General features: G+C 38.7%; 3 protein-coding genes across 4 annotated transcripts; all 3 read right to left on the bottom strand.

Annotated features, from left to right (window-relative positions):
- Positions 1–32089: 32089 nt before the first annotated feature.
- On the bottom strand, positions 32090–118559 carry LOC115771379. The gene is made up of 26 exons (XM_030717064.1): positions 118313–118559; positions 98405–99030; positions 66854–67025; positions 66605–66753; positions 64319–64489; positions 63109–63267; positions 61769–61845; positions 60580–60678; positions 60363–60522; positions 59867–59978; positions 54054–54235; positions 53756–53931; positions 53561–53692; positions 53353–53468; positions 52458–52842; positions 51373–51502; positions 51202–51297; positions 50975–51133; positions 50789–50871; positions 48650–48836; positions 45962–46102; positions 40306–40400; positions 37130–38869; positions 35885–36172; positions 34991–35788; positions 32090–33189 (listed from the first exon to the last, which is right to left on the bottom strand). Exons 2-26 carry the CDS (start codon positions 98592–98594, stop codon positions 33040–33042), a joined length of 6147 nt encoding a protein of 2048 aa, XP_030572924.1. The 5' UTR covers positions 98595–99030; positions 118313–118559; the 3' UTR covers positions 32090–33039.
- On the bottom strand, positions 104352–106081 carry LOC115771417 (neo-calmodulin-like). 2 transcript variants are annotated; one of them, XM_030717119.1, is made up of 2 exons: positions 105938–106069; positions 104352–105881 (listed from the first exon to the last, which is right to left on the bottom strand). In XM_030717119.1, exon 2 carries the CDS (start codon positions 105069–105071, stop codon positions 104628–104630), a length of 444 nt encoding a protein of 147 aa, XP_030572979.1. In that variant the 5' UTR covers positions 105072–105881; positions 105938–106069; the 3' UTR covers positions 104352–104627. The 2 variants fall into 2 exon arrangements, with proteins under 2 accessions (XP_030572979.1, XP_030572978.1); XM_030717118.1 differs by having other exon boundaries at positions 105067–105881; positions 105938–106081.
- LOC115771416 lies at positions 106689–107455 on the bottom strand. The gene is made up of 2 exons (XM_030717116.1): positions 107332–107455; positions 106689–107275 (listed from the first exon to the last, which is right to left on the bottom strand). Exons 1-2 carry the CDS (start codon positions 107386–107388, stop codon positions 106769–106771), a joined length of 564 nt encoding a protein of 187 aa, XP_030572976.1. The 5' UTR covers positions 107389–107455; the 3' UTR covers positions 106689–106768.
- Positions 118560–144179: the final 25620 nt, after the last annotated feature.

Raw genomic sequence — 144179 nt, 5'->3', positions numbered from 1 at the left:
AGGAGATACTTATATTTAAAGATATTTTTATACAAATACTTAATCTTTTTATGAAGGATTTGATACGCATGCCTAATATGTTATGATCTATACGACTCTCACATATGTATTATCAGCAACAAACAACAATAAACAACTATGCTATGCTTAACTTCATCAAAAAAGCTTTAAGCCTGATAAACTGGGAGAAATAGAAACAGACAGATAGTCCGACAGACAGGTGGACAGAAGGATAGATAATGTTATATAAATGTTTGTACCTTAGAATGCTGCTTCAATGTATTATTCATATTATGTTGAAATACTTAAAATACTCTATGCATTTATTTGATTTGATTATGAATCTGAAGTTTAGGAGAATTAAGCATGAGATTATAAGTGAATGGTTTTCAGTCTTAATATAAGACTTAAGCAGACATGTGATTGACAAAACCTTATACAACTATAATAGTGTTTCTCACATATTCACTTATCATCAAAAGTAATTTCCCAAGTCTGCTTAAAATGTTACACCAAAAGTCCACAGATATAAACCTCTTATTGCCATTTCCATTGTTACATGCCAGAAATTTGCCATAGAAAACCTAAATCGCAATCCTCTGGCAAATTATGCAAAACTTAAGCGCTAAGCGCTGGTTGGTGACAGGACATGGGGCACAGGACACACCAGCGGCGAGTTAAGAACAGCCTGTTTTGAGGTTCATTTCATGGCCGCTAAGCCGTAACAACTGTCAAAAGCATTTGCCAAGTACAAAAACCCCAGCGTACATAAATAAATAATTGTAAGCTGCTTAGTGCGAGGAGTTAGCTGGGGTCAGCTGGGCGGCGCATGGATTTGAAAAATGTTGAAATTCTCAGCATTTCTTTGCTTTTGAAGCATGCAAATGCGACGAGCTCGTGCGGCATGCCAGAAGACACAATTGGAATTGTAGTGTAAATAGCGACTTATATGTTAGCGGCCGAGCATGGACCGCGGCCACATATTAGTTGGAAAATTAATTAAATGTTGAGGCACAAAGCCACAAAAGTGCAGATCTTGAAAATCAATTTCGCCACGGACACCATTTTGTAAGTTTTCCGAAAGCGTCGCCTGAAATTGCACTATTCGAGCTGGCGAAAACTTTTGAGAGACTGCGTTTCTTTAATGTCTCGTCTTGGTAGTCTCGTCCTGGGCCTGTTTCAGCTGCAGTTGCTTGCTGTTGTGTTCGCCTTTGTTTGCTATTTTATTTTTCAGTCTGACGACTCAACAACAACAACGGCAACAATTAATCATTTTGACTTTTAATCTTTCATTTGTCCACAGCGTCGGCATATTTATCGCGTCTCGGGCCTTGCCACGCCTCGCCTTATAGCCTTAACCCGTTTTGTTGTTGTTTGTGTCAAAAGTTTACACAAACCTCCGCATGCCAATCCCCTTCCCTCTCACTGTCTACAAGCACGAAGATGTCTTCTATCTATCCGTCTGGGGCATCCATCTAAGGCTCAGTTTGTTAAGTACGCTTTGGGTCGCTTAAGCAGACTTAATCGCATTATTACTTTTACGAGAGTTTTTCTCTATGATTTACGCTTCCCGAGTGCAGTACGCACAACTTTCCTTTTACCTCGCCCGATACCCGGTTTCTCATGGCTAAATTTGTTGGAAATGAAAACATCAGAAATGAACTTTTAAGTGCGGATTTTGTGGTCTGACATTGGGTACCAATGTGAGCGTTTTACTTTTGAATTCAAATTAGTCTGAGAATTTTTGCAAATGCGATAATACAGTAAAATGGCATTTGCTTAAAATATGTGTAAAATTTTGCATAATTCGCTGAGTTAACAGTTTCCAAAGCCCAGATAAAAACATATTGAGTTCTGTACATTAAGAAATTAAAGCATGTTTATGCTGTTATATTAAATATGAAAAGACAATTGGAAATTGATTTAATTTTACTCTTCTAGTATAAACAATATTACTTTTTTTTAGCCTGACGCTTGCAAGGCTTCGAAAGAGAATTCCGCATTTTGTAGTACTTGACTTAATAGCAAAGTCTGTTAATAACAGAATTGAAAGTTGAAAAATCTATTCAGATGGCTTGCAGATATATAAATATTTTCAAAGAAAAAAAGTTATTTAAATCTATATTAACATCGGATTTCTTTGAATTTGTCAACCTTATCGTGTCTTTCAATATAACAAATATTATGATATATTTGTCACAAAAATCTTTTAGTTCTCCTGGCCAATGAAATCTAAAGATATTCAACTTTTTGTTATAAATAAATATAACAATTATGATGACATGTTTATTACGATAATTGTATAGTTGAAGCCGGCCAAGGATATCTTAAGAAATAGCTGTAAAATGTGAAATCTCTATTATATACGCAGAAAAGTATGCAACGAAAATGTGAATTGCCTCAAAAAGACCAAAAGCCTGATACAGATGCGTTCTTTGCATGAGCCATAACAGATTACCACACAATCTGTTGATGTTATAGACCATTACCCATGTCCAATAAAAATCAACACACTTTTACTGGTCATTTATAACTCAATTTCATTGGCCGCGCACACACACGAGAAATCAATTGAAAAATCACATTAACTGCACACGCAATTATTCCGATCATCATCGCCATTATCATCCCCATCATTCGCATCATCATCATCATCGTCATCATCATTCGCATCATCATCGTCATCAGTTGAACAGCAATTGGTGTAAAGGGGCATAAAACTCATTACATAAACGTCCACAACAGACAAAAATCGTATTTGACAAATTATTATGACTCTTTATATTATGATGACTGCACGAATCCTTAAATGCTATTTCGATTTTATGCGCTGCTCATTTCAAAAAACGAAAACCATCCAGCCGAAACAATTTCGAAAGACGAGCCGCAAAAAGGGTACCAAATTTGGGAGTTGGGCTACTCGGTAATTGGGTATGTGTGTGTGGATGTGCGTGTGTGTGTGGTGTGTATTTGTGCGGCAATTTTCTGTCAAAGTGTTGAAGAGTTTGAGTGTCAAAAAGCGCGTGCATATGTGTATGTGAATGGAGGACTCCAAATGATAAATGACAGCAGCGCTGTTTTGTGGTTCACAAAAAGGGCAGCAGATTTTCAATGGGGGTGCGAAGAGATTTGAGCACATTTTGAATTGTGCGGCAAGCGGCAAGTGTCAAGCGCTAAAGCTGTCCAATTGTTATATTTTCAATGACACTTGTCCAAAATGACATATTAACACTGGAATTACAACTAGCCGGCCACAATCAGTGTTGGCTAGCGTCGAAACAATCTTGATCTTAGGTTCAATGAAAAAAAGGAACGATTTAATAACTTTACACAGTTTAAAGCCGAAATTGTGGAAACAACAACGGTATTTTAATATTTATTAAATTTAAATTAAAACATTTAAGAAAAAAAGATGTGGGCGTGTTCTTTGTGAAGCGCAGACAAAACAATTAAAATATTTTTAAACAATTTTCAACGCAATTAATCAAGTCCACAATTCACTCAATTCGTCTCGTTCTCCATCATTTTTTTCGCGGTTATTTGCAAGTTTTTGTTTTTTTGTTTTTTTTTTTTTGCTCCCCTTCCCTCTGAACTTCAAGAGTAAAGCAATTACAAGCATTTAAAAGCGCAGTGGCGGCAAATTGAAAATGAAACAAACAAATTAAAGAAAAATACTTTCAGGCCCAACGCAAAGCCAGAAATGGGTTCATAAGTATGCATTAAGCATATACATTGTTGTTTAAAATATTTAACAAAATACTCATGCACACAAGTACGACAGAGCTGACAGCAGGCCACAACCACAATCAAACAGACAGACAAACAGGCAGAAAGACAGTCAGACGGACAGACAGACAATCAATAACAACAACAGATTTTTATCGTCATCAGGGCAGAGCTGAAAAGGCTTATGGGCTAAGTACATAAGATTAACTATTTTTAATGCTTTCATATCTGTTTTTAATGTGTTTTACTCAGTGCAAAAAGTATATATAGTAAGCAAAAGAGAGGGAGAGAGAAGGTGGGAGAGACAGCACGATGTTGGGAGTGAACGGTTGTAGTATTGCAGTATAGAATATAATGCAGCCTGCATACTAATATGTAAATATGTATTAAATACTTAATGTTTATTTATGTAATATACGAGCACTTTACGAAAAACAACATCATAGTACAACATAGATTCGTTGATATGATTCAGGCATTTCATTTTTGTAGCTCAAACGGAAATTGTATTACTCATAACCAATCTAATTAATAGCTCATAATACATTTATCATGAGCAGCCACTCAAAATAAAACCCGTTCCTTATGACACCAACTAAGTGAAAACTCTGCCTTTATGACGCTTGCCCTTGTGGCGCGCTCGGACATCCGGAAGCTTCCGAAAACACTTCCGCCCTAAAAAAAAAAAGGAAAATGAAAATGCCGTAAATCAACCGCAACACTTTAGACACTTCCTTCCGCAGCGTCTTTGCCTTTGACAGAAAGTCAAGGCTGGCCCATGGACTTGCAAAATAAGGGCAAAAGTAGGCAAAACGAGACCATTGAGAACGGTTCGCATGTGATTTATTTTCTTATTAATTTCCGTTATTCACGCCGCAAACCATTTCCGCTACGTGGTCCAGTTAAGCTGACCAGACAGCAGCCACTGAATCCGCCCTCAGCCCCGCCTTCGAATACACAAACAAGCAAGAAAATAAGAAAATTATGTAGAAAATTGTGAATACATTGAATACATTACGTACACGCCTCAAGCATCGCTGCCTTTGCCTAACAATCTAATTAATCAGCAATAATTCATAAAATTAGAGCTACGCAACAACAACAACAGCTGCAACCGCTGTGCTGCTGATGCGTGGGCGTGGCTGCTGCCTCGTTTATTCCACACATAAATTATACTTGAAAAGTGCATAAATTAAAAAGCGCGTTGCGCATACGTCGCGTGGTCCATGCTGAAAGAGTGCTGAAAACTTAGGTAGGGCGGATGGTGGGGGCAGGCAATAGATGAGGCTGTGCGCCTGGCTTGGCCAGCAAGTGGCGCCATTAATTGCATATTAATTTAGACAAATTTGTTGGCACTTTTATGTTCCACTAACAAAATACAACAACAACAGCGGCGCATGGAAAACAGCAGCAGAAACGCTGGGAAACGTTTTTCTTACTTTAGTCTGTGCTTTGGATTTAAATTAGCAAATTGCTTGAGTCTCACAAAATTAATTTAAAAAGAATTTTAATAAAAAAAGCTAAGTGTTTGTATATGAAGTGCATTAATTTATTTTACTTAAATTGGGTTAAATAAATTTAATTGAATTGTCTGGAATAAATGTAAAGGGTTTCGATGTGATTTATAATTGAATGAACACAATGTTTTTTTTTGTTATAGAGTTTGAGAAAATCTTGCCATATAGCTTTTCTTCATTGCCAGTTGTAGTAAGGGGTGTGCTGACAAATATAATATATTGAGTTTACTCTCTTTTTCGTCGTAGTAGTCATTGTTAGATACTTTAGTTTTCTCTTCAAGAAGAACATAAGTTTCTATCATCAAGATTCTCATATTTTCTCATAATGCGTTGTACATGTTTTATTCACCATTAGAATAAGTCATGCAGTAATCGCAACTCTTGTTGCAGAAAAAAAGTTATGAAAAAATTTTAAAATTAAAATTTATTTGAGCTAAAAAACAAAGTAATATTATGAAAAAATTAATTAATATCATCTATTGTGGCATATTCTTAACAATTCATAAATTACCTGTTGGCAAATTTTGTGTTTATTTCTTTTTGTTCATGCCATTAATTTAGTACAGCTGCAGAGTATATAAGCCTCGGTGTGTATTTTCTTGCAATTGTCCTTATTTTCGTGTTCATGTTTTTAAAATATTTATTAATTTTAAAATTTAACTTTAAATTTGTCTACCATGCAGATTTCCCAAAATACAACTGTAGAGTATATAAGCTTCGGTGTCTATCCTCTTTGGATTGTCTTTACATCGTCACATGGGCTCAAAAATTTGTATTAATTTATAATTTAACTTTAACTTTAACTTTATAATTTAACTAAACTACAGTTTTTGCCAATTGCAGCTATAAACTATATAACCTTCGGTCTTTATTTTATTTCGATTGTCTTTACTTTCGTGGCATGTTCTCAAGAAATCATAAATTATCTGCTGGCAATTTTGTGTTTATAACAGTGGCGTATTAATTCAGCTGACGCCATTCATTTAGTTGCTTTAATTTGCTTGAGTTTAGTTTGAGATTCATCTGAAATATTAATTGAGCGACTCGGTGCGGTAACTTGATCAAGGACAATGGATAAAAGGAAGCTGCGTCTATATGTTATTGTATTTGCTTGGAAAAGCATAAATCTTGTGCACAAACACAATTGATTTGCTTTATTAGCGACTTTGAGCAGCAACAACAATAATAAATGCTTCATTTATTGAAACAAAAACAACAACAAAATCACAAAAAAATAAATACGAAATTTACTCCAAGTGGATGATAAAATTCCAGGGATTGTTAATCTCAAAGAGCTTTGTTTTTGTTTATTTGCCGCACAATTTCACACATACATATGCGGGTATCTCTGCCTCTCTCTCTCTGTCCCTCTCTCTCTTGCTGTCTGCCCGTTGTTTTTTCTCTCTTTCGTTCTTAAACTGTATTTAGCTCATTTCCTTTTGCGTGAAGTGATTTACGGGTAATTCGCCATTTAACCTGTGGCTAAATTTGTAATTAGTCAAGTTTTGTGTGTGGCGCATGCATAAAATTTCCCTTTGCTGGGCTTAGCGAATTTTCTGTGGGCCTAAGTCTATTAATAATAAGCTGCGCGCGTGTGTGTTCGTATGTGTGAGGTTTTTATTATATGGCATACACACATATAGCCTTGGCTTACTGACACTTACTTACATGGTAGCCCAGAGCTCCTCGGGCGCACATGTGACAAAAGCCAATTTCATTTAGTTGATGGCTGCGAAATGCTTGCATGAACCGCTAATTAATTTTGATGGGTGTGACAGGGGGTGCGGAAAGTGTTTAATGTGCGCCAGTGTTCGGTCGACAGGAAACATTTGCCCATGAGCCAAAACTTCTAGAGAAGTAGTGTATAAATTAGAATTCCACGAATATGCCGGGCTCAGATCGAATCGATACAAGACCAGCTTGCAGACCTTACCGTGGGCGTAAGATATCTTTTTCCTCGATCAACTTCCATGACATTTTCCAAATAGATTCATTTATAAACTATAAAATTAATAGCTGTACTGATATTTTCTATTTTAAAATGGGAATGTATTCTGTAGCTTATGAGGACCTCTGCTGTCGCATCTCGTTTTGGTCGTTTGTTAACCACAAATGCCAGGTCAACACCTTTTGTGATACTATCGAGGTTCAATAAAATCAAATTGATTGAAGTCTCGCACGTTCCTGTGTTGCCATTGGGTGCAGCTGTCTGCCACTTTTACGTGCCACCACAGCACTCCTCGTGCCGATGTCTGGCCGGCTGCCTGGCTGGCTGTGAACATCAATTAAATTCATTGCCAAACAAATATTGTACAAAGGAATTATAAAAGCAGCCAGGCGATTGTCGGCAGACACATGTTCCACCCTTCAAAAAATGGCAACGTTTTGTTTTGGCCTGTCTAGCTGAGCTGAGCCCAAAAGAGTTGCAGCTTCTGTTTCTCGCACTGCAGATGGTTGATTGAATGTGGAACCAATTTCGGTGTTTTACCTCAGACCCTTAACCCTGCCGCTGCCCTCAGTTGTTGAAAATTTCTCTTTTCTTTCTTATTTTTTTTTTTTTTTTTTTTTTTGGCACTTTGCACTGGAAAAAAAGCGCCGAAATTTTTGTAAACAAAGCGTTTGACGTGCCAGAGCTGCGCCTGTCCATGTGATGTTTGAGCTGCCAGCGCAGCCAGCACCTAATGCCAAAACCCAAACCGAAGCCCAATACCTAACCCGAACCCTGTTATCCGATGGATTGCAGCTACAAAATACATAGCAAGCGTGTTTTTTCAACGCTTTTATTAAGGTCTGTTAGTGTGAGTGTGTGTGTGAGTGTTGTGTGCGTGTGTTGTCATGTTTTGTATGGGTTTTTTAATTTTTCGACTGATTGCTTTATTACAGAGTGCAGCCCATGACCTGTGGAAAGCTCTGGCTTTGCTCAGGCTTTTCGTCTATTTGCTACTGAATTTAAAAATGATGGTTACTGCAGTTTGGCGTTAAGGTGTCTAGTTGTAAGCCACCGACAAAAGTAGCCAGTAGGCTTTTAAGGCTCTGTCCTGACTGATTATTTTATTTTCATTTACACAATTATAATTGGTAGACAATGTGTAACACAGAGACTGACACATCTCCGACTCCTAAAAGTATATATATTCTAGATCAGCATCAACTACCGAGCTGATATAACAATGTACATCTGTCCGTTCGTCCGTTTGTCTGTCTGGTTCTATGCGAACTAGTCTTTCCGTCGTAAGATCTTTCTACCTAATGCAGAGAGTACATATATCGGAGCCGGCCGGATCGGAGATTTATATCATACAGCTGCCACAGGAACGATCGGTCAAAAAGAAGGTGGACAACTTTTTTGTTTATTAAGATATCTTGACCAAACTCGGCATACAAAAGATTCACTCTGTATCTTACTTATATGCATCTTATCTAATCTTATCGTATCAATATCGGACTGCTATATCATATAAGTGCCATAGGAACGATTGCTTGAAAATTTGACTTTTGTACGGAATCATACTATATTGGCCCAAATCAATCTCAGCAATTACGAGCTTCACAACACTCAAATATCAGAAAAACCATAGGGCGTGACGAAGTATAGATACTTTGTCGTTTTTTTATTACAGGGTATAAATAATTGATGTTGCCAATTTTAAGTCTAAGCTACTCAACCCTTTTCCACTTCAGATTTCAGCTGGTTTTAAATTGCTTGTTGAAAAATCAATTAAAAATGCCTTAGAGTGTGCAACACTTAATTTGCTGCACAAATATATTGTATTGTGTGTGGCCTTAAGGCATAATTTTGCATTTTGTGAAGCGCAAGAAAATAAATTGTACAAACAACAAGCACCCAACAATAGAATGCTCAAAGGATGAGGAGTGGGCTCAGGTATGGCATGCAACAAAATGCATTATAAAAGATTGCAAACAAATGAAACGCATAAAAGAAGACAACAAAATTCACGTACACTCCATTTCACAGCGTCAACATAATAAATCAACTTTTGCCGACCGTCCGTCTATCCGTGAGCCGGCTTGAGTTTTCCATTCTTGGGGCATTCAGACAACAAATTTCCTGTCTAATTTCCAGCAACCAAAAGCTGCCTTCATTGTGCTGCAACAGGAGCCGTCAAGCAGGCTATAACAAAATTTTAAGTGCTTTTGCCTGAAACTTGTCTGTTGCCGTCAGCTTTTTATTAAAATGACGCTTGCTCGATTAATAATGCAGTAGAACATATGCACATACGTACGCTTAGAAATAGGCACTTTATTTGTATATGTTCATCTTCAAATCTGCTAAATAGTTTTCAACGGAGCCGCGCATCCTCATCTCGTTTAATACGCAGCACAAATTATTTTTCGCTCACAAGTCTCATAGTTATGCAACAAACATTTTGATTCAGCTATAAGAAATTTGAGGACTCAGAGTGTTTAAGGAGGTATTTATTTTGAATAGCACATGAAAAGAAATAAACTAAGCAAAAAATGATAGATGTAGGGAATATTAGAAGAAAAATGTTTGTTGTTAATGTAACACTTGAAACCTCTTCCTTGAATTCTTGAAAATCGCATAGCAGGGCGTAAAAATAATCAACATTGAAAGCGAATGCAAAGCAAATCAAATAACAACAAAAACTGCACAACACGACAAAATTAATGTTGCCAGCAGCTTCACGTTGGAAGGTCGCTTATCGCTGGACACATGAGTTAGAGACTTTGTCAAATGAATACTCGTTGAGATTATATGCTGCCCCAGGTAAAGGGCAACCAGCAAGCTAGACTGACAAAGTCTAAATATCTAAAGATCGATAACTAAGCTCGCTAGGGGCGTTGCAAGACGGGTAAAATCGATAGCTCATTGGACCATGACTGAGAATACGCACTCTTTTTCCTGATATTATTATATTTTTAATTCCAAGTTGCAATTTCTTTAATATAATATTATATGGCTGATGGCGTTTTCACTTCATTTCCAATTGGATATGTTCTTTAGCTGTGTTTTCGAATATCAAAAGTCAAGCTGTCAGAGAGATGTTAGTATTTGAAATTTGTATAGAAAACATTTCTCTTTTCTCATTTTCCATTGCATTCTTTTCACTTCACTGACAACGATTGAAAATGTCACGTAGGCTGACACTTGGAGATAACAATAAACATTTTACTATCACAGCAAAGCGTTCCATATGCGAACCCAGAATGGAAACTGAGACCAAAGGCATTTGAATAGATGCGAATGGCGCCTTAAAGTATGCAGCAATGCGCACGTTTATGGCATCAGAGTATAAAAATATTCAATTTCATATGCATTCAGAGAGCCGCATAAAGTCGCACAACGAATGCGAGCTGTGCTCATTCCGTTATGCATATGGGGACAAAGATAAACAAAAAAAGGCACAAAAAAAGGAAACAAGCAAACGTTCTCTATTCTAGAGTGAACGACTTAAAGATATTCTGTATTTAAGTAAATATTGAAAATGGATATTCTGCTCAGACTGATTGACTGACTGATTGATGATTAACGCACAGCTCAAACTGTATAAACTAGAAATATCTATATATAATAATTTTTGGCCTCACGGGCTAACTGACTGAATGACTGAATGGCTGCATGACTGAATGACTGACTGATAGACAGACTGACTGACGGATTGATTGACTGATAGACTGAATGACTGACTGATAAGCAGATAGACTGGCTGACGGACCAATTGGATGTCTGATTAACTGACTGATTGATGATCAACATACAGCTTAAACAGAACGAACTAGAAATATGTGGCCCTTTAAATAGAAATATGATATATTGCTTTCAGTCAGACGGACGTACACACAGACGTACATAGCCTTATAAACGAACATAGCTGCAATATTCCCTATTATTTTTACTCATTTTCAATGGGTATGGGGAATGAAAAAGGGACTTGAAAAAAAGCAAAGCGGGGGAAAGCTGCATAACAAAAGCAAAAGACAAAGACTAAACAATCTTGCCGTGACTTTGGCCAAACTTCGGTGACTCCCACTCCTAAGCGCCGCCTCCCGGCAACTGCTCTGCCAGCGCAGCCGTTTCTATGTCGTTGCAAGGGACCAAAAGTCACCAACATATTCCATTGCAACACAAGCAGCTGCAACTTCCAAAAACGTTTTGCTGGGATTTTTATTCAGATACAAAACAAAAAAAGAATATTCTAAAATGTTCTGTTTATGCTGCAAGTGGACACGTGGCAACCATTTGAAGCCGAATAAATGCAACAATACATAGCAACAAGAGTCGTGGCTAAACGCAACACAATGAACTGAAAATACTCTCACTTTACAATTAAATTAAGTGTTTTTCCTTTATTGCAGCACAGTTCCAACTTATTTTAAATAAATATTTTATATAATTTGAGTAAATATTAAGGAACAGAATAATAAAAATTAAATATGTTTTGCTTTACGGCAGATAAAAACTCGCAGAGATGCAAAAAACTAAAAGAAAGTATTGCAAATTCCACATTCCCCTTGAATTCCACAAAAAACTACTCGAAAAACCCGTTGTGCAAATAAAAAAAAGTTATTTCGATCGAAAATCAAAGCAACATTCGGACAAAGTTTACGGAACCTCTATAAAATCTCTTTTAAGAGCATTACTAGTGCATAATTAATTAGCGGTGCCTGTGGTGGGCGTGGCATGGCGTCGGCTTCGACGTTGGCTTTGACTTCGCCATCAACGGCGATTGTACATTTTATTGTTGGTTATTAAACAGAAAACAAAGGCATGGAAATTAACACAGAAAAAAGGCGCTGCACATGCAAACATGAACAGCCAACATACTAAAGAACATATCATGTGTGTGTTGTTTTATGCACAGGTCCTGTAATACTCCCGACTGACTGTGAAGCCTTTTTCAGTTAATTAAAAAGGCACTTCGCTGGTTGTGCTCGTTTGTCTGTGTGTGTGTGTGTGTGTGTGTGTGTGGCTTTGTGTGTACGTGCGCGTGTGTATATGGCTGCCGTTTCATTATAAATGGTCAGCAGCAACAAAAACATGCAGTTTTCGCGTAAAGTATGAGTCTATAAGTATAAATCAAAAGCAGTTAGTGCTACTCAAAATATACACTCAGCAGGCATCCTTTTCAGTGTCCGACAGTCCACTAATTAGTTCAAATATTCTCTGGCGACAAGAGTATTTGAAAACGGAAACAGACTTTGATAAAGAGCCAAGTGCACTTGAAGTTTATCATTAAAAGTGATTAACCATATGCTGGTCTAAAAAAATATAAATTTTATTAAAAATTTTTATATAGATAGAGCTAGAAATACTCTACTTAAAGCCAACAAAAATGTTGTAGTTGATAATTTTTGACTTGGAAATGTTTTCAAAAATTCGTCTTGGCTTAAGCCTTTTATTTTATACTTTAAAATATTACTGTTACAATATTTTAGTTTTTATATTAATACTTGGTCATAATTCTGATAAATCAAGATTTACTCTATTGCCAATCGCAAAATATGTAAACTGGCTTGATTATAGGCAGGCATATTTCTGATATAGCTTTGCGTATCGGTGGACCCTTGGCGATAACTCAGACATGCGACTTGCCCGACTCTGGGCGAACTCATAGACATATATATTTAAGCTTTAAAAGAGCTTTAAGTTAGCTCTGAAATGTTTTATTATCTTAAAAATTAACCAGAACAGGCTTTAGCCAAGTGGGCTAAAAGCTTACAATTGACTGTCAACATTTAGTTGGCCAAGATGACAAAACGTATTTGATGTTGTCACTGGCTGTTCCCAATGTCCTTGCTCTCCCTAGACAACTGTCACATTTGCTTTGTGTATTTACTCCCTGAGTAAGGGATGGCTGAAGAGGGCGGGAGGGGGGTAGGTTATTGGGTGAGGGTGTGAACAACACAAATTTACATTTGCTTATGTGCCCGCTGTCGACTTTGCTTTGTTTATGTATTTTTTATTATGATTGATATTTTTTCTTCTTGCTGCCTCTTCGTTTTTTCTTGCTTCCCTTTTTATTCTCTTTTATTTTTGGCTTATGGAGTTTCATATTTATTGACAGCTGGCTAAAAAAAAAAAACAGAAGGCGCATGTTGTTGACTTGTTTAGCATTTTTTATGAGCCATTGACAGTGCCAGCATTTCGCATTTGGCACAACTTTCGGACAGCGCTGCGATTCTTGAAAGTCACATTTAATAATTTGCTTGTTAAATGAAAAGTTAGCTTAAGTCAACAAGAAGGGATTGGAAAATGGTTTTTCGACATTCGACTCGAGTTGCCTATCGAAATTTTCATATCGTAAAAAGTTATCTGCTTTATTGAATTGAATTTGCGTTTTCCTTTGCAATTATCAATTATAAATGCGATTCGCTACACTTTACATGCTCGTTAAGGCTTTGTTCGCACTTTACAAGCTGCAACTAATTTAAAAGCGCCACGCCCACTACTATTAAGGGTGGTGTGGAGTGGGTAGGGAGGTGTCCAACAAAAGAATATGAAACTTATTTAAATCCGAGCAGCTCTTTTGGGCCATCGTCAAGTGCCACTAGAAACAATGCAAATTTAATTAAAATTCCGAAAATCTGAAAACAATGCGCACGTTTTCATCATCAACATTATGCCCCGGCGCGAGCACGCCGAGCAGCTCACCGAAACCCACTCAGCCACACGCCCGGGCGGCCAGGCGCCCACTCACCAGAGACATGCGGACGGTTCTCTCTGACCATGGCCATAACTATGGCCCCGCTATCAATGCAGCCGGCGCAAGGACAATGCAGCTTGGCGGCTCCGTTCTCCTGGGTGCCCGGCCGCAGTGCTTCTTGGGCGCTCGTTGCATGTAATTTCGGTATTTTCTTTATTGCAATCGCAGAGTGCAGCATTTCGAATACATGGTACGGTTTGGTGGTTTTATATAAATTTAATAAATAATATATATAGAAATATAAATATACATGAAAATATTTTATGTTAAATTGAAGAGAAACTTATTATCTAGATAATAAACTTGTATCTCCCATTTGCATTTGCTGAATGAACATTAAAATGAGCTGTTTTAAAATGTTTGAATCCATTTTTAAAAAGAGTATTTACATTACGTATAAACAGGAGAGATAAAGGTATTTAATCTGTCTTGCTAATACAGTAACTTAACTTAATAAAGCTAAATTTTACACACACTAAAAAATGGTTTAGTTCGGAATTGATTAGGTTTTATTAAAGCTCGGCTTTTATTAAAAATAAAATAAATATCCGCTTGCAGCTTTAATAATAATTATTATGAATTTATATATAAATACGTTTAATATTATTATTTTTAATTGGCCAGCCCCTTAGGCAACATGCCGTCTGATAGGACGAGCTTCAGAAAGGAGTCTGGCTAGTATGATCGCTATATCGACTAGTGTGGCGGTTTAATTGGAGCTTAACGGTTGGCCGATTCAGGTCACGTTGAAATAATTGGTAATAATAATTCTTCCATCAAAAACTTTATAAAGTGCATACACTATTCGTTGCCGCTTGAAATTCACGCGTCTTTTGTCTTTTTCTTTGTCGCTTGCCCGAAAAGCAAATGTAAAGTTTTTGGTTTCGACGCGAGGGATTTATAGTGCGATTATACTTTTGTGTGTGCTGCTTCCACTACTGGGATGTGGTGTAATTCTTCTTCTTTTTCTACTTGTTGTTGTTGTTGTTGTTCTCCTTCTTAGCCATGTTGTTGTAGTTGTAATTGTTGTTATTGTTGCTGCCAGTGTCCTCGCTGTTGTCCGCCCTGAAATTGCATTTTTATAAAGCTGAACAGCACTAGCAGCCGCTTGCCCGTACTCCATAATGGAGTAGTTTTTAAATAAACAATGCGAATTCGTCGCCATCCTTGTGCTGTCATCATCTACTCCACAGTCAAGGGTCGCCACGTTGACTACTGTCATTTGGTTGCAAAAGGCTGCAGTCCCAGTCGCTTTCAGCACCAAAGCCGAACCAAAGGCTTGGCTTTTATTTGCATTACCAACGCGGGAGCAGTGCGGTTTTATAGGTTCTTAGTTTTATTTCATAGACGCGATGGAGTTTTTTTCTATTATTTTTTGTTGTTTTTTTTTTGTCTTGCCTTCTCTAGGCGCTCATCACTTAGTTATTTAGATGCCATCAACACTTCTGGTCATGGAATTTTATGGTGCCGGCGAGATTTAAATAATTTTCAGTACAATGGCTGGATGTGAGACGTTAGAGCAGCATTAGAAATAATTTACAAAATATTTTATTAAATTTTTTTGATTGAAAAAAAAAGAAATTTAAATAATTAAAGTGATGCACCTAGAAAAGTTATGAAAATTAATTAAAAATAATTTTTAAGCAATTAATGTTAATCAAGAAAATATCTCAAATCGATTATATTTATCTTTTGAATTAGCAGTAGTAGCAAAAAGAATAACTTACAAAATATTAAACCCAACAAAATTTCTAAAATTTAATGAGAATAATATTTTAATAATAGTGTAATTTTTTCATATTTTAATACTAGGTTGTTAACCTTTAGCTTGTTCAGCTTACCTATTAACTTCATGTTATAACGAAGAAATCTTGGCTTGCTTAACAACTTCTTAACGGCTTTCACTGCATCCTCCTCGAGGCCATTATGAAAACTACTTACTTTTCATTTTGCCACTAATTATCTGGGCGGCAAGTGTTGACAATAAATTCACGCCTTTGCCTTAGGCAGGCCTTAAAATAACCACTTGGCCAGCTGCACAGTGGGCACACCCTAAGTCTAAGCGCATAAATTGACAGAAATGGGGGCTGCATCTTCTTGGTGCTGTGGCTCTTATATCTGCCGCTTGACAGGCAGAGCAATTCGAGGCTTTTGCTGGGCGCCGCACAAGAAAAATGCATAACACTCAAAACCGAATACCGCAGCGAAGCGCAACAATCCTTAGCCCAGCAGCCCAACCCAAATTGCCGCCCCGAAACCCGCAAAATTTCATTTGGAAAAGCCAAAACGAAAAGTTGTCCTTGTTGTTGCCTGAATAGGTCTTGGCTTCGTGAAGACGCAAGCTCGGCAATGGCAATGGCAACAGCGACATTCGCAATTGCAGTGTTTAGTTGCTCTTTTGGCCAAAACTTTGTGGCGGCTGGGGCAGGGAGAAATAACTTGCTGTTGCCGTCGTTTGACTTTGCCAGCTGTACGCAGTAAGTTGCAGCCACGACTTTGTTGCGGTAAACATAAATTACGTATACGCCACTTATACTGCCGTCAATCAAACCAACATTTTGCTCAAATTTCGAGGCTTCTAGATAACGTACCGAAAATGTATTATCTTAAAGAAATAGTTTTTTTTCTTAATTTGAACAACAACAATAACATTTCATTGTTCAGAGGGTATAGAAAAGCCATATGGATCATTTTCATGTTGGGGTTCGGGCGCTTGACCAGAATGTTCCGGTTTTGAAAAGACTGCACTGAGAGAGCCTGAGCGAGCAAGAGAGCTTAGAATAGGTAATATGATAAGCTGGACAATCAAGAGTAAATCCTGCTTGGCCGCCGAACGAGGTAATCTGGATGGGAGGCCTTGGGCATACTTGGCTCAGCTGCCTCCGTTGAAGATAAGATACTTACGGATTGCAATGTTCGCTTAGACGGCTTTCTAGGTACTTGATTTATTTTTAAATATAATACAATTTTTTTTGTACATTTTTTTTGGTAAAGAGTTTTGTAAGTGACTGCATCAGGTGGTGAAGTAGTATTAACATTTCTAACTTTTCCGGCAATGTACTTTTCTCTTTATATATTTTTTTTTGGCGCATCATTTGCCCCCTTTGCAAGCGTACAAAACTCGCAACACAGCGAGCGGCCCGAGAATTGACAGCTCCCCAAAGTTAAGTTTGGCAATTTTTAAGACATTGCGTATACGCCACATGTGCGGCATTCCACATCTTGCCGCCGACTGTTAACTCAGCTTGTCAGCTTTGCATATGTTTCATTTTCTCCGTTTTTTTTTTGCGTGAGTGGGTGTGTGTGTGTGTGTGTTTAAGTTGATTTCGCGAATTTACAGTCCCGTGGAGAAAGTGAAAAACAATGTAATAGAAATTTCATAAACTTTGGCGCTGGGCGCTTTCGACAAGTGCAAAACGCTCTTTATCTATAAGGATTTGTTGCAAAAACCTACGATAAAAAAAACCGAAAAGGAAACACAAAAGTTTTTTCTTTGGTTGCATGCTGCGTCAGGGGCAGCAACTGAGGCAGGAAGGGAGGGGTGTGTGGATGGTTCCCCTTTCTGATGGTAGCGTGAAATCCACTTAAGCTGCCTGCAGATTTTCGGCGCGTTTTGCTTTTTGTTTTATGTTTTACTTTACTTTTTTTTGATATTTTTTATTTGAACATTTTTATGCCCTGGCACTTTTGGAGTCGGGGTGCGGGGTGGACGTTGCATTATTTCAAGTTTGGCGCCAAAGTATTTAAACCATAAAAATGGCGCTGCGAATCCTTCCTTGCTCAATCTTCGTGTGGCCAATGGGAAATGTCTTTCACGGTTTGGCCTCGTAAAGTTTTTGAGCATTTAGCCAGAGATTTATTGGCTGTTACTGCAACCGCTCGACCCCAACCCACACCCATCTGACCGCCCTGCAGCTGCTTTATCACGGCGAACACGTAACTAACTTAGCTGCCGCCCACTCATCCCCTCTCTATGGTGCTACCGTCAACGTGCTTATCGCAAGCTGATGCTGCATCAACGTAATGATATGGATGATTCAGTTTTCATTCAGTTGTTGTCACCGCAACGCGCTGCGTTTTTTCATTGTATTACAAAATCTCGTGTAAGAGAGCGGGTGACAGCAGAGAAGGTGGGGGGAATAGTGGGGGAGACAAGTCGTTGTACCATAAAAGCGACCATTACATTGATTTACATGCGCACGTTCATGGCCAGCAGCTTACTGTCTATAACCCCCAACCGCCCGAACCAGCCACAGATATATATATATTTCGCTATTTTATAGTGCATAGTAAAAATGCTGCATTTGGCATTTTTATTAGCTGCTCAGATGAGCAGAACGAGCTGCGGCTTCAGTTTTATTAGCAGCTCTTAAAATTTCAAACGGTTTCATAGCTCTTTGTGCTTGAATTTTCGAGTATTAGCTCTTTGATTCTTATGCGTCTTTTCGTTTATATTCTGAGCGAGCAAAATATATGCTAATGATTTAGAAATTGCTTGCTTTATAGACCCCCGGAATAATTTAAACTATGGGTTTCTGACCGGTACATTATATCTATATTACCAAGCCTTCGCCTTGTACAGGTTTTTTTTAGGTAGAGGGTATTATAATGTCATCATGAAATATGTAACGCATGGAAAGAGACATCTCCCTACAAAATATAAAATTTGTAGATCAGTTGTTGTCCGTCTGTCCTTTTCTCTGTATGCAAACTTGTCTCTCAGTTTCAGAGCTATTGTCTTGAAACTTTGCAAAGATCCGTCTTTTGTTGCGGGTAGTACATGTGTCGAGTTCAGCCGGATCGGATATTTCTATCATATAGTTGCTAAAGGAATTATCGATAAGAAAGTAAGTTATTGTAAGCAAAACTTTTCTTTCTTTCATATACTTGTCATAGATCCGATTGATTGAAAATTTGTTATTTCAGTCTTGTTTGTTATCCCTTATCGTATTCCGAATCGGTCAATAAACACTTAAGTTATTCACGAAGGAATTTCCATAGTGTGGGGCATTAATAATGGCAAAACAACGTTGGATGCAAATATTAATACGAATATGGCTGCATATTCACTTCTAATGCCTCTTTCTGCTGCACTGTTTTTGTGGCAGCTTTTTTTTCAATTACTGTGTACAGAATGTTCGTTCGTTGGCGGACCCTTCGAGCCCCAACGCCAGTTTCATTTTCAATCCCATGCCAGTACAATGGCATATGGTGGCCAACGTAGTTGGATGGCTTCTTTTTTGCAGCTGCATTTCGCGGCAGCCTTTGAAGTGAGTTTTCAGCTTTGAGCAGTGTTTTCAACTGTCAATTAAAATGCACTCTTCCAGGGACAAGCCGATGACGGAGTTGGATCTCGGTGAGTGGAAGCATGCGAGTGGCACGAGTGGGCGTGGCACTGGTAGTGGCTATCGCCCTGTTCTAAGCATGGCATTTAGAGAGGCGCTGAACTGAGGCTAAAAAAAAGGGCTCTAGCTCCCGTGTTGGAGGTCTTTATTCAGGGCAGGTGTAGCGGAAAATTGTGTCCTTACAGCAACTGACCTTTTTTCTATTTTGGTTTTGTTGTTTGTTTTTCAATGTTCAATGACATTTTTTGGAGGCATGGGAAAGGGCACGGAATCGCCTTTGGAGCATTGAAGCAATTGTAATTAGTGTTAGGATGGGTCTGAGACTGAGACTGAGGATTTGTTCGTTGCTATTTGTATTTGGGAATTGTTTTTGGGGATTTTCTTTGTGCCAATCGTTTTTGTTGTAAATAAAGAGTTGAGTGCCATTTGCCAGCGAACATAATTGAATTTGTTCTGATTTGGGTTTGAGCTGTAAGTTGATAGATTTCTTTGGGGCAGGCCTTATTGGGGTTTAGTTGGTAACGATTGTGGGCTCAAAGTTTTGTGTGGAGTGTGGTTAGCATTTGGCTGAGTCACTTGAAATAAAGCTAGGTCTAAATTTGGGTCAAAATTGATTACTTGTAAGCATTTTGAATGTGTATTAGCTTGATACTCTTGCCAATGGTTTTTTGCTTACGTGAAAAGATTTGTTGGAGAAGAAGACATTTCTGAGCACATAAAATATACATGCTTTTAAGATAAGCTATAATGTTTAGTTGTGTAAATGTCTCTTCTTTTCAAGTTCTTGCTTGAAAATATGAATTTGATGGCTTAAAGGGAATATTTAGTACTTTATATATGCTTTCGCATTGATGACAACTATCCCCTCGGCATTTACATAGGATTGTTCGTCATTTGGCTTTAGCTCTGCAGAATTTAAATACTAGAACTATTCAGTTTATCATACCATTTGGCTTATCGATCTAAGAAGTCACATTAAAAATGCAATATGCTTTCTTTGACATATACGGCAGAAGAAGGCGGAGACTTGAAGTTTTGGCAAATACTGTCAAACGGCTGATTTATTATTTATTAGTCGTGACCCACCGAAAAACGAACATGGACGTTGTGACTCGTATGGAGGAGGGTAGCCAAGTCAGCCCAAGTCAGCAATCCATCAATTATGCAACATCGTCAAGTGACGAAAACAAATCAAATCCGAACAAGAAATACGTTGGCCCAAAAGCGAACTTGGAGCTGGGATCATTTGACAAGGCTGACAAGATGACAATTCAGGGCATGGAAATGAAAACTAATTGGATCATTGAAAAAATAGTTGATGCCGCAAAATGGGCAACAGTTTTTACGCTCGCCGAATTTAACAGTCCCTGCCCGAGCAATTCACAGATTTTAGGTTTTCGCTTGTGTCCTTTGACCCAAAACCTAATTGACTGGTTTTAGAATTAATTTTTGGTTTTTCTTTGCGCTGCCGTCGCCGTCGCCGTCAATGAGCCATAAAAACTGCGTCGCATATCATTTGAATGGGCAAAAAGGCCTTTTGAGGGCTCCATAAAGGAAACCGTTCGCAGTTTGTTGTGGCCCGGGATCAAAATTGTATACAAAAGTTGGGGGCGTGGCGTACGTGCGTCGCATTGCGAATGGTGTGAAAAATGAAACAGAAGCACAGCGAGTGTGGGTGTGAGAGGGAGGGAGAGGGAAAGAGGGGGAAGCCGTTAAAAGCAGCGGCTGCCGCTGACAGCTGGCATAATGAAACTGAAACGCGTGAAATGAAACGGAAAAATAAATGTTGCTCAAGTGTAAAGCGGTTTGTTTTCACGCAGGTCAAGCAAAACGAAGGCAGGATGAAGTCTGTCCATGACAAAGGCTTTCACTTTTGGTAGACTTTCTTTGACCATTTGACCTTGCTTTGAATTTTGATTCTATCAAACATATAACAGAAATGTGCCAAATCTTTCCAGAAATACCCCAATTAATTTGTAATTTGTTTTATTTTTTATAAACTTAAATTACACAATAATAATACGAATATATGAATGTGTGAACAAATATATGTGTAATATCAGGAATTATCAAAAATGAAAAAAATAAGTTTTGAATATTTTCACGTGATGTCAACAAATCTTTTGTTAATAATTCTTAAAAAAAAATCTAGTTTCTGGTTCCTGTTTAGTTAGAGAATGTCTGCAAACAACTTGCCTGACATTTTTGATTGGATTAATTTTATATAATTTAGATCTATAAATATTATATTTTGTTTATTAAGAAATCTGGTATCCTGTTACTCTATGTTAGCAACTTTTATCAGAGTGACATAATTACTTAGCTTAGCGATGATTGTGGTTTTACAATTAGTTTTACAATTAGGTTAACAGATTACAGAAACATATTTTGATGTAATTAACGAAGCTTGTCACCTATACATAACGATCGATTAGGTCGGTTGGGTAGGTCCTCTTCAGTCGCCTTCTTCTTCGCCTCCTTAGCAGGCTCCTCGCCAGGATGTTTGGATGGTTGTGGAGCTTTGTTGGGTAGCTCGCTGCTTGCCTGTTGACTACGTCGCCCACCATTGGAACCTTGAGGTCCTTGGCGATGTCGCGTGTGCGAATATACCATTCGGCTCCAGTTATTTTGCGCAGGGTTTTGGCCTGAATGATGCGAATTTTGTTCAGGTGTGTTTTTGCAGCTATACCGTAAACTTGAAGCCCGTAACGCCACACTGGGGCAAGGATTACCTTGTAGATTAGGACCTTGTTTCGGAGCGAGAGTTTGTTTTTGGAGTTGAGGAGCCAGCTCATTCGCCTTATCTTAGATTTGATGTTGCTCGTTACTGCAGAGACGTGCTTACTAAATGTAAGTCGTCTGTCGAGAGTGACACCCAGGTACTTGTGTTGACGATACTGCTCTAGAAGCTCACCATGAAGAAAAAGTCCGGGGCATGAGTCCTTGCGTAGAGTGTGGGTAACCGTGGCGCATTTTCCAGGGTTCACTGCGATGTTCCATCTACAAGCCCAGTTTTCAAATCGCTTGAGGTATTCCTGCAAGAGGTCAGTTGCCACGTACACACATTTGTTTTTTGCAAGGATTGCCGTGTCGTCAGCAAACGTGGCCACCAGAAGGTCCTGCCGATCATTCCGTCTGCTTGCATTTGCTGTGGGCATGTCATGTGTAAACAGGCTATATAGCGTGGGACCCAAGACGCTGCCTTGTGGAACGCCCGCTTTTATGCGTTTGGTTTGAGAGGCTACTCCATCCTGCACCACTTGAAAGGTTCTCTCAGTTAGGAAGCTCGCAATGGTGCTAAATAGCTGCGGATTCAATTTGTCCTTTATCTTGGAGAGGAGTCCTGCGTGCCACACCCGGTCGAAGGCTTCTTGGATGTCGAGGTATGCTGCCACCACATACTCTTTCCTGTGAAAGCCGTCCAAAATATAATTTGTGACCCGATGTAGTTGCTCAGGGGTACCGTGTTTGAGTCGAAACCCAAACTGGAACTTCGGGATCAAGCGTTTTATTTCCGGGGTATCCAGGACCCTTCTGAGGATGCACCTTTCCAGAATCTTACCAAAGGCAGGCAGGAGGCTGATGGGGCGATAGGATCCCAGTTGATTAGGGGGCTTTCCGCTCTTGTGCAACATGATTATATGTGCCTTCTTCCAAGCCACTGGAAAGTAACCTAGCCGAAGAGCTGCATTAAAAATGGCGACGAGAAAAAGCACCGCCTTGTATGGCAGTAGCTTGATTGTCTAGTTGTCCAACCGATCTTCCCCAGGGGCTTTGCTGCTTTTTAATCTCTTCATCTCCTGCTCTACTTCTTGGAAGGTGATTGGCGATACAGGGAGTGACATTTGGAGTGGCGCCTCCAGGATTTGCGCGACTCGCTGTATCCTTCCATGCGATGCGGTCTCAAACGGCTTGAAGCGCTCCTCCAGGTTGCAGGCAAAGGCTTCGGCTCTGTCCATTGGTGATCTGGCCCAGGTGTCATCGGGAAGTCGAACGGGGAACTTTGGCGCAGCTTGCCGCTTGTATCGACTGCTAAGTTTCCATAGCGCGAATTTGGAGCTCTCGTCTGCCGTTGCTTCCTCCAGCATGGTGTCTGTGGCATTTCTTTTCGAGATAATCAGCTCCTTCCTGACCCTGTTAGCAATACGACGATAGATCCTGTCAATCGTGGGGTCCTGGGTACGGACATACTCCCTCCTCAGTCGCTTTTTTAGGGCGAGAAGACCTTCCAATATGGGGGAAAACGTCCTTGGCCGCTGGCTTGTAGGGGCTGAGTAGATATGTGCGGGCGCAGCGTTGGCGGCTGCGGCATGTACTTGGTCCAACAGGGTTTGTACTGCAGCGTCGACGTCCTCAACTGACAGAATCTGCGTGTTTAGGTTGATCAAGCTATTTAGTTCGGCCTTAAATCGTTGGATGTTCGACCCATGTTGATCGTTGTGAGGAGTGGCAGATGGTCGGAAGATAGATCGTACTCTTCGCGAACCGATAGTACGTAGATCTATAAATAAATGCGGACTCAGCTACTTAAGTGCTGAACTACTCGAGCTACATGTATATTATATTTGCGAGAGGCAAGTTTTTCCTCTTATTTGTTTTCATTTATCTTGTCGCCGCCTTTGGCACAACAACTCGGGCTAGATAAGTACCTGTCGAGCACTTAATGCAGCCCGACAATCCTCTCACAAAGCGCAAACCGTATTAGCAATACTTTTATGCATGCTTCACTACCCAACCATCTTTTTTTACCTGTCAGGTGAACACTTCATAAGTATTTATAAGCTGCTCTTCTTATACAGCTGCTTTGTGGACTCTTTGAACGCCTGTGCTGCCATGGAGGGGTAGGTGGCATGGGTAATGCGGAAGGGGTAGGGGTAGATAGTAGCTGCATTAAAACACGCTCCATTTTAATGCAGCAAAAGGCAAAAGCATAAAATGCCAAAGCGGACTGCATATAAGTAGTAAAAACATAACTTGCGTTCATTTCAGATTCTCTCTCTCCCTCTCTCTCTCACTATATATCTGTCTGTCTCCCTCTCTCTTTACCACTCTCTTGCACTGTTTCTCTGTGTGAGCGGCAACAAATTTTATGCTTTGACGAAAGTTTTGCTTAATGACAGAAACATCCGTCAGATGTGCACACTCACTAGTAAACACACACACACACTCACACACACACACACTCACGCACACACATGCAAACACACAAGCATACACATATAAATAAGAATGTTGCTTAAATAAATTAACAAAGTTGCCTGGGCTGTTGGCTCTTTGCCTATAACACGAAAGTTGAAATGAAAATAAAATTTAATTCAAGCGTCGACGTCGCCGTCGCCGTCTGACGTTTACGTCAAACGTTGAAGTCGACGTCATGTGTTGCCATTAAGTGCCATCATCATCATCGTCATTATCGTCATCATTATGATCATTAGCAGCTCCCGTTCTATTCTCATCATCTGGCAAACTGTTTTGTAGTTTTTCTCACTCGACTTTTACACACACACACATAGAAAAACTTTGTTTGGGCAGGGGTTGGTGTGTGTTACGGGGGGGGCGCAACTTTGAGGCAAGGACGTAAGGACTTTGTGAATTGAAAAATAGTTGCCATAGTTGCCAAACGCCTTTCACAACGGAAAGCCGCTGCAAAAGTCAAGTGTTTAATTAAGGTTTTCCAGCCGAGCGGCTCTAAATGTGCATTGACGAGAAAATGTTTGCTCGTAATTAAAAAAATAAAAAGGCAAAACCCTTAAAAATATAGAAAAAGCAAAAGCAAGCAGCAGTTGGCAGTGAGCTGAAGTTTAAATACTCTTGCAGATATGTGGCGAAAGGATGATGATTATACGTTCTCATATGTGTTTCCCATGGTTCCCAAGGGTAACAATGCATAAAGAGTTCTGCCTCTCACATATGTACAGCCAGAAGAAAAAGGCAAAGACAACTTTAGCCACATTCACTCTCCTTGCCAACATTAAACAGGTAGCCTTGTGTAGTCGTGTATGCTTTGCAAGAGTATAACTAGTATAGCCGGAACTTGTTGCCGGAACGTCAATCATGATATCTGCCAATTAACGCTGTCGCTCGTTTTTTGACCAGACACATTTTCTCTGGCCTGGTCTGGAGCTCAGCCTATGGGCATAATTTATTAAGTGTCCAAAGTTTTTGACCTTTCAGTGACTTAGCTGGCAAGGCAAATGAAAAACGACGGACAGATTATAACAAGGCCAATTGGAGATGGAAGACATTATAGCAGATTTACTTGTCTTTTCTTATATGCATTTTTTTTTACAAATGAAAAAATAACAAACATTTTGTTCTAAGCAAAAAAATAAATTTTACATTTTACCAAATTATACAAAATTACCTTACCATGCGATTCTCATGATTTCAAAAAGTACATTTAGGTTATGTGTGTTGATTATATCTCATAGACCAATGCGAAAGGAATACTATAACTCAATAACTATAAGTATTTTATTAACAGGTTCTTTAGGAATTAAATGAACTTTACCGCTAATCATAAGCATACTTTACCTTCTAGTGCTCCACTTTATTTAGATATTTATTTCTCATTTATTCTCTAATTTTATACCTTTTACTTTGTGCTGCTTTCGCTGATCTCTGCTCTCTACTTCTTTTGTTTTTTCCAGTCATGTGCATAGATAAATCAATTTTATTAACTTCACCAACAGATGAAAATAAATTAATCGTTCTTGTGGTTGCTATTTATTGGGTGAGTACCTAGATATAAATTATAATACAAGATAAAGCAATTCAAATCTCAGCTTAGGCCATCTTCTAGTATATATGTGCCCTATTGCTGTAGAATAGTTAAGTGTGTCTGGCTATTGAATTTTTTCAAATTATGGCTGATGTTCGTTTCGTGCTGTGCAGGTAAAATCCAGTGGGCACGCATCTCTAATACGACATGTAGAACTGTAAGCTGTATCAAAATTATTGCCAGTCTGAACACTCTACACGCTTTCACTCTCCGCATCATCTAACAATCAGCTTGTCAGCGCTTGCACAACACGAATGCACAAAGCCCAGGCAACGAGAAGCTCAGCCGTTGTCAGTAACAACGTCCATGTCTATGTCCCCTGTACAGGTACAGAAACTTGACTCAATATTGGACACAAACTTTGGTCGCCTGCATTGTTCAGAGGAGGGTGGAATGTGGGGCTAGCATGTATAGTGCTTAAAGTTGTTCAAAGAGTTGTCAATATGACTGGACTGGCGAAAAAGAGAGTGAGTGAGATAGAGTGAGTCGGAACTGAACCAGAAGTAGGAACTGCTGATTCTGATTGGGGCACCGTTTTGGCATTTCGAATCTTTGCGCAAACATTGCAAATGAACTCTGATTGTGCAAGCTATTGTAGCAGCTGCATCAGGTGTAGCAGTAGACAAGCCTGTTGAGGGGACACAGTTCACAATATTGCCGATGACGACAATGACGACGATGACAACAACTGGAACAGTTTTCCGTCTTCAACCGTGGACAACAAGTATGGTGTCAAAAGCTAAGTAAAGCAAGTGACAACATTATAGACGGTTGCAACTAAGTGCGCAAAGCGCTGTACACAGTGTGTTAACAGCTATATAGAGGCTAAAACGTTGCTTCATAAAGTATATAAAGACCTGATCTTGACGAACTTTATGTTCCTAACTCTAAAGCTGTAGTATATATTAATTAAGCTATTTTTATTAATAGTCTTCTCATGGGCGTGTCCACAAAATCTAAACAGCTTCCGCGTGCTTTTACGAGTGTCTCGATTCGCTGAATAATTGTTTGCCTTCGCACTGGCGACAATTCCCATACAGCCAATAACACCTTTTCTCTTCTTATACAGGATAATTCGTTAAGAGTCCACCTTATTCTAATGTGCTTAAAATTGGGAAGAATATGCTATGAAACAAAATTTGTTTAAAATATAGTATGTTAGTTTCTTTAAAGCCGCATGTCATCGATATCTGCATCTTGAGATGGTATTAGTGGCCAATAGCTTTAAAACCTGCAGCTGTAAGCTTCAGCAATTGCAGTTTGCTCATGCAATTTTATTTAAATAAACTTGTATAAATGTTTTTAAGAAGCTTTTCGTAATAATTTCCCATATTTTATTTTATTTTATTTTTTTCACTGCTGCAACTTTGACAATTGCTGTAAGTTCATTTGCCACTGCTGCTGCTGCTGTTGCTGTTGTTGCTGCTGCACGGGATTAACTTCCGGCTGGCTCAATGTCTGAACCGCCCACGTGCCCGTTACCCTTCATTGTCACCATCTCAGTTGCTCGTTCACCTTTGGCATTTTGTATGCTGCAACAGCTTCCGCACAGCAGTTGCAACAGTTGTTGTTGTTGTTGCTGTTGTTGCTGAAACTGCTGTTGCTGTTGTGATTGTTGTGCCATCAAAATGTGTCATTGCTTTCCAAAAAGGTTTTACTAGTCTGTACTCCACATAGCACCGCTCCACTCCGTTCTATTCTGTTCTGGTTTATGAACTGTGTGGCTGTAGGTTGGTGTCATCATCCAGAGCATCGAATCTGTGCTTCGTGCTGATCAGAGCAGTCATTGACAACATCCTCGTCGTCGTCGTTTTCGTCATCGTCATCGTCATCGTCAGCGTCACCGTCAGCGTCATCGTCAATCAGCCAGACTGACATGGAAATTATGAGAGTTTGTATTTTGGCATTCACGAATCGAGCACGATTCCGTCTTCAACCATCCAAAGCCATTCGCTTGTGTTGTGCTCTGCAGTGTTGATGTGGTTGTAGTTGTAGCTGTTGCTGTTGTAGTTTCACAGTGTATTGCTTATAATTTATGCGTGTGTCGCTGCTGCTGATTATAGCCCCAAGGCTGATTTCTGCTGCTGCTCACGTACGACACACAACGCACAACCAACCAATGCAAATCATACGCACTGTTGTACGCAAAGGTGTTGCAGCTTAAAGCAATCAAAACATTTGACTCAATATTTGCAAAAGTTAAATGAAGCTCATTTTTGTATATACATACGAAAAATAGGAAAGATGCGAATTAATTCGGTATAAAAAATAAAATAATAAAAAAAGAAGAAAAATATTATAAATGAATAGATTTCTGCTTTATCTGCCCTATTAAATTCATCTTATGCTGTGCAAAATAAAATTGACATAATTAAGAGGGATTCATCCATTTAATTAAGTGCTTCACATAGCTTAAGTTTCTACTAAGTAGAAATCACTTGTAAATACAAACCTGCCGTTCAATGTCAGCTCCAGTGAACCTGTTTCACCCACCACAAATGGCATCTGTTGTTGCCAGTTGGTCGTTTTGCCACCTGAGCACCAAGTTGACAGTGCTGAGACAGTTGGCTTTTGTTTTAGTTGGCAAAGTTTATGCCCAGTCAGTTGGCGGTTTGTTTTCTTGGGCGACCAACCAGCTGGAGAGGCACGTGACCTCGCTGGCTTTGCCTGTTGCAGTTGCAGCTGCGTCGTGCTCCTATCCTATCCTATCGCAGCAGACTTTAATTTAAAAGTGCATTATTTGGTCTGTCAAGGCGTAAAAAAGTTTGTGAATAACGAATGAATGTTAGTTAGCTGAACTGAATATGAGTGAGTGTGAGTCTCGGGCAGAACAAAGTAGCTGACAAGCTGACACAATGACCGAGTGGCCGGCCTGGAGGCATATTGTTAGACAACAGTTGGCACCATTAAATGTCATGTACTCTGCATCAAGCTCAACTTCATTCTGGTCTGTGTGACTCTCTTGTCTGTCTGCCAGGCTGTTGGCCAATGTTTGTTTTGCATACTTTTCGGCGCCATTAACAACAGACGGACAACAACAACAACAGCAGAAAAGTAACTGGGCTGTCCATTGTTGTTCTTGTTTTGAAAATTATGTAGTTTTGTCTGCTGTTGTCTGCCACTGCAACGTGTCATTAGAAGAGACACTTTGACACATACAAACACACACCTAGTTACAAAAGAAAGGCTGCTCCACTAGATGATATCCTGTAATTGGAACTAATTAGTGTAGCAAATGTTTTTACAAATTTTATTTGAAATATAAATAATTTTCCAAGGTTATGCATTTTTTTATTATAGCTTTATACAATTTTGTGTTCAGCTTTTTTTTCAAAGGGCTAAAATTACACTTTTTTTTGTAATAAAGGAGAGAGAAGGTGACAACTTCTCTTATTTTGCCTGTGCCTGCAGTGGCATAGCCCATACAGTGTTACAGGGTATAAAAGGGCACAAAAGTTGAGACAAAAAGTTTTTCCTTTGCATCTGAACGCCAGGCGGCAGGTGTTGTTGTCCTGCTGTCCATTTATTTAGGGGTCACTGCAAAGGCGAATTACGGCCATTAGTTGAGCAGAGCAACAGAGCCCAAAAAAACGAGGCCAACAGTTGCCACTGTTCCTTCCAGTTCCAACCGATTGTTGTCCGGGGTCTGGCAACGTGCTGGTAGTCCGGCAATTAGTAATTGCCAAGCCTGGCGGCTGACCGACCTGGCTGCAGTCAGCTTGTTTTTTGGTATTTGAGTTTTTATGAGCTCACTAGGCACGTAATTGTTTAGAAAATTTCTGGGTAAATGGCAAGTCAATGGGTTGCACTGTAAGCTGAGTATGTTAAATGCACTTAATGAGAGCGTAAATCGTTTTCATCGAGTTGCCACAACTCGCTTTTGTGAATTGCAATCGCAACCAGTTGAATCAGAATCAGTCAGATTCAAGATTGCGATTTAGGTGAATTAGCTCACAAATATGTTGCACACATTTTGTAAATTCTAATTAGAAACAATATCTAACCACATACACAACGACACATGCACAGCTTCAACAACAATTGAAACAGAGCATTAACAATTAAATGTAATTCAATGAAATTTCGGAAATGAATGCGGTTTTTCTTTTGCATGTGTGTGTGTGTGTGTGTGTGTGTGTAAGCGGAAGTGCGACAAAAGTGAAAACTTTTTATTTTTCGCTTAAACAAATATGAGTTTCGAATTTCTGAATGTTGACCAAAATGTACCTAAATTGTAAGCGTCAATTAATAGACCCAAAATCTTTTACCAAATGACCTCGGCTCGGAAGCATGTGTGTGTGCGTATATAGGTGGGCTTGTGTGCGTGTGCCTGTGTGTGTGTGTGTGTGTGTGTTTGGCAGCAACGGAAATGACAGCGCTGCAACATCGCAGGAAGCAATAACCGAATTCAGTTACGTTGCACGGAAATGACACACGGGACGAAAATTTGAACGAGCATGCGGACAAAAACCGTGCAGGAGAATAGGGTTGTGTGTCTGTGTGTATCTGTGTGTGTGAGTGTGCTGCTTTTTCAGGGCAACTAATATGCAAAAATTGGCACAAAAATTCTATTCTGATTTTGATTTTTGCAATTTGCATGTTGCATCCTGCAACTGAAGCCGAGGAAAATCTCAATAAACTGGACTCAATAAATTTTACGGGCTGGTTCATTGGGCCAAATACGTGTTCTCCTTTATGTACAAACATAAAATCAGTTTCATTGCATTTGTTTGAAATGTAAATAGATAATGATTTAAATGCTTATGCTTGCATTGCATTTGTTTTAAATTCAACTATTTAATAATTCAAATCAATTTACATGTTTCTAGCCTTGCCAAAAGAGAAATACGCACAAAATGCACTTCCAGCCAGACTGAAGCTCAATTTTTACATGTTTAAGTCTCTTCCATTGTCTAAAACGTTGCGTTTATTGCTTTATTTATACGATTAAAATAGGGTTTGGGCTTAACACTGATGGGGTTTTAAAAGCTTCGCACTTTAAACTAGGTTTAAGATTCGATAATTCTCGGCGATTTCCGCACCAGTTAAATCTTTAATTTAGTTGGGTTTTGGGCAAATTTATGTAACTGGGATAAAGAAACATCTTATCAAAGGAACTGTTTATCTGATTGCTGAAAACCCATTTATCATCCTGTATTAAAAGCCAACTAAGCAATAAAAACACATAATTTGTAATTTTACAATTTATTTATTTAGTTGTTCATCATCATAATTTACTTTGCTTCGTATATTTACGGGGTTCCTTCATCTTTATATATATTTTTCATATATATATATATATATATATATATATATATATATATATGTATGTATATAAGTACTTGAGTCTAAGTTTTTTACTTTCAATTTAATTCCACTTTTTGGTTGCTCTCTGCTTTTCAATTACTTTAATTTAATTAAGTTTTATTTGTTTTGCTGGCATTTTCAAGTAAATGCTGATTTATATAATTTATGTGTATAATTATACAATAATGTATGTATGTATGTATCTATATGTATATATATTTATAATTTGATGTATTTCACATAATTAATAATAAATAATATTTATAATTAATTACAATAAATTGCATAACAAAATTCATTTGACTTTCCTTTTAGTTTTCCTCTTGATGTGTGTTCGTTAATATCAATTATTTATGGTTTTAATAACCAATAATTTGGTATTGTTTGGCTATTTTTTTTATTTTTTTTTTGTTTATTTTAGTTTGTTGTATACAAATAGAAAACCATGAAAATTAATATTAATGCTAATTTTCCTTATTTCCTGTTTTTTTTCTTTCTTCTCTCGAATGAAGCTGGTTTTTTGTTTGTCTGCGTAACTCTTTGTGTTGGTTTTGATGGTTTTTTTAATCTCTTCTTTTTTTTATTTTCTATTTTTATATGATTGTGTGCATTTGGGAACTGTTTGATAGTTTTGCGGTTAATTTTAAATACACAAAAGAAGACATAAATAAAATAAATAAATATTTTAAAGTTTGTTGATGCGTGTATTTATTTTATTTTTTTTTTATATTTGATACCCTTGTAGAGAGTATTATAATTTTGTCACGAAATATGTAACGCAGATGAAGGCGTCTTAGACTCCATCAATTATATATACTCCGTGTGCAACTGTTTCGATGCAAAAAGTCCCTCACTTTTACAGTTGTCTTCGTGAACCTTTGCATAGGTAAAGACGCACCTTTGCTTTCTTACCTTTGAGTCCAACAATGAACTATTTGAAATTTTATATGGCAAAATTTTTTTGAAGAAGTTTTCACCAAACGCTGCAACTTTAAGCTTCGCTATTCGATTGACATGTCTGCAAGATAGTTAGCCATATATCTACAAGGGTATTCAATCTTCGGCGTGCCGAAGTTAGTTATTTTTTCTTGTTTAACTAAAGTTAGTGGTTGCTTGCATATTAAATGTTTTCGTTTTAATGTTGTTTCCGTTAATTACTTTTCGATTTTAATTGGTAATTTTTATTTTGATATACATATATATGTATATATTCGCTTGTTGCTAAGTACAATGCCTGCTTATGTTTTTTGTTTTTGTTTAGTGATAAAAACTATGTAATTGGTTTGTTTTTGTTTGTTTTTGCTGTTGTTAATGGGCCTATTTAGGTATGTGTATTGACTGTCAAAATGTTTTGCTAGTTAATATAGTGCGTGACTTATAATATACATATGTATTTATATATATATTTTTCATTTAATTATTTTTATGTTATAACAATTAATATCATTTTGTTGTTTTTGCCTTCATAAAGTTAAGAAATTCGTTATTCATTTGCTTTAAACACTTTTCGATTTTAAGTTTACAGAAGCTCAATCGTCCGCATTTCGCTTGCGCTAAGTACCAAAGCAAAAAAGATTATATAATAAAAAATAAACAACTATTCATTGAATAAACATCATAAAAAATAGACCAAAATGCACTGCAAAATATATTTGGAGGTTCGTTTGTCTCCAAGATTATTGCTTCAGCTCCTCCAGAGCTCCCGTTTTCTTGTTCTTTTTGACCTGGGCATAGAGCGAGGCGGCCTTGTAATTGATGGGCCCATAATGCTGACTCTCGAGATCGGCATAAATGAATTCATCATCGAAACTTGCGGCATTCAGTGGCTATATTATTATTGAAAAAGAGAAGGTTGTTTTCTTTAGAATTATTTTGTATGCAATACCATTAAATGGAACATGCTTGAAACAATTGTTAGAAAGCGCACTTCTCATGCATATTAATAATCTATAACGCCTGTCGTATTTGTAAATAAGCAAATGAGAGAGAACTGAGCGTGAAAAGTGTGTTTTAGATAGCATATCGAGCGATTTTAAGAATCGAAACTGAAATCAATATCATAATCATCATCATCATCATCATTTTCAATGGACAGCAGAACGACAGTTGAAATAAATTATTAACATTTGACCATAACAGAAAGTAATATTTATTAAAAATTTGGTATATACGAATAATTAATTTACCTTTTTCTATTGTGACATAAAACATTTAGCTGGGCATTTGATATTTAGTGGAAAGTTATACAAAAAGAATTTAGAATATATAGGTATTGCTGCCTTTGTATGGATCCTCAAAATCGGACACATGCTATAAGAAATTAATATGTAATTTAGAACACACTTTAAATATTTTTATTTCAATTTTAGAAAAAAAAACTTGTTAGCTTTTGTTTTGTTTATGCGAGTTAGGCTTGAAGAATGCATTTAATACCGCTTAAGTGAACTTTTTTAAATATTTGCTTTGGTTTTCTTATTTATAAGTAATTAAAATAAATAATTGGTTTTAAATAATTAAGTAAAATGCTTGGCTTCTGTTTGGTTTTCACTTCAATGGTATGTTTCTTTTTCTTTCTTATTCAACTAATTAAATAAATAGCAAGTACATAAACTAGACGCTGCGCCCAGTTGCCTCTCAGTGGTAAGAGAAACCTTCAAGTTGGGCAGCCGATCATTTCTATATACAATACAAGTGCTTACACATACATATCTAAATTGTTTAAATATTCATTTGTATACATTACACAAAACTACTTCAAACTTAACACACATACAGTCAGAGTTGCCTTAGTATAATACTTAATTATTAACTATATTTATTTAATATAAGAATGAATTAGTTGTGCTTCTGGGAATGTTTAGTATTTAGCTTTATAATGCTCGTTGATTTTGCTTGTGTATTATTTGTGGTTGTTTTCCTTTAGTTGTAGTTTAAATTAATTTTAATATTTGTTCATCAAGTTTAAATTTATGCTAACTATGTACACTAACAATAAGTGCCTTGACAGTTGCAACTTTGCTCTGTGGACTTTCTGTGTATTCGATTTCTTCATATTAGGTTGTATTTTGGGCATCTCTAGGGGCCACAAAATGTTCTATTACAATTAGTTGATATATGAATAATAAATATATATATATATATATATATATATATATATATTTATAAAAATACGTAAAAATATTGGCAAAAGTTGATGAAAAATATGACAGCAGGGTAAACAGTTGGCAATAGCGAATCGCAAGCATCACGACGATATTGGATACTGACTGTTGAAATGGTTATACACCCTGCCAAAATGCCAGTTTATGAAATTGAGAACCATTTGCTGAATGATTTGATGATCGAATAATCTCTAAGCTATTGTATTTATTTTAGTGACTCGTAACTAAAGAACGATACTTCTCTCTTATTTTGTTTACTTATATCATTTGAATTTGAATTATGCTAAATATAAATATGTTTTTATTCCCTCAGCTTTATTTAATTACTAAATACCTTGTATGCGTCATTTAGGCCTGTCTAACGTCAATTTCTCATTTGTATCTTTTGTGTCTAACGCTCACCCCTCGAATTTCAAATGTGCACCTCGCGATAGCTTTGAGTTAGAAAGTATCTCAGTGCGCCCGCAGTTGCATTTGCAATAGCTGCACTGCTCTGTGAGCTGTGGGCGGGCGTTGTGGGTGGTGCCGTGAGATTGTGGCTTGCTGCATCATCATCAGCATTATCATCATCATCCACCATGTACTCCTCCTCGCAAAAGGAGTAGCCCAAATCCTCATCTTCCTCCACAGCTGCAGCAGCAGCTGTTGTTGTTGCTGCTGCAGTAACAGCAGCAGCAAGCGGCTCGCTTTGTTGGCCGCTTGTTCGGGCAAACATAAAGTCCGGATGCGTTTTGGTTAACACCTCTAATGCCTCTAATGAGGCAGCGGGATTAAGTTGACCCGTCGCTGGTCGCTGCTGCTGCTGTTGCTGCTGTTCTTGCTGCGACTGTTGCTGCTGTGTGTCGTTCTCTTGGCATTTTTCATAATCAGACGCTGTTGTTGTTGCAGGTGTTGGTGAAATTGGCTTAAAGGCATGCCGTTCACTCAGCTCCAGTGGACGATAGATGAGTGGACCCTGCCCCCGCTGCTGTTGCTCCCTCTCTTGCTGTTGCTGCTGCAGTTGGCGGCGCAGCTGCTGCAGTTTGCCGTTGGCCGTTTGTGTTGTCTGGAAATGGAAGGTGTGATGTTTGCGCAACGGCAGACGCATCGGGCGACGCACCACCAGGCAATCGTAGGCGCCAGCCAGGGGTTGTGTCATAGGCGTGGCACTTGGCATGGGCGGTACATATCTTAAATTCTGATTGCAGTCGGCGGCAGCTAATTGACTTGCCTGCAGCAGCAATTCATTTGGCATTAGCATTTGTTGTTGATGATTGCCACGCCCCCGCCCATGCCCAAGCCCATTGTTGTCGTTGCTGTTGTTGTTGTTGCTAATTTGTTGCTCAGCCGTTGCTGTTGCTGCTGCTGCTGACGTTGATGCTGCTGCTGTCGCGGCTTTGGGGCCACTATTACTGTTGGCTGCAAGGGCTTCAGCGATGTTGCTCCCGTCGTCGTTGTTGTTGTTGTTGTTTCTGGCAACAGAGGCATCGGCATCGCCGGCATAATGCCGTTTGATATGTGCGTAGGGGTCGCTGATGGTCTGTCGTCGTAATTTCTTACTGCAGGCATTGCTGCTGACTTTGTTGTCGTTGCTGCTGCTGTTGTTGTTGCTGATGTTGCCGTTCCGTTTAAGTGCTAAAAATGGATTAGTGGCCAACAATTGCGTTTGCTGTGGTTAGTTTCGTGGTTGCAATGTTTTCAATGCGATTTCGCGCATGCAATGGCGATTGTGTTGTTGTTGTTGTGGTTGTTGTTATTATTATATGGTTTTTTTGTGGTGTGTTTCCATCAAAATTATATAGATTAAGCAATCGTGACATGTGAAAGAAAAAAAGTGTAAATCATAAAAGTAAATTAAAAAATACAATCAATTAAAAATAAATAACATTTTAAGTAGTTTAATTCAAAAAGTGGAGAAAATTGCGCCTTGCTCATTTTATTGTTCGATTTAGCTCTGTTTCCTGTCTTCGTGGACTTGATTTTCAATATCTATTAATTGTGTGCATTATTGCCGGTTCTTCTAAGCATTTGATTTATATCAAAAATATATGGTTAGAAAGAGTCTTCCTTAAATTTGTTCACTTTAAAATTATGGATGGTTTCGGGTTTTAGTTGGACTGGGTTTTTTTTTCGACAGCTGCTATTGTTGAAAGTTTCAACATGTAGTAAAATCTAATTTGAATTGAAACCTGGTTTGCAGACTTGAAATGAACTAAGGATTAGTTGGAAATCATGCTCTAAAGGTTGTTTTTGTCTCAAAAGTATTATTTTGAGGTCTGCTCTAACGAGTAAACTTCTAGCAATAGAATAAGAATTGTTTCGACCTCTAGTCCTGTTAAAGTATTTAATTCAACCATTCCGCTTGGGCAATAATCAACCACACCATTTCGAAAATGTAATAGCTGCTGGCAATAAATGTGTTCCTGTCCCGATTAGCATAAAACAAATCTCGTCCATTATATAGGCGACGCAAGAAGAGGCAGCAATAAAATAAAACTTAAACTTAAATTGTGCGACTTGTTGAAAATTGTGAGTGGAATTTAAAGTTTTTGCACCCATGATAATGAGCTGCCTGCCAGATGCAGATGCCCATGCCTAATGCGAAATGGAAATAGTGTGTACGCACCTCATGTGGACCTAAGCGAAGTGGCAGCTGTTGCATTGTTGCCGTGCTGGAGGACTTGCACTTGCCTCGACTGGCGGCACTTACGCTGCTGGCCACCGACAGCATGGAGGTGGAATGCGCTGGCTGATGTCCCAGTTGGTACTGCTCATAATCCTCAGGTGTTGTGATTTCCGGCGTTGGCTGCCTTTGATGCTGCTGATTCTGGTGCTGCTGCGACTGCTGCTGCTGCGAGTGGCGATTACAGCGCGAGCTGACGGTGCCGATGCCGCTGCTGTAAAGCGAATTGGATGAGCTGAGCGAGGTGGGATCTGTGACGGGCGCCGACGAGGCGGATTCATAGGACGAATTAATATTGTGCGCCGGTGAGCCGGCACGTGCCAATTGCTGCTGCTGCTGTTGCTGCTGCTGCCCTTCCACATTCATGTAGAGTGGCTTGCGGGTCAGGTTGAGGCCCGAGGATGCCGCCTTGTGCGCTTTGGGTGTGCGCTGGCCCAGTGCCGGCAGCTGGGACTCATAGGAGCTATTGGATATGCCAGAATCGCTGCGATAAATGCTAAGGCGTTCAGGCTCCATTAGTTGAAAGTCAGCTGCAGCGCCAGCGGCGCCAACTGATGCATCAGCCTTTTTCTGGTGCTGGCGATGGTGATGTTTCTTCTTGTGGCTCGCCGAGACGACAGCAGCTGGCTGCGTGTGCAGCTGCACTGTGGCCAGATTTAGATTCAGATTATGATTCAGATTCATAGTGTGACCAATGCTGCTGCTGCTGCCGTCACCGCCCATATCCATGTCCAAGTCGCCGCCACATTTGTCCGCCACATTCTCATAGACGGGCGGATCATAGAGGCGCATGGGCTTGCCGTTGGATTCAATATCGCCATGGCTACCACCAGCAAAGGAATGATGCCGCTTGCATTTTGGCGCCGTTGTCGTTGTGGCCATTCCCAGCGAGGCATTCAGATTGTAGGCCGGCTTCTTCAGCTTGTTGGCGCCATTGGGAAACTTCAGTGAGTAGAATTTCTTATCCATGTCCATGCGCTCCAGCAGGCTTCCCGCCTTGCCGCGCTTGCCACGCTGCATGCTGCCCAGCAGCTCTTCGCCGGCTGCATCGTATTTCTTAAAGTTGCTGGCGGCCAGAAAGGGATTCGTGTTGAGCAGCGCGGAACTGGGCGCAGGTGGTGGCGGTGGCACACGCTCAACCACCGCATATGTGGGCTGATAATCATGCTCGATGGCATTCAACAGCTGCGCATTGGACGCGGAATTGGTGTGAAATTTATGCGACTGTTGTTGTTGTTGCTGTTGCTGAGATTGTTGATGCTGCGTTTGTTGCTGCTGCTGCTGCTGATGATGATGCTGCTGATAGTATTCGGTGTAGCTTTTGGGAAAGCAATTGCTTAGATTATATTGTATTTGATCGGAGCTAGATTCGAGCTGATCCAGACTGCGATTATGTGGAGCCGTAAGAGGGGGCGGGGCTGTGCAGCCACGCCCGTACTGCAAAGTGTTGTACTGCTGATGTTGTTGCTGCTGATGTTGCTGCTGCTGTTGTTGCTGCTGTTGCATTTGTTGGTCGTAGTAGTGTGTTTGCTGCTGTTGAGGATGCGGATGCTGAAGAGTCTGGTGATGCAGCAGCTGCTGGCTGTTCATTGCTTGACCAATATTTCCATTTAGTCTCTTGGGTCGTGGAGCGACGCGCACCACATTTGTGTTGTTATTAAAATTTGTAGGGGTAGTAGAGAACTGCCATGCGAGACGATACGGATACGATACGATGCGAATGCGGATGCGGGCACATGCAAGGGGCGTTTGTTTTATTTTTTTTTTCAGCATTTAATTTGGTTATGCGGCGGAGCAGCGTGAAAGAGTTAAGAGAGAGAATATTCGATTAGTTGTCTTGGTTAGTTATGGATGTTTGCATATTGGTTAGTTACGACTGTGAAGCTGTGGGTGAACTGTATCAACTGTTGTAATTGGAACATGTGTCAGTACTAGAGAACAACACTGATATTTGGGGAGGTTAGGGGAGGAGGTTTCTTAAAGTGAATGTGGATTTGTGTGTATTGTAAATCTGCGAGCTATACGGGAACTTTATTTTTAACATTATATTAACACTGAATATTCTCAGCATTGGAGATCGATAATATTTTTATAACATTTACTTGAGCCTGAGTCAAGTTTATTTTAATTTAAAGCGCTTAATAACACTGCTTTAAAGCATAAGACTCGCATAAAATAAGTCTTTTTGACTTTAAGATCAATTTGTTTTGTATATTTTCTGCCTCTAAATTTTCCCATTTAACTCGCATATTTTCAAAATTTAGTGTTTTCACATTTGTTTAAAGTTCTCTTCAATAATAAAAATAAATCAAATCGTAAAAAACTTACATACTACATGCTACATAATATTTAAATATACACAACAATTTGGATTTCATATTAATAAATGGAATACGTCTTAAAAATACCATAGATACCAAAGCCAGGGAAACTAAATTTAAGGAAAAATATTTAAAAAAAAGTTCACTAGACGACACATAAATCATGATTATTTCCGTTTCTTTGCGTAAACTGAAACGGATATTCTTGATTTTGGATGTTGCTTGTAAATAAATGAAAAAGAAATAAATCGAGAAATAAAACAAAGAATATGAAAAAGATGACACAAATGACAAATGAATGATGAATGAGAGATATCATTAGGCAATGGAGAGCAAAAAAGCGAAGGGAGTAGGCTAGTTATATGCTACTCGTAAATGGCTAAGATAGACACCTCTCCATACAATATATTTACTTAAATAACAAAAAACTAAAACATTGAGTTTTCTCTTTGCTTTAACGTCAAACAAATTACACAAATAAAAGAAATCAATTTTTTATAGAAGTTGGCATAACACTAGAGGCCAGAAAAACTATAAGTCAGACAGAGATAGAGATAGACATAGACAAGAGGCAATATACTGAGATAAAGCTTAGACTTATACATATGTATATAGTACATAGTAATACGAGGCGAGATTAGCAATGTGTGTATGTGCGTGTGAGTGTGAGTGTGAGTGTGCGTGTGCGTGTGTATTCGTGTATGAGCGTGTTAAACGACTCGTTTCATCATTAAGTATGTTGAAAACATTTCTAGGTTATGTTATTGGAAAAAAATAAGAGAAAAATGTTAACTGTACCTTGTTAGGTGCCGTTTGCAGACCATGAAACGGTAGATTCTCATACTCGCCAGGTTCCGTCAATGGATCCCCCAGTGAAGACGACTTGTCGTGTACTATATAGTATACGTATACGGATCGGTTGATTTGGCGATTAGCGTTGGGTTTTTTAAACATTTTTTTTTTTTAAATCATTTTTGTTTTTTCGAAATGAGAAAAAAGAACCGAAAATAATTGGAAAGAATAGACGAGAATATAATTAGTCAATTATAAAATTATAAGGTTTAGAGGCTAAAAAAATGTATACTAAAATTAAACTTAATATTTTTTTGTCATACACCTAAGCTAAAGACTTTTCAACTTAAATTGTAAACCTATAGAAATTATAGTCACATAATATTTCAGTTTTATTCGATTTGAAGTTTTACTTCGTTTTATTACATATGAAATTCATGCAGAAATGCGAAACACGCACAGGCCAGGACAATACACAAGCAGGCAACATGAAAATATTGAAAAATTGCAAGCCAAACGGAAATTAAATATTTAATTAATAATAAGAACATCGATAGTTTTGACTAAAGACAAGTTTCTCGTTGTGTTAGCAGATGTTCTTCATGTTTATTGGTTCTATAGACTTTTGAAGTTATGCGTTTCTCTTACTTGTCGCTTCTCTGTTTCTTATATAAGGACCTCGACGCTTGATTCGTTAAAGTAAATTACTTACAGCGATTTGTTTGTGGCACAAAGAGATACAGATTAGGAAAATGGCGAAAAAAATAAATGAGAGTATGCATGTGTGTGTATGTGTGTGTATGTATGCACAATGTTTAATGATAAAATGGGTTTGTTATGAACCTATGAGAGACTGTGACTGTGACGGAAATATGATTGAGAAGATGACGGAAGTGTTTCACATTATAAAAACCAAGGCTGCAATTCTTACAAAAATTACATCACTGGTTCGAGCCAGTGTGTTGGTTCAAATCATGGTTTGCCACATCGCATAAAAATGTTTATTGCTCCCAGATAAATTCGTATAGGGTTTGATCCAGCGCGCCGGTTCAAACCATGGTTCTACACATCGCTTAAAAATGTTTATAAATTAAAAAAAAAAAATGTTTTGCTTTGGGTTTCCGTTCGGCCCTTTTCTGATTTAAAGGTCACTTTATTGTGGAAAATAAGTAAGAATAACGATCTCGAACCGTTTCGTTTAAAACCCGTTTTGCAGCCTTATTATAATCTTTAACGTTTGTGTTGCAGAAGAGATTTTTTTATTGCAAATAATTTAGTAATCTATGCTGAGTCTCATCTTCAAATCATTTGAAATTGCAACTCAGCTTTTTCAATGAGCCCCCAATTGCTTTTCAAATAAATTTCTATGCCTTAAACTGTAAATTCATATAGGTATTCTTTTTGGGGTGGCAGCATGAAACATTTGCCTAGTCACCTTTGGCTAATAATATTACCAACACGTTTAGAGCATACGAAAGTCACTTGGAGATATTTGTGGCAAAATGTACAGAGTATTAATAAAGATAGGCTACACGGCATAAAATTCAATTGAAAATGCAATCGATGTAAATGATTTATGAGTTCACAACGAGCAGAGTGGTTTGGGCGAGTGAATGAATCTTGGGCTGTATATGTGCTATATATGAGATGACTTGTGAGTTTCTTCTTACTTTGGACGCGTTCGACTTTGCTGGGTGACACCACAACGGTGCGTTTGAGCAGAGGCGGCCGGTTGCCACTGTTGCTGATGTGTATGTTGCTGCGGCCGCTGCTGGTCAACAGCTGCTGTTGTCCAGGGCCATGACGCAACGGCAATATGGGTGGCGGTGGGCGCGGCGGGGGCGTTGAACACTTCAATATGCCTGGGCGCTGCGGTTGATCCAAGCAGCTCACGCCAGGCCCAGCGTGGACTGTTGCTGCTGCCGCTGCTGCTGCGGGTATTGCTTGTGTTGTTGTTGCCGCTGTTGTTGTTGCTGCGGTGTCTGTTGGCGACGTCTTGTCTAATGAAGGCGCTTGAAATGTCACAGAGGCATGTGATTGGGCACTGCTGGGATTGTTTGTTGTTGCTGCTGCTGCTGGCGCTGCTGTTGTTGTTGTTGTGGTTGAATTAGTGGCTGTTGCTGTGGGCGTCTTTTTGTAGGTGACTAGCGATACGTGAAGATACATGTGTGTGTGTGCGTGCGCGTGTGTGTGTGTGTGCATGATACGCAATGCGATGCAACATAAAAGGAAAACGATAAATAAAAAATAAAAATCATAAGTTAACAAACGGGCTGATAGTCGTCCAAGATGTATGTGTTATTACCACTGCCACTGCAACGTATGCCCTTGAGGCGATGCTGTGCCGCAAAGGGCGATTCTTGGCTGCCACGCCCACGCCAAAATGTCTGCAACAGACCGACATGGCTGCGCTGACTGTCCCGGGTACCATCGTCGCTCGCCCGCTTCGCGCGTCTGAAAACAAAGTCCAAAATGCGCTGTATGCTGCTGGGAGCGGCAGTCGTTGTTGCTGCTGCTGTTGCAGTTGTTGTTGCAGTCGGATTGGCCAGGCAGGCAGTTAGCTCTGGCACTGCCTCAGCTGTAGCGGCGTCTGTTGCATCTGTCGATGGCAAGGCAATGTCAGTCGGATTAGTCTTCATCAGCCTACGGTTGGCTGCTGCAGCTGCAGCTGCTGCTGCTGTTGCAATTGCTGCGGGCGATGCTGCTGTTGCTGTCGATGCTGCTGTATCTGCTGCTTGTTCCATCACCGTCACCGCCACCTCGGTTAGCATTGTGCTGTTTGAGTTAGTTTGGCTATCGTTCAGCATGGTGCTCAGCTGTGCCGACAATTGACTCGCATTTGCACTGGGATTTGTGTTTGGATTTGGATTCGGTTTCAGTGTCATGCGATTCACGGCAAGATTCTCTTTAGTGTCGCTGCTCACGTGCAACATGACACCTGGCCGCAGTGGCCAACGTGGCGGCGATTTTGGTACTGTGGCATGCAATGAGCTGTTGCGCGTTGTGGGCAGAGGCGTGGCCAGCTCATTGTTGTTCTCGGCCGTAGCGAGCTTTTGTTGATGTTGTTGCTGTTGCTGCGGTGGCAGTAGGGTTGCGGGCAACAATGTGGCCGCATCTGCCGTCATTGTGTCTTGTATAGGCAAGGCCACGCCCACTTGCGGCAAGACCGGCTGATAGGATAGCACGCTGTGATATGCAGTATGCATGTGTATGGCATGTGTGTGTGCGTGGGTGTATGCGTATGCGTATGCGTATGTTTTGCCATTGCAATAATTGTTGTTTTCGATGTTAGGCATTTGGTAAGCGTGTATTTGAATTAAGCAAGCGAGCAACAAAGGATTATAAGCCACGCACATCGATACGAACAGGAATTCAATTTGTATATATACGTATAATATGTGGTACATGTGATGATACATAAGTTACAGTTGATTATATAGTTGTTGTTGTTTTTGGGTGCGCACAATAAGTAATTGATATATATGCAACGAAAAAACGAGGTGGTGTTGGAAAAAATATAAAAATAAAACAAATTAAAATCGTTTACAATATAAGCAAGTCTTAAAAAGCATGCACATTTCAACACTAGAACTATTAAAAAATGTATTAAATTTTTTTTAAGCAATTTTGTTTAAATATTTGAGTACGAAATTCGATCGGAAATTAAATTAAATATATGCTTTCAGCGTATAAATAGATTACCAAACATCTTGGTATTTCTGGAGTGCGCATTATAATTCTCAAATGGTTTTAGCAGAGACTTAATTATCGGACATTTTTATTTGGACCTCAGCAAGGTTTGAAAGTTTTTTCTCCCTTAAATATTCAACAGTCTGAATTTTGTTGCGCAACTTTTTTATGCTCCTTCAAATTAAATTTTTTTTTTAATCTCAATCATAAATCAAATAACTTTCTTAATAAAATTTTCAAAATTTTAATATTGTTCGTATAGCGCATCTGAAATATTTTAGACCCAAGCAAAGTCCAATTCGGAAATAAAGAGATTTCAATTTGAAATACATTTATAAAAATTAAATAATGAAACATAAAAGTCTTTGCATACATTTTCAAAAATACTTGAATATTTTTAATTAATAACAATTAAATGCAGCACTTACCTTTGGTTGGCGCTTATGGAAACCTCCGTATGATCTTAACCAAATGAATTTAAATCAAATGAGATTTGGTTGTCGTTGTTGTTGTTGTTGTTGTTGTTATAATGCAAGTGTGTGTGCGTGTGTGTGTATGTTGTTTGTAGTTGTTGTTGATATTGTAGCACAATATGAAGAGTTTGGCGCGTTTTTTTTTTTTTGGCAAAGCATTGAAAGCATCGTTTAATGTATTGTGGTTGTTATTGTTGTTGTTGTTTGTTGTTGTTGTTGTTGTTTGTTGTTGTTGTGGTTGTTACAGCGAGCAATTATTAAGTGAAGCAGCATTGAGACAACAATATGTAATATACACAAGTGTATGAGTCAGATAGATAGATTGTAAGCGATAGTTTGTAAAAATAGTTTGTAAATTAATTAAAATTGTTGCAGACAATACGAAAACAACAAAAAAATGAAAATGAATAAAACAAATAACAGCCATTTATTTTTGTTGTAGTTTGTTGGGTTCGTTGTGGTTGTTAATTAGTTGTAGATAGTTTTTGTTATTGTTGTGGGTTTGTAATTAATGTATTTTTTTATGCCATTGATGTGGTTGTTGTTTTGGATGTGGAGTTTGTTTTTGTTGTTGTTTAAGTATTAAACATTGAATCGAACAAAATTACCATTCCCACAAATTCAATAATATAAACATGGGTATATAAAGCGTTTATGATTGAAAAACGAAAACATGAAAAAAATACATAATTATAATTTTGTATAAACATAATATAAATCTATCAAATTAAATGTATAAAGGTGTATATTCCATACAGGGTGTATTTGATAGTTTATTATAATTTGTGAAGCCATCAAATTTTCGTTGGTTTCTTGTGAAATTTATTATGAAACGGTTCAGGAGCATAAATCTGGTTGTTTAAGCAACAATTGCATCACCCTGTACGGATTTATTAAATGCAAATATGCAAAATTTTCACAGCAAAGCGCAGCACAAAAGCTTTAAGCCAGTAATTAAAATCAAGGCAAAACAACAAACCAAAAAACAAATTAAATAAATAGAGTTCTTGGCCCATGCAATGAGGCAGCAGGGATAATCGGATTTGATATGCATTCAACAGAGAAAAGCTATGTTATTTAAATGGCACACTTATAAGGTGAACAGGTTATATATTTCTGTGAAATGGGCATAAAGCTATGGGAAGTGTCCTGTAACCTGTTCTGTTGAATAATTGGATTTTTCATGCACTTAAGCAGATGTTTTCTTATATTCTTAAATAATTATAACCATGCAAAGGTCTGGACATGCTGCTTTACAGGCAAAATTCAACTGAAATAATCCTTAAAAATAACTTCTTAAAAGATGCCAGAAGAATGTTCAATTCAAGTTTGTGGCATAAATAGTTCAAATATAATTTCAACTCATATTGTAGGCTTTGGTTGTTTATTTTCGGTTTGTTCAAAGGGCCTAACACTATGCTTGGGGAAAATTTCCATAACATGACAAAACAGACTGTTCGCAGTCATTTTGCGTTAATTCTTGTTATTATTGTACTCACATTTATCCTGACGCCGACGGCGACGGCATATGCATATAATTATGCAGCAAATAATAATGACGGCCAGCAATAAGGCCAATATGGCGGCAACCAGTATAATGAGCGTCGTTTTGTCCCAGCGCTGCCACCAGGCCAGTTGTTCTGCAGAAAGAAAAACGGAAGTGGGCGTGGTAGAGAAAGAGAGGGCGACAGAGATGAGCATTAAAATATAGCATACTTTTGAGCGCGAACTCGTTGCAAACTTAAAGCATAGGCAGAACTTAACAATACATGCAATTCTTTACAACTGACAGTTGAGCTAAGCCCGATGTCTGCCTACTTAGCCACTTGACTGACTGACTGACTGTCTGACTTAGCTGCTGCTGCTGTTGCTGCTGCTGCAGTTGCTTGTCAGCTAACTTTAATTTATCAACTTGTCACATGGTTTTGCTATGCCAGGGACCGACGGCATTAACCATGCAGCAGCGGGAAGCGGCAACGACAGCGGCAACAGTTCCGCACATACAAATGCATTTCATGTTTTACTTAGAATGCACCCCGCACCCGTACCACCCGGGCCCGCGCCCGGCCAATGTCCCCGTCATGCCCACGCAATGTGGCATTGTCTTATGAAATTGTGCTAGGCAGCTGGAGCGGCATCCTTCAGCCGGCTCGTCTCTCATTGTTTTCCATATTTGCTATAATTCAGCTGTTTATCATCCAAACAAATGAATTGTCTTTGCCAGCAGTGCGCACTCTATGTGTGTGTGTGTGTGTGCGTGTGTAGTGTGTGTGTAGTGTGTGGCAGACGCCTTTGTTTCGTGGCAACGTTTATCTCTGTTGGCGTGTGTATTTGTTTTCTGAGTGTATTCACATATGTTATGAGCTATTCATTTTGGCATCGTGTGCGGATTCGCGTGTCAACAACATTTAGTAGTCAGCAGCCAGGCCCTAAGCCTCCCCTTCTATCCGTTTCCTATCTTATGCAATTAAACAAGCGAGAGAGCGACAAATGAAAAATGGCGGCTTTTAGTTTTAGTTCGCTGCGTGTGCGCGTGTGTGTGTGTGTGTGTGCGTGTGTGTGTGTGTTTATATGTTTGGTTATGTGGATTAACGTTGGAATGTGGCACAGCGGCGGCTTTTGTGTATATGTATGCCAACTGCAGCATTGTTTATAGCTTTAAGATTGTTGTAGCCGGCCATTGCATAATTACCAATGCGAATTTCTACTGTTTGATATTTTTACAAAATGGCAAATAAATATTCAAAAATCTTGAGTTACTTCACCTAAAAATTACTATATAATTATCAATTTAAGTCGGCTCTAATATATATGTAAATACATCATGAATTATTGAGAAACCCTTCTTAACAATTTTTCTACAAATTTCTTAAGAATACAAGCATTTAAAAATTCTCAACAGATCTTTGTTCCTAAGTAATATAATTAATTGATTGCATTTACATTAATGTTTTTAGTATTTAGACATGCAGTTACTTACTTTTTGGTCGCACTAATTAATTAGAAGCGTTTCAAATTCGTTAGTGAGGCATAAAATGGGATTAGCATTATATTTAAAAGCAAATGGAAAAGACAGAGAATAGCATATATGTATGTTAATTCACAGGATTGACCCAATCAATTTGCTGCTGCTCAATACTAAATTGGAATTAAGCAAATATTTTCAATTCTTTTCACATCAGCTAACATTAATGGGAATAATTGAAAGAACTCAACAAATGAGGTAAATAAAAAGGAAGTGGGATGTAAACTCATAAGAAGTGAGAAATTTTACGGCATTTACCTTGCCACCAAATATAAAGTGCTGAACCAGCTGTTAATATAAAATAGAAAACCAAAAACTTTACACTTTTTTTTATATTTTTTTTTGTCTAAATAATAAACAATATTTATGACCAAAGAAAGAGTTTGGGATAATAGCTGGAAGGGTTTCGATAATAACTTGTGGGCTGCAAATTACATAAGAGTACATAAATCAAAGCCATTGCCAATTTTAGAAGACGTCGCTCAGCTCTAAAATATAAAGTGGACCATAAAAAAAAATGTTGACGTCATCAGCTGTCAAATTTCAATTTCAATTTCAATTCAATCAATGAAATGGTACAGAAAGTGGCATAGCAAGTGGACACAGTGAAGCTGGCAGATTAGCTGGAAGCTGGGCAACGAGCATGGGGCGTGGGGAGTTGTGTGCATTTGACAGACATTAGAATCGCGGAAAAACCAAGTGAAATTCACGACTTAAGCAGCTGAAGAAAATCAGAGCGCATAAAAAATAAAATAAATATAAAAGAAAATTCGACTGATTTCTTTGTAAAGGACGCAAGGAAAAAGCGCAGAAATCAATTTCCGTTGGGTTGTAATAAAACGTGGCGCATTTAAGAATAACAGGTAAGCAAAGGGAAACGGCAGGGGATGATGGTGGCAATGCGAATTGCTGGGCGCCAAACAATGCCCTAATTGCCGCAGCCAGCGGAGACGTGGCCGCCATTTTAGTTTAAAGCGGAAGCAGCTAGCCAACATTTTATGCAGAGCATAAAAAAAGGAAGCACCGGAAAACGGAAACAGATGAAGCAAATATTGACAGTAATCAGCTTCCGATGCTTCGTCCCATTCCGTAATGTTCTGCTTTTTACTTGTTGATTTTTTTGTTAAATTTTGTTTTCGTGCTTTTTTGGAATATTACTCACCAGCAACTTCAATCTCACAGAATGCGCCGGGCCCAACGGAATTGTTGGCCACACATCTATAGGTCCTGGCGATGGCATAATCCTCCTGCAGTATGTAAAAGCTTTTGTCCGCAAAGGTCTTCTTGTCGCCAGCGCCCAGCGTTTCGACTGTTTCATTCTCAGCTTTAATTGACCATGAAAAATCAGCCTGCAATATACAGAGATAGCGAGAGGAAGAGAGATAGAGGGAAAGCATAATTGAGATTTAGAAAGAGTTGAGCACACAGGAATCGAGTACAAATGGACCTATGCAAGTCCATGTTTTTTGATGTCTGCACCTTTTCGGCTGTTTTGCGGAATTTCACTTTGCACTTTGGTAATTCAGGTTTTCTCTTTTGTTTGTCCTAACAATTTTCTCTTGCATTGCAATATTTCTTTGCATTCCGAGGCTGTGTTCTGTATTTGGTTTTGGCATTTTTGAGGGCCAGCGTTCTTGGGGCAGATTTTCAGTCTTGGTTAATGGGCATTGAGCTGAACGACATGGCCGATCTGACTTAACTGCATTTGAAACCTGTCACATGGCTTACTCGAATGTGATTTGTTTGCCATTTGAAAACCAGGCAGAGATAGAACAAAAGAACAGTTTGCCTTCATGCCTTTAAATATAAAACAAGTACTCTTTCACATTACTCAATGATTACCTCAGCCATAAAAAGGCTACTGGATATTTCTCGAATGCACTTTTTGAACGAAATTTATATTCTAGACGGAAAACTGGCAGTTTTCTTTGGCCAGTTGAATAACTTTAAGCTCATGTATCTCATTGCTCTTATTACCTTAGTTCTGGCACACCCAACATCGATTCGCATCAATTTCTCATCTGATTGCATGCAGCGTTATTAAATTTTAGCTTTACGCCCGTTGAATAATTTCCAATCAAATAATTACGAGCCACCGACTTTGCTCCGCAAACACATACACACATGCATACACAGAGGCAAGACTCGTTTCGCTGCGGTTGCTGCGTGGCAATAAATCTTTGGGCCAACCTGCAGGTTACTCTTGTCCTCCCTCCTGCCTTAATCGCCAGCACGCTTTAACTCAAGTAACGGCAAAGCAAATGCAATTTTAAAAAAAAAAAGAAAAAATGCAAAAAAAAGAAAATGTTGCACTGATTTATGCGGCATGGCAAAAAGTGCGAACTCCAAACTGAAGTTGAGAGTCGAGTTGGCAGTTGGTGCTGCAACTGTTGTAGCCAGCAGGAGATCCGGGTTCCGTCCAAAAGGTAAACTCATAAAATTGAAAATACTTGCAGCTACCTGCATGGAAAGAGAACTGAACGAACACAAAAAAAAAAAAAACAACCAAAGCTCTATCCGTTGCTGTAACCACCCATCAGCATGCACCACAATTGAAATGCTATCGTTATTACCATTTCGATGGCCTGCGATGGGAATCGGAATTCTTTTTTTTCTTTTTTTTTGTGGTAGTTTGGGTTGAGCGTCACGCAGAAGCTTGCCTTTGTTTTGAGTGTGCTCTAGGTGAGGGTATTACGAAGTATTAGACTGTTTGACATTCATATATGAAAATGTCCATCACAATAAGTTTATCATGTTTTACGTGTGCTATAAGGTATAGATGCATGTAACTATTCGTTGTAGGCATTTATTTGTTGTTTACTTTTGCAATGTCATTTTAACACAATCATATTTTATTATGTTACATACACACAATTAATTCGCAATATTAAAAGTACAATATTGGTCAAGTGCAGGGCTTTCTTCGATTCAAATTAATGTTCATCTATGTCCATCACACTAGTTTCGAAATACTGTACTCGTATTTTATACATAGAATATTATACACATATTCATAGTTGAATTTTTCAAGATTTACTTGTTGTTTACTTTTTGCAATGCGCTTTTAAGCTGTTCACGATTTTTTTTTGACCCACTTGTCAAAATAAATTATTGGGAGTGTTTGAGCAGATTCTTTTTAAAAGGCAGACGGACTTTGAATACAATAAGTAGAGCACATTTTTGGTCAAATATCTAAGCAAATCATTCGACATATAGAGTATCTAAACTACGTCTTTTATATTTGTATATTTTACACACTTGTTTACAGTTGCGTTTGCCTTTATTTATCATTGACACTCACCTCTTGAGGATTTCCGTATGCTGTGCAAATTAGTGTATCCTGATCATCGATTTCTCGCCTTTCGATTTCACAGCGCGGCGTAACTATATCCGAAAAAAAAGAAATACGTAGTAGAAGTGAGGAATTAGTCATAACAAATGGAAACACAGCTGCAATTCAATTCCCCTGGCTAAAACGAAAACTTACACTGAACATCGATGAGAGTTTCGGCAATACGATCTCCATGCTTATTGCGGGCTCTGCATCTATAGATGCCCGTATCATTGCGCTTAATGGGATCATTGATAATCAGCGTATTGCCCATGGTTACAGTCTGGTTGGGATATAGCCACTCATATGAAGGTTCTATAAAATGGGAAAATAGTTGCATTTTGCATCCACATATCCTGACGCACAAATGGAAATTCATTTACCTGGATTAGCTTGCGATTTGCATATGACGCGTCCTGGTATATGATGCTCCTGCACGTAGACAATATTCTCCGAGACGCTGATGTTATTCGGTGCGTCTACAAAGAGGAGTGACAGAGGAGATGTCACAGTCAGTTTTATGTGACTGTCATGAGCTGGTGGGCAATACTCACATTCAATGCTCAAGTAGGTGGTGCTGTTTACTGTCGGTCCCACCGCGTTTGCCGTCGATATGCACATGTATTTGGCGTTATCCGATTCGATGTCGAACTTTTTATTCGGAAAATTTGACATGTTGAAGTGCTGGTAATCGGTTTGCAGAAAATAAAAGAAAAATAAAAACATGAAAATATGTCATTTACGTGAATTGGGGATGAATTTTGATACCGCGTCTGAGTCTGTGGCTATAGCTGCGCGAGTCGCAGCTGCCGTGCGGCCTTTTTTTTTGTTTTTTATCTTCTTTTTTTTACAAACAGATAAACAATTCAAATTAATTGGCATTTTGTTTGCCATGGCAGTCCAAATTATTGAGCATTGAATAGACAGCTATTTATGTATTGAGTTGTTCATATGACACGAGTGGATTTTACGCGTAATTGATATGGAATAAAAATATTGAATTGAGAATTTCGTTGAATTTCTGTCATATTATAATTGGAACGATTTGTTAAATGCGCTGCAAGCTGAAGTGGAAAGGGATGTGGTTTATTTATTTCAGGGGTGACCGGCTAAAGTGTACTTAATATGTTCATGCATTTATTTTACTCAGTTTTATTATGAATTCTCTGACGTGTTGGCGTTTGTATTGTGGGCTTAGTTCTTGTGAAGATTCCCTAATTTGCAACTCGTTATGTTATTGAAAGGAATTTCATACCCTGCACCCTTTGGTAAAATGGGGTATATTGTCGCTGTGAGATTGAATGCAGAAGGCAGAAGGTAAAGTTATACTCTCTCGTTTAACACAATATTAACGTTATAATTTTTTCGTAAGGAATTTATGGCCTTTAAAAATTTTATATATCAGGAGTTTTTTGCTGCCCATTTTGAAATATATTCTTATTTGGAATTAATATATGATTCATTTATATCACTATTTAAAACAATTTATAAACAGAAGTATATACAGAGTCAACCCCAGCCGTCAAATTGTTTATTTACTCATTTTCTTTTATATTCCAAATACCTTAAATCAACTGTTGTAGAGTTGGTTTAAGTTTCCTTTCCGTTAACTCGATTACACTGCAATGGATGTACTTACCAGAACTGAGAGCATGCTCTCGAAATCGCCAGTGGCCGGGGATGCGTCCATATACTTCTCTTTGACAAAGTAACGGGTATCATTCTTGTCAATTGGCGTGCCATCCTTTAGCCAGGCGATCTCACAGCGGGGCACACACTCGATGCGGCAGGTCAGATTGAAGTTGGAGACGGAGTGCAGCACGCCCGTGTAGGGTTGCATATTCTTGATGAAAAATGGCGGTGCATGTACTTCCAAATTGACTGTGGCCATTACGCCCTTGCCGCCCTCATTGTACGCATAGCAGGAGTAGTTGGTGCGGCTATCGAGGCCGACGGGCTCGACGGTCCATTCCTTGGTGACAATGTCCTGCAGCGGGCCGCGGCCGCCACGCAGCCAACGGTATCTGTTGGGTTGCGAGAGCGTTTGAGCCACATACATGAATTTGCCCATTTTGCGGTAGAGTGCATAGGATGCGGTGGTGGATTCGGATGAATAGTCGAATGGATGGCCCCCATTGTACAGGGTTAAGATTTGTGATTGTGGCATGTAGGTGGTGAGCGTGAGCAATGTACAAAGGGAATGATTCAAATGTAAATCGATTAGAGCATGCGTTTCTTTAATTTCATGAGCTGCTGAATGCGTTGCACTCATGCTGGACAATGTTGATAATGTTGATGATATGTGTGTGGGATTAATCAAATTATGTTGTGGTCGCATTTGCTGTTGCTGTGGCAGCTGCTGCTGATGCCGCTGCCGCTCTAGTTGTTGCCTTTGTTCCTGTTGGCTTTGCAACAGCAGCGCCTCGAAAGCTGAATCTGCTTCATGCGGCAGCAGGGCTTGCACGGTATGATATGCAATTTGTGGTGTGGATGTGTTGTGAATGTTGTTCTTGCTGGCTTGTGATGCTACAAACCTATTCGATTCGGGGTAGCCCGGATCATCCACAGAGCAATAAAAGATGACGCTCTTCTTCTTAATAGCAATCGGTGGAAAGTGCGTCAGCGTGGCTGGTCCAGGCTCATAGTGCACCTGTCAGGCGGACAGATAGAGAGAAAAAACAGCATTAATTTTAGCTGAGAATGAATGTGGCTAGTCGTGACTGTGTTTGTTGTTATGCATACCATTAGCTCCTTGTCCTCGCTGCGTGGTCCCCAGCCAGCAGCATTGTAGCCCTCACAGGAATAATTATAGAAGAAGCCGCGACCAATGCTCTCGAGCAGCAGCTTGCTGGGATCAATGTGACATAAATCCTCCTGCGCGAAACAGAAGTTGGTCAGTTTGAAACAAAAAGAGAGAGGGAGAAAAGGACAACTTACTCTTGTTTCCTCGCAATCGGGCAGCTCCTTCAGCAATGTGGAATTGGCATACCAACGCACTTTGGTTAGCACCGATGGATTGGCGTCCAAAATATTACAGAACAGGGTTACATTTGACTCATCGCTCTCCTTGACGGGTCCCTCGGGTATCATCTGCACCTCGACCAGCGGCACGTCTGCAGTTGACAGAATAATAAGAAGATTAAAAAGCAGCTTGGAATTATATTTGAGAATGAATTGGACCTCTAATGGCGAACTTAAGAGTCAGTTATATTGATATTTGATTTTTCCAACTTACACTGCACATCGAGATCAATTTGCTGCTCGGAGATGCCCTTGCCAACGGAATTCGATAGCTCACAGGTGTAGTTGCCAATATCTTCTTTATCGGTGGATTTAATGACCAGCGCCACGTTCTCCGAGTTGCCGCCCTGGTAGCGATCCGTATCGTTGACGTTAACAATATCGCCGTTGCGATACCTGCAATAAGCAAACAGGAGACGGTAAATTACTTGGGATATTTGCCAGACAAACGTTGCGTGGCATAATTTGCGGTCGTTTGCCTAGCTAGTTAGGTCAGAGTCTGCCTAAGTTAGAACACATACACGCACACGCATGCATCTATTTATGATGCATCACGCTCACGCACAATCATATGAGGCAGCTGTGTGTGTGTGAGAGAGAAAGAGACAAAGAGAGAGAGAGAGAGAGAGGGGCGTATTTTCTCTTGTTGGCTATTTAAAATTTATAGGCACGTTTTGTAGTGTTTTTGTTTTCATAACCACTTGAACAGAAATAACACTGAGAGAGAGAAAGAGAAAGAACAAGAGAAAGAGAGAGAGAGATAGTGAGAGAGACTGGTAGGCAGTTTTGTCAATGAATCTCGACTACTTTTTAGGCTCAGCCACAGGCCAAAAACAATAACAACGAAGTACTAGAAAATTAAGTCAAATGTCCTTTGTGCCTTGCTTTACTTATTTACTGTCCTTGTTCCTGTTTTCCCTCTGCTGGCACGATTTGCAGCTTTTGTATAAGCTTTTAATGCAAACTGTACTCAAATGTCGTTCATTTTGCAGTTGCTTGGTTGACAAATTTGTTGTTCAACTCTTTGGCATTTTCTCGGCCCTTGCCCCGAGAGTTAGTCTCTGTCTCGTTCTTACTCATGTTGAAGCATGAGTGAAACTGGTTCTAAAATCCACTTACGAATCTTGAACCGATTGGCAAGAGAAAGATTTACAAGAGCTGCACAATTGGCAAAAAAACAAATTGCAAATTAAAGATTACATCAAATACTCAAAAGTTAGAACTAACATTTGAAATTAGTTTTAATATAGTTTAAAGCTTTATAAAAGCTGTGCATATTATTTACTTTCTATGTTATGTTTGATTATTGAAAGTCCTAATAGATTGTTTACTTTTTCATTCTCAAGTTAATTGTAAATAACTTGAGGAAAAGTCAGCAATTCAAATACTGCTTTTACTGCCAGACAGTAAACACACACACACACACACACACACACACAACCAGTCGCAGAGGCTAGCCACAAGCAAGATTCTTCATTTACGGACAGCCTCAATTTATTATTTTATTTTATTTTATTTCCCGTTTTTTTGGTGCATTTCCCAGCGGCATTAAAATAATTTTACGCACACTTCTGTCTGGCGATAAAAGGTTGGCAGTAAAAAACCAAAATGGATGCATCCACGTGTTTGGGAGAAATTAAAAAATACAATGCATACGCTGCAGCGGTAGGCAGCATAAATGGAAATAATATTGGCCACAGGTCGAAATGCAACTGCAACATCCAGCCCGGTTGGTGGCATTCCAGAGGCTGGCTCCGGACTCGAGGCATGTTGCTGGCACGGCTCAATATAAATTTTAATTGATTTACAATAACAGAGAAACGACAGCAACAGCCGCTGCCTTCATGCGAACAAAAGCAATTTTGATCGTTTGGACTACACATTTTCCAGCTTTTCCTCACATTGCGCTTTTGGTGCAAAGTAATTTTCAGTGTTGCGGCCACGTCGATTTAATGAGTTAACGTTGCACAACTTTTGCTGCATAAATCCTGCATATCACCAGCACCGGACAAGCGTAATTAATTTTAATTATCAGCCCTAAAAAAAGAAGGACCTGTTTTGGGTCCACAAAAACATGTAAAAGAAATTCGCGTGTGCTAGGCAAAGTTTTGTTTGTCTCCTTTTGTGTCTCCATCCCATTTGTCAAGTCTCGTGACTCGCGTGGAAATGTGCGTCCAGTGCGAGCCAACCGGAAATGCTTTTAATGGGAAACGGAAAGGGTATTGAAATTATTTTGATGTCTTGAAAGCAGCTGGTAAAGTGCTCCTCACTCACATACGGCCAACGGCCCTTGCTACTCATTAATATACTGAGGTGTGAGTGTGTGTTTGTGTGTGTGCCTAGCAACATGAGGCAGACATTTTTAATTGGTTCGTAGCAGCTCCAGGCACTCATGCAACTTCGCCTTTGTCGTCAACAAGCCGTAAAGTCAACTTTTTTTTTTGGCATTTTCTTGGCCTGAAGCAAATTTTGTGGTTTATTGCCAGTCGCTTAAATAATTCAACAATTACAATTACTTTTGTGGTGATTTATAAATTATGTGCAAGACTGGGAAACTGTGTGAGGGGTACGCGCGTGTGTGTGTGCATGCTGTCTTTGGGGCTTGTTTGTTCTAACGTTCTATGGCTGCTTTTAAGGGTTGCTTTCCTATTGTTAGTCTACGAGTTGACTTTGGGGGAAACAGACAAATGCTCGTAAACAGCCCCAGAGCCCCAACCTTGGCCTATTGTTAGCGGGCGCAACAAATTAAGATTAATTTTATGTAAATATTTCATGCTGACTGGATGGAAGGTAACGTCATAGAAACAATCACAGCGTGCATAAAACAATGTCGATTTGATCTCATGTAGATCATTATTGTAGATATCAATTGAATTATATTACGTGAGAAAGTATTTGAATGAAACAAGGCAAGAAAATAAATTCAAGTAAAAGTTTAACTGAATTGCAAGTCATAAATAAAGGTAATATGTTAGGTTTTAATTGCTTGTTCTATGCAAATAAATAATTGGAAAATATCTATAAACAATCTTTAAATTAAATAAAAGAGTAAATAAGATTGTATGAGAAAAGTCAAGCGAAGAAATTCTTAAAGATATATATGAGAAATACCTAATACAAAATGGTGCTAAGTATACTTAACGTTATTCGAAACTACTTCTTTAAGGTCCTTTAAAATCCAATTAATATATAATTTGCAGCTGTTATGCAACCTGGCCCCAACAATTGTGGCTAAAAATGTTGGCCCCGAAAGGTATGCTACGAAAATTTTGCGCTGTCTAAATTTCATGCAGAGCTTTTCATTTTTTAGCCACAGAGCAAACGCTGCGCTTGCACATACATGCACACACACACACACACACACACACATACACTGCACACTGCACACAATTCACCATGAAAACACACATTTATACACAGAGACAGAGAGAGGAAGAGAATTTGAGAGCGAGAAAGAGAGAGGCAGCGCGTCAGACTCAAATGAAATGCCTGCTAAATAAATTTTCTGTGTCACTTTTGTGTGTGCATTTAATTTCTCAGCTGGCATTAGCAAAAAAGCTCAAAAAAAAAACGAAGCCAAATGAAAAGCGAGCGTGAGAAGAGAAATGCGAAAACTTCAAGCATGGAATAGGCTTGTAAAATGCAGCCACTTGACACACACACACACCAGCGCGTGCTTATATGTGGCTGTCTGTGTTGTCTGTGCAGTGTTTGCTCCATCTTCATTCCTCATGTGCGCGTGCTGCTGCAGCTGCAGCTGTTGTTGTTGTTGTGTAATTAGGAAATCGTGTGGCGTTGACATTTAATGCCCCAGGCAGCGTCAATGCAGTTTTCTGCACTATTTAACAAAAGCATTGCCTTGTTGTAGGTGAGGTTTTTTACAGATTAGCAGAGTGTTTAAATATATGCGTTAGATCAAATATTTCGCATTATCATTAGATCTAATTTTATAAAAGAAAGTGGAGGAATTGTCAAAGGCGTTACGAAGTTCCCAGCTGATATCTCTGTCTAATCTAAATTCACTTTAAGCTTTCAAAAATGGACTTAGATTTAAAATAATTTAATTAGCCCTATGCTAAAGTTCTAAGCAACCGCTTTGTTTCTAAAAGTCTTCTTAAAATTGGCTAGAAATTAAAAAAAACTACTCGTTTTCAAAATTTTGCTGCCCTGAGTTAACTCTGATTTCAGCCATGCGCCATTGTCTGCCATATCCCCAAACGAAACACACACACACACACACACATTCCCACGCAGAGATTTTGCAGCCGACCATCCTGTGAATTTCGCGCATACGCCACGTGGTCGTGCCACCATCAGGCAAATTAATACGTTCTCAGCATTAAAGTCGAAGAGGGAGAAATCTGTGAATGAATGGAATTGCAACTGCAATTTGCATTTGCAGCATTCGTATGGCGCATACGCATTGCATGCACATCAAACGGCCGCAGTATTTTGGCCAAGTTTGTTAGGCACAACCATTCACAAGCTCATCATTGGCTCGTCCACGTCAAGGACCCCGTCCACGTTTCCATTGCTCGCTATCTAATTTGCCCGTTGGCGAGTCGGTTGCCATGCCAGCTAAAGATTGTGCATTATTCTCATTGTGCAATTTTATGTTTGGGCATTCGTGGTGCAGCTGCTGACGGATTTGCATGCCTGTTGTTTGTCTATGGCAGAGTGCCTGGTACACTGCCAGAAAACACTATAGTGCAAACTAATGAAAAGCAGCATGGCAAACACCTGAAAAGGTTGTTGTGCACAGCCCGTTGTAAGGTAGAAAGCTACTTGGAGTTTTCGATACAATCTATTATTATGTTTTATTGTTGTTATTGTTATTATGTTATATGTATATTATTGTTACTATTTAAATTAATATTATTTTTATTGATTGATAAATATCTCTGACTACTGTGTATCCCTTACACTGATTAAAGTAAACCCTTGTTCAGGTTTCTTTAGCCGGAAATTTTCACTGTTAAGCCAAATTCTTTTGCATTAATTCAATTTGTTAGAGAAAAGCTTGTTTAAAATTACAAATAAAAGTTCGTCCATCAGGTTTGAATCAAATAATATATTTTTCTTGCTCTTCCTGCTTACTTTTAGCTTTTGTGGATGAAAATTTTCAACTGGAATAAAACAATGCTAAAGTGAAATTGTTTGCGCCCAACAACTTCTCCAAGTTTAGCAGGGTTGCAGCATGCAACAGCCTATTAATTGTACACAGCCACAACAACAACAAATTCTGGTAACATTCTCCTCACTAGCTTGCATTCGCATGCGAATTACGCAACTGCGAGTTTGTTTTGATTTTCAGCAGATAAATGGATGCTCGCTGCATTGGAGACCTCGCAATGCAATGCACGCTCATATTTGTGCGTATGTATGCGTGTGTGTGCGTGTGTGTGTGTGGGTGTATCTGTCTTTCAGTGCGTCAGTGTGTTCAGTTGCCTTAATAGCATGCACACACAATTTACGTACTTGCTGCTCTTCTTGTTGTTGTTGCTGCGTAGATTTCAACTCCTGTTGCCTATTTACTTTTGTATTTGTTTTTAATTAGATTTTTGTTTACAGTAGAAATTTTAGTTTAATTGAGTTCTGCTCCGTTGTAGTTGCAGCTGCCTAACGCCCGTGTTACCTGTGAGTGTGACTGTTGCCTGTTTTCAAAGTCACCCAAAGTGCTGTGTAGCCTGGGGGCTCAACCCTGTCAGCTCCGGTCCGTACCGGTGCCCTCCGCTTTGGCACACACCTTTGCCAGGCGCCAATGCAGCACAACAAAGAGCGCGTCAGTTTTTGCCTGTGGCCAATTGCTATCTCTTTTTGGTAATACTCCCGCCCACCCTGTTGCCATCTCTTTCACATGTGCGCGTATTTCGTGTGGTGAATTCAAAAGCAATTTAAATTCGTTTGCTTTTCGCTTTTGACTTCGGCTTGTTTCCGTTTCTTTTTTTTTCTCTTCCAATTTTCAGTTTAATTTTGCTGTCATTTTTCTGTGTTTTATTTTTATTTTGTTTTGGATTAAGCACTTACCAAACGACCTGCGTGAGCGAGGCCGGATTTGCCACGTATTCACAATTGAGTAGCACTATTTCGCTGGTATTTGTGACCATTTCCGGTGGACTGACCTTGACGACAGGCGGATCTGTGTGTAAAGGGCAGATAAAAAAATAGCGTGATAAATTGGCAACAAAAATATAGATGTGCATAAAAGTTGGCTAAAAGAAAGCCAAATACATACATTTCTTTTGAAATAGCAGAGTATGCAGAAGAAATAATAATATTTTTGAAAATAATTTCGAGTTTTTAAGGCCTGGCTTCAGCTTTTAAGTATCAGACTGGCAACAGAAATTTACTTCTTTTTTGACTGGGAACAGATATTCTCTCAACTATTTAAGCTGTGCTTAAGTCAGTTGATTCGTTAACCATTATTTGACCATTGAACAGTAAGCCTTATATCTGAAGATCCTTTTCTCTTACACCCGAATCGTATTTTCTGGCATAGCAATAATCTGAAACATATACTTACACATTATTTCCAATGTGAGAGCTGACGCCATTGGTTTCTCGCGATTGATTTGCAGAACAATATTTTCAGCCTCACAGCGAAAGACGCGATCATTTTCAAAGCGTGTCGCATTGAACATCAATTCAGACTGGGTGTGATAAGTGCCATCCTCCTTTTCAAACTGTCGAAGCGAATCAAATGAATTAAAATATATTTTCTGAATAAGTACGAAACTTACAGCCTTGGTGCGTATCTCAGTTAAATCGTTCTCCTCGCCACTAATAACAGAAGTTGTGTTATACCAGGTCAGGTTGACTGCGGGCCTAGCGCCGTGTATCTGTCGAAAATAAAGGGAAAACAATCAGATATCCAATATACATCCAGTGGGTCGTATGAGCTATATTATTGCCTGATGGGAGCAGATAGAGGAAACTCTAAGCAATTGCCATTAAATTTCCATTAGCAAGAGTAGATATTCATATACATATATCCATTAGCCATCAGTTTCAGGCAACATACCTGACAAGGCGGCAAGGCAGTAAAACAATTGCGTAAAATTCCATTAAACATAATACGCAATCAATAGACAATTTTGCATAATTTTACAGTGCACACGAGGCAGGTTCTTACGCTGAAAGTGCTGCTAAACTGCAGCCAATTGAGCGCTTTTCCATTAAAATGCAATCGCAACTGGCAACTGGCACAAGACAGACAAAGGCCCAAGCAAATGACAAGGCATTGTCGTTGAATATGTAGAATACTCAGGATGTGCAAGGACTCGGCCCGTTTAATGGCCAGTAGCATAGACCCCCACACCTAAACATGTACACCCTCAACGTCGACGAAAAATCGCAAAATAATTGACAGTTAATTATTGTCAATTACTCGGACTGCCACGATAAAGGACGAGTACGAAAACGAGGACGAGGCGGAGAATATGGACATGGACATAAAAGCAACTTGATATGCAGTGCAGCTTATCATGGTCCGAAATTCCAATTCTATTAAAGTATTTTTGAAGGGATTGTTATAGAATAAACATTTTCGGGACTCAAGTAGAAGAGAGACTATTAAAAGCCTTCTCTTAAAAGTGGGTAAGAAATAATCTGTGAAATTAATATTTTATAGATATTGATTTGTCTAAGTCTTCCATTCTTGATATATATTTGAAAAATGTTTGCAGGTAAATTGTTTTCTAAATAAACTTATTCTCTAAAGTGAACCGGATCCTTGCGATTTATGAGACCTTGCGTTAACTGAGAAGATTTAAGTTGCGTTCAAAATATTCAGAGAAATGAAATTTCTGCCTGATTCTCTGTTTCTCAGCGCACTATCTGGCAGTCGATTGACCAGATCGTCCGACCTTCTGCTCCAAGCGACCCGTAATTCAGAGTTTCATTTAATACAAAAGTTCATCCAATACTTACGTGACATGTTAGCACCACTTTGTTGCCTTGCACCGTATGATGTTCCACTCCGCTGATGTCTATGCTCGTGGGTCGCACTGTGTAAATGGAAAAGAAAGCGGTTTGGGTGGCTGTTAGAAAATTGCTTAAAATGCTCGACTTGTAATTGGCTTTTGTCTGGGTATGTCTATAGCTCGTTTGCCTAGCTCTACTTCCACTGCTCCTTTTATACATAATATAAAACATTAATAATGGCAATTTGCATGCGGGCGGGCTGGCTGGCTGCCTTTTGGAGAACTCTGCCTACGGCATACATGAGCCTCCATTTCCTACATTTTCAATTGATTGGTAAATGTTTTAAGGCTTGGGCATGGCATGGGCGGCAGTTGGCCATCAATCAATTGACTGTGCCCACTTTGTAAATGAAAAACTTGGCTTAGTTGGCTTAGTTTTATGTTACATTTAATGACATTCATTAATTGCTCCAGCAAAAATGTCAAATCATTCGTCAATTTCAAAAAAAAAAAAAAGAAAAGTAAAATAAAATTCAAGAAGAAACTGGGAAAAATGTCACTTGATATTGTCGGCTTTTAATTAGAAAAAATTTATTTGCATGACTTTCAAAAGGCTCTCAGGCGCCTAAGGGATTCTGTTGTTGTTTTTGTTGTAATTAGAAGGGTTCGTTTGGGGTCTTTTTGGTTTAATGAACCTGAAACATGTCAAAATGTCGCGTGAATGTTGTCGCTTTTGTTGTTTTTCTTGCAAATTTATTACGCTTTTTAATTTACGTTAATTAATGCAGTTAAACAAATGCTTAAAATTCGTAAAAGTTTTCAGCTTTAAGCTGTAATTAGTCAATGGGGCTTAAATTGTTAAATCGTTTTGCGCAAAGTAATGCAAGGGTTACTTTATGATAAAATAAAGTTCAATTAATTATTATAATAAAAAAGATATATTAATTTCTTTGGTAAAGGTAACAAAAGTCATTTAAAATTGTTTTTTTTTTTTTAATATATATAATTTAAGATGTGCATGTGATGATGCTTTTTAATCTGTTACGATTTCTTTGAACTTCTCTAGAATCTCTGGATACTCCCTGCTTTAAATTCAATCTTAAAATACTTTGCTTTAAACACTTTTATGCATTATAAACTTGAAAACAAAGTCATAAAATGTACCCTTTTTACTATGCTGGTCATTTAACTAAGCACACCTACATAAATATATTGTATTCAAGCCAATATCTATGGCTGACTCACTGCTAGCTGGCTTTTATGATAGGCAGTTGAGTCATCCCAAACGGGAATGGGTTCTTTGGCTTATGTTTATAGTTCAGCGGAATAGTCGTAATGATGACTCACCTTGCAAATCGACAGAAAATTTGGTAACAATTGCATTCTTTATAGCCGCCGATTCGACGCGACATTCAATATCCGTTGCCAGATCCTCACGTGATAATTGCCAATCCAGTTCGAGTGTGGATGTATAGAGGCCGTCGTTAAGATCATGAGTGGGCGAATCTGTGCAAATGAAAACAAAACATTTATTAAATATTTGAAGCTCCCATTGAAGAAAAGGCTGACATCCGAACACAACTAAAGTAACTGCTAGATTTCACATTTCATATTTTCCAGGTGTTCTCTACTCATCAACATTTTCCTAATTACAAGCAATTATGATAAGCAAAGGGCTTATAAATCCAAAAATAAATAAAATTTCGCCTGGAATCAAAGATTGGGGTTAGACTTGCGGCCGCTCAGACAAAAGGGTTGCAAGCCACAGACCGAAGGCCAATTAGAAGCCGCACACAACAAAAAACAAAATGAGGAAAACACAAAATAAAAAGGAGGGAAAATGTTGCCGCCTTGTAGCTGGTGTTGTTTGTTGCCGTTGCAAATTGCTGGGATATTTTTGGGATTTTGGGCATAAAAATTACTTAAAGTGCTTTTCAAGGCCGGTAAATGGTAAACCAAAATTTCTGAAATGTTCCGGGTGCCCGTTTTAAATTCTGCTTTAGCTAATGTAATGGATGCCTTGGCTTTTAAAATAGAAATCAATTAATTTCACTGGCGGGGCTTTAGCCTTGTGGTGGTTGTTGGTTGGGCGCATGGAGCTAAGGCTCTTAAAAATTTAATGAAAATCGCCTAAAAGTTTATTTTTATGTTTTACAATAAAAGGGCATAGCATTTTATGGGCTGCTGTGGGCGCGGCTGGGCATTTGCCTATGCTATATAGGGCCAAAAAAAAAAAAAAAACTGACACTGATAAGCAGCCAAATCCTTCCGTGGCCTGGACTTGGCTTTATGACCTCGGTCGTCAGTCACTGCATAAACTTTGTGGCGCATCGTAAACCCGACTCTGAACTCGACTCCTTCAACTTGGTGGGCTTATGCATCAAATTGGCTGCTTAGGCCCCCAACCCCAATCTACTACCCCGCCCTCAAGCTTTTCGGAATCAATAAACGCGCTTCAGCAGTTTTTATGACTGCTGGCAAAAAAAAATAAGAAAAGCTAACCTTTATGCGATTTGCTACCTATGGAACATAGTTTAGAGCTGGGAGCAATACTCACATGTTGCCAGGCGTTTGGTGCCACGCCACCAGCCCACTTCGGGTTGGGGCCGTGTGTTCTTCACCGTACAGGTCGCCTTGAGACTCTGTCGCTCCTGCATGGGTCCGACGATGCTGCCGTTCTCGATGCGGTCGCCCTTTGCGTCCAAAATCACAACCTCTGTGGGTGGCACTGTGCGTCCAACATCCAACGACATATTGTGTGATGTATGTGTGTGTGTGCGTGTGTGTGTATATATCGATGTTGTGTAAGTGTGTGTGTGTGTATGTGTTTGTTTGTGCGTAGTTCAAATCATTTTTTTTTGGTTTTTTTTTTTTTTGCATTTTTTACATTTTTTCGGGAGGTAAAAATGTTGAATTTGTGTTTTTAATAAATCATATTTGATTTGCATTGTATATAAAATATTATTAGCAGAAATTATAATAAATTAGAATCGAAATTATAGTTGGCTAAGAGCAATAAATTTGAAATGAAAATGAGGTTAAATACTAAATTTCAAGAAATGAGTGGAAATAGCTTTGCAATGAAATGAAAAATTTATGGAGCCGATTTATGAAAGTTAAAGTGAATATAATAAGAAATAGATAATAAATATGCTTTAACTAAATTGATAAAAAAAATTGTAATAAAACAAAATCAGCACCACATTCTCGTTCTGTTAAAAAACTAAGGAAAACTAAAAATTGATTTTCTCTTGCCAGTCAACTAAATTAAAAATTATAAGAAAATTGAACTAAAAATTATGTTTATTATAAGTTAAATTTACCAAGGTTTTCTACGTTTAGTTTTGCGTAGTTTGTTTTTTTAATGCATAGCCAAAAACGTTAGGTTTTGGTTTTGATTTGACGTTTTTAAGAAATCAAATTTAATTTAAAGCGTTTTTTGGAATTTAAAATTATTTTTAGGTTGAGTTTCACATCAGTTTATGTTTTTTTTTTTTTTTTTTTTTTGTGGGGCACAGTTCAATACAGTTTTGAAATACGTATGTATATAGAAAACAATTTTGTTGGTGAGTGCACACGTTTGAAAAGGGGGGCGATTGTGAACGGAAGAGATGTGGTGTGGAGTTTGATTTAGTTTTTCGTTTTTCGATTTGATTTTATTTTTTGGTTATTTTATGTTTTGGCAGTAGTTGTCATGTATTGATTTTTTTTAGTATTTTTTGTTTTGTTAGTTTTAGTTTTGGTGGAGCGAATTTGTTTGAGTTTTTGATAGCAATTCATATATATATTCATATATATGTATATGTCACATGTATATATAGAAATTCCATGTCGATGTGGACGAGCGTTTGTATGCGATTTTTTGGATATATATTTTTTTTTTTTTATTTTTTTATGTTTTTGTGGGACAATCAGTTAAGAGAAAATATTTGCATGAGTTTTGACACGTTCAAATGTTATGGTAAAAGAGTAGAGCAGTTAAAAGTAAAGTTTTCGATATGCACTTTGCAAGGGATGTACATTTTGATATATATACTAATAAATAAAGTTTTTTTATTTGATTTGTACATATATACAACAGAATGTTTGGCGTGTAAAGGCAGGCAGCAAAAGGCATTCAAAAAAAAAAAAAAAACAAAAACTTATTTTTTTTTATATTTTTCACTTGCATTGAAATAAAGTCAAAGTGAAAATGCAATCGATTTAGCAATTTGGGTTACGAATTTTGAATTGTAAATTGTCGAAATATATTTGCTGAATTGCAGTTCCGAATTTTTGCATAAATTCAACGAAATATTGTGTGGAATTAAAAACAGGCTTAACACAAATATTTCCGAAAATATCAACCCAATAGGGAATTGGTATTTATTTTTAAGCTCGCAAATACAAGGCCAATACCATATATTTGAGTTTAAGGAACACATTTGATTGATTGCATTTCCATTCTGATTGTACAGACTTTTAAGCAGAATTTTCAAAAACAACGCTTTTTTGGGACAAACACAGTAAGCATACAAGCAATATGCGCCCAGATCTCTCGCTCCTCAAACATGCAACATCCTTGCAGATATCCCATTTTCTCCGCGTGCTGTCTTGTTAGCAAGCTCCAAACAAATCCCATGCATAAACACGTATGTTCTTTATGATATGAGTTTTTACAGGTTAGTTTAGCAGTTAATTGTTATTTTAAGCAAACTGAATACAAAAGCATTTACAATTTATACTTTAACAGAAGAATCCATAAGTATACGCAAATTAAAAGAGTTGTTAAGTGAATTGTTAAGCTGAGCAGAAGATGGTAGCATGCAAAAGCAACTGGCACGAGGTTCGGGTGGTAACTTACCTAAGACTCTTAATTCGACACGATAGCCATTGAAGTTATCACACGTTTCTTCTGGTATAAAAAATGTTGTATCACATAGATAGATATCCTCATCAGATATTCTCAAATCCTTAATAACTAATCTGTATGGATTTTGCTCAACAGTTACTCTGCAAGCGCAACAAAATATATAATAATTAATTATTGTAATTTAATTTAACAAATTATTATCTTTTCAGCATGCGCTCACGTATTTTCTGCTAGACTCACCTGTTTTTAAATTCATCATTCACACTCGTGACATTGCTATCGCCGAGCAGCATTGCAGCAATCCGATCATCGCCTTTGAACCAGTTCAGGGAATGCAGTTTCCCGCATTTTTGCTCATTCACCGGACATGGCAGCACCACATTTTTGTTCTCATGCTCGCTGATGGTACGATCTGCAAGAAGGTAAATATCAAAATAAGAAATTTATTTTACTATACATAAAACGAGGCAGCAAAAGTGCAGCACAAAGACCAAAGGAACATCGGTGAACTCAGGAACTCAGCACATATACACACACACGCACACACACACAATCAGAAGGCTATTCAAATGTACATGTTTTGGGTAGGTTGGGAAGGCGGGCAGCCATATGAATAAAGTCGCTTTTCAACCTCTGGCACAATGCGTGTTGTGTGTTTAGTATCATAAATTCAAAAGAACGACACTTTTTGCCAGCCAGAACACCTTCAAGATACACACACACCCACCCAAAACCACACTCACACGGCATTCATTTTTTTGAATAGGTCGCCATAGCAAAATTGAGTTGCTGTTGAAATGAACAAAAAAATGATTCAATTTGCATGGCAACCAGTGCTGAACAGTGGCTCAAAGAGCAATGCAAATTTGAAAATTGAAATTAGAGTGGCCCTAAGAGCGGCTACGTTGACTAAGTAAGCCTTTAAGTAGGCCATAAATATTATTTTTCTCTCTCTCCCTCTCTCGCGTTTGCCCATCCTCAAAGTCACTGGCATGTAAATTTAAATGTTTACATAATGGCTTAACATATTCTCTTTTATTTTTAGCATTGATTTATTTATGGGATCTGTGTTTCGATTTCGGGCTTTTGCGATTCGTTTTCTTTGTCCGCGCCCACAAATTATGCAAAGCAAATATGTTCTTTGATTTGTTGTCCATGGGTGGGGGTTAAGCTATATGCTAGCCGAAGTTAAGTCTTACAGATTACTTGCTTTCTTTCTTTTTTTTTTTTATACAATTATATTTGTTTTATTTGTTTATTATTACAATCTTAACATTGTCCAATACTGCTTCTTACTTCTAACTACTTTAATAGACCTTGTGTGTGTGATTTTCTAGTCAATCGATAGATCCTGTGTGATATTATCTACAGAAATGTGTTCTCTCTCTCTCTCTCTCTTTTTCTCTCTCTACCTTACCGAAACACTATAAAAATATTAAGAATAGTTCAAGCATATTCATGACCAAATACCTGTATAAAAGATGCTCGCTCTCAAATATAACATCAGATTGTATTCACAACAAACACACACAATTGCACATGTTTGAAGTGTCTCAAAAGAAAAAGAAAATAAAATGCAATTTACTTATCGGCCTAAAAGCCTATAACATCATTTGAAATTTACGCTTCATTTAGTGCTCTGCCCTGGCCAAGTGTCTGTGTGTGTGGGGACGTCTGTGTGTGCATGTGTGTGATAAAAATATCATTTATTTTGCACGTTTGTATGAGGGTCTCAACGCTAGAAAACTAAATTGTCCATCTTGAGCCCAGATGGGGTTGAGTAGACGGAGGATCAGCAGCTCCGTCATAACCGACAACAACCGACTGCTGGCCCCACTCACTGTCCGTCTGTCTGTCTGCCTCTCCGTCTATGTGTCTATTTTGACTGTCTATCTCTTTCCTGCTTTCTATTGCCTCTGTCCACAAATTTCCTGCACTGTGGAATATTAAATTAGGCGCCCAGCCGTTTCACGTTTCTCTTTCTGCTGCTGTAGCAGCATCAGCATCAGCAGCAGCAGCAGCTTCTCTCGATTTATTTTTTTCCTTTCTTATTTTTTTATTTTTCAATTTTCGTATTTGGTTTGCTGGTTAGGTTTTCGCACAGTTTTTCCTTTTTTTTTTTATCTCCTATTTCTCTGGTGGTAGACTTCCTTTTTCCGCTCTGTGTTGGCTGCTTCCTTCTGTGCTTATAAAATTCAAACAGACATGTGAAATATTCAATTTCTCAAGTAGCAAATCCTCTCCCCCCCACCCCCTCCCGGCTCTCGTCCTGATTGTCCTGCCACTATAACTGTAATGCGTCGTATGTTGTGCTGAATTAGCCGTGCCAAATGCGTCGCCGACTTGCTTGGCTGCTCGGCACTTGGGTTTGGTTTTGGGCTTGGCTCTGGCTCTGGCCCTTTGTCTGGGTCTGGCCCAAGGTGATGCGGGCTATCGTATAAAACTACTCGTGACCTTTGTTAAGCTGCTGGCGCACGGATTACCCAAAGATTCAACTTATGCGGGCTGCCAAGAAGTTGTACGGCGTACCAGGCGAGAGAAATAGTATATATATCAAGAGTATATAAATGTTGAGAAGTTGCACAAAATCTTCAAAAGCAGACATTTATGATCTTAACCATATCCTACTAGACCACACAATTGTCTATGGTTACTCCAACAATTTCATACATTAATTCTCTTTTCAATTGTTTTGATTACCAATACTTTCATGTCCTAAAACTATCAGCCTAGTTTATGATTGAGTGCTTGGGCTTCTTAAACAACCCGTCAATCGCATTACCTAAATCAAAAACACAGATCGCCTACATTTCAGCATTTCATTTCAGTATAGTACAGGCCTCAATTCGATTCCTCTCAATACTCGAATTTAATTATCGATTCGAATTAATCCTTTCGCTTCTCCAAACATTTCACCTGGCTTATTCTGTGTCACTTTAAATCAGTTGCAATCCCTTTGGGACAGGCACACAATAGTCAAATTAGTGACTCAATAAATGCATGAGAGCACAAGACCCCAGCCCAAAATTATCCAAACCAAAGGGGAAACCCCAAATCCTGTGTCGGTCCTGAAATTCAACTCATAAACTAAACCGTTGGAAACTTGAATGGCCATTCACATTATTGCCAGGGTGTGTGTTCGTCAGCTGGTTTGAAAAGTTTTTGCCACACAAATCAGCTGGCGGAAATTTCACCACAGCTTTGATAATTGTTCATAAATCCCATTGCACTCCCAGCCTCTTTCAAATCAAAAGTTTTGCTCGCACTTTGCAAAATTTATCACCTCATTTTTCAGAGCATTTCTCCTAATTTGTACCACAAATCTCTTTCGGGCGACACCTGCAGTCAGCCAAGCGAGTGTCAAATATTACAGAAGCCGCATTCATAGCCACGCCTAAAAATGTCCTCTCGGCCTCCCCCAAAACTTCAATTCAAGCAACTCTGGCATACAAAAGATTGTTAGCAATCAACTCAAGCACCAAACTTTGATTTGTATGACCATAAATCGCACTTCATTTTTGATTCAACCAGCCCCTTGCCTCTTGCCCCTTGCCTCTGGCCCTGCCACTGCCTTCACACAGTTTTGTGGTTGTCTGTTCATAAATTTGTACCCCAACGAACTTGGCAAAAAGTTTCCCCCACTCACACTCACACGCACACGCACTCACACATAGACAGCTATAAGCCTTTGGCAAACAGTTTTCTTATCTGCCTGGCATGTGTGTGTGTGCGTGTGTGTCTGGCATGTCTCTGCTCCTGCCCCTGGCCTGCTCTCTGGCTCCACCCCTTAAGTTGCCATTTGCTTTTTGTATGGTGTGTAAACGTCTTTAGCTTGGCTTTTATAATTCTATTTCCGTTTCCGCAGCAACGCAAAAAAAACTTTTTGCTTGCTTTTCCTCATATATTTCAACATCTTTTTTCCATGTAGACCATTTCCTTCGTCCTTTCTCCGGCTGCAAATCAAACTTTTACACATTTAGTTGTGTGATACGAGTGTGTGTCTGTGTGTGTGTGTGTGTCTGTCTGTCTGGCTGCCATCATCATTGTCATCATCACCATTGACGCAACTGGCTACTGTCCGTGTCCGTTCGGTCTCAGCCTTGCTTCAGTTTCTTCGCCACATATCGTAGCATTCTTTTGTGCGCCAACGCTTTGACATTGAATTTCTCTGTGTCATTTACCATTTCAATGTGTGCTTGTGTGCGTGCGTGTGAGTGTGCTTATGTATGTGTGTACTTGTGGCTAGGGCTAAACGTACTCACTACTTGGGCTGTCCCAGCCTCACCCTTTCGCTTACTTCTCTGTGAAGAGCCCGCATAATTCAGCGATAACTGCCTGACAGAGACACATTCTCAGCTCTTATGTGTGTATTGAGTGCATCTGTGTATGTGTGTGAGTGAGAATGAGTACGTATGCGGCTTGCGTTTTGTGGTCGCTCTCTGTTTATCTTGGACTCTAGCTCAACCCCATTTCTAGCTGCCTGAAGATTCGTTTTTTCTCCCCCTCACACACACTCAAAAATTGCAACTGATGCATGCAACAAAAATTAAATTAAATAAAATTTAATCTGTTTTAAAAAGGCTTTAATTGAGTTTGGCCAGTGAATGTTTATCATTTTCTGAGGTCAAACGGTGTGGAATTTGGCTGTTTATATAAAAATATGGTTGTAAATATATAAATATATACATAAATTATCTGAGATATCCATTCAATGCTGTACACATCTTCATTTTAGATGCCCAATATAATAATGCCGTAATTGAACTTAATTTTATTTGTTAAAAATAATTTAATAAATAAATAATTAAATAAATAAAGCAAACAAATTTCTGAAATAGCACCAAGCCCATAAATATGTTTTACAATAAAATAAAAAACCTCGTTGTCAAGTGTAGTTTGCATGGCTGAAACTTGAATTTGAATTCAATTTGTGACTGGTGGCAAACGCAGGCGACTTGGCATTAAAATTGATGACTTTATTTGAAGCGTTTGGCTGCAGATTTGACTGCAGCCAATCACCCAAAAGTATGCAATAAAAAGCGCGCTACGAACACGCATAAAAATTGAATTTGTAATAATAATATTTTATGGTGGCCTCTCACGCTGCACAATATCAACAGCAACTACAACAACGACACAAAACCCAATTAGAGAAGCAAGCAGCACACAAAATGCATAAACGATTTTAATGGTCAATTTCGGTAGAGTTTGTTTGGGGCGAGGTTGGGGGCCAGGTCTGGCTGCTGAAACGCCTGCTGCTGCTGCTGCTGCTGCGGCTGGTAGTGTGTCCTGTAAGCTGAGGAGGCTGAATTCAATTTGGCCGCTTGGCCGCTTGGCTGCTTGCTGTTGCTTCATAATTAAATCTTGGCTAGCTGCATGTCCCAGTCATTAAAGTAATATGTTTTTGCCTAATTACGCATCACACACACACTCACACACTGAAACTCATAACTCAATTGCATGATGTCCGTGTAGCATAGTGTAGCCTGATTTTTTTTGTACCCTCCTGCATGAGTGCCCCCTTTTTTTTTTGCAGAGTAAACGAGCGCCGACGGCAATGGATGTTGTATGTAACATGGAGGAAAAAACCAAAATGAAGCATTGTCAAGCACTTGGCGACCATTTAATACCCTGTAAGCTGTGATGTCAACATCTTAATATTTGTTTATTTGAAAACTAGAGTTTGTTTAGAAAGCGATTGTGCATACAAAAAATACGGCTAACAAATGGGCAATTAAAGTGAATATCGCTGGGACCTAAATCGAATCACACGTTATTTTCTTGTCAACAATAATTTAATTACAATTTTAATTAGCTGTCAGTACATTAAGACAGACAATTTTAATTGTTCATATATTGATTTCTAAAAAATGGCTGCAAAATGAAATTAATATTGAATTGCTTTTATAAACGTTTGATGACGTTTTCCCATAAAAACAGTTTAAAGCACTAAAAATTGCACTCAATATAATACAACTCTCATTAGCTTAGGAAAATCTGAAGAAGCTATTAGGACACAAAAATTATGGTATCAAAGAGACATTATGATCCATTATAGAAATCGAATAATCGACCGTTTAAAACAATTAATAATTATATACCATGAACCCATTGAAAATGGATAAAGAGAATAATGAGGAAGCATCCCATATAGTATATATATACTTGATTAGCATCAATAGCTGAGTCGAGTTTATTTGCTAATAATGGCTTGTGCTTTGAGGTTTCGTAGAACTACACCTTTTAACAATTTCATCTTTCAGTAAACAAAAATTGTATTAAAATAACTGAAGTTTAAGTTAGAAGGGGGAATAATTAAATTCACAACTTTGATTGTCTTTATATGAAAAGCGCTTCAGCAAATGTGCTTATATATATGCACTCAACACCAAGTCATGATTTAAAGTGTTTATTAAAGACTTGGAAAATTCACATTGTCAAATAAAGAGGCAGTCATAAGGACTTTTTGTGATAGCATCTAAGAGGGTATTTGAAAAGCAGCTGCTCATACACAAACTGTTGATTTTGAATTAATGGCAAATTACAAGATTTTAATGAAATTTAAGGCTTCAGCAGCATCAGGATCGCTCGCAGCAGCAGCAGCAGCAGGACTTTTAATAAAGACATAGAATTTTGCATGTGTGAAACCAAAAGCGAGCGTGCCTTAAAGCAACCAATGGATTTCTTATGCATAAATTTATGTCTGCGCCGCGTATTTAATTCATTTTGCATTCCTTAGGCTGCCTTTGGTGTGTGTCTGTGCCTTTGTGAGCTATTGTATGTGTGTGTGTTGGTGTGCTTGTGTGGGCGTCTGCTTGGTTTTTTTTTGTGCATTAATTCCATTAAAAGCGCTTCGATAACATGTTTCACGCTTGGTCGCTTCCCTGGCGTCAGCCCCTAAAAATATGCAATACAAACAATTTTTCATGCCGCTACCCCAAGAGCAAAAATTTTTTTTTATATATATTTTTTCTTGCTATTCAGCACTCACGTGCCTGGCACCTAGCACGTTCACACATACATATCGCAATACACACACATATATAAAAAATATACATGCCAGACATTTCCATAGCGCTTGAATTTTTATAGAGCGCGCAAAAAGCATGCATTGCTGAGGCTGCACATGTGACTGTGAGTTTTAGTGTGAGTGTGTGTATTGCTTATCGTTTCATATGTTATGTGTAATAACATCACCTTCATCTGCTATTCATAGCATGTTCATCAATCAATTAATCGATACGCGAGAGCAGCACTCCCATTACCAAAAGGAAATGCTGGTACGGGAAGCTGGAGCCAAGCATGAGCTCAACTGTTCAGGCTGCCGTTGTAATATTTATAAAACAAGCGAAACCTCTTCATATATTTATATACGGAGTATGACAAATGATTCGCGGCCACGGCTAAATGTTGCTAATGATAGCAAAATATCTAAACATGTTGAATTAAAAGGAAATCTATTTCTCAGCTTTTTTTTAATTTTCTGTGACTTTAAGAGTTGTTTTAAAATTTTTGCCACTTAACTATATTGTTGTAAAATGTGAAAATTGTAACCTTTTCTCGTTAAATTGAGCGTACAATATTTTTTGTTTTTCTTTTGTTTTTCAATTTCATTTGTTTGTTTTCAAAAATATTCATTTATTTATTTGTATATTTTTGCTTAGATTTTCTTTTACAACTTCAACAAGCAATTAGGCCACGCACAGTCTGTACGAAAAGTTTCCACCGGCTGCAGTGACCAGCATTAAAAATATGTTCAAACATAAAAGCAAATTTCTTGGCTCAAAAGTCAAGCAATGCAAATTAAACGGGGGATGGCACTGGATAAGTGTGAGTTGGGTGGACAAAAACAATGTCAATGTGGCTGCTGCTAAGCGTTCCCCATAGCACAATTAAGCTCGTGCAGCCAAGTGCTGTGGAGTCAGTGACAGAGACACGAGACACAAGACATGCGACAGAGATAGAGAACCATTCACAACTCAGCTCGGAGGACACTTCTCGAGGGAGACACCTTTATGAAGTTCGGGGCAAATGGAACACAGCACAACTAACGATAAGCGCTTTGATTATGACTCCTATCTAGGGCAGTCAGCGGTCGGGGAGGGTCATTTATTTCTCACCTTGGCACGCACACACAAGCACACACATACACACACACTTGAGCGTGCCACGCCCACTTTGGCACAGACTGTTGTGCTTCAATTGTCCATCAAGTTGAGTTGCGTTCGGTTGAGTTTTGTTTTTCTGCGGGCTCCTTTGGTGCTAATGACACACGTGTCTTGGACCTGTCTGTGTTGTCGTTGCATACTTTAAGGCGCTTAACCTGTCTGCGAACATTTCTTTGCCCTGTTGTCGCAACTGTTGTTGCCCTACCTCTCTGTCCATATTTTACCTTTTAGTTTTTGTCGCCGTATTCTCTAAGCTTAAACGTGCTTTGCTTTTGATAGCGCTGATTACCAAACAAATAACTGGGTGCTGGCTGGTGAGTGGGTCTGGAAAATCGATCTATTTAAACTTTGTTTTGTAACGAAACAAGAAAACATGTAATTTAGTATTACTTTCTGTAGGGCGTTTGGTGGGAATATGTGCCTGGCTCAAAGACGGAAGTTGTATAGCATCTCTTGGAAATAACTTTGATATATAATAATATGAGCCTTAAAATATATATATTCATCTTTATTTCACATGCAGTTTTTAATAGCTGTTTGCTTCTTAGACAAAATGTGATTAAATAATGAAAATAATAAAAGCTCTTTAATAGTTGAAAGCTCTGCCAACAACAGCACACAAAGTGTTTGGAAAGTAGATTGGAAGCGCATGTGAAATTAATTTAAGTGTAAGTTTAAAATTAAAGTTTAAAATAGTTAAAAAGTCTGCCAACCACTTCTTCAATTAATACGGTTACGTACGAAGAGCTGTGAAAAACAGCTAAAGAGAATTTGAAATTAATTAAAAGGAGTTAAAGCTCAAACAACTTTGAAAGCTCTGCCATCGACTACACACGAAGAGCTTCGTGAAATTACTTATAAGCTCATGCAAGATTAATCGTAGGAATAACTGACATTTTTAACTACTTTTAATAATATACAGCTTAAAGCTTAATTTTTTTCGCAGACCCTTAAATTTACCAATTTTGCCCCCTTCATTAGAACAGTTTAGGAATTTATACCGTTCCTCTGATGGCCATCTGCATTTCGGGTAACATTAGGCAGCTGTTCTCATGTGATGCTTAAAGTGTCACAACCCTTTTCTGTGGTTTGTAAACCGAACTGTGAACACGAATGCTAAATACTTTAAGCATGCCGCTCTGTAACCCAAAGCCCAGTTCTCGAACATCTTTGGCGGACCACTCGACAGAAATTTAGCTGAACAACATCTTTGCCAAGGCAAAACTTATAGTTGCTTTTTGGGCCTTTTAAATTATGCAAACTGCTTTTGTCACACACTCTGCTGCCCATGTGGGATCACATGGCGCTGAGGCTGTGCCTGATGTGTTCTACAAAATGCCCAGAAGCATACAAAATATCTTATTACCGGCACTTAAAAGCACCACTAAATTTTAATGTGACAAAGCATCGAAAAATGCCAGACGGGGTAGACAGGCGCAAATAGTAGAAGCCAAGCACCCAGATCCGGGCCGGGTCCTGCCTTTGCAAGAGCATAATTTAATTTAATTAGAGGCAGCAGTTGCTTTGCATAGGTTCAATAAAGTCGTCAGCTAACAGGGGCAGGAAAACTAACCCAACTCCCATTAGTAAATAGTCGCTAGCGTTCACACAAAATGCATGTTACCCAAAAATGGGCAAGGAAAGGCAGGGGTATGCAAGGCACCCACTCATTCATAATGAATGTGGTTTGCTTAGCTCCAGCCACGCCTCATGGCCATACAAGACGAGGTCCCTTTGTAGTGATAGGTTGGGGGACAGACTGGTCGCATATATATTCATAATAAACTGCCACAAATCTCAGACATGCAAACAATTTCGAAATTTGTGTATAAAGCTTGAAATTTACCGACCGCACCCCTCGCCAACAACGTCTGCCTCTACCTCGCACTCGTGTTAAGTGCATGACCCTCAAATGTCCTTAAGCTGTCAAAAATAAGTGTCAAAAGTGGGCAGCTGCCCTGAAGGATGAGAAAAAATAACAACGAAATAATAAAAATGAAATGAAAACAAAAATAAAATAATAATACCAACAAAAATAAGAGGAACTACGTTAAAACGAAAATGCAATACCCTTGCCAGGATCGATTTTTATATTATTTCCGAACGGATTCATAACATAAATGTTAAGTAATTATTTGATTAAGTTTATCACAAATCATCAACCTTATATGTGATTCGAATACGCATCCACATTGCTCAGTTTTCCATTCAGCTTCACGTGCACGAAATGCTTTCCTTTACCTATCACATATTCCATTCAGAATTGATGTTACCCTCGGTAAGGGTAGAGGAAAACAAAAATCAAGTAAAACATAAACACAAATTTTTATATTGTTACGTTTTCATCTCTGGCTGCGCGGCGGCACAATGAAAAATGCCAGCCTACCTACCATAACAACAGCCTCCCGGCTGGTGCCGGGTATGCTGCTGGCTGGTCCTGGCATGTCCTTTAAGTGGCCGTTTCGGCTGCTGGCCACGCGCGCGCCTACAAAAGCCGCCATATTGAAATTATGTAAACGGCTGCCGAGAGCACCGGAAGCTGCGTGGCGTTTTGGCCACATCTCCCCCAATCCCAACGTTATTTACAATATTTTTTTTGTTATTCCCTGCCACCGCCACCTGCTGAGCAGCATTGGCATTCCATCTCCCTCTCTGTCGCCCTCGTTCAGTCGCTCGCTCTGTCTCTCTGGCTCTCAGCTGGAGCTGCTGGGCTCCACTTCATTTGCATTCATTCATTCGGTTTGCATATTTTTAGAGTGTGTTCTCGAGCTTGTTTATCAAAAATTAAAGGTTAATTTTCCTCCCGCATTCATTGCTGTCATTTAATTAGCCACCCACCTGGGAAGGTCACGGCTGGGCTGGACTGCTTGGCAGCTGCGTTGATTTGCGACAGCCCGTGGGTAATCATCAACTTCTGACGTTTGCTCTTGTTTTTACATATTTCTATCTGTGGGCATAACCTCACGTACTGCCTAAACTCGAGGCCTCAAATAATAATTCGAGTATTTTTTCTTATTTTTTTTTTTCGTAAATAACATTATTTGGGACTTTAATTTTAGCGTAAGCTAATTTATAGAGGCATCACGTTTGCGTGTTGGTGGATTTTTAAAATGTTTAGATTTGATTTTGGTAAAGCAAATATGAAAGTACTTATTTTTAATTGGTGAACCATTTTCAACGCAAAGATGACAGAATGACTACGGATAGATTTGTAGAGAGCGGGGTGGGATAAGGTGTCTTGCTTTCTGCTTCCGGCTAGACTAATTTAAATTGTTTTGTATAACTTTTTCCCTTACTAAATAAATATATAAAACTCTTTGCCCGGGTAACTCAACCGCCCCGCTGCGCAGGAAATAAAAAATGTTATTTTTAATATGGCCCTACTATGTGATTCTCATGAATTCAAGTAAGACTTTGGGGTATGCTTTGAAAATGAGTTTATTTTGTTTGCAATCAATTTAACTTTTGTTTCTTTTATACTCTTACCCTAAATTAATCACTCGTTCGCTTTTATTTTTTTTTAGGGATATGTAAATATAATGTTCTGCGTTGGCCATAAAATAGTCGTGCGTTTTTATTGTGAAATTTTGGGTAAGTACATATTTTTATATATAACAAGAATTTATTTTAAAGCTCAGACCCGGACATTGTGTGTTGCAGAAATTTAAGACTAAAAATCAAAAGACTTTTACAAAAAAAATGTGCTCCAGTGAACCGGGTTCTGTAAAAGCTTTTGTAGCATAGACTATTCTAAATTGTTACGCCCACTCTGAATTACCCGTGCTATTGTTAACATAATACCGAGGCTTAGAAATACTGCCCACTCACAGTTCACAATGCAATAAATAAACTTTTGTGCCCGCTCTGCTTATCTCTACCGAACATTTGTTGTATTTGTGAACACGGAGACAGGGAATACCCCAAGACTTGTCCGAGACTTGATGTCTCTTTCGGCAAATGAGTAGACGGTTATTTTTGTTCGCTTTCATTTGTTTTTAAATTATTAACTCACTTTTTCTCGGCTCTGCCTGCCCCGAAAGCAGGCAATTTACGTGCTCAAATATATCAGAGGGAGAGCCGCGCGCACACACACACGCACACCCTTCTAGGCATAATTAATCTAGTGGATGGGCGGGTGTATGGGGAGGGGCAGCGGGCGGCTGTGACGTCTTGCTGCCTAGTTATTAATTTGGCGCGTCGTCTGGTTGGGGGCCAGAAACTCGTTTTGCTTCAAGCTGCAAGCAATGTACGCAGCGCACTTGTCAAGATTTATTTCAATTTGCTACGCGCACACACACAGACACACACGAAATGACTCTTATCAGAACACACATAATGCACACGTACACGCACGCACACACACGCACTTGTGGGCAACAAGTCAGCGTACGTGCAAAAGTTGTTGTCGCTCGGCCTACGCGTCGTATACTTTACGCTGAGCCCACCCAAACCCAACGCAGCCCACTTCCGCCTCATTTTCTTTCTTTTGCGTTTTCTTTTTTCTGCAAAGTAGGCAAGTTTTGCCCCGAAGAAAAATGAGACACAAAAGTGCTGTGTAAATGTGCGAAATTAAGACACACGCACACACACAGCCGCGCGCGCTGCTGTTGGTTGTGTGAGGCGAACTTTGGGTCTATAAAATATACGTTATTATTGCATTAAGGCAAGTCCAGGCACGAAATAAACGTGGAATTTATGCCTCCCTCCCCACTTCTCTACAAATTGATAACCAACTTAATATACACACACAAACTCACACATACACGCATACACGCATTAATGTTGCCCAACAACTTATTTAGTTTTCTCTAGTCGAGCAAGTGTTCAAATTTATGAGTTCTTGCAGCAACAGTTGCTTATGCTGCCCCAGCCTGTTGGCTTTATTAACCCCACCCCCAACCACAATCACAATGCCCAGTTTTATGGCAGCAACAACAGCAGCTACAAAACAACACTTGTTACCACTTCATTGCAAGTTCTTGTTGTTGCGCAGCTCAATAATTACATTTGGGAACTCGTTGCCCGTGATGCTTCGCTGCCCATTCGCTGGCATCAAACTGCATCAAACTGTCAAGCCGATGGATAGGGGCTAGCGGTTAGGAGGGGTAGGCAGTTAGGGAGGGCAACTCATTTGCCAAAAGTCGCAAGTTCATGTGCCCCTTGTAGGTCAGTTCCCCACAAACAGTTGCCACACTTGAAGCGTAACGCGCCAATTGCAAGCCCGGAAGACATTTCTACAATGTTGTTGCTGCAGCCTTCTGGTCTGTCCGTTCCGCTCGAGCGCCGACTGTGGGACGCTCTCTCTCTCTCTCTCTCTTTCTTGCAGATGGTTACAAACTGATAGCAGGGCATTAGGGAGCAGAGGGGGCAGCTGCTAAAGTGTAACATATACTTGACCTGAGCGAGCAGAAGGCTTGCTGAGACCTTGCAGGCAGATAAATGTTTTAGAATACTTGGTGTTTTATTTATTTATTTTATTTTTTTTTTTTTGGGGTAACCATAGCAATATAATTTTTCAATTGAGGTTTGCAATTTCCAGCTTTAAATTGTGCCTTGAACTTTTTAACCTCTTTTATTCGCCGTCAAACTTGTTTTCAACAAAAAACATTTAACGAAAACTTCCAGAATGCATTCAAAATTACTCACTCAGTTTTCTTTTGTTACAATTATCTATGTAATTCTCGTGTTAAGCAAGCTTACCTGCAAAGGGATAGAAAAAATATATGATTAGAAAACGTGCCGAATATCCATTACTGTATTAGTTTTTCAATTTTCCCACTAATAGGTCAACCCTTTGCCCCAACCCAATTCAGAGTATGGCACAGCTCCATCAATCAATCAACGCTTGACATTGTGTAGCTAGTCCCAGTCTCTACACAGAACTTGGACTCGTAACACTTAGCGAAACAGGAAAAGAAAATGAACTAACGAGCCGGTGACACAGTTTAAAACCTAAGCATGCTCGCAGCTAAAGTGTAATTACGTCCGAAAAACATTATTATAACTTGAGAAGGCCCGGGACAAAATAAAGAGCTGCACGCCGAAGATTAAATCCCCTTTAAAATCAGACTTTCATCTATAATTATGTTCGATTATCGGCCCCATGAGCCATATGATATAGATCTGATACGAACGGATATGTTAGCTGAATATTGGAACTCGAAAAACCTATTCTTCTAATAGAAAAAAGAAGGCATATTATTTTCAGCATATTCAAGTCAGCTATATTATAGAGTGGTTTATTTCTAACGATTTCGACAGATGTGCTGCCTGCACAAAGTTCCCTACTAGGCGTTACTCAAGTCGTCCTAAAATTGAGATACCTTTCGCAAGAGTATACAAAGGAAACTCAAATTGTAGAGCAAAAGGGAAATAGTGGAACACGATGAGACGTGAAGTCAGCCAGCCAAATGTGCTGCCAACATGCGAAAATTTATTTATGCACAAGTCACAAGGTCTTGGAACAACAGGAAAATAAAGAGCGAATAAAGAGCTGGCAAAACCCGACGAAAGGACGAACGAAATGGAAATCGTGGAATAAGGGGGGAGAAAAACGACACAGCGGGGAATGTCAACGCAGCCTGAGAATAGAAAAACAAATTTTTGTGTGTGGCTGGAATCAGAACCAGAACCCGAGCTCGGGACCCAACATTTCGTTTCGGTTTTTTGTGCACATTTTGGTGTTTTGTTTTTTTTTTTTTTTTCAGCACTTTATTCAAAAGCAAAGGTCAAACGAATCCCAACCACCCCGCTGAGGTGAGTGGTCTGTGCAGTGAGGGGTATCTGAGGTCAGACAGGTGAGAGGGGTGGAGGGGGGGTTGGTTCAAACCAAAGAGCTGTGACATAATTTTGAACTACTCTGTTTAGGTTTTGGGTTATCTGCAGACACATTTGCTAGGTGGTTAGTTTTAGTCCTCTGGGCATGGTGCCGGGAGCAGGGAGGGTAGTTACTTCACCTAGCACATCATAATGAAGCAATGAACCGAATGGAGAATGGGATTTTTAATGGAATTTGTGGTTATCGTTTGTGTCGTTTGTTTTATTTATGGCCCCATACAGAGCAACACATTCGGGTTAAGAAGAAATTCTCATTATTGTTATGGCCCATTTCTGTTGTCATTACCTTAAATGTTGATGAAGGTCCTGCAGGTCCCTCTTGGCTTCTGGGATCTGCGAAAGTTTTCCTTACATCACTTAAAATATATTTTTCAATCAAGCTTGCGGCTTGTGCAGCCAGCCCCAAATTGAAAATGTAATGTTAATGCAAATTCAATTTGAAATTAATAATAAATAAGGGTTGGGGCATACCACAAAGCGGCATTCAAAGTGTGAGGGGAATGTCAAAAGATAATAAAAGCAACGAGCTACACTGATGATTGTCTCTTTGGTTGATTTCTTGCGGATTTAGATAATCAAAGTTTAGATAACTTAAGGATCCGTAGACTGTAGAGCTTCCTTATTAAGCAAACGTTAGCTAAGATCGTACTTAGAGCACAAGGCGATTCGATTTCAGGATATCTTCCTGATAGCAGACATTCATCGGTAGCATTAAGGTATCCAGGACAACACAATTAGATTTAGCCCAAGAGAAAAGCTTTTCGCTTGCGAGTTTAAATTTTGTACAAACTCCCCATGCATGGGGGAAAAAAAAAAATGAAGAAAAGGAGCTGAAAACTGACTAACAATACAAACAGCGCCAACAATAACAGAGCGAACTGAGCAACAAAACAAACTCAGCAGAGCGGGTCGCTGTGTAAAGGGTTGAGCAAGGGACACGGGTAATATTTTTGCATGAAGAAAAAACTTGTTTTTATAGGAAGACAGAGAGGGAACAAAATGTTTTAAAAAAACTTGCTCAAACCGCGGCACTTAATTCGCTTCCCTATCAAAACAGCGACAGTGCCACACACACATATACTCTCCCTCTCTCTCTCATTCTCTTACTTTCTCTCTCTCTATCTCTCTTTCATCCAACCCATCCTTTGTGTAGTGTGTGGTGGCGGTGGTGCTGCTGTCTCCTCGTCTGTTGCTTCTTTGTGTGGTCCAAAAAACTTTTTTAATAAAAATATTAAATTTGCATATGTTGCTCCCAGACGCTGGTTCAACGCTCAACTCAACTCAACTCGACTCGACTCGACTCACCTCTCAAGCCAGACATTTTGGGGTTGCCTTTGGTTACCTGTGGCAGGAACTGCTTTTGCCGCCGGAAGTGGTAACCAGTCGACAGACTGTTGAAGGGAGAGCTGCCTCGAGTGGAGCCAAGTGCGTTTTTATTGCCAGCCCCAGCCTAGAGTTCACATCCACGTTGTTGTTATATTTTTCTTTGAGCTCCCGTCCCCACTCCATTGCCGTGTGTTGCTAGCGTTGTGTTTTCCACTGTTTTACCAGACGTTTATGACGCGCCCACCAGGAAAAGGGCAGTAGGCATTAGTAGGAGACGGTTAGGGTAAGGGGACGTGAGCTCAAACCACTCACCAAATTAAGTTCAAGTGAGCGCAAGTGCGGAAAGGTTGACGGTTGGCGGCTTTTCCGAGTTCCTACTTAAGCGCTGATTAAGCGGCCAAATGAAAGAGACAGCAGGAGCCAGAGAGAGAGAGAGAGAGAGAGAGAGAGAGAGAGAGTGCGAGTGAGGCAGAGTACTTTCTCTTTCTATAACAAAGCCTAGCGTTAAATGAAGAGCAAGTGCGAAAATGATTTCTAGCTGGGGTCGTGAATGCAGCTAGACATCATTCTTATAAGTTTTTCATTTAAAAATGAAGTAATATGTCGTACGGGTAGGAAAAGTTTTCTATATGTATATTTAATACACTTATTTCACACTTAAAGCTTTAGTAAAGGTTTTTATTAATAATAAAATAATAAACAATTATGAATAAAAGGGAATTATCAAAAACTCTTCAATTTATAGATTTTCCCAGAATTTAACTATTTTACTTGCTTTCTATCCATTTTAATTTTAATACTCAGAGAAATACTCTCCGTGTTTGTTCTGTTTATAGTTCTATACACATGGTGAAATACTCTTTCGCTGCGGTATCGCTGAGGGCAAGAGTTGACTTCTGAGCTTGGCAGCCTTTTTGTTGTGGTCTATTTTTTACAGCTGCCTCACAGCACATGAAAATTGCAAGTGCCCAAGTGCAGAGCGGACTTACTCGCTGAGCTTGGTTGGCCTCCCAGCAGGGGGTAGCAGGATTCTGTGTTTGTGGGAGTATGTGTGTATTGCACAAGTCAGAAAAATGTCAAACGATAAGTAAAAGCCGCTTACATTCAACTTGGGACAACAAAATGTGAACGGGGCCAATTTCTGTTTGACAGTATTAAATGTTGCTGTGGCAATTGTCTTTCATATATTTTTGATGTGGTTTCAGCTATACAAAAAACTATAAGCGATTTACAGTTCAGTTGCGGATTTGTGAGCCCGCACATGATTCAAGAAGCAGTATATATATATATATATATATATATATATATATGGTATATATAGTGTTTACTGAAGAAGTTAATAAGCTTAACACATGAGCTTCAGTTTGAAAAGAGCTTTACTTCCTTTTAACTCCAGAGAAACCTTAGGGCCAAGGTGAAAACTTAAAATTAGATTAATTGTATTGACTGAAAAGCAGAATTGATAAGCCTAAATCATTATGTCGCTCTTGATTTGTACAGCTTTACATTCAGCCATTTATGGACAGAGAGTAGCTTTGATTAAAGTTAGTTTAAAGTCAAGTCCAGCTGAGCTTTTGAGCATCCTGCTCTCCCGGAATTTGTTATGCAAATCTCATTTTTGGCTAATTTAATACATTTCCATTATGCATATCTTTAAGAAGACGAAACAAACAAAAAGGAAAACAAATTCTCACACTTCTTGACACCTAAAAACACAGAATTCGCTGACTTGACAACTTTATTTAAAGAAGTTTTACTTTGTTTTTCTTATAGAGTGCAAAGACAAAAAAAATCAGAAAAAAAAACAGAAAAAAACAAATAAAATAAAATTACGACAAAATGTTGCGTAAAAAAGTTACTGTAATAAAGCATTACATATTATAATGATGGGAACATGTTTCTGCAACAACAACAAAACTAACAAGCAAAAATGTTGTCTACAAAAAGTTTGCAACAAGGAGCAAGCGATAGACAGAGAAAGGGAGAGAGAGAGAGGGGAAGGGAGATATGCGTGTGAGCGAGAGAATTGTTGTAAAAGTTTTAAGCATCATCAAAATGCGCTCAGGCCTAATTTAAATGTGTTTGAACTTTTGTTGCGTCCCGTTCTAATAATATTTACATATACAAACGGGGGGAAGCTCTTTCTCTTTCTCAGTGGAAAAGTGTTTTCTTTTGGATTTGGCCGCCAAATGTTGGCACGGCTTTAAGTTTTCGACACGAAAACTTTTGGCCAAGACAAGCACAAGAAGTTCTACATATATACATTTTGTTTTTGTTTGTTTTATTATTTGCTTACTTTGATGTGTGTCGCATTAATGCAAATATAATCTGGCCCACGCCCACGCCGCCCACTTAGTGAAGTTGGACAAATTACAAATTGAGAGCTGTGTCAACACTTTGGGACGCCGGCAACTTGACCTCAAGTAAAACTTTAATGCAGCCACACACAGCGTCAACTTCTTAACTCGAAAAGCAAACCGAAACTCGCTTCCAAGTTTTTAAGTTCTTAAGTACACATATCACCTGCTGCTGCCAGCGGGGCGGAGCTTGAATGTGGGAGGGCGGGCGGCCGATTGCAACAACCGCAACAAATGTGGTTTTTGTTTGGGATCTTAAGATCTTAAGCTTATGGCTGAAGTGGCAAATAATGCCAGCCAGTAAAATGATTTATTTACAATGGGCTACGAGCAGTGGGAATTTGGAATTTGTGAAGTGGAGAGTTACTTTAAGTACTCAATGTACAAAACGAATCGAGAGCCACGAAATCCACTGCCTTAGCCGATTAAATAGCTCAGTGTGAATGAGTCACGTGTCTAAAATTAAGTTGCCTTTGAATGAAATGTGCTACGCACTTGCAGCGCATTTTGTTCTATTCGATGTTAAGAAACCAATTTGGAACACCAATAAAAAAGCAAACTAACTGCAGCAACAATTAGAGCTATAAAGTAGACAGCAATTGCAATTGCGTACATTGCATATTGAAAGTGTCTGCCCTATAAATAGAGAACTAGAAAATATAACACATACGCCGCGTGAGTCATGGACAAAGAATTGTGTGAAGCGATTAGCATTTCTTATAAAGCGAAGAGCCTCAAATGAGATTGCAATTGCAATTGCCAAAAACGATCTTCCTCTCACTCTCTCTCTCTCTCTCTCTCTCTCTCTTTGTCTCTAACACTCTCTTTAGATTGTATATTTTTAAAGCGCTTGGAAATTATATGAAAATACTATTTAATATGCGTTGTTGTATAAGAAATAAATGCAACTGAGTGCATTTTTTCAAGCTTACCGGCCTTCCGTAAAACATGAATTGTGCATAAGTGAAAAATTCAAAACTGAAGCATAGAATTTAACAGTCAAAAGTTGCCAAGCAGAATTTAAAAGATACTATAACAATTTCTTTAAATTGTTTAATGATTCAACAACAATTTATATTACATTTTATGTTGTCATACTCTGGTAATAAGATGTGAGGTATTAATAACACGTCCACTTATTTACCTGAGGGCAGTTGGATATTAGTTTCACCATTAGTCATTGCTGCAACTGTAACACAATCCGTTCAATCTTGTGCGACTGCGAATGCTTGGTAGCCTCTGGTTTGGTCAAGCTACTTCGTTTACCTGTCATAAATCAGTTCCGATTCTCGACCCCGTAAACAGTCAGGTAGCACATAATAAGGAGACCCTTTTCTAGTAATTCAATACCAAATACCCAACTCAAATGGGCTCAATACGAGCTCGTCATGTCAGCTACGCACATGCCACGAAAGCCAACCGACAATTGGCCACGATGCTATGTCAAGGCTTCACAGTTGTTGCCAACAGTTGTTGGACATGGTTGGAGCTACTGTTAGCTTGCAACATGCCACAAAATCAATGAGCAGATGCAATTTGTAAGCGGCCAACCGACGACTGTCGACAGTAACGAACAGTTGGCAAATTTTGAAAGCGAAATTTAATACGCTACCTGACACATACATGCATAATAAGTCGTATGCCTGCTGCTGCTTGCAATGTGGTTGCAACTTCTGGACTGTACTAATGGCAACAGCAGCACCCTTTTAAGGCTTCCTTTATTGCTTCCTCTCTTCGGTGTAAAATAAGTTGACCAACAGCAAAAGCAGAAAACAAAATCAAAATAGGTCTGACAAGTTGTTTGCTTAGTTAGACTTGTGAAGTGAGTTACAGGCTTAGAGAGCAGAAGCTTCTGATTGCTTTTTTAGAATTTACATGTAGCTTAGTTATCGTTAACTTGCCCTTGTTAAATTTTATTCCTTCCAATACTTTCTATTGAGAGATACGTTTTTTTGTACTCCTATCTGCTTTTGATTAATTTTTAAGTATTTTTTGAGGACCGTTTTGTCGCTAAATGAGCTTGGAGTCTCGAGTTACAAGGGAAATTAAATTTTTGATGCATAATTTGCTTCCGTTTAAGTACTTATGCGTCATGGGAAGTTATAAAGTTTTAAAAAAATCTGTGAACATAAAGGGATTTTTTTTAGATTGTATTATTTTTTAGCGGTACGTTTAATTTCAACAGCATTATTAAGATCAACGTTTTCGTTTTCCAAGTTTAATACTATTTCCTCTTACCGTTTGCGCTAATTTATGCATAGAAATAGTTATGCAGCCCGAAAAACTTGCGAATTCACCTGGTTATGGACACCTGCAAGCTCACACACATGTACTGTCGTTCACGCTTATGCGGGGAAAGGACATAGTAGGGATAACAAATCTGAGCGACGTCAACTTTGTGCAACGGCAAACGCCTCAAGAATTTGTTTAACGCGTTGCATTTAATCAAAGTCAAGGAAAGGGCTTTGTTTGAGAGGGGGGCTGGGCTGACATTATGCACGAGCTGCAACGCTGACGGAACATTAGCAAATATTTACGCTGCACTTTGGCTGAAAAATGCAGCCATTTAACTTGGGAGTCAAAGCCAGGTAAGGGAATCACGGCGACTGCTGCAACGTTTGCAGGTGCGTGAGTCATGCGAGAATCTCATTTTTTGCCAAGTAGCTGCAACCTGGCAGCTGCAGCAAGCCTAGTATGGGGGCGTTTATTTTCTTTTTCTTTTTATGGGCTGGTGCCTGAATGACAGCCAACCATTTAATTTGTGTGACACCTCTCGAGAGCTGCCTCAGACTGTGTGGCAGCTGCAACTCTTGACTTCAGACAAAACATTAGACAGTGTTTTTTCGACTGTTTCGACTCGCTCTCCAGTTGCCGAAAATGAATGGTTAGCTGTCAAGTTGTACAAACTAAATGACAGTTTATACAATGTCAAGAACCCCTATATCATGCCACCCACCAGACACCATGTCAGGCCCTGACAAGTCAACAAGTCAAAAGAACAAAGGGTGAAACACAAACAAAAAAAAAAAAAAAAAGAGAGACACTAGTTTGGCGCGAATTCTTGAAAATGTGCTTTGGGTTTTTATTGTTTGTTTTCCACTTCTTTCTATTTTCTATTTTGCATATGCGGCGTTTTACGAGCTGGTTTGTTGTCCATGTCGCAGCGCCGCAAAACATGCAACATTATTTTTGCTGCTTGTGATCTTAACAGAGCCCACTCGTGCCACCAGAAGCATGACAGGTTAATTCGACTGTCAAAACTGGAATTTATCAGACAACTCACGCACAGAGAACCTCCGCCAAACCCAACAAATATAAAATAAACCGCAACTGCCAAAAACCCAAAGCCCCGAGGGCACCAGCGAGCGCAATGGTGGCCTCTACTTTATTTCCTGCTTTTTATTTTTGTGGTTTTATTCTTGTGTTTTTGAGCACTGAAATAGCAGAGCAAAGATTGTTTTTGCGCTGGCTTAAATAAATATTTGTGTTATGTTAAGCTGCAGTCCCAACAGGCTTACCTGGCAAAGGAGACTTTATCAAGAGCAGCTAACCAAATGAACCCACAAGTAGATTTAGACGAAGTCATAAAGCTCCTAGCTTCTATCCTAAAGGTCCACTGCGTAAGGATTCAAAGTTAGGCGTAGTTAAATTGACTTGATATAAATTGTTTTTTCCTTCAACAATTGAAAGCTCATTAAAGCTTGCTTCGATTTCAAGCGCATTAAAGCTCGCGTCGGGTGCAAATATTTGGTTGATTTATTTAAACTTTCATTAAAATAAGATAATCAAAAAGCTATTTTAAGAATATTTTCATATATTACAATTTAAACAGCAATAAAAACGCAAACATGTCAAACGTTTTCCTAATGGAAAAGTTTGCCTTGCTAACCCGATTTTATAATATTTTCAACTGGCTCTCAGCTAAGATGACAACTTCATTAATTAAGTTCTTTGTGAGCTGTCAATCTGCCCACAATGCTAATCCAATTCAAGCTTCATTTCAAGCTCATCACAAAGTCAACAGCATGAACACAGGGGACTCAAATATTTGAGTCCCAGGCGCAACACATGCGCAGCCCAACACAATGACACTTCATTTGTGGAGCTCTTCAGCATGTTACTTTTACAATAATTACACACAATCTACAAATCTCTTGTCCAACATTTGCACAAATCAAAATAAAAGCGTAAAACATTTTAATTTAAAATGCAAATACGTGAATTGAAGGCACATGTGCAGCTGGAGAACACTCTCTCTGTCGCTCTCTCTCTCTCTCTCTCTCTCTCTCTCTCTCTCTCTCTCTCTCTCAAGAGAGAAAAGACAAAAAACAAACCTACCCAGTAAAATATATATTCATAAGAATTCTATTAATTTTTTCCTCTATTTTATACATTTTTGTCTGGAGCATTGGTTAACAGAACGAATCCTCCCGGAGTTTGGGTGGCTGGGCTTGGATTGACTGCGTCGCCGTTACCAATTTGCATATTCAATTGGCAGAGTGACAGGCCGGAGCACAGCTGTAGACTGTGCCTTGTTTGGCTGGTTGGTTGGTTGGTTGTCTGCCTGAATCTCTGTCTCTATATCTATTTGGCATAATTGTCTGGCTGTGAGTCAGTTAGCCGACAGTCCACAGACAACTGAGTTGATTAGAATCAAGTGGCTGCTGTCTGCTGCATCTGGTAGTTGTCTAGTCTGGAGTCTGCCGAGTGGATGCCCGCACGGCTTCAACTAATTTCAATTTCCCATCTAACATGGTTACATACTTAACGTACTTGGATTATTCTGATCTGTTTCACAACTTTCATTAAAGCATAAAAGCCCTCTTTAACTAAGGGCTTGTTGAAACCGAAACCGATTTTCAGCGGCATAACTTTCTAGTCTTTATTTGTGCTGAATATAAAAAAGTTTTGTCTCTAAATTCATTATATTTAGAAATCAATTTTTTGTTAGCAAAATGTTACCTAGTTGTCCCTTTTGAAAATATGTGTGGGATATTTAAAATGCTTTAAATTGCGTTAAAGATAATATAAATGCTTTAAGGAACTGGAATAGATAATCGAATATGAGAATAGATATTTTCTTTGGGATTCTTAATGTCAATTTTTAAATTCTACGTTATTTTAATCCATATAAATCGTATATATTCTCAGAAAATCCTTTTTTTTGCGGCAAACTTTTACAGCAGCTTTTTTACCCCTGTAGGATATTATTATTGCTGTAGTATATATTTAGAAGGAAACAGGCAGGTTTGGATAACTATATAATATAGTATAGTATAGAAAAACTATTTTATTCTACAAGATATCTTGACCTAATCAGGGAATACTCTATCACATAGCTCTATAAGAATCCTACGTCGGAAAATTACCATTTACTTAATTTCCTAACACTTAGCTCAAAAGTAAACCCACTTGCCTAGCAGAGCATTTCAGATTCGGCTTGCCGAAGAAAGACGCTCTTTCTTGCTGTATTTCCGCGCTTTTTTCTTGACGACCTGTTGAAGTGTTGCCATATTGGCCTCATTTACGTGCCTGGGCATATGTTTGGGTTGGCTTTGCCACTTGCTGACACCACAGACACTTCAAAGAGTCGTCGTGCTGAAGTCACAGGCGTTGACAACTTGTTGTTTGTTGCTGTTGTTGGTTGGTTAGATTGTTGGCTGCTGTTTGCCTGGCTGCTCCATTTTGTAATGCAGCATAATTATGCAGAGAGTGCGCTTCCTGACACGCCCAGCATATGAGGCGCCCAGCTGAATGAGGTGCTTGCCACTTAGCAATTCAATCACATTTCGCCACTGTTGCTGTTCTTGCTGCCACATGCCTCAGACACATGCCACTTGCCGCACTGCAAAACCATTTCCTTATGCACATTATAATTATCCTTGCGTTTAATTAACGTGCTTACACATAGCAGACACACAGACACATACACAAGTACACACACACACACACACACACACACACACACACACAATCAACTGTTGACCGAGTGACCCGCTCGTAAATTGCTGCAGTCCCAAGTCTCATCTAGCTCAGTCAAGTTCTCTTTTAATGGTCGTTAATTTTATTTTGAACTGGGAAATTTAATTGCGGCTTGGCTGTCACCCAGTCCGCCAACATTTGCTGTGAGCTGCCTGCTAATCTACAGCTGGATCTCTCCCCACGCTTACACTGCGCTTTGACTTTGGTCAATTCAATTTCGTTTTGGCCCTAATCAGCATCGGTTGCCAGTCACTAGCAGCAGCAGCAACAATTCAATTAGCGCTTTAATTAATTTGCGTTTCGGTATTTGTCTCGCAATGCCGCCCAATTCCAACCCCCCACTGCTGCATAGTAAAAGCTCTCGCTTTGTTGAGGGTCTGGTCTCAAAGTGCATTGTTGATTTGAGCTGTCTATAAAAGGTAAACATCATGTTAACGTTCATAAACAATTGCTTAAGTAGGTAAGTAGCTTAGAACTATGGATGTGTTGCGAAAGCAAACCGATTTATAAGATCTCATTGCTGGCATTCACTAAGCTCATCGATTAAACTAATTCTTTGATTAGAAAATTGCCACGAAATGTGTAATGCATAAAGGAAGACTTGGCTTTCCTTAACTCTGTATATGTGAAGTCCGCAGTTTTTTCATAGTTTTCTCTATCTTTATTTCAACTCTCGACAGTCCATTTACTCCGTAAGTTTTCCTTCGAAGCTCCGAGCATAGCTTTTCTTTTTCAAATTCCAACATCGATTCCAACAATTCGGTTATTAATATTCAAATACATAAATCGCTTATTTCTATGACAAGACATACATCGACATATAATCTAATAATTAAGTACTTTTAACAATGTATTTTTCATCAGATCAACGGCTCACTCGATATAGTCCCTTCCTTTCTCCCAGATTTGATTTGAAACAGTCGGCTATAAACTGAATTATTGTCTGAATTCTTATCTATGAAAGTTGATTAGAATCGAATAACTATATTAGAAACCTTCTATAAGCACACATGAGGGAATATACACTGTCATATTTAGCCTATTTTTTTCCTATATGCGATATATCAAATTTAAATTTAATAAAACCGAACTCCATCGAGAAATATCTTATTTAAGAATAGTTAAGCTTATATTAAAATTTTGTAAAATGTACTAAATATTTTAGCACCAAAAAAATCCATTAAAGCTCAATATAGGGAAATGTTGTGTGTCGATTATAATGAATTGCATAACAAGAATACTTGCCAAATCAGACTAACAAGTTTCTTAGACAATGTCATACAATAAAGACTTAAACTTAAGCATTACATAATTGTATATGCTGTTAACTGCTTCATCAGACAAATTACATGTATACGACTTGAGCTGATTTTAACAACTCACTGCTCATGGTCATATTTAAATCCAAAGCAAATTTAAAAAACCATTTTAAAAGTCAAGAAGCACAAATGCGTGTTCAGCTCTTCCCCATTTCCATCACTCCTTCACACGTACGCACAGAAGTAAATTTTTATTTTATGATAACAACACGCCAACAACAACAACAGCAGCAACAATAATGCTGCATGTGATGTTGTCACACATCTGACTCACACACTCCCACACACACTCACATACAGAGTCATATATTTGCGTGTGTGCGTGGCATAAACTGAGCATGTGATTTGTAAAAGGGAACAAAGAGACAGTGCGACATCTCTTCTTACCCCTCCTGAGATACAATGTGTGTACCACACACACACACACACACCCAACAATTGGCACGTGTTCCCTCAGCGAAATGTGTAAAAAAAATAAACAATATATACATATATGTATGGAGAGACATGTGTGCTTCCGTCTTGGCAGTCATTTTATAATATACCTCGTACACAGACTCTGGAGACAAACTGCGGCTCTTGCTCCATTTGCTTGCTTTTTGCTCCTCTTTTTTTTTACAGATCCTGGCAGCTACTTCTCCTGCTAGTTGTCCTATCTTGATTTGTGGCAATTGAATGTCATGTGCAGCAGTAACTGACAGCATAAACATTATCGGCAACACATGCAAAGCGCTCACTCCTCTTGCGGCTCCTACGCCCAGTTGCCCAACCAATCTTCATTCACCCCATGCTCAATTTTATAGATACTCTTGACGATATGTCGCGAATTGTGTGCTGTATGTTTCGCAGATATTTTGGTACGTTTTGCAATCGTGACGCCCGGCTGACTCTGATTCGGATTTCGATTTTAAGCGTCTGCGAAATTGGATGAGAAACAGGTGTTCGAAATTAGTCAGCCAAACATGTGAAGCTGCCAGCGTGTGTCTGTGTGTATTTTCATCCTATCCATATTCCATTGTCGTGAAATATGTGCGTGGGGTGATTAAAGAATAGCAAATATAATTTAAATTTAAAGAATTTGGTATTAAATAATTTAGACAATGGCATACATATTAAATTCCCAGCGCATTTTCCAACACTCTCTAGTAAATATCTATCTGTGTGTATTTTCTCCATACTCTACTTCGTTTAAATGTGCGTGGGGTAATTAAACGGTGAATTGGGAACATAATTTAAATTTAAAGAATTTGGTATTAAATATTAAAGACAATAGCAAAAATGTTAATTTCCCAGTGTATGTTCCAACACTCTTTAGTAAATATCTATTTACTTATTGAGACTGTGTGCCTGTATTTGTTTCCCCATAATCTATTGATTGATTAGATCTGACACTTTAACAAGAGAGAGAAATACACAAAAATGTAATCTAAATTAAATATTCAGCTGCAGGCCAGACAATTTGAGAAAATCCATTTTCATAAGCTATGCATTTTAACTGTAAAAAACAAATTGCAATAAGCAAATAATAAAACTAAAATGTTGCAGTAAATTCAAAAAGCTTTTAGGAGCTGAAAACGACTGCCTCACGTCACGCTTTTAGAGGAGGGTCTATAAAAATAGCGTAATGATATAATGCTAGCCGAACAGCAGACTGAACAACATTTATTTCACAAATATTTTTGCATGTTTGTTTGCTTGTAAATTGTTAAATACACGAAATGCAATAGCACAATGTTGCAAGTCTATTATTTTTAGAGCATTTTGAAAGCGTTTTTCTGGCTTATTTTCTATACAGCCATTGATAGTGTCAATTGAGCGAGTAAAGACTGAAAAACGAACGAAAAATTCAACCGCAAGTGTCGCAGCATAAAAGCATTATCTGCTCGTATTGTACATGAAACATGGAACAGATGTCATAAATTTCCAGAAACTCTAAAGTTAAATAGCGCGTGCGGAGCATAAACTACGAGAAATGCAAAAAACTCTAATGAAAATCATAAAAATGCATATATAAAAGTTGGTGTAAAAAAACGAAAATTAAATAAACAAAAAAATGACCGAAGCTGAAATACCCTTGCTGGCACATTATGTGATATGCTCGAAGTACGATTTATAAATTGATTCTTTGGGGGCCATTTCCAGATTAAATATTCACTTTACAATTTTTTTTGCAATGCGTGACAAAATCAGAATACTCAAAAAATTTTCATTAAAAACGGCACCAAAAGTTTCTACATAAAATTTTCCTTTATGCTAAACGTGTGAAGAATTCGCGCCCCTTTTTTCCCACGCCCTGCTGCGAACAACTTCTTTATGCCCAGTTTATGCGCTTAGAATACGTTTGAATGTTGTGCGCATTTTTTTCAGGACTTTTTCAGCATTTTATTTTATTTTTTTCTTTTGCTTTGTTGCTATAAAAATGTTTAATGAAAAGTTTGCGTCATAAAGCATAAGGCATCTGCAGTCGGAGTTGTGCCTTTGCTCTGAGTCATGAGACATGCGAATAAGCCAACTTTGAGAAATTCTCGTCGTTGTCGTGGGTGTTGTTGTTGTTGTTGTTGTTGTTCATGTTGATCGTCATTTGGCTTCCCATGCAGCGAAGCATTGCGCCAAGTGGGTGGGTGGCCACCGAGAGTAGAGACAAGACATTGTCTAGTCTCGGGCAGGCAAAGAACAAAGCTGGGAAAAACTGCATAGCTAGTCGCTGGGAAGAGCCGGAAACATTCCGCAAATGCATTTCCCATGCACAATTTCTCGCACGCTCAAACAAAAAAAAAGTAAGCCCGGCGCGGAAATGCATATTTAAGCCAAGAAGTGGATAGCCACAGTTAACAAACGAGCAACAGCAACAAAAATAACTACGAGCTGGCCGCAATTTTAATTTAATTAAATCAACGAAAAAAATATAAAAAAAAAAACAACTTCTTACTTTATAGCTGCCACCTTCACTTTCTCACACACATGCACACCTCTTTGCATTTGTAGTTTGTTTTTATTGTTGCCTTGCGTGTCACATTTCATTTCAATTGCGCCCGCCCATCTCATTCTACCCCCTCTGGCCCCACATGTTCTCTCGCTTGCCTCATTCTTCAATATTTTTAATAAGTTTGTTCCACATTGCCCATTGCTCAGCGTCAGCTCGCGTGGCTCCCCATCATGCTCCCTCTCTCTCTCTCTCTCTCTCTGTCTCTCTCTCTCTCTCTCTCTCTCTGTCTCTCTCTCTCTCTCTCTCGCGCTGTTTCAGTCTCACATCTCTTCTGCAGCCGTCGCCACATTAACGCTTAACAACTTTTTTTGTTATAATTATTGGTGTGATTTTTTTTCTCAGTTGGTTTTTGTTCTCCCCTTTTGTTAACTCTTTGAGGCACTTTTCGTTTTGTTACGTCCCACCCCCCGCCTAACCCTGACTGGTAATTATTATTTATTTTCAAGGGTCAGTGATTTTCTTGCTTATTTTCTTTCGCCATATTCTAAGCTCTTTTCAAATGAATTTTGTCGTGTGAATTTTTTCTTGTTAAAACACATTTTTCCAGCTGTCGTTTTTTTTTTAAGTTTTTAGTTTAAAAGTTTGAGAACTTTTCAAGAGTTACAAAACTTGGTAAGGTTCTTATTCATCGAAATATTTAATTGGAAAAATATAATTAAGCTTCGAATACGTTTCGACAGTGTTAAAAAATGTGTCAATCTCATGTATTTGACTTTCCGCTTTCATAGCTGTCAGCTTTGTTTCAAGTTTAAGTGTTGCAAAGCATGTTATGTAACCATTCAATTCGTTCCATTCTGCAGCATTTAATGGCGACATTTGTCGCTTATTGCACTCTGACATATTCATTGCCCTATCCAGGAACACTTTATGCGCAGAGCCTTCAAACCCTCAGCTGCATTAATTATGCATTTACATGTTGCATATGCGAATAGAATATGAATTCTATGCACTCTCCTTTTATGAGTGTGCGCATGTGTGTGTGAGAGTGTGTGTGTGTGTGGATCGCTAATGAACAAAACGCAGTTAGTGCAGTTTGTTGCCTTTGTTTTGTTGTCCTACAGCTGCTGCCGCTGTTTTAATTATGTCGATTGAGGGGTGGGTGACGTCGGGATTCGCACAACAAAGTTACAAATGTTCGAGCGACTGTTTTTGGTAACACAAATGAGGGGTCTTTGTCTGAATCCACCCAAAATTTATGCGGCTATGAAAACGTAACGAGCCGCATTGAAACATTCCATTTTGCATGTAGCAAAAGTCTATAAAAACCAGTCAGAAACCAGTACAAAGCACGACGAGGCGTTGCCCCGTGACTGAGATAAAAACGCTTCTATTTCTAATTGAACACATATTCAGCCAAATAGGATACCCTTTCAGCATGTTAGTTACAGGGTAAACTTCAAATGGCAAGGCGCATTTAAAGTACGGCGCATCTGTTAACAGATTTTCTTCTAGTTCGCTTAGATTTATGGTAACACCGTCTGGCTAATTAATTAATTAATTATGCGCTTGCGCTCAACATCTTTTTTTTTAGTTATTATTATTAATTTAGCTCAGGCAGCGTCTAAATTTAGTGTGCAAAAAGGAGACTAAGAAAAAAGTGTTGTCTACCGCTGTAGATTTTCATTTAGTTGTGCGCCTCCTTTCCACAAATGCTGTTCATTAGCATTTGTAGGAGCTCAGCCTTGGCGCTGCCTGCCTGTGACTTAACCCCCCTCCCCACCGTCCACTGCGCATCTTCCCACCTCATTTTCCACAATTTGTTGCTTTTAAGAGAGGCGCAAAAAAATTGCATAGCTTTTGCATGTTTTGCTTCCTGTTCGTCTCGTTCGTTTTCATATCCCTTTCTACTTCTGCTCTTGCCCTTTTCCCTGGTCTAACAACATTTTTTTGTTGCTCTTGATGAGCTTGTTGTGTGTTTTTCCATTCTCTTTTTTCTTTCAGCTAGGGGCCTGACTCTGAAATTCGCAATGTCGGCAAAGCGTGCATGGTTAAAGTCAAATTTTTTTTTGTATATCTTTTGGGCGATATGAAAAAATAAGTCTCAATAATGTGCACTTTCTTTCATTTTGGTGGGGCTTACTTTGATCTCTCTCATGTATTCTGTAACGATGTATGTATCATATATTCTAGATAGCGTGAGGAAAACCAAGTAAGAACGTTGCAGTCGGTTGAAGCAGGAGCGAATTTTACTCCTTTAAAGCCCAATAGCCGCATTAATTAATTAGGATATAGTGATGTTTTGGACGCAGGTATATATCCCACAAGTATATATCCCAAACTACAGGTGTATTGGTCTAGCTTTCGTTTTTTTAAAGGGTTTAGTATTTTGGCTGATTATCTGTTCATGCTATAAATATTTAGATTGAATCTAATAAGGTCTACAAGGACACACGAAACACATATTTATTTCGCCACCAAGCCCAAATTCAACGCAATAATATTGGTAATAATGAGGCTTAAAACGCGCCCAGCGTTAGGCGCATTTCAAATAATTTCTATTCAGTTTATAATGATAATTTGTAAAATGCGTAATTAAATTTGATTGCTCGATAGTTTTCAAAAACCGCAAATTCAATTGCATTTATCAATTGAATGCGATGTGTGTGTATAAGCACTGTAAATGTGCATAATTATGCTAATGATATTTCGTTTTTTAATGAGTTTCGCCTGTGGGTAGAATCTTCGTAATCTAGCGAAGCACAGCTTCCAACCCAACCTACGCAAATGGCAGCTATGCCTTTTATTGTTATTAATATTATATTTTTAATTTTTATAGATATAATTATACCAGATAATATAGGTGGGACGGCACTTACCTATTTGGGCGCTGACATGAGCAACAACTGTCAGGCAGAGCAGCGGCCAAAGCCACGTTGTTGTTGTTGTTGTTCTTGTTGTTGTTGTTGTAGGTTGTCTCGTAAATCCGATTAGCTTTTGGGAACTTGAGGGCGATGGCGCTCTGGCGGGGCTGTTGCTGCCGCTGTGTTGTAAGCGCCTCAGCAGCATGTTGCCAGTGTTGTAAATGTTGCCAGCTCGTCGTAGATAATGTTGCCAAGCTTGTTGTTGTTCTTTGCACTTGTCTTTGTCTTAGCCTTGGCTCACTCACACACATTCAATTGGGGAGCGTGCGTGTATTGGATGGGGTCCTTTTGGTCTGTTCGGTTCGTTCGTTTTGTCAGTTGCCGTTGTTCTCGTTGTCAGATTTTAGTTCTGTTATTGCGTCGCTTTGGCATTTAGTTGATTTTTATGGTTTGTTTGATAGATTTTTTTTGTATTTTCTCTTTTATTTGGCTTTTTTTTGTGTTTTTTTCTCGTGCTTTTGTTGTTTACAATTTCATTTCCTTTGCACTGCTTTACACTTAATGCTTTTCTCTGATTTGCTGGCCTTTGTGTTTAACAACTTTGGTATTAAATTTCAATGATTGAACATTATGCATTGGTGCTGCAAAAAAAAACAAAATTGGAAAATAAGAGAAAATGAGCAAAATACGTAGACGTTAAAACGAGGCCCGAAGGCATAAGAACTTTAAGTTTGCTATTTTTTTAATTGGAAATTTAATCCAAAATGTTTCAATTTTTTTAAATTATCGATTTTCAGTTATCGAATATTGTTTATACCGAACTTTTTTTTATTATTGACAACATGTAAATATGATAAATATTTATTCGTTATGTTATCAATTTAAAGTTTTGCTCATGATTTATAGAAAGTTTATTTTGGCGTGATTATCAATTTATGCTTTGGTATATTCGTTTGATTTATATATTTGTCAATCTATGAAGACGCTGTAATATAAGCCGCTTTTCGTCAACAACCTATTAACGCGTATATTGATTCAATAGGATGTACCTTCGATTGACATCGATACGTGCCTTCAATCTGCCTGCTACATGCCACATGATGATTATATTTTATTTGAATTTGTGAAGATATTCATCCACAGCCAGCAATCTAGAAAGAGCTCTCAAGTTGTTCCCTAACAGCTGTCAAAATCAAATTTCACACGTGCTTCAATTGCAATTGATGCGACTTCAATGGATTTAAAATATAATTTCACATTTCAATTATTTATTGAAATGTTGCCTGTTCTCTAATCTGATGGATTTGATTACAGAAACTCATGCCGTGTTGATAATTTGTACAATTTTAAATGAAATTGCAAGCTTAAAATGGAAGGGGAAAACTGAAAACTGAATTATATACTCTATTCGATTAGCTGCTGTGAAGAAAACTTTGAAAGAATTTAGCAATATAATTTTCCCAGGATGTAACTTTATTTTGTTATGTTTTGTTTGTGTGTTTTTTGGGTCAGAAGCAAACGAAAGCAAACATAATCATTGATGGGTAGAATTGAAGGCAGTTTTATTGGTTTTATTTCATAGAGAAGCGGTGGCGATGAGGTCAATTTCCTAAAAGTATGCTTGAAAATATTTTGCGATTTCTTGCTGCTGCTTGTTTGTCCAGCACAAGCTGGACTGTGGAGGCGATTTGTATATATTTTAGAGGCAGCTGCTTATTGATTTCAACGAAGGCCACATACGCGGCGTATGCGCAATATTTGCCTTTTGGCACTTGCGAAACGAACGAAGCGGGCAAAATAAATAAATAGCAAGAAATTCGCACAAGAGCAACAACAAACAAATAATATTAACCAAAAACTTAGCCAAAATGTTGTTGATGAAAACGTGACTGGACACATTGAGTGGACCGCATATATACAGAAATACAAATACAAATGCAATCAGAAATACAAATACATACATATTTTTGTAACATATACTAGGTTTTGTATATACATATATATATATATATATATATGTGGCTCGGTCAATTTCTGGCACACAGTGACCATCAAAAGTCAACTGCTTGCGCTTCGTCGCTTTCCCCTGTGGGTATAAATATTGTATATTTACCGTTTATTTTTCATTTCGTGACTTTGAGCAAAGTTTTTTTTTTGTTTTCCTTTAAGTTTTTCCTTTTTTTTTTGGAAACCTATTTGCCCCTTTTTAAGGTCTTCTGTAATATCACTTCCAATTGCATGCTTTATTTTGACGCCTGCTTGGGCATTCAAATAATTAAAAACGACACGTTTTTATAATTTTGTACTTTTAGAAATTACCTCAGCGCCCAAAAGCAGCATTGTAAGCTCTCGCAATAAAATGTCTGCTAAAAATAACTTAAATATTATCTCAATAGAATTTGAAGGCTTTTGAATAAAGAGAGAAAGTGTTAAATGATTTATCTATAATTATTCGATTGTGAAAGCTAGTAAAAACAGCCGAAAACAACAAATAATGGGTTACAAAAATTCAGTTTAGGAATGGAGAATATAAGAGAATTTTATAAAATTAAATGTGTAATAAATAATTCTAAATAATACTGAAACAAATTTAACAAAGGATTTACTAGAAGGATATTTCATTGTGTGTCGAATTAATAAAAATAATATTACCAAACGAGTAAATGTTTCTACATGAATTAAATAGATTCAGAAACGAATCTTAAACTCTTTTTTTTAATACTATATTTCTTTAAGTTATGAATAAAACATACTTCATAAATTTCTCCCACACTCACAAAATATACAAGTATCTTCTATTGCTCGTAACACCTGTCTGTCAAATTGTTTCGCTTGGAATATTTTTTATAATTTTATCTGCTTTGCTAAATTTGTTACTCATCTTAAAGCCATTTGCTTTAAATAGCCGTCAAGTTAGCTGCCAGCTAACTAACTAGCTGTCTATTCATTCGACCCCTCACTCCTTTTGCCCATTTGCCAGACTGCGTGAACGTCCTTGATTGACAGCCGCTTTCTCTGCTGGCTGCCATTAATCAGCTTAAACAGCTGGCGCGTGCAAAATTAAAATATCTGCTGCGAAGTAGTTGCTGAAGAAGCCAAATGAAGTGGCATCAAATTGCGCAAGGCATAAGGAAAAGCGACCCGCAGATAAACTGGAAGTATCTACAGATACATACAGATACATATATCTAATCAGGCGCGCTTTACTCGTTTCATTTGGTATCTACTTTGGGTATTTATTTTTAGGTATTTATTTGATTTTTGGTATTGTTTGGTATTTTTTAGATGGCTTTATTTGTTGATTTGTGATTTATATTGGCCGCATAGCATTGGTTGGTTAATCTCATTTGGCCCCGTTCTTCTGATCCTTTTCTGTGTTTGCATCTATTTCATGGATTGTGCCACATAATTTCCCGTTTTGTGTTGTGTTGTGCGTCACACAAACACACGGACGCACACACTGACATGTTTGTTGCTTCATTTAATTTCTTATTTCTTTTGCGACATTTCTCTTTTCGGTTTTTTTGCCTTTTCTCTACCTTTTCAGCATTCTTCTGGTTTCATGGCTGCCCCACGTTTTGGCCTTGTGGTCATTCAACTGTAAGAGAGTCAAGAACAGAGAGAAAAATACATAAAAAATTATTAGATTTTTCTTATTTCTTTTCTTTTTTGTTTTTGTTATCGTTGTATTTTTTGTCTTTTTCTAGCGACTTTTTGCTCATGAACTACGGGAGCTTTGTTGCTGAGGTGGGGTAAAATGGGTCGCCTGGCTAAATTGCTTTTGTATGCATATGCCGCATGGTTGGATGGATGACTGACTGGACGACCGTTCCCCCCACACAACACACACACACACGCACACACACCTATACACACAATTGTGGGAAATTAGGCAGAAACATATTTAAGGCGATTTTCTTGATGAGATATCGTTTAATGGTTTGCTGTTTATCTTTGCACGTTCTCTTCGGCCTCTAATGAACAGTCAGCAAGTCACAAAAACTTTTACCCCCCCACGAACGGCACTCTCCTCCATCAGCCTTGCTTCTCGCTAGCATTTCGCAAAGCTGAGAATATGGTCGTGCTCGGCGGGGTGCTGCACATCAAAATGTCTGCATATTAAGTATACAACATTACGTATACGCACGAGAACGCTGTTAAATTACCATTGATACTGAACTACAGCAAAAGCAATCGCAATGGGACGCAAATGTTGGTAAAAAAAAACTCAAAAGATTGTCGAACATATATTTTATTGGTCATTACGGAACAATAAGTATGAGAATAAACTTTTCAACATGAATAGAGAGTTTTTGTTATCATTTTGATAAGGTCTAAAAATGATGCAGTGCCTAAAACTGTGAGCAAAAAGCAGAGAAGAGAAAGGAGACGAAGCGGATATGAAATCGCAGGTGGGAAATTTCTCACAATTAAACGATGCTACCTGCAGTCTTTTTTAGGGTCGGAAATGCGAAAAGCCGTTTACAGACGCGTCAATTGAAATATTTTGTTAGCCCTGCCATTAAGAGTTCCATTATGCCAGCTGCAATGACAAAAAGTGTCAAATGGAAGCATTTAAAGCCACAGCTGAGCCGAGTTGAGTTGAGGGCGCACACTCGCTTTCACCGTGAGTTATTTCTTATCAAAGCCGTTCCCGTTTAAAAGGGGCTCATTAAAACGGCAATTGGCAATTGGCTGGGAAAACGGCAACAGGCGACTGCAAAAGAAACTCTGCAATGGTTAGAGAAATGGCAATTAAATGTTATAGAGTGCCAAGCAAAAAGATTTCCATGCTTAAACTTTGCGATTTACAAATACCTAATGAAAAACTTTAGCGATTGTTTTAATTAAACGGTGGACGGGCCAAATAAATCTTGGACGGGCATAACTATAAATATGCCTGAGTTATGTTTATGGCTTAGGAAAGCGTCGAACGCGACAGCGACACGTGAATCGCGCATTAAAAGTATTTTTTTCTTTTTTTTCTAGCATTTTGTTTGTTTTTTAGCAAATTTTTACTTTTTTTTCAGAAATGGCGTCCGCTGCGAGCTGGCACTTTCATAATTTGCACAATATTTTTGGAGACGAGACCAGGCGAGAATAGGAGATGTATTGCTGGCCAGGATCTCCAACTGGCTGACCATATTGTTTATGGCCGAGCTGCGAGTGGCTAAGCCAAAAGCATTTGCCATTTGCCTTTGGCTTCCGCCGCCTGTTTTCGTATCTCTCCTCCTCTTTTTTTTTTTTTTGCCTGTGCGCAAAGACAAACCCATAAAAATGTCACAATTCATCAACGCCGCTAAGTAGTTTCGTATTTTATAACGTCCAAAGGGAGGTAGCTAACTTTTGTTTATATATATATGTATTGTCTTTTTTGCTCTCCTTCCACTTTTGGCCACAAATTTTGAGCGCTTTTAGCGTGACCTCAGCGCATTTTTTTGTTTTGGCAAGTGGCTTGGTTTTTATGCGCCCCACTTTTGGCGCCAAACTGTTCAATGTGCAGCACATCAACATAAATATATAGTATAATGAAAATGCATTTGCTTGACCATCTTTTGAATAATGCGTTTATTATGCACTTAGCCTAACTGCAGGCCTGCTTATGACTAATGCTTTGGTCACAGCTCTCAAAAGCGCATCATTGTAATTTTATTGTAGAGCCTGTTCAAGTCATGATAGCTGCCTTTTTGGGAATCTGCTACAGCTCTCTCTCTCTCTCTCTCTGCTCTCTCAGCTTGTAAATAAATAAGCTTTGAAAATATTCATAAAGAATTCAGTCGCATGGCTGTGACGTGAACTAAAAGCTGTTTCCCTAAAATCAAATAACTCCAATAATGTCAATGCTCTCAAGCAACAATTGCAGCATTTAAATATGCAAAGTAGCAAAGAGCTCAAGCCAAACGCGAAAAGCGATTTTTATAAATTTTAAATTAACTAAATTTTTATTTTTTATTTTATATCTATATTTATATATCCAAGTCTGTTAAGCAAGCTTTCATTAAACGAGTCGTTGGGTAAATCTTTTAAACCAAATTATGCTCTTACAATTTTGTATACAGTTCTGTTACTCACTGAGTTTTCATAAAACAAATTTAATGTATACCCCTTAACTTATCTAAACGCTTCTTCTACTCTAATAATAACTGTTCTGGCTTCTGCTGATGATTCTGGAGATATACGCATTACTGGAATGAAGTAGTTTCTGTTTCTGTTTGTTTCTTTGGGCGGTTCTTGTTTTCTAATGGGGGCTCATCAACTGAACGAACTCTTCGTAGTTGAGGTAGCCGTCGCCATCTATGTCGCCTACGCGTATCAGTTCGTCAAGCTCCTCATCTGTGGGCTTCAGCTTTAACGCTATCATTACGGTACGCAGCTGATCCACTCCTATATAGCCGGTATTCTCTTTGTCGTAGACACTAAACGCCTCGCGCAGAACATCCAAATCTGGTGCTGCTTTCAGTTTTGCCGTCATGGCAGTGACAAACTCTTCAAAATCGATGCTCCCGTTACCATCTGAGTCCAGCTGGTTGATCATTGACTCCAACTCGCTTTCTGTGGGCGACAATCCCAAATCTCGCATGAACACGCCCAAATCTTTCGCCTGAATGCTACCCTCTCCGTCTCGGTCCAGTATTTGAAAGGCTCGCTTAAATTCCTCCAGCTCATAGTCACTCAGATCCATTTTAATTAGCACGATAGAATTTTGTAAAATAAAAACAAAAATCTAAGAGTAATGAAAAGTGTGCTCCACTCGGGGGTTATAAATATATTTGCCAGTGTGCTGTATTCGTCATCTTTGCTTCGCCTACTTCAAACTAAGTTTTTAGTTTCCGATTAAAATTTTTATCTCCCGCATTGTCATCTCTCGCATTACCATCTCTCGCATAAATGCAACGAAAATCTTTGCGCATTTATTCTAAAACATTACTATTATTGAACCTTTTACTTTTGTCGGCTAATTGGATTCTTGCTTTCTAGGGGCTATCTAGAATCCTGTGTTGCTGTAGTCCCAACTGTGAGGATCGACCTCAAAGCGCTTCAAGCGCTCATAATACTGTCCAAAGAAGAACGCCTCCAGCTGATATGTCTTGAAAACCCGAAAGAAGCCCTCATGCACAAATTTATTGTTCCAAACCCAGATGCAATGATTGGGAAAGGCATCGATTACCTGAGCTCTGCCGTTTTGATCTAAATCGCATGGCAGATGCATTGTATGAAAATCGAAGGGCAATGTCGGCTCGGTCTCAGCACGCTTTCTGCGCACAATATTCGTAACCACAGTGCTGCCCGTGGACTGGGACCTCTCGAGGGACTTGGTCTGTGCTGGCAGTGTTGTTACGGCGGTGTCATTGCTCCGATCAGTATCCCTGGCCACAACAATGGTTGCGTTTTGATTGGTAACATTGGTTTTCAGGCTTCCCGTGGCATTAGCGCTGGCCATCACCCCTGGGGGGCTAACCAAAGCTCTCGCATTGCCATATGGCAATTGGCTCTGAAATATAATAACCCTAAGATAAGGGCCAAGTGATCGACTCGCTTTACGCTTACCAATGCAATTAGACCAATTAGAAGCGCTGGCAACAGCATATTTATGGGCAACATCATGTAATTGAAAGGTTCTGTTTTTAAAATTGTATCTGATAAAATTCGTTTTGTGTGTGGGAAGTATTCCACCTAATGACAATGTTGTGGGTTCTAAAATTTTAAAATTTAAATTCAAGTGAAATGTATGTCTACGCAAGCTGGGTAATGGAAAATCGTTCAAAATTGTTAACCTTCAATACTCAGAGGGCAAAAGATGTCCCTTTTAGCAAAAGTAATAGTTCTCGGTGACTGGAGATTCGGTATCCATTTGAGGAATGGATGCTATGTCGAATGGGTCCAGAAGCTTTTGAAAAAAACCGTACGGTTAACCTGAATCTGGAAACTGTAGAGCTCCATGTGAACCGCCACATTTGCCGATAAAGCTTAAGTAACATGAGAGCAGACTGGCCAGACCCCTCTCTACAGCTCGTCTCACCACCTGGTTGAGAATAACTCAACATCTTACCCTGCTGCAGTATTAAGAACCAGAACAATCCCATATACTATTACTATAACTTTGTCCACTTTAAAAAGCGTGGTCTCTATGTTCACCCTACCCGTCATCTTATATCCAAGATAGCTGGCCATTTCTTGGGAAAACAAAAAAATTACTAGATTCAATAGACAAGTCTGCGGAATCATAGAACTTGAAGGCTATTGAAAAAACCAGGCTTATTCCACTTTTGTTGTTTTGTTTTTTACACCGTTTCCTTTATTTTTGTTGTTTTCGTTTTGAATTTTTATACATTTCCACATAATTTACAGTTAATTTAATTGTTGCTATCTAGGGGTCATCTAGAATCCTGTGTTGCTGTAGTCCCAACTGTGGGGATCGATCTCGAAGCGCTTCAAGCGCTCATAATACTGTCCAAAGAAGAACCCCTCCAGCTGATATGTCTTGAAAACCCGATAGAAGCCCTCATGCACAAATTTATTGTTCCAAACCCAGATGCAATGATTGGGAAAGGCATCGACCACCTGAGCTCTGCCGTTTTGATCTAAATCGCATGGTAGATGCATTGTATGAAAATCGAAGGGCAATGTCGGCTCGGTCTCTGCACGCTTTCTGCGCACAATATTCGTAACCACAGTGCTGCCCGTGGACTGGGACATCTCGAGGGACTTGGTCTGTGCTGGCAGTGTTGTTACGGCGGTGTCATTGCTCCGATCAGTATCCCTGGCCAAAACAATGGTTGCGTTTTGATTGGTGACATTGGTTTTCAGGCTTCCCGTGGCATTAGCGCTGGCCATCACCCCTGGGGGGCTAACCAAAGCTCTAGCATTGCCATATGGCAATTGGCTCTGAAATATAATAACAATAAGATATGGGCCAAGTGATCGACTCGCTTTACGCTTACCAATGCAATTAAGCCAAATAGAAACGCTGGCAACAGAAAATTTATATATAACTTCATTATATAATCGAAAGAATCAGAACTATAACTGAGAATATTCGTATTGTGTTTCGGTAGTATTCAAACTTATAATAATGTGTGAACAAAAATTTTAAAATTTAAATATAAATAAAATGTCAGTCTACGCAAGCTAGGTACGGGAAAATCGCTCAAAATTATTATATCAGCAGAGGTTTTCTATTTAACCATCAATATTTAATGGGCAAAACATATTTTCGACTATAGAAAAATATTTCAACAGCCAATAACATCTGCTTTTTCAACAGATTTTCAATAGTTCCATCGCTTGATCGATAAATATCGATTCCAACTAAATTTTTGAGTTATATAAGTCCCATTATAAAAAATGTGCAATTCTCATAATAATAAATACAAATTTAATAGAACTGGGAGGCTTTTGAACTTTTTCTTGTTGAATTTTAACAAAAATATCACTAAAAATTGTCGTAAAAAATGGCGAATCTTCAGATAATCATGCTCATAGCTAATCGATACTCCAAATCTAGGTTAATACCTGCTATTTGGCGAGCACAAAATGCGTGGCATGCGTCATAAATTCAAGTCTTTTAATTGACTTGTCAACAATCAGCCAAAATGGCGGCCGGCTTTTTCTACTGATCGAGGCAACAGCTTAAACAATTTGCCAACGTCTCTTGTGGTCCGAGAACAAAACAAAATGGCGTCGTTACGCAGCGCTTGTTCTGTGTTGACAAAAATTAACCGTATTTTCACATATACCAGCAGATATATGTATATGCATGCGTGCATATATTGATGGAGGAGTCATAACAACAACAACAACAAGGACAACAACAGCAGCAGGAACAGCATATTTTATAATATATACGCAACAAAGTGTCGGAAAAGCTTTTAAAAAATTTTCAACCACATTTTTTCAAACTTGCGGACTCTCTGCCCCTCTCACTCCAACGCTTCGCAGCGCTCTCTTTCGCACAAACTTTTTATTAAAATGCATTTAAAGCGCCATTTTTTTTTTCGGGAAGGTTTTTCTCTAGATTCTTTTTTGTTTTGTCGCTGCGGCAGCTACTGTGAAAAGCTCATGCATTTCAGTTTTTTATACTGTTTACGCCATTTTAACTTTATTGTTGTTGTGTGGCCAACAATGTTGTAGCTGTGTGTGTGTGTGTGTGTGTGTGTATGTGTGTGTGGATAGACATGGCAAAAGTGAAATGGTTATCGCGCTTGTTTGATTTAATTTATTGGCTTAGCGCCATTGTGGCCTGATGTGCAACACTTTACACACAACAACCATTTTTTTGGTTTTTTTTTTTTTGGATTTTCCTCTTCTACCGCGTGGCGAAGAGCTTGCGGGGCAGCTGAGAGGAGAGTATTGGCTGCACTGGAGTCGCTTTTTGGGAGACCAACTAGCGCTTCCAGTCAATCTACTCGTTGCCCGACTTTACATTTTGTTGCATGTTATTGAGTTTTTTTCAGCTCGCACTTTTTTATAATCATTTTCATTTTGTTTATTTTTTTCGTCTTCTGCTTTTCAGTCAGCTCTTGCTTTTGGTTTTCTGATAAAAACGGCTGATTGCTGCGCTTGTCTTGTTCTGGGCTCTGGGAGAGAACTGTTTTATATATGAATATTTTTTTTCGAAATGTTTATTGGCGTCTCCATACACTGTCCAGCAGCAGTGAAAAATAAATTGAAATACTCTTCCCAGTCGGCGGCTTAAAGAATTATTTTAAAGATTCAAATATCTAAAAGTGTTGGATAAGCCATGTTTTTATATTTGCAGCAAAATTATGGTTTTGCTTAAAGAAAAGTTGATTATACTATTTTCTAACCGTTTATTAAAATTGATTTTTATTGCAAAGTGAGAAAAATTATGCAGTATTTTTTTAGTGCTCATTGCACTTAATTATGACTTCATGAAAAAATGTAACAAAGCATTTCCTATAAATTTGAAGAAGCGCAGTTAATTACATATTCTACTCGTAAGCTTGCAACCCCCAAACGATTTTCAATTAATTACAATTTCCAATTTGCTCGTACCTTCAATTATTGGCACACGCAACCCCCATCAAGAATCTCGCCCCTAGTTGCCTGCAATGAGAAAATCATTTGGCACAAAGCAAATGAAAACACTTAACAATTGCCTCATGTTTAAGCGACCCTCGACATTTGGGAACGCTTTCGTGTAAATTGAAATGCTTCATGTTAACATTTGTTTGCCATCAACTGGCAATAGAAAAGATTTGAAAGGAAAAGAAAAGAAAATTGCGTGTAAATGAAAAATGAAATCAAAATAAACAAATTGTAAACTAAGCAATTGAATTTCAACATTCATAAAATATGCAATTATCACGAAATTGTCTTATGAAATTTAAGAAAGCAAGTAACAAATAAATATTTTCCAGCAGAGAGTATTCGACTTATAGATACGCTTCGAGAATCTGAACATGGTTCTTAAGACTTAATATATATTCGATCAGCGGCAAGGAAACTAAGCATACATAGATAGATCAGGCTTGAAGACGTCTACCCATATCATGCTTAAAGGCTTTGCAAGAGCTTTGCCTATCAACAGACAAAGATTTCACAACATATTGAAAATATTGTTGCTGTTGCTGTTTGTAGATTTTTTTGTTGTTATTATTGTAGGATTTGCCTTTAATTTGAATGTTGAACGCACTTAGAGCCATTTACGTGGCATACATAAAGGCGGCTTTCATTTGCCTCACCCGAAAGTCAGATGTCACATACATTGAAGTTTGATTCGGCAGCCTGTAAACACCAAAAACAGTCACCAAGTCACGCACACACCCACACACCCACACACACAGACAAACACACCCACACACGCAGACAGCCGTACGTTGAAGTGTGTAGGATATCAAAAGTTGACACACACACACGCACGCACAATGTGAGTGAGGCAGACATGTCAGAATAGGAGGGGAAAAGTGGAAGCTTGCCAGGCTATTTGCTTGCCCTTTTCTGACATTTGCTGCCAAAGTTGATATTATTAATTTACAGCGCGTACCATGCGAGGGAATGTCATTGCCGACAGCCCTCCACACCCCAACCGCCACCCACCACCAAAGAGCCCACCGCAAAGTATGCCACACGCATTTTCCTTGTCCTGGCGACATTTATCGGCAAGTTTGTCAGAAGAAAGGAGAGAAGCGACCGCTGGCGGGGAAAAGGGAGGGCCCGTGTGTGTAGTAGGTCCTGGCCACACGCTCACACAACGGTGCCATAATCATAAAATCATTTTATTGCGCTGGCAATTTCATTATTTCGGATTTTAATGTAATTTCTCCCAGTTGGATTTGATGCTCAACTTTCGCACGAGGATCTTAAATTTCACTTGACTTGGGGTTTTTTTGGGCAATTGCGCCGGCAATCGACTGGATCCTTAGCTAATTAGTCACATGGTCAAAAATGATAAAACTTTCCAAGAGTATTTCACTAATTAATTTGCAAAACTCATTTCGTTCATTGTCCGCAATTCTCCAGCGTGTGCTTAACACAACTTTGCGTGCTACAAGTGCCACAAAAAAAATGAAATAAAAGCAGTCTGAGAGGGCACAAAACGGCATCCCGGGTAAGTCCCCAGAGGTGTGAGAGTGGCAAGAAAAAAGTATACAAGAACTATGCCGAATATTTAATACACTTGCTGACATTTGATGTGTGAGTATATTATGAGTACATCAAGTGTAAGACAGGGTTCAGATATTTCCAAAGAGCCTAATGAGTTTTTTTTTAGTATTCAAGTTTGGATAGATCTCTCCATATGCAACTTTAATCGTCTTATTAAATAGCCTTTAGCAAACTATATAACAAACTTTTAATACACAGCATAGAGTAGAAATATTAAAAAAAAAGAAATAAAATAAAATGTGGTGTGACTTTTGGTCAGCTGCACATAAATTTAGATTAGAAAAAGGTAATACCTCTATGTGTACAGTCGCACATTTGAATGCATGCCTGTCGTAAATTCATCACCAAATATCAACGCACACCATCAGCAAAACATAAAAAGAAGTGTGAGCCAAATGCAAAAGGAAAATAAAAACCAAAACAAATAAATAAACCAAGCATGAAAAATGTTTCGTGTGTGTGGTTAACAATTTGCGTGTTTTTACTTATGCGACTCGCTCAGCTCTTATCCCTTATTTCATACCATTTTTCTGGATAACAGGTGGCAAGCACACACTCACACACACACACATACCAGCCGAATTGGCAACCCTGCCTATGTGTGCGCACGCTTTGCAACACTGCCGCCACAGTGCTGCACAAAGTGCAGCGCCATATTTGAGTTCCATTATATATAATATATCACGCAAAAATAATTTCAATTATTTTCAGCCAACGCTCATATTTTTCGAGTCACATTGCCAACATGTCGCGTCAGAGAAAGGGGGCACAGCATTAAATAGGGACACTTAGGACAAGTCTGCTTGACTGCTAGATACTCTTTTAGGGTCTCGAAAACAAACTCTTATGATCAAACTAGGCTTCTCTGCTTGTAACAAACCACTTGAATTGTTTTATAATACCCCATATATTATAGTTGGCAGTTGGCAGCTAGACAAAAAATAAAAGCAGGCCTTCAAACAATGCGTGCAGTGGCTGACAACTGGGTGTCTATTTGGACAAAATACCAGCCAAAAATATGATGCATAAGCGACAGACGCTACAACTACAGAACCCTCTTTGTTTAGTTGGCAAACAAAATGAAAACTCCGACAGCTCCAGTTCCAGACAGTTGGCAAATAAGCTGAGAAACAAGCAAAAAAACAAAACAACAAAAACTACAAGTAAAAGGAAAAACTATTTCCCTTTCGTCAAATGGCAGAGCCAAAACATCATCATTATAAAGCCGAGCATCTGAATTTATGACACATGTCCCAAGCTCATATGAAAAATATCATTTAGACTGCGTAGAAGTCATATATTTTTATACTGGGCTTCGTGTGGCTTGCGGTTGGGCTTGTGGGCTGTTGCGGTGCTGCGCCTTTGTTTATGCAGCAATTTATGACATGCAAAGCAGAAGCAAACACATGACAAGGACAATGCCCAAACATGAACGACCCCCGTAATACGCTGAGCAAATATTTATGCGGCTACCTCGCGAAACGACGCCTCTAACACCATCTGTCTCTCTCTCTCTCTCGCTCTCCCTCTCTCTTTCTCATATTTCACCATCTTTCCTTTATAGGGTCGCAGATCACATCATCTAGCGTATGGGGCTTGAGTGTGAGGACTATTCATGTATTTATTAGGTTTGACGATTGCGTTCGCTGGACAAACGTCGGCTGTGCCAAGCGCTACGTCCTTGTTTTTGTTTAATTAGTTACACGACAAACATACACACACACACAAAGAGACACACGCGCACACACACTACTAGCCATACACCATGGCACCCGCACAGCAACACTTTGATTATGACAAGCGCATTAATTGCTTTTTTATTTGCTTGTTTATCTTTGATCAAACAATATTTTCATTGTACAAAGGGACAATCGATTAAGTTTATTTGCTTTGGTCAGTCGGATCAATAAAAGTAATCGCGGTTAATAAAATCAATTAAAATCAATATAGAAGGAACGACAATCGGCAAATTGAACTTTTCTAAGTGTGTATTTGTGTTAATAATGATTAATAATCAAGTAATATTTAATTTAAATATTGCAGCGTATTGAATACATTAAATTACCTCAGTTTTTAACTGTTCGTTTATAAGATTTATGATTAACCTTACAAAATAATTATTAGAAATTCGTCGATTCATTTAGACTCAGACCTGACACAGAATCTGAAGTGACCTTCATACGCTGATAACGTAGTATTTATGCTACACACAAAATAGCCTCTACCGGCTGACTAAGATCTTATCAAGGTACGGCCTAAATTGAGTTAAGGAAATTTTGAGTTAAGCTTTCTTCGTTTGGATGTTGCAAAATTTAGGCTCATTGTAGGGAAGGACAAGGGCCACACATGACAAGCAACGCAGTCGTAAAGTAGGCTAAGGCATGGCTAAGTCATCTGAACGTCGGACTGGCAAGTGGCAAGTCGCCGGTTCAAACTCAGCAGGTTGGAAAAGCATAGACGCGTGGTGTCAACTTGAGCGTCTTTTTATCTGCCTGAAGCTCGCTATATAATTTCTTACAAAATATAAACATCATAAGAAAAAAGTTTGCATTATATACAAGACATGCACCTAACACACCGGAGCTGTTGGCCCAAAAGTTCGTCTACCTAGCGAAACAATAAGAAAAACAACTTCTTTGCCATAATTTGCCAATCATTATGTTGTGGTTGCTGAGCCGCAGCTGAATTCTGAAAAGGAAGCCCGCGCCGCCGCCAGCTCGGAAAAGCACTTTGATAAAGAAAATATTCCCAACAATCAAAGGGCAAACAAAAGAGTCGCTATTATTGGGCGGCTGAGTGAGTGAGGGAGAGCGAGAGAGAGAGGGGTTTCCCTATATAACAGAGCAGCTTTATAGAACCCACGAAAAACACGCAGAGAAATCAAAATGCGCGCGCTTTTTAATGTTAATTCTCGACGGGGTGAGGAATTGTATCGGAACATGGGAAAAGTGTTTTCTTTTTCTTATATTTTTCTTTTTTAACAGTCAAGTGTTTTGTTTGTTGTTTAGCCTTTGCATAAGAAATGTGCTGTTCAATTTTGTGGAATGTTTTTGTTTCTTAGTTGCAAAAGGTGAAGACGACGCACCGTCAAAGTGTTTACCCTGGCTTTTGTTTGCTTTTACATTTTTTGGAAGGTGCCAGGCCAGACTCAGACAGTTAAAATCCCAAAAAAAAAGAGAATGAAAATAAAACTAAACCGAAGCAGAAACAGAACTCTGTTGAGCAGTTAGATAGGGGTATGCCAAAGTGAACTAAATGCTGTGCAGTCAGGCCTTAACTCGAAGCAGGTTGATTCGCAGTGTAGTAGAAGCACTTGACCCCCGCACTTTGACCTTACTCATGCGCTTGATTGATTGCACAAACGAAATGAAATACAAAAAGCAAACCATAGACGACCTGCTATAGCAGGACCAGGGCACTCGTCTTGGTCCTGGTCTTGGTCCGGCCAGGTATGCTGCAAATTTACTTGCCAGCAATTCCCAATCAAATATCAACTTAACTTCAACCTGAGTTGCCGACAAGTCTGCAGTTTTGGCCAGTTTTGTAATTGTAACAAATGAACCAAGTGCCCGAGCATTTTTCATATGATACGGACAGTGTACACAGCCCGAGTGCCCCGCTGTCGTCCTGCAGCTTGTGGCTGGTTTATAAAGCCGCCATTGAGATTTCAAGTTGTCTGACTGATGATTCGATTTGCTTGACTTGCTCTTCAATTGGCCCCATTCGATAGGGGCATTATGTATACGAAATTTTCCAATTTAATTGCAATTTACTTACGTTTCGGTTTTCGCTGGGGCTTTGAATCTCATTTGGCATTTGCATAAATCCATAAAATTGCAAACAACATTTTGATGGCGAATGGCAAATAATTTTGCATATGATTTATAATTTGAACAACTTTTAATACGGCATAAATTACATTATTTATTATTGCGTTTTGTCTATTTGTTGTATTTCAATAAATTATGTATTTATTTACGAGCAGCGCACAAACAAAAGCCTGTTCTTTTTTTCAATTTGTTTTTTTATATTGTTCTTTTATCATTGTATATTAATTATTGATTATAATTAATTGCAATCATAATATTCTGAAACTCTTTTTTCAATTAATATGCGTTGGTTTTGCGAGCATTTTAGCTAAATATGAATTATTTTTGTGTGTTTATTTAGTATTTCGTTTTCATTTAGTCATGTCGTTTAATTTATCATTAAACAAAACTATGTTTGTTTAGGTAAATTTTATATTCATTTGGCTAATTGGCTAAATTTACATGAAAACTGAGCATCATATATGTACATGCCTAAATATCTAATTGGTATTCAATTTCTATTTACTTTTGATTGTTTATAATTAATGTTTATTTTCAGTTTTTTAAGCTTATAAAAAATATTTTGATTTTTTTTGCGTTCTTTTGTTGTCTACATCTTATATATTCCAAAACAGCCCAAATTATTTTCGCCAGCTAAAATTGAAGGACACATTTTTCTCAGCCAAAACTCAGCTCAAATCCTGGATTATGCTTCAGCTGTGAATGGAATGCTATATGCTATATTGCTCAGCCATTTGGTTGCCATTGCACGTCGCACACATTACACGCCTTTGCCCCCGCCCTCTATCGCCCTGCCCCCTTGTATGCCCGCGACCAAATGTGCAGCCGAGCATATAATTCGCAATTTACATTTTCAAAATAATGTTACAGGCAAATTTTTTTTTAATTTCGTTGTTATTCTAGCCCGTTTTAAAATACTTAAAATGCAGAGAAAAAAAAAGTTTTATATAAGATTTTAATAGCAACATGTCCGGACTACGACACGCCAAAGATTAAATACTCTTGTGCACATAATTGCAAGGCTCATATTTGCAAAATTTTGTTTAAAATTCTTGATAAAGAAGAAGCGCTTTCCGGCATGCTCCTTCTATATTCTTATCCGGCGTATTTCTGCATGCAACAGATAGACGCACCTGGGCAAAGTATCACGATGATAGCTGCAGAGCTGATCAACTAGTTCGCATTGAAAATTTATCGACTGAGCAAGCATATTAATGCTAAATAGTGGGAGACGTCTCTCGTGTATGACAAAACAATGATACCCTCTGCAAGGGTATATGAGATCAAAAACTGTTAAAATGACATCAAGCCAGCAGAATGAAATGAATAAATGAAATGCAACGTTGCCCTTTATGAGTCGTCTCACGCACAGGAAGAGGGAGACACAAAACGTGGTCTATGAGGCGAGTCGAGGGTCGGCCATTTAGGCCTGGCCAATTGGCCAATCGGCCAGGGTTCAGGTTACCAGCGGCCGGCACACGTGCACTTGGCTCTCGCTCTGCTCCAGCAGCTCCGGGCAGCAGTTGTCGCATCGTCGACATTGTCCGCGTCGTCGCATGTGGTCATTAAAGGAATTTCCGTTGTGGTCATCGAACCGTGAATTAAAATGTGCACACACACACACAAACACACAGAGACATGAGACTCGCTCACTAGCTAAGGGCTGTCCAGCCTTGGAGCTGGAGGACGCGCCGCCACAAAAAATGTTCGTTTTGTCCAACAGAAACAAAAACAAATGAAAAAGTTGTTGGCTTTGATTCCTGATGCAGGTTGAACTAATTGAGCCGTGGCAGAGTACAGCACAGGCAAACAGGTGGCAGTGACATTAGTTCGAGTGTAGCTCAATGCCAAAATGCATTTTCCATGTATTAAAACATTGAGACTTTAGACAATTGTTAGGTATTCAGACACATAATCGGAAATTCTTCACATTTTTAGCCAACCTTTAAACTTTTAAAAAACCAGTCAATGTTTTAAATCTGACAATTGCGCAACAGACCTGCCTTTTTATATATGTTTCTTTATATAAAGAAGCACATTTAATACTACAAATTATTATCAACTATAGCAATAAAACATTTCAAAAGCTATTTCTATTTTTTCTCAATTTATTGCTAGATACATGTATGAATCTAACAATTCTCACACTTGTCGTTCGTCTTGTTCATATTGTTGTTTTTCCAGTTTCTGCTCTTTGAGCAATAAATGTCATATGTAGGCAGTGTACTTATATACCTTGATTTATTTAAAAATATTGCTCACATATGTATTTCACATATGCTCATCATTAATGACAACACATGCAACATGCTCTGCTCAACATTTCAGTTCAGTTCAGTTTAGTTTTATACTCATTTATTTTTCATTTTCCAATGTCCAATGAGCAGAATCCAACGAAATTTGTTCTGCGTTGGATCTGCGCTATATAGAACTGGTCGATTTTACTTTTGCGATATATATTTTGCCCGGCATGACACATTTTTTGCATGAATTATACGCCAAAAAAAAATAAATAAAGAAAGAACGACAACAACAACTAAAAATCGTAGAGCGCTATTTTTAAAATCGGTCGCGGCTATGATATAATTTTGCCGATTTGCTTAGCCGGCGATTTATATATATGCAACAAATATATATGTGTTTATATGTGCACACATATGTATAAACATATAAAACACATATATAAACATTTTATTTTCGTTTGCGCACAAAATATTTTCAACATTTGCTCATTTACGAAAAAAAAGCATTCGATTTACTTTTGGCTGTGACATAAATTTATGTTGAAATTTTCTTGAAACTTATATTTTTATGTGCGTTATTACAAGGCAAACGAAATTCATAAGGTCATCTAAGAAACATTTGAACATATTTATTTTTTATTTGTTCTCCTCAGTTCCCAGTTTCAAGGACAAAATGTGGGCTAAGCTTTAGTTTATTGCTTGATTTGTTCACTTTTTGGCTTGGTACAAAAATATATAAATATTTTCTTTCAACAACTTTTTTTTTTAATTATACATCATATTAAATTTTATATATAATTTTATACATAATTATTACTCATTTAAATTATTTTGAATTAAATATAATCTTATAAGCGTTTATTTTATTTAATATTATTTTTATTAGAATATTTATCAATTTTATTATTATTCATTGATTTAATTCTTTTTTATTTACCGATTATTGTTAATATTAATAATCATAATTTTATTTTATTTATTTATTGTTCTCAATTTAATTCTTTCTTATTTACTCAGTTAACTTTTAAAAACTTTTATCTAATATTTCTTTTGAAATTCAATTATTTTTGTATCGTAGTAAATTTTACTTAACTTGTTTATTATTTATATCTTAAATGTTATATCTAATGATTGATTGTGCCTAAATTATAAGAAAAGAAAAAAGATTTTGCGACTTTTCTCGCAAGTTGAAATCTTTTTCGTTTTCAATTTCTTTTGCTTACTTTCACATGACTTTCGAGTATATCTCTGTGCATATCTCAAGTTGAAATTTGTATATATTTTTCTTGTTTTGCATTTATTTGTTATTTTTGGTTCACACGCGCGCTGATTACTGCCAATTGTTGTATTGTTGCTGTTGGCCAGGCCCAAATAACAGCAACATCAGATGCAATTGAATTCGATTCGAGTTGGTTTTTGGTCGGTTCGTAAGGCGGGCAAATGAGACGCGCGCGCGCTTTGAGGATAGCCGTTCACGTACTCGACGCACGACGTTCAAAATGAAACTGAAATCCACTTGATGGCTGAAAAGGCAGCCAACGAGCCAAAGAGCCAAAGCAGCGACGTTGGCAGCGACAGCGACGGCAGCAGCAGCAGAGGCAGCGAAAAGCCACCCCTAAGTGGCTAACGCGCGAAATGTTGCCGGCTGCGCCGCCTTGTCTTACAGCTGACGTCAACGTTAACGTTAACGTGAATGTTAACGTCTGCGTCTACGTCTACGTCAGCGTCAGCGTCTCGCGTGTTGGTCAAGTGTTTTCGGCCCAATCGACCGACAGCCACAGAGAGCCGGGCCATGCCGGGCCATGCCGGGCCACATGCTTCCCGTCTTTTGTAGACTTTTTTTTTGCCATTTTTTCCATATTGTTGTTCTTGTTACTAACATAAATTTGACTTTGGCATCTGTGTGCGGCATTTCCTTCTGGCCGAATTTTCAATTTGCTTTTCTTGTTATTATTTCATTTTATTTTTGTTTGCGCGGTTTCCATCTGCGCATAATTTGATTACTTGATCTTCTGGTTTTGTTATTGAAATATGTTTGCTTTTACGGCCCAGATTCAATTGTTGGCAATAAATATAAACATAGCCAAACCGTCCTCTAAATAGTGTTTTTAATGGACGTCGGCCACATTAATCTTTCGAGTTTTACATATAAAAACCCATTAGACTGAATACTCAATAAAAATCACTTTCAATTAGATGTTTTATCTTTTAACTATCCCTGCCTCCAAGTTACAATATTAATAATATTTATATTTCAACATTTCAATATATATATCTATTTTCTATTACCAGATCAGACTGCTATAAAGCTGCCATAGGAACGATCAGAAATAGGCTCTTGTATGGAAAACTTCATTGTTTATCTATACATCTTGATCAAATTCGTCATACATTTGTTATGCTCCCTTCATATATTCAAAATCATATCAACATCGGACCCCTATATTAAACATATTAAATATATTATATATCAGGCGAAGGGTAACTTCTGAATAACTTTTTTATCAGATATCTTGACCAAATTCAGGATTAATTAGTTCCACTATGATTCCCATATATATGCAAAATCTTATGTTCAGGCAATTATTTGATATAGTTGCCAGAAAGGATCTCGAATATAATATAATATAAGTATAAAACAAGTTATTTTGAGCATCAGCTTGATATGGTTAGCTGTTCTTATATGAAGTTTTATATCGGTTCCGGTTCTGGTTTCGTTTGTGGTTCTGTGCCCGGCTCCGGTTCCGGTTTCGGTTTGATTCCCTGGTATTGTATTAATATATTCTTATTTAAGAAGTCTAAAGTTGGTTCCATAGATCATTATATTGTCTAATGTGTTCTATTCGCTCTAAATTTTCGTTATATTGGGCTGGGCCTTGACTTTCAATTATTTTCTCTGTTTTTTTTTTTTTATCTGAGAAGTTAGAAAAATACGCCAGGTAACACCGGATATAAGCTTAAATATGTTTTCCTTTTGGCAATAAAATAGTCCAAACACCCAAACATTTACATAGCTGCCCCTCTCCCGGACCTTAGATAATTTACAGATGGAATCTTCTACGACGAATTTCAAGTTCAACCAAAACCAAAAACATGTACACTAAATGATTCCAAGATTTGGTACATTAAAATCAGGGCGATGTATTTGGGTCACAGACAAAACAAACATTAATTAGCCAAAATGGCTGGAAAACTGAGAAAATTATTCATAGATTTTAGAGTCTGGCAGGCAGCTAATTGAAAATGTGGAGAGAGGCGAACCAGAAGGAAAGAGTGTGCGGCCGCGCCGGCTATGCGAATCTTATATGCATGGCATTTATTTTTGGCGCTTGACAAAAGGCAGCAAATGGAAGCGAAACGGAACGCTCCGATTGCCCCAAAGGACAAAGAGACAAGAGCGAGGCGAAGATAAAGAGAATGAATAAAAAATATTTAAAAAAAAAAAAAAGCTGGCCGGCGGCCAAAACAAACGTGTGCACGTAGATAAAAGTAGATACTCTACAGGCGGAAAAGTCTACAAAAATAAAAGAGAGAAATAGAGAGGGCGCTTGCAAGTGGCTGCCACAGCCGGAGAGAGCGACGCGTCGCTGCCGGCGTCAATGAGCAGCGGCAGCAGCAACAGCAGGCGAATAAGCGTAGCAAAACAAACGCCGACAAACAACCGAGCAGCGACAGCAGCAGCAACAGCAGCGTCTTATGTTACAAATGCTGGCGGCAAAACAAGCGACGGCGTCTGACACCTGTGCGTGTGTGCACCCTCCCTCTCCGTTTGCCTATCGACTCGTTTATTAATGAGACAAGCGGCCGCTGCTGCTACTGCCGCTGCCACGCGCCCTCGCAGCTGTACGCAGGTGTTTGAACAGGTAGCAATAACAACAACTCTGCTCTCAGGTATCGGGTCCAATGCGATCCGCAGTAGTTGGGTAATTGAGTGTGTGGCTGACTGTTATATTATTAAGTGTGTGTGTGTGTGTGTGTCTGTGCGTTTTTTCGTTTATATCGTTTGCTATCGCAGGCTGCTTATTGTTTTTGTTTTACTCTCCTTTCTGTGCTCTCGCGTTAATCCCCAACGCTTCAGTTTGGCAACTGTCCATGCAAAGCAGATGCTGACTTTATTGTTTATGGTATGGGGACTCAATATGTTTCCAATGGAGCAGCTGTTTTCCTTTTTATACCCTAACAGAGGGTATTTGCATTTTGAGTATTAACGAGCTTCACTTTGATCCTTATATATGAGCAATAACTGCAATCACACAGTGTATTTGCCGAAAGAGTGGACATTGTGGATGTTGTGGATCGTGGAAGCTAAATTATTTATTGATGCTTTTTCTGCTGCCTGCAACTGCACCAAAAAACGAGAGCACGAGCTTTTTGGAGCGTAATTGATATGCATTGCGCTTACACCATTGGTCGAAACGCTTTTGATCCCGTTACATGGTTGTGTATTCAAAGCGCGGATGGTGTGAGCGCAGCAATTGTTATTGCATAACTGCAATTTAGTTTGTGCGCGTCATCTTCTTAGATCGGTCGTTTGTTGTGCGCATGTGTATTAAATCTATTTCGTCACAAAATTAAATTAATTACATTATTGTTATTGTGTTGTGTATTTGTGTTAAGCGTGATAAGTTCGTGTCAATAGCCCGTTTGTGTTGTGTTCTTATTAGTGCGTCGATTTAGTGCGTCTGCGTCATCTTTGATCGATCGCGTGTGTATTACAAATTGCTTACAAATTTAATTTAATTATATTATTATAATTGTGCTAAGCGTGTTTAGTTCGTGTCAATTGCCATTTATTATAGCGTTTTCTTGTTTGTGTCTTCAACAAATGCGGTAAAATGCGTCATGTTCGATTTTTTGGCGCAAAGCTTTTTCCTTTTGGCGCATTTTGCATATCGTGCACAACCCGAAAGAGAGAGAGAGAGAGGGAGAGGAAGAGAGCAAGTGAGTACTTTAAAGCTTTGCTTTAATACCTCTTTGTTAATTATTTTCATATTTTTATACCCTGAACCCATTAAAAATGAGTATAAGGGTATATTGTATTTGTGCGAAAGCCAAATGTATGTAACAGGCAGAAGGAAGCATCTCCGACCCCATAAAGTATATATATTCTTGATCAGCATAAATAGCCGAGTCGATCTAGCCATGTCCGTCTGTCTGTCCGTCCGTCCATCCGTATGTATGAACGCAAGGATCTCAGAACCTATAAGATGTAGGTGCTCCTAGTGCGTGCGCAGATCGAGCTTGTTTCCGACAATCGATAACTTACTCCGTTTCCAAGCAATCGATAAAAATCGATATCAACATCCTGTTTTTTGAGCAAATTGGGTAAATAATAAGAGCTAGAGTCACCAAATATGATTATTCTAAAATAGAATATATATATGCATTTGATGTTGGAAGAAGAGGGTTTAGGGTATCCCCTAGTCGGGAGCTCTCGACTAGAACCTCTTACTTGTTATTAAGTAGTTTACGTTCAATTTGTTACTACTGAATGTAATTTTTATTTAAGGTCAAGCTTTTAATTTAATTAAGTCAAATTCCAAAAACTATTAACTAAATTGTGAACTAATATGGTGGGAGGATAAGGCCACATATTTTCCTAGACTGCTCAATTTTAAGAGAATAATTGAGGTGTGCTTGTTCTACTCCAAAAACAAAAACAAAACACAAATTGTCTTAAACAAAAATAGTTTTTAACTTGACCCAATCGTACTTAGCCTGCGAACGTACTTATCCTTTTAGCGAGCTAATTCACTTGCCGCAAAAAGGGAATTTAACTCTTCGTCCTTTTTTTTCGGGGGGTTGCAGCCGCGACAACGGCGACCTGCGAGTGGCAAATGCTCAAAGTGAAAAACTTGCCAAAAGCCAGGGAAAATGCCGTGAAAATTAAGGAAAACTGAAACCTTAAGGCAGACCATTCGCAAACTCGCGACCCTGCCCCGCCGCCCACACAGCCTTGGCACCTGCCTCTGCGAGGAACCCAGAAGAAATACCAAGAGAGTGCGAATTGATGGCTGGAGGTTGGGCTGGAGGGTGGTGAAAATGTGTGCGATATGTCTGCAGAGTTGTCGGAGGTTGTCGAGCGAACTGTTGGCAATGTTCGCGCTTCGTTAGCTTTAATTTCAGTAATTTGCAGCGACGATTTGGCCAAAAAGGCGACCAGACGCCGTTAAAACAAAACTGAACCAAAAGCGTCGCGACATTTTCACGAATCAAGACGCAAGAAAAAAAACAACAACAAAACCAAACAAGGGAAAAGCAAGCAAGTCATGTCTTGCAATAAACTGATTCACTAGAAGATACCCATTATCTTCCTTCTGTTATATCTTCCATCTGTGGGCAGTCATAACCTTAGAGTTAATGATCATGTATAGGAATTATTATTGAGGGGAACCCCCTCATAAATTCCAGCGTTCGATTCCTCACTTTTTCTCTCCCTTTGATGCTCTCTATCTACATAAATAATACACAGATTGCTTTAAATTGCTCATAAGTACTTAAAGCTGCGTCCCTTGCATACCTTCAGACAATTTGAAAATACCCGTTCTCACACATTCTTATGATAACACAGGGTATACAGCACCCAAAGACTACACCCACCCACAAGCCAACTGGGAAACTTTCGCTCTCGCCAAGGCAAACAGAGACGTTGCGTTGCGTGTACCCCTCGCCAGGCGAGTGCTCAGCACACCTCTCGCTAAATATTTAATGACCAATGGAGTCGAGACGAAGTAGCAGCTAAATTTGGACTCGGACCGAGCTGGGAGTTGGGGGGTTTCAAGAGACCCGTGCCCTGTAATTGCAAAATGTTTTGCTATGGAATTTTATTTACATTTTCCATGAGCTGCACAAGACTTCTAGTGCGCTTTCTCTCCCTCTCCCCCTCCCTCTCTCTTTCTTGCGGCTCTTTCCATGTTTTGAGCCTCTCGTTGGATTCCAATGCGATTTTCGTTCGTTTCATTTGAAAGCTTTTCATTTCTGCCAGCCATCCGCGTTTTGTTTCCTTTTCTGCACTTGGCTCCCTCTATAATGAAGTGTACGAATTTGCTAAAAAGCTGGATTTCCGTTTCCATGTCTTCCTCTTCCTGCACACATCTGAGCCACAGACTGTGTGTGTGTGTGTATGTGTGTGTGTGTGTGTGTGTGTGCGACTCTTAACGAGTTTAGGTTCGCAAAAGGCTCAAATGTTGCTTGAGAAATTCTGTAAAAAGAGAATCTTGGCTCACGTTCTACTCGCCAGGCCAAAAATAAAAGTGTATTTCCTCTTCTTTTTTGTTTTTGTTCTTTTTGTTGCAGGTAATGAATGCTGCTTCAATAAATCTCAGAAATGAAAAAAGAAAAAAAATGTGTACAAACCTAATAGAGTAAAAACTTACATAAATCGATTAAGGTTTCAGCTTCATGGTAAACTGCTTATGTTGTAAATTCATGCGCATTTTTCAAAGAGATACAAAAGTAAGACGTAGCTTGAATATTTGAATATGTCTATTGTAACTATTTCTATCTATCTCTTTTTTCTATTTCATTCCATTTGTATCTCTTGCTGTTTATATCTCTCATGTATCGCCTTTCTATGCGATTTTCATAAATTCAATTGACGCTCATTTAATGTTTTGTTTCAGTAATTAGCTTCTATTCAGGAGTAAAAGTTAATTAACATGCACAGGAAATCTTCTCTGGGCTAGGATTTGATATATTTATTGAAATTCATTATTTTTGCTTTGTTAATTAGCCATTTAATGAAACTCAAGCTGGAAAACTCCTGAATGCGATTCTTCAGTTATTCAACGTAAATAACAACAACAGAAGCCAAAATGCCCGGCAATCCTTTGTTGCATATGCTGCCGTCGTTCCACTTCGCTCCGCTTGACCCCCTTTTCCTGGCCACGATTGGTTACTCTTCAATTTAAAGCAATTGTTCTATCGCTGGCAATTGTTCGGCCGTCAGAGTGCCCCCCAACTAACTAACTAGAACAGATGTCCGACAGAGACAGGGTGTGCAATAGAGTAAGTGAGAGCGAGAGAGAGAAAGAGAGAGAGAGAGAGAGAGCAGAAGGGGGACAAAGAAGGACATGGCCACTGGCGGTTGACATGATGACGTGTGTAATGAGCAAACAAATACGCGCGTTGCAGCTAAAGTAAAAACAACAACAAAGCAGAAAAAAAGGACAAATACAAATAAATAATAAAACAAATAGCAGCAACAATAACAATGCCTGTCCGACATATCCTGCAGCAATCCCGAAGCAGTAACAAAAGCAACAATAACAACAAAAACAAAGCAAGGAAAAAATCACTAATGAATCCGGCAAATGTTTTTAGCTGCAACTTCACGTTGCAGTTGCATGCGGAATGTTGAAACGGCGAACCGAATGAATGGGAAATGAAACTGTTGCCAGTTGCCGGTTGCAAGTAAAGTCTGGGGCAAATAAAAAAAATAAGTAAATAAATAAATAAAGTGAAAAAAAGAAAGAACAAATACGGCCCGATTGCCGAACGTTTTATACCCTTGTGATATGATCTCAGCCTAAGTACAAAATGTAAAAAATAATAAATACGGCGAAGCTTATTAGCAAAAGCTTGTAGCTTGAATGATTTAGAAAAAACTCAAAAAGAATATGATGAGAAATAAAAAGACGCCAAATGCCAATTACTATCTATATATTACGTAGTGATATGGCGGGTTCAATGGAGTCGGACTGATCCGGCTAGTCCTGAAAAATCTAGGTAAGAGTATGATCTATACCAAGTCTATTCACCAAAGCTATGCAATTGGTAGAGTTCTTATAGAAGGCAAACACTCAAGCCAAGGTTTTGATCTTCCAAGATACAAATACTATAGAGCTATACAGAGCTAATATATTAATTAAAATACCCCTTTACACCATATTTAAAGGGTGTTCTTGAGGGGGTTACCATTCAGCAGAACCGGAAAAAATACTGCGCTTTTAATCCCTAATGTCAGTTCACGTTCAATGGAGTCGAGCTTGAGCTACTCCGCGCCCATTGTTGTTGTTGTTGTCTGCCATTTCTTTTGCCAACTCTTTGGCGACCTTTTCATATTTTGTTTTTTCTATTTTTCGCCGAGTTACACACTGCAACGGATGCACAGCGTCCGGTGCTTGTAACCGGAAAAATAACTCGGCAAATCTGCCTGTTGTCGTTTGTATTTTATTTAATTAAAACGAAAACAATGCAATGCGCCCCTTCTAACTTTTGAGTGGAAAATTATGTGTATACATTTTTCTTGCATTTTTGGTTAATACACATTTAAATATTTCAAATTCAAATTTTTCCCTTTTAAGTTTGCCAACAATATGTAGATTTCTGTGTGGCTGTTGTATAAAATTCATGTGCCCCTCTCCCCCTGTCTCCGCGTTGTCATTTGGCTGCCTCATTTAAATGCAAAAAGGATTAAAGTTTATTGTGGTCTGAGGGGGGTGGCACTCTTTAGCTAGTGGGCGCGGTCGTGGGCGCTATAAAGTATGCTCCTTATGCGATTCGGAAGCTGAAGTAATTGTTGAAATTGCACATTTGTGTGTTTTAATTGTTGAAATTATGCAGAGGCCTAAAACGAGAGGGTATACCGAAAAGTTTTTGGGAAAAGGGGTGCTGCAGAGCACCAATGTGCGCTTGTTGTTTTTATGAGTTTCCAGGAAAGTGGGCGAGTTTGTGGGGCCCTGTGAGTGGGGGCAATAAGCAGCATTGTTGGTTTTAAGTTTCATTGTTGTGTGTGTGTGTGTGTGTTTTTTTTTCTGTTAAAAAGTTTGCTTCATTTTGATGAAGCAGCATACAAAAAAGTATAGAAAAAAAGTGCGAGAACGAAAATATCCAAGCACAAGAATAAATTTAAGCAAAAGATCAAATGTAAGACATACAACAGCTGAATGGTACGCTCAAAGCTGCTTGCTTTGACACACCGAGGCTGGCTGCTACGAGGCACACTACTGTAAGAGGCGTACAAATGCTGTTTGATATGAGATATTGAAGTTTGAGTGGATATAAAATATTTGTTTATTTCAAAGTTACCTTTAATTAATTGCGCATTATATATGCTTAGCTTACCTGAAAATACAGAAAAAACATTTATTAATCAACTATTATAAATATATATACATATATGCATATATAAATCAAAGATTGTAACTATTATTGTTTATTAAATTCCGAATTAAATTTGCAACTAAAATCTGGTCGACTTACAAGCGACCTTTCGCATTTTTACCCAAGGTTATTGTAATCAAATAAAAAAGAAGCATAAATAGATTCGAAATTTATGAGATGCTCTTTCATAAGTAGATGGCTGCCCAGGGGCAACGACGTCAGCCATAATCAAAGCCATGTACATGCAAGATTTATGTTTTGAGCTAAGAAAAGACTAAGAAACAAACAAACGGGGATACAAATTGAACTTAAGTAAGACCCTATGCCAGCTACTATTTGAAACTGTATCTTTCTTTCTATAAACAACTTTTAATGCTCTCAAAGCCGACGCCAATGGGCTTTTTTCTTTTTTTTTGCTTAGTACTCATGTCCTTTTGAGTGCGATTGTCGTGGGCCCGGGTCGGGGCAACTATGGAAACGCGTGTCCTGACCAAATGCTGACCAAATCCAAAACCATGCCGCGGGCTAGTTTTCAGTTGAATACATTAAAAATTCTTAAAAGAAATAAAACTCTACGCCGGACAGAGCTCATTAAACGCACCCACGAACCGGGAATACTTATGTTTGTTTGCCAGCGACGGTGGTAGACGAGGGACGGGGCAGATCCCGGGCAACATAAATCAGAACGCGCGCGTCTGGAAACTTAAAAAGCACGTGCGCCATAAGGCAGCATTGGAGATGGAGGCGATGGCAGTCGGTATATGGTCGATGTGGGGACTTACGGTTGAGTCTGATATAATTAAGCATCATAACTCGAGGGATATTTATGGATGCTCACGACAGGAGTAGAGGGGAATCCTGTGGATGAGCCAGGAAATGAGCAAAAGCTGCCGCGGCGAGCATGAAAGTTAATCAAACCGTGTTTTTGTTGCCGTTGTCGTTGTTGTTGCTTCACTGTACGGCAAATAAAGTTTTATGTAGTGCAAAAATGTTATAAGCTTTGCACAAAACAAAAGCAATACCAAACGAAAAGCAAAGACAGCGTAACAGAAAAAGACTGAAGTAAAAAAAACTTCGTTATTATTAAAAAAAAGTTGGGCCTCCAGGGCTATGAGATACATTTTGCAGCAACAATTAAAATTGAAAATTTCAAAATATCTTGCAATCTAATTAAATAATCAGACAGGATTTTCTAGCCTGTCAACTAGAAATTAGAAAGCTTTATCTATTATCCAAAATTTTAAGAACTAAGTATAGCTTTCAATACGAAAAGATTTAGTTGTAAATCTTCGAAAATAAGGCGTCTAACTGCTCGGAAATGTCCGCTATATAGTTTTACCGAAAAAAAAAAAAAACGGAGTTCCTGTTGCGTTTTTGCTCCAGCGTATGGTCCTTATTTGATACTTGAAGTACCTAAAAGGAAACGTGCACTTTAATTTTAAACTTAATATATACTAAACGTAATTGCAGACGATGCTAGTCTCGTAACTGGACAATGGATGTAACAAAAAAATTAGACCTGAATAGCGATAGAGGGAGGTTGACAGAGAATAAGAGCAAGCGAGAGAGAGAGGGAGAGAGAGCGAAAGAGAGAGCCGCGGGCAGCGCAAAATTGGTTGCTTGAATGGCTGACAACATGTCCACGCCATCGTCAACGTCGGTCCTGTTTGATGTAGTCAGGGATTCCGGACATAGACGACGTCCCGTTCGTGGGTTCAAGCAGACGGTTTCCCTTTTTGGAGCGCCTTCCGTTGACAAGCAAAAGGAAACTTTGGGTAAAAAGGGAATTAAATGCCCGCCGGCCACTAAAAACACAGACAAAAGAAGCGCAAGGGAATTACAAGGGGCGAGGTTGGGGGGCAGGTGTTTCAGGAGCGCTTAAGAAAACGAAAACATGATGCAAATGTTGTTGTATTGTTTTTGAAGTTGAAAGACTGAAGACGAAAAAAAAAACAATAAACAAAAACAACAGCAAAAGTTCAAGTTGTTGTTGTCGAATCGGGCGGATTTCGTCGGGGGGTGCCACACTTGCCCTTTTCGGGGTGTGCCAGCATCGGTCAGCGAAAAGTGTTATAATGAGCCGGCTTTTGTTTAGGCAGCGACGCCATCTAATAGCCTAATTATACTGCCTTGTATTGATGGAGCCTCGAGTGGTTGTTGGTTGTAGTTGTATTTGTTGTTGAATGGAATGGAGCTGTGGTCGTACCCTACAAGGGTTCGTTAAGGAAACCCAACTCTGATAATGACTATTGGGCGTGAAAAGCAAATCAAACAACTTTCAGTAAACTCTCGAGGAGTCTTCATAGAAAGTATTTTTAAATTATGTACAATCTTATGATATGAATATTAAATTTTTTTAAATTTAAGTGTGACTACAGTGGCTTTTTGCTAGCTAATTCGTTTTCAAATTGTTCCCTCTAGAATAACCGGGAATTCAAATCTGAATACATATTACTTAGCAGAAATTCATGTCAAAATCTTACCCAAAGATTCGTATATACCCATGGGTCCAAATTTCCCATTTCTATAACTCGGTTGAATCTCATGCGATTTTTACGAGGTTGGGCTTTTTGTTCATGGTTTTCCTTCTAGATTAATCTGGCATTAAAATCTGAACACCGATTCTTTGGTCGAAATTCATGTCAAAATCTTGCCCCAAGATTCATATATAGATATGGGTCAAAACTTACCACCCCCATAACTCGGCCAAATCTCATCCGATTTTTACGAGGTTGGGCTTTTTGTTCATGGTGTTCCTTCTAGATTAATCTGGCATTAAAATCTGAACACCGATTTTTCGGTCGAAATTCATGTCAAAATCTTACCCCAAGATATATAGATATGGGTCAAAACTTACCACCCCCATAACTCGGCCAAATCTCATCTGATTTTTACGAGGTTGGGCTTTTTGTTCATGGTGTTCCTTCTAGATTAATCTGGCATTAAAATCTGAACACCGATTTTTCGGTCGAAATTCATGTCAAAATCTTACCCCAAGATTCGTCTCTAGACATGGTTCTAAACTTCTCAGTCCCATAACTCGGCCAAATCTCATCCAATTTTTACGAGGTTGGGCTTTTTTTAAGGGTTTTCCCACTATACTAATCTGGCACTCAAATCTGAATACATATTTTTTATTCATTCCCATTTAAGTAAACTATAAACAAATAGATGAAAAGTTGATGATACATAATTTCAGCATTAAATTTTTATGAGAATTTGCTGAAAGTTTAGAACTCGTGTAAGTTGACTTTTCCGCAGCCTTCAAATTTGATCGAAATTGTATACTTTATTTATATTGAATTATCTGGAGTGCTTCACAAATCTATAAGTGTCTTCGAAAAAACACAATTTTTACCGCAAAGGCGACCCCAAAGCAAAACCCATTTTACCTAATTTAAATATCCATTGTTGTCATTTACATAAAATCTAATTAGTTGCTATCACAACAAGAGTCGTGTTCTTACCCACACACGCGCAAGCACACAAAAAACATAGCATACTTAGCAGGGCTTGCACTCGCACTCAGCACTCAGCGGCTCCTTTTACTGCGGCACACACATACAAACACGCACACACATTCGCTGGGCTGTCATATCATGTGCACATCACATCAATTTGCAAAAAGAAATGAAATGGCAAGTGGCAGCCACTTAAGCCACGAAGCGCTGCCTGCGAGCAGCTCAAAGGGCTGCTGGGTTGGTGTTGACTAGAGACAGTGAGGTGAGGGCGTGGCAAAAGCAAAGGCGAAGTGTGTTTGCTTGTTTAAGCAAAACTCGGCAGGGAGGGGTGAGCGAGTTCGAGCAGCTACGTGCGTTACTCTGGCTGTCAATTGCAGTTGATGGGGCTGCGCCTGGCATTCCACCCGCGCCACACTCGGCCCAAACAGTCGCACCTTTCAATTTCCAGCAATACGCAAATCAATTTGTGTGCGATTTTTGCGTTATTTTCTTTTTTCTTATTTCACCTTTTTTTTTTTTGCTGCGCAACAAATCGAGAAATATTCTGATAGCAGGACAGAGCAAACTGATTTTTCTAGATGCCTGACGTAAGGTCGTGATGGAGCTGGGCGTTGACTGTTTACCGCTTAATGATGTTTGTCGCCTGTCGAACGCGCGTGTAAGTTGGAATACGTGCGTCTTCCCTGCCATTTCCCCTGCCATTTTCTTGCGCTGCACCCCTCACCGCACAGTCCCGCCCTTGGCGGCATGTCCTGGCATGCAAATTTAAATGTATGTAAATCGTATGCTTCTCGCGCTGCCGCTGCCGCTGCCGTCGCCATTGCCCAGCAACGCCTACGTCTCTGGCGCGGCATTTGCATACAAGAACTGTGTACATGTGTTAAATTCCGCCCGGAAACATACTACTCCGCTATACCCCTCAGCCCGTCATCAGGCTCTTTCTGTGGCTCTGTGTGTCTGTGTGTTTTAATCCTTTTTGCGCGCATTAAAAGCTTGGCCCAAAAAATTTGTTCGTAGACCTCGCGTTGGATTTCTGTAAAACATTATACAAATTTTATGCGTGCGTTTCCCTTATACATTCCCCTCACCACTCGATTATACTCCTCGCCTCTATCTGTTTTATTTTTGGTTGCCTTGCCTGCGGCTTCGATATATATATATATATATATATATATTATTTTTTTTTTCTTTATTGTGTTTCTCCTCAACGCTTGACTGACAGCCAGACATCAAAATCAGCTTAGGGAATTTTCGCTTAATAGAAATTTACAATGTTTTCCTGGGCTCTGTTGCCGTCCTTGATATCCTCTGCCTGACGCTTGAATTTAATTACGACCTCAGCCCGGCGGCGGCTTAAAGCGTGTAATTAGTGCGACATATAATTGAAAAGGACTCGAAATGATATGGCCAGACCCCGGCTATGTCCTGCATGTCCTGCATATCCTGCCCGTGTCTGACCGTAGCCAAATGCCACATTTGCTATACACTCGTTAGGGCTATATTTTAATGGAAGGGCAGCTTAACATAAAAAAAACATGCAGGACATACAAATAATTTATAAATTTCATGGCGAAATTGAATAGAATCAAATAAAGAGAGAATTTATTTTAAAATTTAATTGCGTGCAAAGTTGAAAACACTTTGAAAGCAAAAGATAAAATCTGTTTTTCTGTCCGGAATTAAGTAATACAAAAAGCTCAGAAAATACAAATATTAACACAAGCCTGAATTAATGTTTAATTTTATTAAACTATCAATAATATATTAAAATTAAAATGAAATTAAAATAAATAAGTACCATTGATTGGGCATAAATGAACGAATTATTATATAAATTTATAGTTAACATTTTGTAAGCAGTCGCTCAGCGAATTTTAAGCTTTACTTTAAGTCTTTGGCATATTTTTATACCACGCCATCTGTTACCTGATGTCCATTATGAAAATATTGATCACAGCTTTTTTTCTTCTACACATTTCAATTCAATTCCTTGCTCCATTTATGGACAGAATGCATTTTCAATTCAATAAACTCTTACAAGCACAAACAATTTTTGGTCACAAAAGCGGCAGCAGCTGCAAGTGCGGCAACAACAACAAATAATTTTTAGCTGGAGTTGCCCCATAGTTCTCAAAAAAAAAATATATATATATATATATATATATAAACCTAGAGCTGTCTCAATAAATCGCTGTCCAACAGGCCAGGCTTGCAATTTCTTAAAGGCCATGTCCTAAATGCAGCTCCTTCTCGCTGAGCATTAATATCTATATACATTTTTCATCTCTTTGCAACGTAGACAATGCAAACAACTAGGAATGCCATAAAGTAGAGTGCTCAACTATGAAATACCCTATACGTCCAGCTCAAATATAGAACGTACTAAATAGAAGGAACAACATTTATTTAAATCTAAAATTGAGACCAAGCGAATGCTTGGAACAAAACTCGTGCATTTGAGTATTTAAATAAACTTGCTGTAAGAATAACAAAACCTTGAATCAACCGCATCCTAACTTTTAAAAAGGCCAAAGCTTACGTAGTTGACAAATGCATATGTCCCAGCTTGAATAAAATTATGTACAGGGTATAGAAACCCATCAGTTGGCTGACTTGGGCGCATTTTTGAGATATTTCAGTGTCGGGCTGATGGCATTTTTGTGTTCGGCTGCTGCTGTACACTTTCACTTTGTCATCGCCCATTTGGCCGAAAGAAGTTTTTGGCTCGTAATTGAGCAGCAGCTGCGCAAAGCTTTAAACTTAAAGCCAACAAGTCAGCAGCCAGCATACTAGTTGGCCAACAGCAAGCGAGCCGGCCATTTAATTAGCCCAATTAATGCGTACTCACGTCGCGTCGCAATTGGCGTTAACTCCACTCACGCAGACAGCTCGGGAGTACATTTGGGCTGCCTTCCGGGCTCGTTTGTGGACCGAAAGGTTTATTTGCATTAAACTGTCAAATTAATTGACAATGGCAAAAGCTGAGAATCTGCTTTGGCGCACTGCATTTGGCCAGCTCAAAACGAGATTTTGACCAGTTGAAAACGGGTTTGGAAATGGAGTCAGTTAATTAAAAGTGAAGTGGCAGCCATTGCAAGTGCAGTCTGAACCAGCTTAAAAGATCTAATAAAAAGCCTATTCAAATTGTCAATCGATTACCTAAACTTAATTTTGATATATGTGCAATTTATTAGCTTGGACAGCTGTAAATTAGAACAATTCAATTAAATATATACGCCACAACTTTGGAAGTAATTCAAATTAAATGCAACTGAACAACTCTGCAAGCACGATAATAGGACTAAAATCTATTTGAAACTTAATGCTAAATTAAAGCCCTAAGGCCTTATTGCTTCTGCTAACTTCTTTTAAATATAACAATAATCTGTCATACTATTATATATTTGATATTTTGTTTACCAACCTACAAGATTAACCTTAAATTAAGGCCCATTTCTAAATCAATCTGAAGTTAAGGCTCGTGTCAAGCAAATGCCATTCGATCTGATTGTAATCAGAACTTAGCTGTTTAACAAAGTTATTATAACAGCTTTGATCAAATATTCAAAGACACCTGTATATCCATCTATATATATTGCTGGCAAATTATTTTTCTCGCTAATTTCCTGTACCCTTATGTCTTTCATCTATGTCAAGCGACGAACAGCAAAACACATTACACGAAATTCAATTTTCAATAATTTAAGCACAACTTTCTCTGAACAAACAACAATCATTAGAATGGGAAGGTCTTCAAGTTGCGCTCATTTGCATCTGATTAAAAATAACAAACAAATAGAAAGAACAGCTCAAAAAACTTTTTTGCACTCTGTAAGGGCAGCTCGTCAAGAGGATGGTGCTGATACTGCTTGAAAAAAAATTCAATTTAAATTTTTGTTTCATATTTCAATTGCAGAACGCGTCGTATGCGTAATTTGTTGTGTGTGTGTGTGTGTGTGTGTGGGCTGTGCGCGCTGATAAATCAGCTACATATCTCTTACATAACTGACATTACTCAGTGACATGTGAAGCTGCCAGTCAAGCGCCCGAATTGTCATTGAACCACAGTTGACATGAACACTCTGTCAGGGTCGCAGTGGGATCAGCTCTCAGGGGACTTTCTCCTCGTTTCCGCCGTTGAAATTTGTCCACTTTTATCTTAAAAGGGTATTTTAATGAGCTCACCAAATGTGAAATGCGTTCATAAATATAACGAGCTCTATAGCGATACAGATTAGTATATTTTCTATTCAATTTAATAAAAAAGATACATTTCAATAATATTACAAAAATAAACATCAATATATAAATAACAAATTAATTAATTGAAGTATATCACATCAAGGGTATTGAATCTTCGGATTGATAACTCTTCGTTCATTTCATTTTTGTGTCTGGTCGACTTTATGACTTATTTGCCAATCAGCCATTTAATGACATCCTGTTTCTTGGGCTGATCTCAAAGGATGCTGAACTTTACACAGAATGTACGCAATTAATCCAACCGGAAGAGAGTTAAAAAAAAAACTCTAGTGGAAAAACCCCACTCTCATACTGATAAAGCTGCCTGTCTTTAAGTGGCTGCTGGCTGCAGTTGACATTTGATGCATTTGTAATGGGGTCAAGTGGGTGTGTCTCTGTGTACCCGCTGCAATGGCAGTGAAATTTTCTTATTTGCCGCTCGAATGACGTTAATTCGTCTCTAAGGGAGCTCCTCGTCCGACCGCATCTCAAGCAGGGAAGGTAGCGAGTAAAACAAGTTCGTAAAAAAGGCAAATAAATGAATTTCATTTATACTACTCCTCGCCCAGACATAAACAAAGTAAAATCGACACAAATTCCACTGAGCTCCAAACGTTTTATGTCTGCTCCAAAAGGATAAACGCATTGCCCAACGCACACATAACACACATACACAACACACACACACAACACACACACATATATATGTACACTCAGGAAGGGAACGAGTGAAACACTAACACACTCAAAGCATATTTGCATTCAAATTTTGTAGCAACAAGCAAACAAACAAGCCAAAGGAACGACGCTCTGATGTGGAGGCGTGTTAGGGCAGGGAATGCTGTTTGTAGGGGTAAAGAGCGCTGCAATTGCTGTAGCGTAGCCAAGCGAGGCGTAACCCACAAAATCACCCGGAAAAGGCAGGGAGAAACCGCTAGCACTGAAAAACAGTAAAAAAGGAGCTGCAACTGCACTCGGAGAAAAAAGCGGATGATTGATTGGGACTGATAGATGAATACATCTTTACATTATTGCCTTGACGGATGATCACATTTATTTATTATGTTATTTCTTAAGCTCCTAATGTGGGACTAATTGATTGATAGATTGTGATTGATAGTTGAATAAATTTGTTGATTGATGAATTGGCTGCTAAAAACAATATTACTATTAATTAGATGACTGATTGGGCTCTAAATGAAAGGAAGATTGATTGATCACATATTACCAACAAGGTTGTTAACTATGTGACTGCTTTATGTAGCAATTATTGATTGATTGATCATGATTTATGTTAATAGCTGATTGCATTGATATAATCATAATAGGTAGATATTACTATGTATTATGTGACCTTCACAGTTAGAGAGAGTAATTGATTGATTGAATGTGACTGATGGCTTAATAAATTTGTTGATTGATGTCTTGACTGATGTTGACAATAGATCAATATTGTTATTTCTTATCTGACTTCCTCAAATCTTAATGTCCAGGTAACAAATTGATCGATTGTGCTTGATAATTGAATAAGTTTGATGATTGATTGATGTTCTGCACATGGAATACATTCTGTAAAATCGATTGATTTTGTAACAAATAAGTGAGATGATTGATGTTGACTTGTACGATCGATCCTCATCGAATCTTCCCATTTCATTTCCATAAAAATTTGTCTGTCTTTAGTTAATCCCACGTAGATAAGTCCTTTACCCAAGCCGATTTGTTTTTGCACCGTGTACTCGCACATTTCAAACTTCTCTGTGCATCTGAGCTCAACTGAAATTTCGACAGTTGCGCCAAAGGACGAAAAAATTGCAACGCCAACCGAAAGACATATAAAAATCTGTCAGTTTGAAAAACCGCGCACATGTATCGCAATCAGGATTCGTTTCTGTTGCCGCTCACGTTACCAAGCAGCGGTTATCCTTCCCCCCGTGGCTCCCGTGCTTACCACATGGCTGTTGTACGTCAGCTTTGTTTGCGTTGGCCCAAAGCCGCCAAGGTGAAGGCATGCCAAAATGACTCGTTACCCATTCGCGCTGCAGGACCAGCCTCTGACTTGGCACTCGATGGATATATAGCGGCTGGCAGCCAAACGCGATACACGCGAAGGACCTCAAGCCAACGGCGGAATGAATGACTACCTGAGCAACTGTCTGACGGGCTGACTGACTGCCTGACTGACTGTTTGACTGACGGACTGATTGACGAGTTGGTTAGCCCAGCCGACCCGACGACCTTGTTGCTTGTGAACTTGGCAGCTGAGCAGGACCAAGTGTTGTGTGGATACCGAGTGCCGAGTGCGGCATGTCAGTTGCTTACGGAAATTGAATTGAGGTTAGGAGTCATGGCCCTTTCATATTTGTGCATACATTTTGATTGAGCACGATGTGTTATTGCTTTGTTAAAATTTGTGGATATTAGTTGGAGCGAGAAATATAAGAAATATATTCTTGAGTTGAGTCACAACGAAGCAGTGTTGGTTAAGACTGATTGATTATTGTACCAATGCCTTGATTGATAGCACATAAAATGATTTAAGGTAAAATATTGCAGCCTTTCAATATTAGTAATTGCTTTGATTGTGACATTGGATTCACAATGTGCACAGAAATTTAAAAATTCAATTTGATGCTATTTTTAATTGGTTTCTCACATCAATATTAATCATTATTAACTGTAGAGAAAATTAGACTTTAGTTTCATAACATGTGCGTTACAATTTTTGTTATTATTGATTAATAAATTTCGAAGCACATTTTTAACTGAATCAGAATACGCAGTGAAATTACAAATGCGTTGCGTGCGAAGCAAATAAATCAAAGGTAATGTAATTAGAACTAAGCACTTGTCAATCCCCTGGTGCAGACCACAACAAATCGACACACCCTTAAACCGAAATCTAGTACCCTGTACCCAGTTGCAGGAAGGAGCCACTCGGCAAGCCCTCTCTTGAACACTTTTGAATTATTTACGCCAACTTTGGGGTGCGCTTTACCATGAGCATGTGGATACACACGGAATGGCTGCACACCTGCTGCCAACTGTTTTCCATTTCGCATTCGCATTAGCAATTGTCATTCCGATGGGTACTTGTCGTTGTTGCTGTTGTTGTTGTTGTTGTTGTTATTGTTGCCAGTGTGTATTTGGTAATCTAAAATGTTCTCTACTAAATCACAAAAAGTGTCAATTGCACTTCAGCTCGCACAGCAGCAAACTGAGGGAGTTGGGCGTGAGTTGTTCCCATTTTTATGGCGCATATTCCAGAGCCAATGTCCGGTCAGCTTTACCTTTCCACAGCCGCTATCCCGCTAGCCCCTCTCAATGTTGCAAATTGATGTCAATAAGCGATAATTGAATTAGCGTTGAAATACACAGTGTACACTGTGCTACATTGCACTGGCATTGTTTTATAGTCATTGCAATCAGGGACCGTTTCATTCTGTTCACCTCCCTCCTCATCAACCAGGCCCTTATCCCTTTTGCCCCTATTTATCTTTACTTTTTTTTCTCTCGCGCTAAATGGATTTTGCAATTGTCAATGTTTTGTTTTGTTTTCGGCATCGTCTTCTGTTGCATAGTTCCCGATTCTATCAACTAATTGTTTGGCCGCTTTTAGTTTGTTATTTACTTGATTTAACGGGCAGTCGGCTGTCCCCGCAGCCCGTCTGCTCCACAATCGCCCAACAACTTCGTTGACATGATTAGCATTAATTGAGCGCTGATTTCTTTTGACTGTTCAACGAGATTTTATTTGCTTTCCTTCACACACACACACACACACACACACACATACACAAAATGAAGCACTTCCTGCTTTTTTGCCCTCTTGAGCGGATTTTTAGCTGAGCTTCGGTTAGTGGCCGATTAGGCAAGAAGTTGCAAATCAATACAGCAATGTCGTCAGGTTTATTTATTACAGCCTGCTCTTTTATTAAAGCAACTTTAATAGTTATTTAATGTTTGCCTTCAATCAGCTGCAATCAACAATCAATTATAAATTTGATGAGACTGGCAAAGTGTGTATTATCCACGAAATTATAGGAAACTTTAATATGTATGCATTGATTGATAATAAGAAGAACATTTATTCAGCTACAAATGGAAGTTATTCAGCCTGTATACATGTGTATGATAATGTGGATTTAACGACCAGATTCACGTGTGGCTCTTTTTTTTAATCATACGCAGTTATTACAAACATAATGAAAAACGAAAAGATTTAATAGCCTCGCAGACTTTTCCCTTTGTGAGAATAGTAAAGCTCATGAATGCTGAGCTCGATAGGAATATGTTGGAATCTTGGAAAACAATACTCTGCCATATAAGAACCTAGTTATCGACCGATCGTTCCTATAACAACTTTATGATATAGTGGTCAGATCTGAATTTGACAATAGCTTTAATTGAGAGATTCGTCCGCATAGGAGTAGACAAACCCAGAGATGGACAGACGAATATGACTCGAATATATAAACTCGGCTGTTGATGCTGATCAAGAATATATATCCTTTATCGGCTTGAAAAAGGCGTGTTCTATACGTTACACATGACAAAATTATAATGCTCTCTACGAGTGCATACAAATAAATTACATTATAGCCTTGTGATTACATTTTCGGCTTTAAAGTATTTTTAGTGGTATTTTCACAATATGTATGTGTATGTAAAGTTTCTCTTAGTTATATAACAGATTTATCATTTTTTCCTTTCCCTATATCTCTCTCACTCACATGCTAAGCCCTCTACCGCCTTTCAATGCAATTTTAATCAATTCATACAATGGCTTTAATATTTAAGATTTAATATATGCAATAAATCGCGTTATTTTTAATTAAATTAAACGGGCGCTAATCGTGTATGTATGTGTATTTTTATAAAGGCAAATACGAAAGATATCTGAGTGCAGAGTGTCTCCTACTTGTCTATATACTCCTACCTTTTTTTATGCCTCATTTTGGTTTAAAACCTTGAGATAGCGTCTAGCACGAATAACTCTAGAGATTCCTGAGTAACGCCATTTTATAGACTTCTCAGGCAACAGAAAGGGTCTTAAACAGCTTGTTGTGTTTATGGATGCAGTTGCAATTTGCTAGTTAACATTTTCATTGCTTACATAAAACGAGGAACTACCTACCTTGCACTTCATTAGACGTTATAATACACGGCTCATACAACAACATGCGCCATCCAATTAGAATTTTTTATGATATACATGACCCAAAGCCTGTTTACCCTTTTAGATAGGCAAACAAAGCTTCAACTTTGCCTTGGCACGCACTCGGGTGTGCTGTAGCCGGCATTTGACTGCCAGCTTGCCAGTTAGGTTGCATTTTATTTCATTCAGTTTTATTTTTATTGCAATTTGCCAGTTGTAATTGCTGGCAGTTTGATTGCCAACATGCGCGTTGATGGGCGAACTATTCCTGAAACATTTCCATTTTCCAGCAACTCGTTGATTTGTATTATAAAATAATTTTTCACGCCGCTGCTGCCAATTGCTTCGCAATTCCTTGCGTACGCCAGAACTCTTTCAACAATGCATAAAAAAAATTTAACGGCAAGCAGAAAAAATACCAAGTGGAATGCTCCACTAACAGATACCCTGTACACGAATATATAGAGTGTTTTACATCCAACTAGACACAAGTTAAAAAAAAGTGTATACAGAAACTTATTTGCTCTTTCTTTAAATATGAGTATATTTTTAACCATCTAAGATCAAACGCTCGCCTTTCATTTGTTCTCTGTCATAGCATCTTTTGCACATCTTACGATAACAGGGTATAAATAAGAAACAATATGCCAGCCATGAAGTCCTTGCTCTTGGGTCTCCTAGACGTTGGCCGTAAAATTGGCGTTAAATTACTTTGCACGCAGCAAAAGCAACAGCAAAAGCAAATGCGGCGCTGACGTTGACGTTTGCCCTTTTTCCGCCCTCTCGCCGATTGCTGCAAGTCGAAAGTCTGGCATATTGTTGCTGGATAGGTGAAGGGGGCTAGGTGCTCTGTTATTGCAATGCAAATTCATCACGTAATCGTTAACAGGCCTCTACTCGAGACGAGCTGGAGCAGAAGCAGGGGCATGAGCAATTCATTTCAGTCAAGTGCAGCGCACAGGCTGTGAAAAGGCTGCTGCCGAGCAAAAGTCCTGGAACTGGTCCTGCTCCTGCTGCTGCTTCTGTTTCTGCTCTTGCTCCTGTCCTTGGCAGCAAGTACTTCAGCCCGCTCTCCGGCTCTCCGGTTGTCCACTTGTCCACTTGTCCGCTTGTCCGCTTGTCCGTTGGCTCCGCTGCTGTCATCAGTTGCCAACCAGGCGCAGCCTTTCATTGTTTGTCGACCTGTATTTCATTTTCTGTTCACCCTTTTGCTCCTTGTGCCCGCTCTGGCTCCCCAAACTTCGGCTACCGCTCCGTTGTCATTGTTGGCACTTCTTGGCCCTGCCCTAGAGTTTCAGCTCTTTAGTGGAATTGTTTGTTGACCTTTTGGCATTCATATTCATATCTGTGCAGAGCGTCACGTGTTTGAGTTTTTCACTCGCATTTGCACTCGAATTTCCCACTCTTTGGCCAATTCCCGCCAACAAATCAGCGCATTTTTCATTTCTAGAATAGAATCACAGTTGCGCCAACCCTCAACCTACTGGAAACGTAATTTGTAGCAATTTAATGCAAACATATATAAATATATACACAATATATATTTCAATTTTCACCCACCCCATTATACTCGACAAATAGCAGCAACAACAAACATTTTCAACCTTTTTTGGCAACAGTCAGCAGGTGTTGAAATTTGTAGACCATTTTTTATATGCACGGCATACGATAAGGGGCGGGCGGTGCGCGGAGGTGGGCCTCTAAATGGTGTCGAGTGTTGGCAGATGATGGCGAATTATATTTGAAAAGTGGCCCTCAAGTGTGACGAGATTTATAAATAAAGTCACGAGAAATGCCTTTTTAAAGCAATGTGTACACACTGCTAAGCTGCATGAGAATTTACAGATTTCTGGCCGAAAGCAAAATATTTGCTTTTATTCGGGAGTGCCCGAACACAAGATACCCTCAACCTATCGCCGAGCTGCTGCTACAAATATTTGAAAAACCCCGCCATGAATGTTTTTCTTAATTTCTGGGCTGAATTGTAAAAAGAATATTATATTTGACGAATCATAATGTTTAAATCATTTACATAATTTTTGAATGCTTCACTTATTTATTAAATAAATAACTTTGTCATTTATTCTAATCTGTATCAATTCGTGACGATCCTTTTAAACCAAACACTACAAATTATCATCAATTTGTCAGACGAAGTGTTGGCTGCACATAAATTTTTTGGAGCCACGCCCCTATCGAGAATGGCCGTTAGACCTTGCAAATTCCACTTTAGCATAAACAAACAAAAGCTGTGACCCCACCCCACAAAACTCTCTGTGCAAACGTATCTTATGTAGAGGTACACAAATGGCAACATTTTGTGGCCAAGTGTACAAAGCAATTGCCATAATTGACACAGTAGGGCCAGGTTGCAGAGGAGAGGCGTGGGGCTGGACGTTGGGTTACGGGAACTGAATGCACTTTAGCTGAAATGCGGCAAACTTAAACTGTAACTGAAAAGACGCTTAGCATTTTGCGGTCATTCTGGTAGCCAGCGCATTGCAGCAAACTGCAGCCGGAGCCAAAAACAATGCCACGACAGGGAACCAGTTAGCAGGCAGCCATACAACCAGACAGCCAGACAGCTAGCCAGGGACTGAACTGTTAGCCAACCGCAATAAACAATAAAGTGTAGCATAGTGCAGGGCACGCAATGAGTGTGAAAGTGCAGGCAGTGCCAGGGGCGAAGAAGCGTACCAGCCAGCAGCCAAAAAGGCAACCAGCCACAGTAGTCACATGGTGGAAGATTAGCAGCGTATAAATAATGGCTACCATGGAGGCACAATACACGCATACACACACACAGACACACTAACAGACACATACACACCAGCGCCACCAAGGGAGAGCGTTGACTGTGCGAGTGTGGCAAATATTTGCGGCCGTGGGAACCATAAATATTTTTTGTAGGTCGTCGCCGTTGTCTCAGTGTGCCACTTTAAAGGGGGAGGGCGTGTCAGGAACTCGTGGAGAAAGTTAAAACGAAGTGAGGCAGGTTCATAGGTTGCACTTAATAGACAACTGAGAGTGCGTACATTAAATAGAAGTATTGTTAATGGATTTTCAAAGCTTATTTTCCCGTAGACTCCATTTGGTAGCAAATTGAATTTTATTTTAAGCCCAGAAGGATAGTAAAATGTAAGTCAAAGATAAATTGTAAACACTTTGAACATTTCTTCCTTTTACACTCTCTTTCTTCTATCTTTTCAATTATCAATCATATCCATATACCAAAATGAGCTATGAAAGTTTAATTGAGAGCTAATCAAGAATTTTACCAGATGAGAAAGTTGCTTTGGCCTGGCTCCGAGAAACACTGAAAAATATAGGCAAAGCGTCCACAGATGCCTGTGCCACAAAATATTTCAATGAAATTGCACCGCAAAATCTGCCGGCAACCAAAATGAATGTTATAGAAAAATGCAACTGCAAATAAAAAAAATTGAAACTTTTATATATTCCAGAATAATGCACAATAGTTGTGCGCTCCTCACACACACACACACACACATCGTCACACACACACAGACTTGCTTTCTGTGTGTGCTTAAAAGCAAATATAAATTGCATAGTTTTATATGCCTGTTTTTCAGTTTAAGTTTTAACATTTATTTGTTTATATAAATAACCATTACCATATGCGAAAAATTTGGGTCATCTACAAAAGAAAGTATCACAGCGAGCGGGGGTTGGGGGGTTGATAAGGGGGAAGCTATAAAGTTATGCGACTGAAAACTGTAAACATTTTTCGGTTTATGACCGGGCACACAAAATATCGTCGTCATGAACATAAATTTAAATTTATAGCAGTCCAAAAATAATGAGCAAAGCAGTAAAAGTTTTTCTTTTGTTGTTGCGGGGGCAACACATACACATACAAGCATACATGCATGCAAATTAACAGTTATGTTAAATGAGCAAACAAAGTAACAACAAAAACAGCGCTGAGAAGTGAAAGCTGCTGCTGTTGGCGCCTAAAAGACTGCAATGCCAAATTATGAACAAAAGGCTAAGGCTACCTGCTGTTTATGGCCATATTCTACAGTCATGCCACTTACATGTGTGCACCTACGTGTGTGTGTGTGTGTGTGCGTTTGGCATTTGAATAAATGCACAGGACATCTC

This window comes from Drosophila novamexicana, unplaced genomic scaffold, assembly GCF_003285875.2.
Source record: "Drosophila novamexicana strain 15010-1031.04,08,12 unplaced genomic scaffold, DnovRS2.1 tig00000072-arrow-arrow-pilon, whole genome shotgun sequence".
In the NCBI taxonomy this organism is placed as follows: Eukaryota; Metazoa; Arthropoda; class Insecta; order Diptera; family Drosophilidae; genus Drosophila; species Drosophila novamexicana.
The sequence above is the reverse complement of the archived record's forward strand: the minus strand, read 5'-3'. Positions and strand labels throughout refer to the sequence as shown.

Bases quoted from the DNA above. Each gene is read 5' to 3' on its own strand.
- LOC115771379 (XM_030717064.1), bottom strand. From the start codon at position 98,594: ATGCTGCTGAGGCGCTTACAACACAGCGGCAGCAACAGCCCCGCCAGA. The intron at 53,932-54,053 runs GTAAGTTGGAAA...TGTCAACTGCAG, and splicing joins AATTGATCTCGATGTGCAGT to ACGTGCCGCTGGTCGAGGTG. The intron at 51,298-51,372 runs GTGAGTATTGCC...TCCTCTTTGTAG, and splicing joins CACCTACTTGAGCATTGAAT to ACGCACCGAATAACATCAGC.
- LOC115771417 (XM_030717118.1), bottom strand. From the start codon at position 105,994: ATGATGTTGCCCATAAATATGCTGTTGCCAGCGCTTCTAATTGGTCTA. The intron at 105,882-105,937 runs GTAAGCGTAAAG...ATTATATTTCAG, and splicing joins TAATTGGTCTAATTGCATTG to AGCCAATTGCCATATGGCAA.
- LOC115771416 (XM_030717116.1), bottom strand. From the start codon at position 107,388: ATGAAGTTATATATAAATTTTCTGTTGCCAGCGTTTCTATTTGGCTTA. The intron at 107,276-107,331 runs GTAAGCGTAAAG...ATTATATTTCAG, and splicing joins TATTTGGCTTAATTGCATTG to AGCCAATTGCCATATGGCAA.